The 104,611-nt window shown below is 33.6% G+C and overlaps 4 protein-coding genes and 2 long non-coding RNA genes across 17 annotated transcripts in view; 3 read left to right on the forward strand and 3 right to left on the reverse strand.

The window, feature by feature from the left end:
• The window catches only part of LOC107398254 (uncharacterized), a 1,417-nt gene extending 915 nt beyond the window's left edge, over positions 1 to 502 (forward strand). The window contains exon 3 of the long non-coding RNA XR_010332963.1: positions 1 to 502. This exon is cut by the window's left edge and continues 425 nt beyond it. This is a non-coding gene — a long non-coding RNA (uncharacterized LOC107398254).
• Positions 503 to 1,465: 963 nt separating this feature from the next.
• Positions 1,466 to 4,517, forward strand: LOC135265332 (uncharacterized). Its single transcript, XR_010332962.1, has 4 exons — positions 1,466 to 1,927; positions 1,984 to 2,332; positions 2,392 to 2,897; positions 2,953 to 4,517. It is a non-coding gene; the product is annotated as an uncharacterized LOC135265332 (long non-coding RNA).
• Positions 4,518 to 20,122: 15,605 nt separating this feature from the next.
• On the reverse strand, positions 20,123 to 20,705 carry Phf5a (PHD finger protein 5a). 2 transcript variants are annotated; one of them, XM_008194465.3, is made up of 2 exons: positions 20,553 to 20,705; positions 20,123 to 20,503 (listed from the first exon to the last, which is right to left on the reverse strand). In XM_008194465.3, the coding sequence occupies exon 2, from the start codon at positions 20,490 to 20,492 to the stop codon at positions 20,160 to 20,162; it is 333 nt and encodes a 110-aa protein (XP_008192687.1). In that variant the 5' UTR covers positions 20,493 to 20,503; positions 20,553 to 20,705; the 3' UTR covers positions 20,123 to 20,159. The 2 variants fall into 2 exon arrangements, with proteins under 2 accessions (XP_008192687.1, XP_967031.1); XM_961938.4 differs by having other exon boundaries at positions 20,123 to 20,511; positions 20,553 to 20,666.
• A 111-nt stretch (positions 20,706 to 20,816) lies between these two features.
• On the forward strand, positions 20,817 to 21,562 carry LOC655475 (uncharacterized). Its single transcript, XM_970967.5, has 3 exons — positions 20,817 to 20,976; positions 21,024 to 21,227; positions 21,275 to 21,562. Exons 1-3 carry the CDS (start codon positions 20,928 to 20,930, stop codon positions 21,499 to 21,501), a joined length of 480 nt encoding a protein of 159 aa, XP_976060.2. The 5' UTR covers positions 20,817 to 20,927; the 3' UTR covers positions 21,502 to 21,562.
• Positions 21,563 to 26,174: 4,612 nt separating this feature from the next.
• On the reverse strand, positions 26,175 to 55,717 carry ca (claret). The gene is made up of 11 exons (XM_064354992.1): positions 55,474 to 55,717; positions 55,286 to 55,422; positions 54,918 to 55,231; positions 50,472 to 50,990; positions 50,187 to 50,419; positions 45,551 to 45,937; positions 44,988 to 45,503; positions 44,639 to 44,933; positions 35,286 to 35,738; positions 34,841 to 35,233; positions 26,175 to 27,723 (listed from the first exon to the last, which is right to left on the reverse strand). The coding sequence occupies exons 1-11, from the start codon at positions 55,584 to 55,586 to the stop codon at positions 26,497 to 26,499; spliced, it is 4,587 nt and encodes a 1,528-aa protein (XP_064211062.1). The 5' UTR covers positions 55,587 to 55,717; the 3' UTR covers positions 26,175 to 26,496.
• Positions 55,718 to 58,016: 2,299 nt separating this feature from the next.
• On the reverse strand, positions 58,017 to 100,728 carry Tlk (Tousled-like kinase). Of its 11 annotated transcripts, none has more exons than XM_008194483.3 (12): positions 100,298 to 100,728; positions 91,423 to 91,484; positions 79,561 to 79,646; positions 68,689 to 68,782; positions 68,028 to 68,263; positions 67,729 to 67,848; positions 64,799 to 65,139; positions 64,227 to 64,736; positions 63,993 to 64,140; positions 62,360 to 62,610; positions 62,086 to 62,305; positions 58,017 to 59,747 (listed from the first exon to the last, which is right to left on the reverse strand). In XM_008194483.3, exons 2-12 carry the CDS (start codon positions 91,451 to 91,453, stop codon positions 59,523 to 59,525), a joined length of 2,262 nt encoding a protein of 753 aa, XP_008192705.1. In that variant the 5' UTR covers positions 91,454 to 91,484; positions 100,298 to 100,728; the 3' UTR covers positions 58,017 to 59,522. The 11 variants fall into 11 exon arrangements, with proteins under 11 accessions (XP_008192705.1, XP_008192712.1, XP_015840210.1 ...); XM_008194490.3 differs by having other exon boundaries at positions 64,227 to 64,733; positions 100,298 to 100,727; XM_015984724.2 differs by lacking the exon at positions 79,561 to 79,646.
• Between the last annotated feature and the right edge of the window lie 3,883 nt (positions 100,729 to 104,611).

The following is a 104,611-nucleotide window of genomic DNA, read 5'->3' on the forward strand; positions in this document are numbered from 1 at the left end:
GTTGCAAGTTCAAAAAAAGGGAATATGATACGTTGGTTGAACATGAATAACATAGAATATCTTCCCAATGCATTGAAGAAAACGTTGTGGGATAAAATTCGCGAACACAAGGCTAATTTGGAAAAAACATATATTATTGATGAATTAATCAAAGAAAATGGTTATGTTGTACTTCGATTACCCCCATATAATTGTCAATACAACCCTATTGAATTGGCCTGGGGTTGTTTAAAGACTTATTATAACAAAAATATGCCATCATTTCCTTCTGCTGAATCAAAGATACAAAAAGTTAAACTTCTGTGGCTCGAAACGATTTCAAAATTTACACCTGCAATGTGGAATAATAGTGTTCAACACTGCGAAAAATTAATTCGGGAGGACTGGGAAAAATTAATGGGCAATTCCCCACTTGAAGACATACCTCCAATTATTATACAATTGTCGGCGGATTCAGATGATTCTGAGGACGAGGACTTTTGTGATTCCGACTTTGAATAGTTCTGATGTTATTTGCTATTATTAAATTGGTTTTAATATGAAAACACGTATTTATTGCTATTTACATTTCAAGACTGACACTTTATCAAAAGTCATTTAGGGGAAAATCATGACACAGCCTGGTCCGTATTTGAATGTTTTAGGGTGATACAGCGTGTTATTTTTCTTTATTTTGACACTGACAATTGTTTATTAAAAAAAAATACGGTATTTAAAAAAAACTTTCATGGTCGTGCAAAACCATTAATTTTAATAAATTGTTGAACATGCCTTTCTCTTACCTATGCCTATAAATGGTCGTCGTTCTCGTTGTTCATTATTGTACACAATAATAGTAATAAATCCACTTTTTAACCGCAGAATTAAAGACACGACACTTCACATTATTTTTGCATTCTCGCCTAGTTTTATTAATGAGCTGAACGAAGAGCTCGGTAAGAAAACTTCATTTGATTGCCTATCATAGCAGATAATTTAACCCGATTTAACCTAAATATTTTCTGGGTAAACGTCATTTTTTAATGTAAGATGTTAACGTAAATTATTAAATTAAATAATAAATAGATCTGCATACATCCACCATCAAAGAGGAGTTGATTCTTTCTATGTCGCAAAAAATTGCTCAATGAATTGACAAGTAAAAATGTGACGTCAAAAATATAACAATTTGAATTCATAGTCACTTCTAGAACCTCCGGTGGAGGTGGACTTCCATAGTTTGTACTTTTTTAAAAACACTAGTACTCAGCGGCAACAATTTATCAATCCTAACCTCACCAGTTTGGTGATCATCGCGTTTTGCCCCAGATTGACAAGTGACTACTTGAAACTGAACTAATTACGATGTTATGGTAGCGCTCAGCTCCATTTGCGTCTGCGTCATCTGACATTTCTGTCACTACGTTTACATTGTAGGATCATAGCGGTGACCAATGTTGTTCCTGACATTACAATTGTAATGATTCCATTACAATTTATTTATTGTCATTACGCCATTACTACAATTTTACAATTACTTGATTTCATTACAAATTTGCCTTATCAATTTTCTGATAAATAAATTCCCATTACGGTATTCAAATTCTCTCAAGAGTTTTTAATTATTTGTGGTTGGTGGTACATTCACCCATGTTGGCAGAATATGTTTCGACAATCTACATTTGACACCACACACTACACTGTTGACAGATGACCAGATGACAGCATTGACAACATTGACAGCCCGAGCTTAAGCTTAGTAGGTCACATCCACAGGCACCACAGGCCATAAGTTGTTAGTTTGTTAGTTGTGTCCTCAGAGCCATGTGACTCCTGTACCTTGATCTCATGTTTGATTTGAATTAAAATATATTGCAGTTTTTGACGGTTACCGGTTAGGCTAGAATGAACAGTGAAGTGGTGAATCTTATGGTTTGAAAATGGACAAGTATGTATTAGAAATCAGTTTTGAATTGTTAACTTAGTATTTTCTAACTTCTTTAGATTTGTAATTCGTGACTTATCTCGGAATGCTGTGCCCGCCACAATTTCAGCACCCGTTCCTAGTGTTGCCACTGTTGCTACTACTTCAGGTTCAGAACCAGAGGAAGAAACTTACAACGACAGCCATGAAGATGTTCTATTGAAACGAAAGAAGCGTATACGAAATGTTTTTAAACAGAAATTTAAAAAATCATGGATAACCAAAACCAAAAAAAAAAATGGTTGACAGAAATACCTGCCACAGGGCAAGCACAGTGTAATGTTTGCAATAAAACTTTGGTTGGAGGGATTACTCACATAAATAGACATGGCAATAGTACAAGTCACATTAAAAGAATAAAATGTTTAGGTAAATATACACTTCTATATGAACTTATAACGCCTTATTCAATAAATGTAAATTTATAGGAGCAACTCCACAAATCGCTACCTTGAAGACAGAAACAACAGAAAAGAAACGATTAAAAGATGGCGTTAAGCAAGCTGAAATTAAGATGATCATGTTTCTAGCAGAACATAACCTTCCATTTCGTTTACTTGAACATTTACCTAAATTTCTAGCCTCAGTGTGTTATGATTCAGAAATTGCTAAACATTTACAGTGTAGCCGTAAAAAAGGTACAAAAATATGCACTGAAATAACTGGTCCAGCACATTTACGTCAGGTATCAGAAGAATTAAAAAGCAATTGGTTTTCTTTAATATTGGATGAAACCACAGACATTTCCACCCAAAAATGTTTAACAGTTTTAGCTCGATACTACAGTGGAGATGTCATAAAAGATGAATATTTAGGGCTAATTCCGGTCGAAAATGGTACAGCTGAATCATTATATACTGCAACGAAAGGACTATTAGAACAAAATAATATACCACTTACAAAAATGATCGCATTTGCAGCAGACAATGCTTCGGTAATGCAAGGCAACATAACTAGTGTACAAGCCAAATTTAAAGAAGAAATTTCAGATATGTTTGCTCTGGGATGTGTGTGCCATTCTCTAACTCTTTGTTCTGGATCAGCTTGTAAGAAGTTACCTACATCAGTAGAAAAATTAGCTAGAGATATTGTTTCTTATTTTGCACACAGCTCGAAACGACAACATGAATTAAAGGAATATCAGTGTTTTGTTGATGTGAGCCAACATAAACTGTTAAAATTAAGTAATACTAGGTGGCTTTCACTACAAGCTGTTGTAGACCGTATTATTGAACAGTGGCAGTCTTTGACGATGTTTTTTACAAATGAGGTTTATGATAAAAGTTGTCTTGTTAATCCTGAGCAGATACTTTCTGCTTTACAAAATCCTGTATTCAAATTAGACTTTACATTTCTATCATATATTCTTGATGTAGTGAATACCATGAATTTACAATTTCAAGGTGAATCGCCAAAGCTACATTTATTACATAGTAGGATCACTGGTCTATTTAAATTAATACTGAAAAATTTTATGAAACCCCAATATTTAAGTAATCTGACTATGTATAATAAAATACAGTTCCTTCCTCATAACTACAAAACATTGGATAATATTTATTGCGGAGCAAATTGTGAATTAATTATTAATAGTACACCCATCAACAAGACTGAAATAGGTAGCTTTAAAATAAAATGTTTAGACTTCTATGTTGAATTAGGTAAACAAATATTATCAAGATTTAATTTTGATGACAATGTATTGAAATTTATGCAAAACTTTGACCCTGCTGTGGCTGTGTCTGGTGTATGCGAGTCCCTAGTTCCTCTTGCTAGTAGATTTCCTAGATTAGTCACTAATTTAGAGAAACTCAATTCAGAATGGAGACTCTTATCTGATATGTCTGAAATTAAAATAAACAGTTCCAAGTCTCTAATAGACTTTTGGAATTACGTTTTCAACATAAAAAACGGACTGAATGAATATATGTTCCCTCATTTGACAAATTTTGTTAAAGGGTTGTTGTGTTTACCACAATCCTCCGCTGCGGCAGAGAGAATATTCTCTCAATTATCTTTAATAAAAACCAAAAATAGAAATAAACTTAATATTTTTACTTGTAATTATTTACTACATACAAAATATCTTTTGAAAGACAAAAGCTGTTTTAATTTTGAACCTTCAAAATCGCTGATGTCAAGAAATTTAGCCTTAGATTAGCCAAATGGTTTGTGATTCTGATGAAATTACATTTTAACAATGTTAACTGTTGAATTCTTTAAAATGGAGTTACAGTCGATGAAACGGTTCTCATACGAATTAACTTGCTTAAAGTTGTTTAAAAAGTAGCGTCTTACGCTGTAACTCCGGCTTTAATTATATTAAAATAGTAGAAGTATATTAAATAATCAAAATTCCTTCTATCAAGCAGCTTTATGTAAGGTGATGAGATTGGGTAACATAATTATGTGCAATTTTGTAGATTGCTTGGTGGAAAGTCTTTTGATCGATCGTTTTTTTTTTCTTTTTTGTTATGTTTTGTTAAAAATAGGATTACCTATGTTTTGTTTTGTTAAAAATAGGATTGCCTGTTTTGTTTTGTTAAAAATAAGATTTTTTTATGTTAGACAGAATAAATGATTTTCAAAAGATTTTAATGTTTTTATTTAATTCTTATTTTCAAATGTCCCGCATTCATTACCAACCATTACAATTTGATAGTTACTTTCGTTACAAAATTTTTCAAGTTAGGAACAACACTGGCGGTGACAAACTATCAAATATTTTTTGAGGTTACGAAGTGTTTAAATTATGAGTTGTTACAAAAAATACAGATTCACAAAACAAGAACTAATAAACGCAGAATCAAAAACCTAACGAAACGCAAATCACAAAACACAATAAACGAACGGAAAATACTTGCGATTAACACCGATAACACTTTCGACAACCATGCGACGACGACTATAATTTACTGTCAATGTCAGGTTGACAAATTCGTGACAATTGACGGCCTTGTCGAAGTGCACATGTAAATTAATGTTCAAGGATATCACCCTTAGATAGCCCTTAGCTGTTTAAATTTGCATTGTTTTTGATAATTTTTTATAGCTTTGTGTGTTCTCTGTTTGTGTTGGTAATGAAAAAATGAAATTGATGACGCACACGCAAATCGAGCTGACCGCCACTATACCTACTTACCTGTAAAGAAACTAATCCGTCCTCCAATACTGCAAAAAAACGAATGCTTGACGATAACACTTAGAATAATGACCATTAATTTTTTATTTTCACTCGTTTTGCACCACAAAATGAAATAATTAAAGTACTGGATGCTGTCATGGACAGTGATACTGTGCTGCCCTTCGACCATATATCATATAGACTCGCCGTAAAGCGAGTTTGTAGGCAGGTTGTTTGAAGCCAACATGTATGGGTGCGAGGAGTGAGGGGCAAGAGGAAGCTTACTCCTTGTTCAATGGCAGCTCGTAGTCAAGGGGCAAACAATTGAAAAAACATTACAAGTTTCAGAAATAATTTAAGTTTTCGAGTTTCAAAAAAAATGCCTTAGTTAAAATACTTCTAATTCTATCTTATGACATGTCGTCAGAGTTGTAATATTCAAAAATATTCAGTATCAAAGCGGAAAATCAGAATAGGTTACGACGCCACTGGTGTGTTTCCAGATTTAGGTTAACACCTGTATTTTCTTACTTACGGATGACATTACCGATGAGTACCCCTTGTGAATACTTTCTCTTGTATATTTCGACGTAAGAACCAAATTTTACCTATTCAGAGGTAAATTTAAGCCCAAAATTCACAATTTTTCCCTTTAATCACAATCGTGAAGCACGAAGTTTGACGAATATTAACGAAACACTTAGAAATATTTTGAATGGACCAATCAGAGAAGGGGTACCTAAGAGTCAAATTCGCGTACCAAGCTTTATTTCCCCTTGCCCCACCTGCACATGTTGGCTTCAAAACAAATCTCACCTTGCCCAGTCTATATGATATATGGTCGAAGGTGCTGCCCAGGCCCCTGAAAGTGTATACAAATTATGAGTTCACTGGGAGAGGTGGGGCAAAGGGGGGAAACGGCTAAAATAGTTCGTGTGCTCCAGCTTAGAGGTCGCGTCAGTTGCAAAGAAATCTGTAAATTTAAAGGAACCTGTCACACATTTTGCTAAAAGTAAAGAAGGTTCACTTAAAAATAATCGACGTGCGCACACTTCTCTTTTTAATTCTTTGATTTATCAACAGCCGATTATTTTGCTGTCGTTGCGGTTTTTGGCGACATTTTGTTTTAATGTGTTGTAAAGACTTCAGAAAACGATTTAACGTGATTTTTTGAATGTTTTTGTGATCAAACATCTCTACTTTTATATGGATCTTTTATTTGAATCTAGTGTATAGTGTGAATGGCATTGTTTTAATGAAGGATGAATCAACTTAAGGCAAATTAAGGTAAACGTTATTGAAAGGTGTCTATACAACAATTAATTGCGATTTCTAGATATTAATATAATCATATTACACTAAGAAGGATCACACAAACTTCTCTAATAAGGGAATTTCTTGATGTTTAGGAGATGAAGACCGTCCTTGGAGATGATAACGGTTCTTGGGATGTAATTGAAAATCCCATGAAGACGAGTTAAATATAATGTGCAGTAATTAATAGGTATATCATAATAATAAATAAATTTATTGTAGTTGTGAAGCTAGTATTTTGTGAAAGCAGGGAGTTTAGGACTTGCTATGGTTCAAGGTTTTCAAATTCGCCATGTCCCTCTATGTCTTAATTTTTTATGTTGTTTTACACAATATTATAACGCCTATGCCTGTTAAAAAATAAGGTTGTTCTTTTTGTGATTGCTTAATTTAGAAACTAAGCGAAAAAAACGTATTCTACAAGTATCATACAAGTTAATCAATATTAAAGCCTACTATTATTATAAATTTAAATGATTACATGGTAGTTTTAATCAGTTAACTTCCAGTTATAGTTATGTATATCAGATATGTGGCTTTTTATTTAAAATAATTTTAGCACACTTGTAATTCTCTTGTGTTTGAGTAATTTACTAATAACTATGATGCAATCGAGATTACTTTTAAAAAATTTCAAAACTTATCAAGAACTTTGACATCAAACTGTTAAAGTACGTGTTAGGGCCGCTTTTACAAACGTCCGTAAACCTTATAACCGCAAATAAATTTTGAAAAATAGTTGTTTAAATTTAGCCTTAAGGGACTTAAAAATTGGACTATTGTCAAAGGTTATGTTAGAATATGTAGTTAGTTTAGGTTATGAGGTTGGTAGTCAGAAAGTAACTAGGGGAGAAGCTACTGTGATGGCGTGGGCCTGAAATGTTTTTCTGTTGTTAATCTTCCGAAATCAAGTTCATCATTAAACTTTTGTTTTAACAGACTGTGTTTTGTGTTCCCTGACACTCAAATCTAACAATCAGAAGTGGGATTTTCCCAAAAAGTCCAGTGTGTGGAGAAAATAAGTGAGCGCGTGTGTTTGGCGTTTGTAAAAGTGGTGTTACAGCGTCATTCAATTTTTCTCTTTTGACGAATTGCGATCAGCCAATCAGTGGAAGAAATCATCATCATGGGTACCGAGAAGGTTGTTGCGGACATGATGACGATGTTCACGGATGCTTTACGAGTCATGGAACAAAACCGTGTTGCCAGCGAAGAAAGACTAATGAAAATGATGCTTGAACAACAAAATCGTGGAACAACGATTCAAACTGTGCCCGATTTTTCGAAATCAGTTGAGACATTTGATGGCGATTGTGAGAGTGGTGCAGCAATCGAATGGTTGGAGAAGATAAACGTCACGGCAGAAATCCATTCGTGGTCAAACGAATGTTGCTTGGAGACAGCCAGGAACCATCTTGTGGGAGCGGCAAGAAAATGGTATGATGCCCATCGCACGGAAATCAAAACATGGACCGACTTCGTTACCCAATTTAAGAAAACCTTCGAAATCAGAGTAAGCACAACGGAGTGTTGGCGACAAATGCAAAGTAGGCAACAGATACCCGGTGAGTCTGTATCCACATATTTTCACGATAAATTCCAATTGTGCCAAAAATTGAAGTTACCTTTCGCGGAAACAAAGGAACAAATAGTTGTGGGACTATCGAATAAAAATATTGTGCAAGGACTAGTCGCGAAATCGCATACAGACGCGGATGAACTTCTTCATGACATCATTGAATTTTCGAGAATTTTGAATAATTCGCGCGCGTTTTCCGGTATAAATGAACGTTCGATAAAACCGAGTAAAAACATTAACGAAATTAAGTGTTACAATTGTTTACAAGCGGGACATTTGGCGTCAAAATGTACTCAACCAAAACAAATGATTTGTTTTCAATGCAAACAAACGGGTCATGTGGCAAAGGATTGTAAAAATTCTTATGGGGAAAAGAGTCAGAATTTTTCGCGAAAACCAGTTGCAACAGTCAAGAAAGAAGTTAGTCTTATTTCGTCCCATCAGAAGCCAAGAGAAGATAGCGATGGAATTGAAAAATATTTACGAGTGACAAAAGTAAACGACGTAAATATCCATGCAATGATTGATATGGGCAGTTCTGTTTGCACAGTTAGAAGTTCAGTTGTCAAAGAAAACAATTGGCCCATCACGAGAAAAGATGTGCAATTGTTTGGTTTTGGAAATAATTCACCAATACCATGCTTAGGTGTAGTGAATACTGGTATTCAAATCGATGAAGTTCGCGTAGATAATGTTGATATCTGCATTGTTGCTGATGATGCCCAAAGTGTGGACATGATTATTGGCAGACCATTTACTGAGAATGAAAATCTAATCTATCTTAGAGTGGACGATAAGCTAATCTTTAAAAAACGAGAGGATTTTCCCTTTTCGGAATGGGAAATTTCGACCGATGAACATAAGAAAACGGCAGAAGATTCAGAAGTTGTCTCCGAAGAGTGTGAAATTACTGAAGATCAAATAATAGTAGACCCATCAACTCCTCCTGAAATTACACACGAGCTAATCAAGCTTTTCAACGAATTTAGGTCTTGTTTTGCATTTAATTTAAAGGAACTAGGTTGCACAGATGTGATGAAAATGAAAATTAGAGATACGAATGTTCCAGTAAGTGCCAAACCATATCGAGCAAGTTTGCGAGAACGAGAAATTATTAAAAATATAGTCCGTGATTGGAAGGAAAATGGAATAGTGACGGAAACAAATAGTCAATATGCTAGCCCAGTCGTCTTGGTCCAGAAGAAAAGTGGTGAACCTCGACTAGTTGTTGACTACAGGAGATTGAATAAACAAACTGAAAAAGTTCCTTTTCCAATTCCAAGTATTGATGAACAGTTTGAGATGCTGAGCGAATCAAGAATATTTTCGACATTGGACCTCGCTCATGGATATTTGCAAATTCCGTTAGATGAAGAATCGAAGGAGAAGACTGCTTTTATAACTCCAGACGAGACAGGCCAGTTTGAGAGGTTAATGTTCGGATTAACAAATGGCCCATATGAGTTTTGCCGATTAATGCACATAGTCCTTGGTCCACTCAGAAATAAAGTGTGCATGACTTACATTGACGACATTTTGCTTGGTGCGAAAGATTGGACAGATATGTTAGACAAGTTAAAAATGGTTTTAACGGCTCTTAAGAAAGCAAAGTTGACTTTAAAATTGCGTAAATGTGTATTTGGACTAAAAGAAGTTGAATTTCTTGGCTACACAATTTCAAGTGAGAAGATGCAACCAGCTAAATCCAAAATGAGAGCCATATCAGAGTTTCCAACGCCGAAAAATATTCATGAATTGAAGAGATTCTTAGGACTAACAAGTTATTTTCGGAGATTTTTGCGAAACTACGCAATACGTGCCCGACCTTTGACGGATTTGACAAGGAAGACTCAGACATTTACGTGGGGAGAAGACCAAAGTGCAGCTTTTGAAGATTTGCGCGATAGTTTGTGTGCTGAACCGGTTTTAAAACTGTATAATCCAAAAGCGACTATAACCGAATTACATACGGACGCATGTAGTGCGGGCGTGGCGGGAATGCTACTTCAAACGGACAGTGCAGGACAACTACATCCCGTATATTATATCTCGAAGAAAACCACTGACGTTGAGGAGAAGTATCATTCGACGAAATTAGAACTGATGGCGGTAGTTTGGTGTATCGAGAGATTGCGCAATTTGTTAATCGGACTAAAATTTGTGGTCTACACGGACTGTCAAGCCATAACATTTCTAAATAATTTTAAGACGCAAAATGCCCAGATCTGTCGTTGGTTTAATTTGTTACAGGAATATGACGTCGAGATTAAACATCGTCCAGGTGGAAGAATGGCCCATGTGGATGCCCTTTCCCGTGCTCCTGTCGATGACTCTCAGGACACTCTTGACCACATTCATGAGAGACTAGAAGTCCTGCAAACACTTGACGAGACCGACTACGTGCTAATGATTCAATATGGAGATGCTGAACTTCGTGAGCTAATCCAAATTTTGAAAAAACCTAATGAAGAGAGAACACCAGTGGAACGTCAGCGAGTGCTTCCCTACAAGTTAGATAGTGCGAGACTACTTAGAAACGTTAACGTGAATGGTTCTGGAAAATGGCTGTATGTGATCCCAAAATCAATGAGGAAAAGTATTGTGGTGAAACATCACGACCAATTAGGACATTTCGGCGTTGACCGAACAGTTGCAAAAATTCGAGAAAGATATTGGTTCGCGAAGATGAAACAATATGTACAAAGACATATCAGTGCGTGTGCGGAGTGTTTACTAAATAAAATCCCATCAGGAAAGCGACCCGGAGAGCTACACCCACCGAGACCACCACGACGACCTTTCGAAAAAATTCATTTAGACCATGTAGGCCCTTTAGTAAAAACCGACGACGAAAATTCTTACATTCTTGTGGTAATCGATGCTTTAACGAAGTTTGTGAAACTGTACCCCACGAAGAGTACAAAATCCAGTGAAAGTGTAAGCGCCTTACAAAACTGTATTGACAATTACGGAATACCCCGTCTCGTAGTGGCGGACCAGGGTTCATGTTTCAAATCAGATGAATTCGGTGAATTTTGCGACAGCTTAGGCATACAGGTTTTATTAATACCTCCCCGGTGGCCTCAAGCAAATGGACAAGTGGAAAGAGTAATGCGAACTCTTATACCCACATTAATGTGCGAAATGGATATCGAAGAACAATGGGACAAAAAGATTGTCAAGGTAGAACGCAATTTAAATTCTATGTTGAATAAAACCACTGGTAGAGTTCCATTTGAAGCCTTCATGGATACTTACCCGTGTTCGACGATGGAAAACTCACTAAGCTTGCAGAAGGCGAAGATTGTACCTGGACTCCTCCCGAAAGTATCCAAGCAGAAATTCGTGAAGCAATTGTTGAAAAACAAAAAGCATATAAAAGACGATATGATAAGAAGAAGTTCCAAGGTGTGACATACAACGTTGGAGACATCGTTATGTTCAAAACCTACATCCCTGGAGGAACCGGACAATCATCAAAAACTAAAGCCAAATATAGAGGACCATTAACAGTTATTGAGAAATTGCCTTCGGATATATATCGTATCTCCAGTCTTGCGGATGAGGGACGCATTTTTACGACTACAGCCAATGTTTCTCAACTCAAACTCTACAGAAACCCAATCGAAGACACAGAACCCGAAGACACAGAACCCGAAGACAGTGACAGTAGTGAAGATGAACTTCCACAAATCGAAACTGTTGAAGTTCAGATACATTCTACACCAGATGCAATTGTAACCGAAGAACTACCAAAACGAAATAGACGGATGCCAAAGAAACTGGCTGACTATAAACTATTTTAAGTGATTTTGTTTCATTAGTGTATTAAATTTCATTGCTCCTTGTTTTATGTCGAGCGGAGGTCCGCTCGAAGGTCAGAATGACCGAGTGTTAGAATATGTAGTTAGTTTAGGTTATGAGGTTGGTAGTCAGAAAGTAACTAGGGGAGAAGCTACTGTGATGGCGTGGGCCTGAAATGTTTTTCTGTTGTTAATCTTCCGAAATCAAGTTCATCATTAAACTTTTGTTTTAACAGACTGTGTTTTGTGTTCCCTGACACTCAAATCTAACAGTTACAAGAAAATTTTGATATTTTTTTGCTTTTCTGAACAGTCTGTAGACAAGTAATCAAACCAACAAAACTGATGTATTTATACAGACTGATCCCGAAATACTGTGTCTGTTAGCAATCTGAATTTAAATTTTAAAGGATACCAATAGTGTACACTTTCAGGTAGCAATTCAATAATTTAATCTGATGCCAACATACTCAGTTTCTCTGGATCATTGTGTATATTTAGACAATGTATTTACATATATTACTACATCTGAGTATGTTTATGAAGAACAATTCGAGTTAAATTAATTTTGCCTATACATTCCAGCACGTTATTATTTTTTAATAAATTTTTATTGGAAAGACTTTGTTTCATTTTATTAAGCGATGTTAAATGTTTTTGTGCTATTGCAACTGACAACAGATGCTTTTTTATTAAAATGTCTCGTAACAGTGCATGAGTACAGAAACATTTAACATTTATAATTCTTTAAATTTGGAAAATAAATAAAATGTCCTGTTTGAATTTCCCGCTATTATCGAATTAGTTTGTTCTCTCAGGGTTAGGTGGCGCTTTCGCGAAAAACGAGGGGTAGACAGAGAGATTCGCTTCTTCCTCTCTCTTATTCTATGGTGCTGCCACACACTGCCATCATATGATTTTGACAATGACAGCGGCTTTTTGACATTGAAAATTTCCTTTGTCAACTCGACTATACAGGATTATTCGTATTTATGAGACAATAAATGAACGTCAAAAAGGACGTATAAAATTATGCCAATTGAGATTATAACTAGGACACGAATCTTATCGAAACTGATAGCTTTGGAATCATTTGACTATAAAAAAAAAAAAACTTGGTGAACATACTAAAGTGAACATTCCTTTTAATCTGATAGTTACGAAAACCGGATACATCCACCCAGTTTCCGGTTGCAGCATTTCCGGGTCACATTTTTTGTGTTTTTCCAATTTTTTGCCCTCTTAACACTAGTTTTTTATTGCTTAAATCGATGTAGCAATCAATTACGAATAAAAAAGTCAACATTATCAGTACAAAAAACGCTAAAGCAACTCCCTAAACACCAACTTAACCATGTCAACTACTGTTTTGCCTTACAACTCGCGCCAACAACTAGAATTCGTTGGTAAATTTCAAGAAACTTTCATATACAACAAAACAAAAATAGAAGCTGACATACTAGTAATAAAAGGATCTGGTAAATCCCTAATTAGTTTTGAAACATCTACACAACTAAATCTAATCCAAATGTCACTCAGTAACAACATTAGACTTTCCGCAAATCGTTTATTTAGAATTACAAAGTCGTAAGCAACATATTTAATTTTTTTTAGATTATTACTGTACAAGAATACCTAAGATATGAGCAACTAATTCATATTATTGTTTAAACTTTTGATAATTATTTCTACGTAAAAAATAAAAAATATCAAAGTCGTATTTTATCAATTTTTTTATTACTGGAATAACAAAGTCGTAACTCGTAAGTGTGTGCTTACTTGGATACTTGGATAAGTCGCCTATGCATTTTGACACTTTGTTAATAACTGACGTTACTTAAAAGTGTTTGCATTGTTGATTATTGTTGTTTAAATGACTAATTTAATAAAATTGGTTCCTTACTCTGACTCTGAAAATGAAATGGACAACGAGAATAACATTCGACTTGCCATTTTATTTAATATTAATCCGTAAGTAAATTAATCTTATTCAATATCTGCAGTAATACGGTACTTCTAATATAGATGTGATTATGCTAACTCAGTTGCGTTCCCGGAAACTGTTTGACTTAATTCTCGCAAAAGAAAAGTGAATACAGAAAAATGGAAATCTGTTATTAGGAAAACGGCTTATGATGCCGGTTTGGAACATGTTTCTGTGAGAACAAAGTCGCGCCCGCAAAAAAAATTGTTTAAGGTGTACTTTTAAATGTCAAACATTAATTACTGACGAAGAGCGCAAAAACATATTTCAACATTTTTACTCGCTGAAAGAACACGAAAAAAAATGTTCATAATTTCAACCACTGAAAAAGTATTAGTGCGGTGATGTACAAAAAAAAGAATCCAGCCGCAGAAGATATATATACTTTTATTTTTTGAAAGTGGGAAACATGAAGAAAAAAAATGTTTGGTGCGCATTAAAAAAAAGCAAGCTATATCAAATATTCCTTTACAATCACCACAAGGAAAGCATCGAAAATGTTACATTTCTGAGGATCAGGTTAAATCTGTAAAAGCACACATTAAAGCATTTCATCCAATTGAATCGCATTATTGCCGATCTACTACCATAAGAAAATTTTTAGACCTATCACTGAATATTAAAAAAATGTATCGATTGTTCCTAGATTTGTGTCGTGAAAAAGATAAAGACGCAGTAAAAGAATCATTCTATAGAAACATTTTTTGCACCTAATTTAATTTAGGATTTCATTCACGAAGAAAAGATCGTTGTAATTTATGCGAAGAAATAGAGACTTCAAGAAAAAACAACGTTATAGATGATGAGCGAAATAAACGATGTAGAATGCATCTAAAGCACAAGGTGTCTGCACGAGAAGAAAGAAACAGAGGCAGAAATGACACAAATAAAGCTGTGCTCCGCTTTGATTTAGAAAATGTTCTAAGTTGCCCTAGGACCGAAGTTAGTAATTTTTACTACAAATCAAAATTTAGTGTTTATAATCTCACTGCTCATCTCTCTACAACCAAGTAAGTTTATTGCGTCATTTGGAATGAGAATCAGTTGGGCCGAAATGGTAATGAAATATCTAGTGCCTTGTTAAAAATTTTGCATGCTGTGTACAGTGACAATCCCAATTTAAAAGACTTGGTTCTATGGAGCGACAGCAGCGTACCGCAAAATAAACATTCTCTTATGTCCTACGCTATCAGTTATTTTTTATACAAAAATCCTAAATTTTCTACAATAACTATGAAATTTTCAACTCCAGGCCATTCAACAATTCAAGAAATAGACAATGTTCACAGTTGCATAGAGAAAGTTTTAGCCAAAGCTGAATACTACTGTCCAGTATCGCTTTTGTTGCTTTTAAAAAAAGTTGCATCTAGAAAACCATATACCATTCTTAAAATGCAGTCTGAAGATTTTTTTGATTTAAAATCGTGCTGCAGCTTTTATAATTATAAAAGAATTCCCTTCGCTAAGATTAGTGCTCTAAAATTTACAACCACTGTTTTCAATATACAATATAAATTGTCCCATAATCCGGAAGATGATTGGAAAGTAGAGAGTGTTCGAAATTATAATGCTACACGTCAGTCTTTCCGTGTTAAAATGAAAAGACCAAATATTACCTCAAAATCGACACAGCTTCCTAAACAAAAAGTAACGCCATAAAATCCTTGAATAAATGGATGCCAAAACAGGACCAAGATTACTCTATAAAAATTTTTAATACTTAAATATTATATTGTTGTGATTTATAAAATAATAAAAAACTATGATACTGTTGTTCTATGTGAAATTTGTATTGTTAATCTAAAACATCTAAAAAATTGCAATGTCGTATCTGCCACAAATAAACTGAACGGTAAAGTTTGGAGTAACAGAGTCGTATGTGATTTTAAAATGAGTGATTTTCACCGATGCTGAGATAAAATTTGGTAGGCCATTATCACAAATGTGTTATATCTACCAATACTAAAGGAAAAGCTCATCACATTAAGAAACAAACTTGAGGAATACATCAACTTCAGCACAGTAAACAGCATACCAAAGTTAATCTCCATTACTGGAATTCAAAATAAAACCAACAAAGACAATACCTTGAATGCACTAAAAAACGACTACAAATTATGAGAAACACCAAAATTAAGACCATTCAAAAATAGTAAAAACGAACTCACGGTATATAATGGAATCCTTTTAAGAACAAATCAAATAATTATTCCAACTTTTCTACAACAACAAGTGATCAAACTAGCCCACAAAGGACACCAAAGAATTGTACGAACAAAACAACTGCTTCGAACTAAAGTCTGGTTTCCCCATATCAACAACATGGTTGAAGAATATATCAAGATTTGTTCAGCATGTCAAGTCATAACAATACACATACAACAAAATCCAATCACAACAACAACGCAAGCTACGTACCCATTTGAGAAAGTTGATATGGACTATGCAGGTCTTTTCCAATAATTGAAATCGTTCCCTCGACTAGTTTCCACCATCTAAAACCCATAATGGACAGAACATTTGCTCTGTTTGGCATCGTCAAACAACTGCAATCAGCCAATGGCCCACCATTCAACAGTCACGAAATAACAGATTACTGTCAACGAATGATCATAAAACATAAAAAGGTAACCTCTTACTGGCCTGAAGCCAATGGAAGACCTGAACGGTTTGTGAAAACACTGAAGAAAACACTTACATGTTCAGTAGCAGAAACCAACGATATGTCAACAAACTGAAGCACTTAACATCCAACAACACACATGAGATTTTATCATTTAGTTTTTCAATGAGAAATTCAAACTTACTTGCCGACTATAATTAACCCTAAACGCAACAAAATATCATACAATCCCGAGTACGAACGAAAACGACGAGAGAAAATTAACGCAAAGATCAACAAAAACCGTAGAACAAAATTTCACAGCTTTAAAATCAACGACATAGTTCTCCGCAAACAAGCAAAGAAGTACGCTCTAACACCAAAATATGACCCAAAACCCTTCAGGATAGTCCATATAATTGCACCACAAATACATGCAAAGAGAGGAAACCAAATAATAGTTCGGAATTCATCATTTTTCAAACACCTTTATTCAAAACCTGCTATTTCTGAGAAAAAAGAGGAAAACAGTAATACCTAGCTCCCTACGATAACATCCCCGTTCCCAAACATCCCCCAATCGCTGTCCCTCTTGCACAAACTCAAACTACTGAGGCTCAACAAAGAACATCGTTAACATCATCTTAAACCACAAACTTAGAGACACCTTCAAAGCGAAGAACATCGTTGACTTCGCCTCAAACTACAAGTTTGGAAACAACTTCTAGGCGAACAGCAACTTCACCATCAACATCAGCAACGCCGACGACATCGGGTACTCCATCTCCATACTTAGATGCAATGAATAAAAATGTGCAAGCGTCCCACAATGATGACCCACCCCAACTCCAGAGACGCCCAATGCGGTCAAGAAGACCCCCAAGACACGTTGAACAGTACCAGTGCACAGTGAACAAGTGAGTGCGGGTGAATTTGTCTATTTCGAGTGTTTTGTTCGTTTCGAATGAACAGTTTTAAAAAAATCTAAAGCTACAAAATTATTTTATTAACCTCTTCAGTTTTCATTATTTTTTAATGATGAATAATTATTTTTAAATTTACTATCAAACGTTAGCAGTTTTTTGAATTAAAAAAAATAAAATTCATAAAAAATCACAATTTGTAGATGTGCCAACACTGCGAATTATTTCCTAGGAAACCGTTTCAGAATTAATTTATAGAGGTTGTTCCATATTTGGTGGCGAAGTGACAGTGACATAAAAGACTCTCGAAATACACCCACTTGGTTAAAATAATGAAACACATGGGTGTGCACTTTTTTCTTTAAAATTTACTTTGTTGTCATTTTAACATTAATAACTTTTGAAGACAAAGGTACATAGAAATATTGCTATTATTATTAATAATGTGTTCATTATTCTTCATCTTGCGTATCTTATTACAATTTTTTAAAGACTAGCAGTGGATTTGAAACACATTTTATTATGAAGTCTATAGGCAATTTGTTTTGCATTAGTAAACATACGTTTAATGCCAAAATTCAGTCACTTTTGACAATGTCAGTTAGCCACCAGATTTGGAATAAGCTCTACTAATATGTAGTTCATTTTTTTAAATAATCAAGTGTCAGTGTCAAAATTCTGATAAAAACCAGACTGTATCACCCTAAAAGTTCATGTCCAACCACTTTTGAAACTGGCTGTATTTTGTATTTGACATTATGAAAACCAGATTTGACATTTTTGAAAATTGGACGTTAGTGTTAACCGTTAATTCGTTAGTCTAAAGGTGATCTTAAATAAGTAAATGTGTTGTTGTACGTGTTTTAAATTGGAGATAACTTGAAAAATTTGGAAATTGAATTTGCCAGGTAAAAAATTACACCAACCTTAATTGAAAAAAATTGCTATTTATGATAATACCAACCTGACGGCTCTTAGACAGTTGATTATAAAAAAAATCGGCTATATATTTTATTGTTGATCAAATTCTATTGCGATCACGACTGTTAGACAACGTTGCCACATATCATTTATTTAAAATTCGTTATTTTCAATAACTTTAATATAAAAAAATTATTTTACTATTTTTACTTTCTTATGTTGGCTTTTCTATATTACACTCCATTGAGTTGGTGCGCTGGTTTTTGAGCACCCGGTACATCCGACGATTTTTATTGTTGGTGAGACCAGCGTGCCTCCGAGTCGCCATCCCCAGCTTTATAATGATAGATAGCACCCAAACAACTTTTTCGAAATTTGATTACCAAAATATCTCAGAAACTAAACAAAATCTACCAAAAATAAAAATGAAGTATTTAAAAGACTGAACTTCTGTAATTCTTATCACTTGTCACCTCCGAGTCGCCACTCCCGATCTATTAAATATTTAGAACATTTTGATTTGGTGCAAAATTGTTAACGTAATTTTATTTATAACATGGGAATTAATAACTCCGGTGATTTAACCGGGGTAAAAAATTAAAATCTAAAGTAGTTTCGGTTTAGTTAATTAAACCATACCCAGCAATAGGTGATAAAATGGTTAAAAAGTTACCTACATCATAAACTGAAAATTAATTACATTGTAAAATTTAAAAACTGGCTTAAAAGTTAAAAGAATAGGTGACTGAGGGTTATGATACTCTGGTGTTGACTTTGGTAAATTATAAATTGACAGGGAATCCTATCTTTAAAGTAGAGGAAGATAAAAAGAGAGTTTACTGTTGAATAGAAACTAGAAGGGAAACGTAAAACTACCTATTTACATCAACACAGCTTAAACTGAATTACTGTGTTTTTTTGTATATGTGTTTTTTGGTAAGTGAGTATTTTTCTGTTTGAGCTTCTTTCCTCGTGAGCTTTTTTCTGCATGAGCTGTTTTCCATGTTACTTTTTTTCGATGGAGGGTTTTTTCTTTGCGCGCATTATTACGTGTGAGCTTTTTTCTTGTGGTCATTTATGTTTGTGAGCTTTTTCCTGTGCGCATTTTTCATGTGGACTTATTTCTGGTCACCGAAAAAAATCCCAAAAATCGCGGTAGAGAATCTTTTGTCCAGGATCGGTTCAGAACCAATTCAAACGATCCTCGGACGTAGGATTTTTAGTTCTAGACTTAAACGTATTTGTCTCTGTTACTCTCGTGTCTTTGAAGCTTTCTGACGTAGGAAATGGGTTTGAATCACAATAAAGAAATAGTCTGTCTTGGTTATCGAGATTTATTTAATACCTTACTAAACCAAAATTATTAAAAAAATAACGTTTGTAAACTTAAAAATGGGTTGTGTTCAATAACTTATACCATTTCTAACTTTATGATAATTTTTGGTGGCTTGTTTGTTTCTAAACATTCACTAAGAACTTGATAACGATAAAATATTGTTCGCGGTAGACGAAAGTCCGTAACTGAATCTGAAGCGCACACGCGCTTTAAATAAATCCTGGACTAGTTCAGGATTAGTTCTAAAAACCTTCCGCGAACAAAGCTGATAACATATGACGCTGACACTAATAAATCCTTCAAAACATGTCAATTTTTGTCATTTTTTCGAAGACAAAAAGCCGCTGCCATTATCAAAATCATATGATGGCAGTAAAAAATATTGTAGATGGCACACATGAATATGAAATTTTGTCTATTCACAAACATTATCATACTCGGAATTGCCTCGCGCGTTAAACTACTTTTTTTCCTTGATTTTTTCATTATAGAAAACTAGGAAAACAGTGCAAAAACAAAATTAAAAAAAAGATTTTTTTTAATATGATAACAGGAAAATTGACTGACTGATAATAAATTTTATGATTTATTTTAATTACACAAAATCACATTAGCGCCGCTTAAACCCGTATTTCTTACGCTCATAGAAGAGGTCAGTCTTCGAACTACCCAGATTCACAATTTTGGGGCACCCATCCCTGTCTTTCTCCTGAATTGTGCATTCCTTACAGTAGTAAGCGTCTGAAATACCTGGACCTCCACAAATCACGCATCTGCCCTGATACGAACCGTAGTTACACTCGTCACAAATCCTCACTAAAGTGCAGGGACGCACGTACGAATCGCAAATAACGCATTTTCCGTCACACTTCTCACAGAGCCTCCCTATGGCCACCCCCGGCTGCTTGCGACAAAAAATCAAATCGGGGTGATGCTTGGCCATGCTTCAGTGATCTACAAATCTTGTTTCAACAATACTGTTATTCCAAACTCAGGAACTTACCGTAAAACGTGAGAAAACGTTGAGCTTTGTTTCGAGATTTGTTAGGTTATGTGTACAACAGTTGACAGTTGAACTGGAAGTGTCGACAGTTACGCCAGCTAGACGTTCTTATTTTCGTGTCAAATGATTAATTAATTGTCGAATTTTGATTTGAGTATTACGGAAGCACAAACTAATTTCTATATAACTTAAGAATCGTGACCACATTCAACAAATAAATAAATAAATTTAAATTTTGACACCAGACACTAGTAATTTCATTTCATCAAGTTGCTGAGTTCGTTAAGTTGGCAACACTACTATAAAAAATCAAAAAGTGATTGATTCCCTTTGAACGTTAGGCTCCAATTTGCCGAAACTGAAGCGATTTCAACAATGAATTCGATGTTTTCCTCACCCGCAATCCACGTTTTCTCCCAAGAAAGTGAGTATTTGATGTTCGGTGAAATAATCTTCAAGTGTCGTTTTTAGACGTTGGAAGTGTGGCAAAAAAGCCAAGAACCACTAACACCCTATCAAGAAAACCGTTTTTTGATCGAGCCGTGAATGCAAACACGCCTGATTTTGGCAGAAATGTGAAACCCGAGCCGCAACTGAAAAAGCCTGAGCAAAATATTGACATAGAAGATGATGACTTATTTATTTACGACACTTACTCCTTCAAGGATATGAACGGTTTTCACCGAGATTTGTGTGTGACGAAATCTGATTTCTGGTTTTAGATGATTGCGCTGCTGATAAATTAATTACTGCAAAGGAAAAATTCAACAAGCTGCGACCATGTTGTGGTTACAAGGAGTTGACTCCATCTCCAAAGTTATCACCTGTTGATTTTGATATGTTTATTAAGATTCCGAAAACTATCAAGTTTTCTGTAAAGTCTGAAGACAGTTACGACATGACCGATGAAAGTGAGCACATTTCACTGCCGGACATTGATTTTTATTAAACCCTTATAAGTGGTATTTTTGTATTGATTTATCTTAAATAAAGAGATTTGAGTTTCAAAATTTTATTGAAAATATCTTTGCTGCGAAGCTACATGTTACATCTAAGAGTATTTAAACCACATCTTCCTTGAAGTGAAGAATGTTTCTCTTGACTAATTGTCCGTAAAATAGTACTTTTCCGAAATGAATGTGTGTAATGTTGGTTGCATAATATTTGAATAAGCTCAGAAATATTAGGTAGTAATAAATTCGATTTTGATCAGTAAAAAATAATAAGTGATCAGTATTTTAATAATTTTTGCACAGTAAAAAATTTAAATGACAAGTAAACCACGCACAGTATTTTATTAAAATTTGTCCAGTACAAAAATCGTATATGCACAGTATCTTGTTCAGTTTGCACAGTTTAAATAATACACGCTCAGTAGCTAGCTTGCAGGCTAGGGCTTCGCCCCAGCGAACTAAAAGGAAACATACCCCTCCAACAATTAAACTCAAAAATGTAAAACTCAAAATGTGGAATTCCACACTCTCTACATAATTTTGAGATTCTATTATTGATTGTGCATGTATTATTTTTACTTTACCAAAGCCAGTAGATATACTAAAGTAGCGACACGGACCTTGACAGGGCAACAATAACGATTATACACTCTACAGATGGCTCCACCATCAAAATTCAAAAATGTACGTCAAAAGTGTCAAGATTTTCTCACGTTTGAAAAATTGGTGAATCAGAACAATAAATTCGGTGATTGTCTACAATTTCACCCTGGTTATTACTGTTTATGTGTACAGATACCATGAAACCTTCAAACTTGTGCTTCACTCACGTAAAAATAAATCAGATCGTCCCTAAATTCAACTGAACATTGGAATGAGAAAGGCTTTTAGATTGCGCCGAATATAGCATCTCTTATGGACATTTCGAAGAAGGTGCTGGCGCTTCAACAGTGAATTCATTCCTTAAAAGAATTTGAACTTTGTATTTAACGAAAAAGCCAAAAACACGTTTCAAAATAATAGTTGTTTGATCTCAAAAAATTGTGTTACTTACATTTCTAATTTTAATAAACTCCTCCCTAAATGTTTTTACAGGTTATCGTATTTAATTACTCCAGGATTCTAAATTGGTCGATTTATTTTTTTTTAATTAAATTTAATTTTTTCCCTCAACACTATTAACAACTGCTATGAAACCAAGACATCTTTCGCAATAAGAAAAGTAAATCAGTGTACAAAATTGAGTAAATCAAGAAATTTTAAAGAAATCACTTTAAAAATTTAGGGAAAATCAGAAGGAATCATGATTAAACCACAGGAAACCATCTGGTGTACAAAATTTGGGGTACGGTTTACACCTCGATATTACCTAAGAAATGGAAATAATACAACCTGAATTTCTCTTTATTATTTAAGTTTTGTATAACATAGTTGTTGTGAATAAGTGGCTATAAAAAGTCCACCAAACTTCGATGCGCTACAGTTCCCAGATTTAGATGCCTTAAATTTTGTGAAACGAAGGTCAGTGTAAGCAGAGCAGTTTTAAATTCCTTCCCATTAGGGCGGAATCTAATAATACAGAATGAATTTTCAAGGAAGTATTGTTTAAATCTACCTGAAATACTTAATGAAAATTTTGTATCTTAGAAATTTCTCTTTCAAGTTGATACCTACCACATTACATTTCTTAAACAATTTTTGTTTGAATGAGTTTCCAGTATCCTCACACAGACGTGCTTCGTAATGTGGACGACTTTGAACAGTCTGGAGGCTCGTTTGTTTAATGTTTATGGTGTCGATTTATTATTTACGTGATTGAAGCACAGGTTTGAAAGTTCCATGGAATCTGTTCATAACCAATAACCACCAGAATCACTGTACTCTTTACCAATTTTTCAAAAGTGAGAGAATCTTGACAGTTTTGACGTATGTTCAAAATTACTGACAATTTGACGAACCTTTAAAATTACAGCGTTATTACAAAAAATGTCGAGCCTTGGAAAACTAAACTGCCTGTATAAATACATTCTCGATTTAAATCTATCATCTAATGTGACCTTTAACTAATATCTCTTTTGAGCATCCCCTTTAGCAATTTCATTTAGTGAAGATTAAACGTAGAAACAGAGACAAAACGCACTTACTAAGGCTTTTCAATGCTAGGCATTTTATGTAAATAATGCGGTATATGTCGAATTTCGATAGTTGCGCCCTCTCTAGAGTGTATAATCGTTATTGTTGCCCTGTCAAGGTCCGTGTCGCTACTTTAGTATATCTACTGGCTTTGTACTTTACATGGTGGTGTTAGAAGGTCATACATTTCATACGTCATCCTTTGCATCTATCATTTTTATTGTGCGTTTATTATTGTTACTGTGCAATTATTATTTCTACTGTGCATTTATTATTTTTACTGATCAAAAATAGTTGTCGTTTAAATAAAATACTGTGCATTTAATTTGTACCCGAAAAATAATCTTGAATTGTTGTTTGAAACAGATAGGTTTTCGTTTCTATTCCTTCAACAAGCGATATATGGTGCAAAACATCACATGAAATATACAGGGAATAGTCCAAAGAGAAAGTACAAAAGAAAAAAGTTAAAACAATTTTTTTAAGAATAAACAATACACACAATAATTTTTTCACAATTGATTGTTGCTCTTAATTATACCATTACTCCACAGGTTAATTATCTTATTTTAAATACCCATTTGAAACAAAATTTGTAACATTGAAAAATTCAATTATTTTTCAACTATGTAAAATCACAAATTTTTGCTGAATTTTGTCTCACGAGGAAGTGCAAACATATTAAAGCGTCTCTTAAAGTTAAAGGGAAACGTTTCAGGCCCAGTTTCCGTAAAACATAATATTTAACGGAGAACTAAATTTTAATTTAAAACAGCAACGACAATCAGATACGCTCTACCTTAGCAACTAACTGTGAGATAAAATTTAACTAAAGTTTAATCGTAAAAAACTAAGGAAGGGCGACAAATGTCCATTTTTCGTTGATAATAAAATCATAAAAAGATGACCCTGAAAAAATTGCATTTAATTAACGTTTTAAAAGCGACAAAAAATTTTGGTGTATGGTTTCTGGTCGAGAATTTTCGAAGCAAGAATTCTTAGGAAATCTGACCATATTCGCGACCAAAAAAAGTGTCGAAAAATCGTTTTTTTTTATAGAAATTTTAGTTACGAAATAATTAAAAATAAAATTATTTGTCTATGAGGGAAATTATTGGGTGTTAATAACCTGCTTTGATCAGTAAACCCGTTGCCCACAGTCATTAAGACCCTTAAAATTATAACGTATATAAATAACTATTATCATTACCCACTATTTTTTTAAATTTTTTTACTTTGGTGGTTCATAGCTTATTTACCTGACCTGACCTGACCTGACCTGTCGCTATCTTGCTATCTTGCGGATGCTTACAAGTTGTTTTGTTTTTTTTTAATCGTTAAAAGTTTAAATAAAATTTACTAATTTTTTTGGTGATCCAAAAAATGTATAAAATTTCTTGGTTATATTGAAAAAAATCTATCAAAACAGTTGGAATACCCATTAAAAAAGCTCGACAACTTTGCAGTTTCTGTCTTTTAACACAATATTTTTTTTTAATAACCAAATTACACGAAATAAGCTAAAATAACTTTTCATAACTATTTAATGTTTATTATCTTTGCATAAATGAACTTTACTTTGCAATTAAGGCAATTTGTGTAAAGAATAGAATAAAGAATCTTCTGACATATCTGGTGCTAATTTAAGAAAAGCCAGATCGTTTTGCAGGTATTATAACTTTTTCTAAAGAAGAGCGATATTTTTACAACTTTATGCATTGCATAAAACATGAAAAGTTTTTATTAATCAATACTTGGATTCCTGGCATGTCTTCAAAAGAATGAAACAAATTAGTTCATATTGAAAAAGCCAGATTGAACAAAACAATCTAAAATAAGATAATTTTTTTCGATTAAGACGAATGAAATATGCGTAAACTTGGAACAAATTTAGGACTTGTTTTGCGATTTTAAATAGATAAGTTAAACTTGCCTAACAAAATGGGCCTATTTTGTAAAATGTGTCATTAACTTCAACAGAAAAAGGCCAATTAATTATTTTTGTTTAATTAACTAATATTAGTTATTTATTTAATGAGTTTGAGTGTAAATCGGACGCTTTAATTCACGAGTGGATTTTTAAACCACGAGTGAAAACGAGTGGTTTATCATCCACGAGGCGAAATAAATGAACCGATTTACACAAAAACGAGTTGAATACAACATTTTGTTCTTCGAAATAGACTCAGCAAGGCTTAAAATTGCTTTAAATTTGTTAAAAATAATTTGACGTTTCGTATTGAGAAATGCCAAACAGTTGTCAAAACTTCCTTACACAGGAGAAAAACCGTAAATTTTGACAGTGTCGAAAAATAAAATTAATTATTGTTTAGAAGCTTAATACTTTTTAAAGAGCGATTCTAAATGACAAATAAAGCAAAAAACATAAACTAAAAAATTGAATATAGAACACAGATTGTAAAAAAAGTTTGATTAAAAAATCCTGTGATTTCTGGTATGTATTCAAAAGAATATAAAGAAATTATTTTAAAATGGGGTCAATTTTAGTTCAAAGTTTAGTCGAATAAAATATGGCTATTTTAAACTTCCTTTATTAATCATGAGAGTTGTAATTGAATCCATTATAAAATATGGCTTGCTAATACATAACAAAATTGATGTGCTGCGTTAAATAAATTGTGCATCAGCTCAGAGCTGAAACGTTATCACAAAAAAATCTATGCAATTTCCCTAAACTGTAACGTATCAAGTATCCTAAAACTTGGAAGACAACTAAACATAATGACTACACATCAAATGAGATCTAATCAAGACTAGTACATTTAGTTTAAGAAGCTAAAACTCAACGTTTCTGCCACCACATATGGCTTAAACCATGTTTTTTACAAACAATTGTATTACGCTTTATTCACATTCTCTAACACCATGGAACACAGATGAAGGCAAAATTTTGTTGAAAACTCTTTCAAAAACCCGGCCGAATCACCTTTCTCTTTGATGATTTCGTCGTCTAAGCCATTAGTGAAATTTTTACAAAACAATAAAATCGACAACGGATAGAAATACTTATCCATGTTTTTCAAAAGCACGTTTTCTAAAATAGGAACCGGCAAATTGTTACTTAACCAAAAATCTATACATTTCATCAAAACATTTTGCATCAAAATGTGATTCTCGGACACGTAGATTTTTCTAATATAAAATTCGATCAATTTCGATGCGTTTTCAATGACTTCGCGCGTTTCCTGATCTTTGATTTCTAAATCGATGAATTCGGCTTTCTTTTTCAAACTGTCCGATTCTGAGACGCGTTTAGAAACACTTGTAATCGGGGGTGAATTATCGCTACTTTTAAGTGATTGCACGTAGTGGCTCATGCTTTGGCGGATGTCTCCGATATCGGACATTTCGCACGGACTCTCGCGGCCCCCTTGGTGTTCCACCTCGTCGCCCCACTGTCTTATACTATCAAGAGACGAGCTTGAACTCAAAAAATGTTTCTCACCGAAATCCTCTTGGATGTTCTTAACAACGAACTCGACAAAGTCCTGCTCCTTTTCCTTGATATTATCAAACTGTTCCTTATTCACGAAAATCGAATCCAAATCCAAATCGCACGAATCCATGTACTTTTTAAACGCGGTCAATTGAAACCCTAAACTATCGCCAAAATGGCCGTTCAACATGGCGATTTTACTCGCACCTTGATAATTATTCATATCCAAACACTTTGACATAACATTTTCCGAGTCGTAAAAACCGTGATACGTTTCGAGAGCATAGTGTAGTGTTTTTTGTCCGAATTTAAATTTAGGAATGTTTTGAATAAAATTGAGAGGTGATGTGTGTTTTGTTGGCGGTTTGCAAGTTTGCTCGAAATCATGATCGTTTTCGATTTGTAAAACAGCATAAGGGACGTATTTTTTAACAAATAGTGAACGATGGTCTGTAGGGTTGAAGGTGATTGCCATTGTTGGTAGTCCGGGAACTTCGACGGGGAAATTGTCAGTGTTTCCGTCGAAATTGTTGGGGAATTTGATCACTCGACGAGTGTTTTTAAATACGATGACTTTGCCTTCACTTGCCGCCTTGTTGTCTTCGTCGAGAGAGCGTCCAAGAATCGTCTAAAAATTAAAGGCGAATCAATAATTAGACTACAGACTAACAAATTACAACAATAAAAAAACCGACTTTGATATTTTAGAGTCATAAAGTTAAAATTTTAAAATTACACTCGAAAGATATTTTCGGCCTTCTTGATACACAAAAATATTTCAGTTTTAAAACGACCTTTAACACTGACCTTTAAAATAAATAAGTCAAAATAAAAGAAACACAAAGGAGTGGCACAAACGACAAGATTTTACAAATTCTTACATTGATTCAATAAACCAAATAAGTCTTAATTATTAAAAGATTTTTTTGACAGTATTGTTTTGTCTTGATAAACACTGGATCATTTTTAGCTTCAAAATCGTATAGCTGTAATAAAATATGAAATAAAAAACAAATAAAAAATATACCAGTTGGTAACTGAATAAGAAGCCCAAATTCTATCCCCAACTCGAACATTTAGCTCTCAAATACAAAAAGTAATAGTAAAATTCACAACACATTAAAACTTCAGAACATTGAAATCAGAAAGTGAATGAAACAAGACAGGTTTTCCTATTTTTCAAATAAACTTAATTAAAACTCGTAAAATAAACTAATTTTCCAAAAAAATTAAGTAAATCAATTAATACATTGCAAACAAAACTTGTTCGGCTTTAATTAACTAACGTTTCAAATAACATGCTTTTGTAAAAGTGAAAAAAAATATGATAAAATAGTGAAACTTTGCCTACCGTTTTTTTTTAAATAATTAGGAACGATTTGTTTTCAAACTTAAAAATTCTAATTTAGTATACTGACATTAGCGCGTATTCTGTAACTTTTATAACGGGCTGTTAGAACGTAACTCCAGTTAAAATCTAGGAATTTTATTGGTTATTCCTATAGCAACAATGATTAACTAACTACCTTTAAATTTTACGGTTTTATTACAGAATTAATTGATTATTATTAATTAATTAATAAGGGGGTCATTCATGAAACTCGATAACGCTCGGTAGTGTCAGATAGAGTTCCTATTCAGAAATAAAATTAACTAGACGCCCTCCGGTGATGACTTTTGAACTATGTCGAAAACAGTAAAAATTCCACATTTAACTGACATTTAATGAATTGTTCAACAATTTTGCGTGTATAGTGTTAATTACTTACAATAGAAAGAATCACTTTAAAAGTACGTGGTGGTAAATACTAGCGTTGACTTTGGTTCTGTAGTTTTTCGTGGTATAAAGTGTTTATTGTTGGAACTTGAAAGTGGATAAAAAGTGAAAAATTATTAAATTTTGATTACAAAGTGTTATCAAACAGTTGTCTAATTAAAGATTATAAGTAATGGATCACAGCGAACACAAAGTTTGGCTCAAGAAACCAATAAATTAGTGAAGTGTTATGAATTTTAGGTTAGAATTTTCCACTGAAAAAATCATTAAATGCTGCGGTAAATCTACAAAACTACAATAAAGATTAACAACTGCTGATACATTTAAACGTAAATTATGCCAAAAGGTAGGCTTTTCAATGTCTTTGTAGTAATTTTCCAATAAAGAAAGTGAACCAAACAGTCATTCGTTATTCGTGTTTTCCTCGTCATCTCTCATTTGTCAACATAAGTTTCTTGCATCAAAGATACAATAATCATTCCGCATAGGTAATGCAATAATTGTGAAGCCCCAAAATTCGTACAACGCTCAAAATATCCGAATAAACATTTTCCCGCCATTTATGGTTACTGTTTTCCACCTAGCTCAGTGGCGCCCCCAACGGTAATTTTACTTCCGAATATTGGGAGAGTTGGGACACTGAATGTCAATTTTCAAAATTTTGTTTCATATACGACGGTTGGAATGTGTAAAAAACAAATTGGGATAGAGATCAGTGGTGTGATCAATGGTTTAGACTGGCAGTCGTCGTCAATTCACTGATTTTTTTATATGAACTCCAAATTTTAAAAGAGATTTCTTTGCAAGTACAAGAATTTTACGTCTAAACTCTTCATCATAAACATTTTTTCCTTAACTTTAAGAAATGGTAATCATCGATGAAAGAGAGAGAAATTGAACCTTTCCTACCAAGTTTTATGTTTATTATTAACAAGCATTTGGAAAAGTGGATTGTCTAAATAATGTTATGTACAAAATCTATGAGATTTTGGGAATTTGTCTATGCATTTATAAAATACGTAGGTACTTAAACCCAAAATTGGTTCTAATTTTTAGAAAAGCTGAACCTGTCGCTGCTTGGCCGCCTTTAGCATCTACGTGAACTTTAGATTCTGTTTCAAATTGTAAAGTTATTGGAATTCACGATTTTGTTACGTTTTTCATACGAGAACAGCTTCAATATCATTTTTTAGAAAATTTAAAAAGACGACAGGAAATATGAAGGGTTCTTGATGACCAATTTTTGGGACGAGATGTTTAACTAAAAATTGTGACTGAAAGAAAAGCATTTTTAGCATTGAAATATGTTTTAAGTTATGTATTTAATATTAAATAAATATCGAAAAATTTCAGAAATGTGAACATTAATATTGGTAGGTATTAGGTATTCAATTATTTTCTTTTTTTAAATAGTAATCCCAAAATTTCTACGTTTTCTACGTCCCTGGTTAAATTTGACGTAAAATTATGTCATTTTATGAATTTGACAAAAATTATAACCTTGAAATTATTTTCGACATAAATTTTAATAAAAAAGGATAGAAATATATACCTTATCCACATAATACAAAATTGGCTCGGTTTGACGTTCAGTGTCCCAACTCTCCCAATAAAGGAACTCTAGTGTCACTTGCAATCGTCGTTAAAGTAATTCACGAAAAAGTTGCAAATTACTATCCATAGCAACCGTTAGCACTCGTTAAAATAATTCATCAAAACTTGCAAACACTTGCAAATGTCAGATAAGCATTTGTATTTTGCGGTACCTCGTTCCCTGCCGCAAAGTAATTGCAAGTTGAATTTTTTATCAACTTTTTACTTGATTGCAAGTAAAAGGAACTTGAAAATAAATTTACTACTTTAATTTTTAGTGAAATAATGATTTTTGCTAAATGTGTAGCTGAAATATTAGGGTGCAATTTTTTTATAATAGCTTTTATTTTAAATTTGGACTGATCGGGTAGATGGGTGGTTTCTTCAATGTTTGATAAAAAATGCTACAAGTGTTTCAGGGACTCGGTCAGTAGTCACAAAAAAAATCGTTAACTGAAGAATAACGTATAATCAAAATTTTGTTACGAGTATACATATTTTATTCAAAATTTAAATACATTGTATACGGTGGTAGTTTAGATTATCTCTAAAAAAAGTAATTGTCTCGTTCATTTTATTTTCATCACAGTCACAACCACCAATATAATAATATAATTTTTTTCTGTCAATGTAACCCTTTTGTGAAACTTCCAAAAGGAGACACCACAGGATCATACGTTATACGTTTCTAGACCTGTGAAATTCGAACGGCCTTTCATGACGTGTGTACGTTCCGTTCCTTAAACTAGATAAAAAAATAGTTACAAACAGCTTCTGTCTATTTTTCCAGTCAATTCCTCGGTCCCAATGGCTGAAATAATTGGATTCTCTTCGGCCTTTTGAGGTTTTCACCATTACTTTTAACATATTTTGATAATAAATTTAATTTTCGTTTTGACAAGGAACTTTATTGATAATTCCTATAGCAACAATGATTAACTACCTTTAAATTTTAACGGTTTTATTACAGAATTAATTGATTAATAATTAATTAATATTAATTAATTAATAAAATAATAAAATAATAAGTAATCAATGATACTGACTATAAGAAGATTAAAATGAAGTGTACTTCTCGAGTTATCAGTTTTTTGCGTCTAACTTTCAGACAAAACAACTTTTTTCATTAATTCATTTGGGTGAATGTTATGTTGTGTAAAAATTTCAACTATTATTAAAGTTGTGAACCTGATTGAATTACAGAATCAAGGTTAAGTTCGTATGAAAAATCCGAATCCGTCTGTTTTTTTTTCGCTTTTCAACAGGAGATATTACACAAAGTTTAGCAGAAAGCCTGAAACTTGATGCATCTTATAATTACATTTACATAAATTTTTGCAACAAAATGTTTAAAATTACTCGTATCATAACCTGAAACGAGATGTTTTCAGCCTTAAAATGGTCCGATTAAGTAAAGTCGATTGGGGCCAAAAAAAATTTCACTTTACTTTTTTACTTTTTCAACTAGGTGTCAGAGTGTAACGATTAATTAAGTTTTGCATCGGATTTAAAACCGAACCGAATTACGAGTAAAGTTGTACTTTATAAAATGTTGTATATCTCATTTCAGTTCAAAGTAGAATTTAGCAACAGCGCTTTTACATTTTTTTGAATGAAGTCGAGCACAAATTGAGAGTTTCTGGTCGGTTTTCTTAGCTCGAAATGTGTCGCTGAGATTTAGTTTAACACATAATTCAGATACTCTCAATTTGTGTTTTGCTTTTCTCTACAAAAAATTCAAAGGCGCTGTTGCAATTCCACTATGAACTAAAATGAAAGTAAATACAGAAAGTAATGAAAAATTGCAGTCTAGAATGTAAAAGACGATTTTTTTTATTCTCAATTTTCTCAGTTTCATAAAAACGTCATAATATTTTATTTCTTCGTTCCACATTATTTTGTGTGGTTATTTTTACAGTTCAAATAACAAACGAATGGCTTATCTTTATAAAATTAAAAAGAAAAGATTCTAAATGAGGAAAACATTCAGAACTTTATACGAAAGTTCTCACACATTACACCGTTAACTACATATAAAAATGCATACACAGCCAAGAATTATCTATCTTTATTATTTTGTATTGTATTAACTGATAATGAATTTGTAGCTTTGAGTCATTTGCGACTTTTACAAATCGTTTAAAAAAATTCGAACTTTTGATAGATTATAAAAGAATTTTTATTTCTAAAGAAATCGTGTTAAGTTAAAATGAGCAACCAATTGTTCAGTTGATGAATTCAGAATAATGAAATAAAATTTGGATTTTAAGTGTATTATACGCATTGTAACCACTAGCAAACAACCAGACACAAAAGCAAACAGTGGCCTTAACATTTCTGTTTATTCGAACAATTTTTTTTTAAATTCAAAAGTAGATGTTACAAATTTATTAATCATTAAAAAGACATCGTTTAAAATCTTTGGTAGAAAGTAACTATACTTAAAAAATAAAAAAGCACGGAGCGATTTTTTGAAGTGAAATTATAACTTTGTTATTGCTCATTTACAAAAAAAACCATTTTTAATTTCCTTTAATGGCATTGGCACATAAAAAACAACTTTTCCTTAAATGATAGTATTGAAAACGCTTATTACAGTGAAAACCGTTTCTTTGTATCTGATCTCTAACTCGAGTTATTTCGATATAAAGTTAAAATTATAACGTCGCAATTTTAAGATCAAATGGTTTTTAACTTTTGAGTGATACTGTCAGAGTTTATGAAAATTTCTCAGATGTTTTCGCAAAATTCAAGACAAAATTTAAGGCAGAAGAAAGCCGAGAAAGTGGCTAATTTTTTATTTTGTGAAAGATATGTTCCAAATAATCAAATATCTGTAAAGTTTTTGGTGACTCAGAGGATTCAGTGATCAGAGGATTCTGTGATGAGAGGCGGTTCTGACGTCACGATTTCTTCCTTTCGAAGCGATTATCTCTCTTATTTCTCATCGCAGAAAATTTTGAAAAAAATAATACAATAATTTTTGTAATTAAGTGTTTAGGGTTTCTTAGTAAACAAAAATTGATTTGATGGAACATACTTTTGTAAATATTTTTAATTAATTTTTTTACTAAATGTACATTTTTAAGTAGGTATTAGTTGTTTCAAGACTATAAAAACGCCAACGTCGCATTTTCTCTCAAAATTAGCTCTTATTAATTATTCATGCACTTCAAAACATATAATAGCTAATGTAATTTATACTTCCAATGAGAGATCTAATCATTAATAACTATTTTACAATTTCATCAATCTTATTAAAAAAAATAATTCGATAAAATGCGACGTTGGAGTTTTTATAGTTTTGAAACAGCTAATACAGGGTGTCTCAGCTAAGACTTTCGAGGCTCATATTTCAGATATTTGTGAACGATTTTTTATGAAATTTAAAATGCAGATATTTTAGAAGATAAAGACTCAATGCTTTAATTCTTTCAAAAAGGACTAAAGACTGAACAACAACTGAAAAATTCGAGACACTTGAACATTCAGAACTTTGGAAATGTTTCGTACACTGCTAATTGGATTCTCTTCAAAAGCTTAAATTACAGCCCCAACTATTGCTTCGTTTCCAGTGACGTGTTTTGTCCTCACTAGATTTAGTATAGGTATGCTTCCTGTGTCTTCAAATTATTAACGATTCTTTGAACTTTACATTTCATAAATAACACAAAAAGTCCAAGGACACTTTCCATAGGCGAATATTGATTTCTTTTTCAAGAACACAGAAATTTCAGCCACTGTTGTTGGTTTTTAAAGTAATTTCACCAAATTAAAACAATTTTACTTTTCTGACAGCGCACACACTTTTGACAGTTTTTTTCAGTGGTACACAAAATGCCGCATAGAAATGCTTCATCAATTGTTTCAAAAGGTGACTGCCCAAATTACTATCAAAATTTGGATTAAGTTTTTAACAACAAAATTTAGCTTTTTTCTTGGATCAGCCGAGCGCTTTAGTTAATTTTTTGTGTGGCCATTTATTTTTCGGGGTTTAATGATCCAACGGTAATTTGGCTTAATTTTAAATAACAGATTTTTTAACTTGAGGTCATTTTTTGCCCATAATTGAAAGACCACCTCCTAAAATATGTGCATTCTAAATTTCATAGCAATCCGTTGACAAATAACTGAAATATTAGGCCCGAAAGTCTTAGCTGAAACACTCTGTATAAATAGTATGTATTTTTGCATATTTTGGCAAAATTTTGACCTTATTCACATGTCATCTACTCAAGACACTCACTTCGTTCTTGCCACTATGTGACCCTCCTCTAGTTGTATTAGTAAATTCAATGTTACTAACAGAGTTTTTAGTGCAATTATTATTTTCAAAATTGCACACTTAAGCTAAATTCAAGCAAGTTATACCAACCTGAGCCATAGAAGGGCTTCCCCAAGCCAGAAGCTTCCCCGCATGATCGATCGCCATAGTGTAGTCCAGTCCACACGAAACATGTATAAACTTGTGCGCAAAAAAACTAATATTATCTTTATCGTTGAGTTTTGGGGGACTTAGTTCATCATCTTTGTTTTTACCCCACAATAACTTTCCATTGTGCAAAATAACCGAATGTCTGTAACCGACAACAACTTGTTCAATCGGTTTTTTATTACCACCGGAATAAATATGGACACTCGCTTTCCACGAATCGGGTCCTTTCAACGACAACCCATTTTGTTTCTGCAAATTCTTCGATTGCAAAATTCGGACTTCTTGAGGACTTGCGCCCCAAGTATAAACCTCTTGATCTGCACGAACGGCAATCTAAAATCAAATAATCACAAAAATAATTCCCAAACTATTAAATTTCTCTCACGTTATGAAAATATCCAGTCGCAATTTTCTCAATCGCAGTATAAATATCGGGCATGATTAAAATCAAGACAGGTCGAGTGGATTTGTTCGAATCGAGTTGGCAATACTCCAATTGCCCGAAAACATTCGAACCGAATCCGAATAGTTTCCCTTCCCTTGTTAAAATCAAGCTATGGGCATGACCTGCTGCGACTTGTACAACTTTATGTTGAAACGGCAACAATTTAGGGTAGTAGATATTGTCGCAGTCACCATGACCGAGTTGGCCATGGATACCCCAACCCCAAGTATATACTTCGCCGCTAGATGACAGTGCAATCGTGTGGTATTGTCCAGCACTGACTTGGACCATTTTTTTGAAAGCAAGATTTGTGATAATTTGGGGGTAGGGGCTCTCTTGGATTAGAGGACCTAAACCGAGTTGACCATAAGTGTTTGAGCCCCAAGCATAAACCTGTAATAGGGTAAATTAAATGTGTAACAAATAGTTTGTTTCTGATTTAAAAAGAAATCTCCATGTCAAAAAAGTTACACTATAAATTTTAGCAAGTTTTTAAAATTAAGCTTAAAGAAATCTAAATTTTAGGAAGATTAATTTCGAATTTATTCAAATCTTTAATAAACTGTGTTGCGTCTACGTTGTTTCTCGCTGAAAACACCTTAACTTAGTACTCTCTTTTTCCGATCAAAATGGTTTATAACTTTAAAATAAGTAAAAAAATAATAAGTAATAAATTAAGTTGGTAACATGCAGTAACGTAAAAACAGAAAAAACAAGTTATCATGTTTTGTGCGATTTTCTGTTCAAAAAACATAATATGATAGTTTTAATTCGCAATAAAAACTTTTTTGACAAACACATTAAAAATTTTATGTAAAGTAAAATAGACTACAAAACTAACCGACAATCGAAACATTATCGAAAATCGTCAGATAATTCAAAAATTATCTATTGAACTGTAACTATTCGCGATCTTTCGCGAGAAAACCATGTTCTTTTGTAATAAAAAATTATTCATATCTACAGAGTGCTCAAAAACTGGCGCAACAACTCAGTGATACGTTGTTGAGAAGCACGGTAGATTACGGAAAAAATCTTCAAAAAATTCCTAAACTAATATTTCAAAAAATCTACAAACTTATTTTGTTAACTTCTTCAGTTTTCATTATTTTTTAATGTTTTTATGTTTCACACTAAGTAATCGTTTCCTAATAAAACAATGAATAATTATTTTTAAATTTACTATCAGACTTTAGCAGTTTTTTGAATAAAAAAAAATTTAAATTCAGCAAAAATATCACAATTTGTTAATGTGCCAACACTGGGGATTATTTCCTTTCCCGTTTCAAATATAATTTATTTTTATTGTTGATCAAATTCTATCGCAATCACGACTGTTAAACAACGTTGCCACATATTGTTTATTTAAAATTCGTTATCTACCAATAACTTTATTTCAAATTTTTTTTTACTATTTTTACCTTTATATTTAAGCAATTCTCTGGCACAATCCATTGAGTTGGTGCGCCAGTTTTTGAGCACCCGGTAATTATCACCATTTTTAATAGTAATATTCCAAGAGCATGCCAAATTGTCAACAATTTTGTCAAGTAAACGGAGATTGTAGAATTGCAACAGCGCATTTGAACTTTTCTGAGTGAAAGCACAAATTAAGAATTTCTATGAAAGAAAAAAAATTGTGTAAATCCCAGCGACACGTTTTGAGGTAAAAAAACCCACTAGAAACCCTTAATTCCTGCTCCATTTCACTCCAAAAAATTCATATAGGCTTTTACAAAATTCTACTATAAACTGAAATGGAATATAAATGCGGCTTCATTGATAATAATTTGCATATTATCTAAATGTTGCAATTATTAATTTGTGGAATGGTGTAAAGTGCGGACTTAGTAACATATTAACTCAACTCTGTTTCAGGTAGTCCACACCATTCCAGAAATAAATAATTTTGTAATTGCCCTCTCTTTTTGTAGCGATTGAAACATTTTGTTTTATTCATCCTGTCCATGTAATTAATCTACATCATTATCGATAATTTGCACATGTGCAAAATATCACGTAATTTGAATCTATAGTCGATTTTTTTTTATAATCCATTGTCTAAGAGCCGTAAGGTTGGCATTATCATAAATAGTAATTTTTTTGAATTAAGGTTTGTGTAATTTTTACCTAGCAAATTCAATTTCCAAATTTTTCAAGTTGCCTCCAATTTAAAACACGTACAACAACACATTTAATTATGTTAGACCACCTTTAGACTAACGAATTAACGATTAACACTAGCGTCCAGTTTTCAAAAGTGTCAAATCTGGTGCTCAAAATGTCAAATACAGAATTCAGCCGATTTCCAAAGTGGTTGGACATGAACTTTTAGGGTGATATAGTCTGGTCTTTATCAGAATTTTGACACTGACAATTGATTATATAAAAAAAATGAACTATATTTAGGCGAATCTCAGAAATTCAAAATATTTGATTATCTTAAATTTTGTAACGGAAATAAGTCAAAAAAAACACACATAATCTATTAAAAAATATAAGAGAAATGAAAAAGTATTCGTCACAATTGTAGAAATACTTTCGGTTCACTTTCAAAAAACCATTGTGGTGGAATTGACTAACCTGTTACTATGACAACTCATATAAAAGTTAAGGTTGAACTGTACTCAGAACGTCCGAAGAGGAGCTGTTCAAGCAAGCGCGTGAACGCAAAATTTGAAATTGAATTTTTAAGAAAAGTAATAAACAAAATGTTTTCTTTACAATTGTATATTGTTCCTAAACTCAGTCACTACCTCACAGGTCAGTTTGTATTTCTTTTTTAGTATTTGCAACCGAGTTAAAAAGTCGATTTAATTTGTTGTTCTATTAAAAAAAACTGTAAGTTAAAATTGCTTGAAAAAAGATATGGTGACTTTCTGCGGACCTTAGCAACAATATACATAAATTTGAAAAAAATGGATAGTGTCATTTAAAAATAAAATGAAAAAACCTCAATTTTTAGCCATTTTATTTTTTCATTAAAAAATGGTACTATGTTTTTTGATAATTTTTTATACAGCTCTTATATATGACTTACTTGTAATACTATATTTTTTTCATGCCATTTGAACTCTAGGTTTTTCCATAAAAACATTAAGATTATTACGCTGTTTACCCCGTTATAACTTGGTTACAAATATTAAAATCGAGATAAGAACTGATCTGTGAGGTAATACTGTTAGGTTGGCAACTCTCACGTGGGCGACACGGGAGTTGGAGGGGGGTTTTTTGGCAGAGTGAGTTAGTTAGGTTATGTCGCAGAAGGGGCCTGGACGCACCCTCAATGCTCCGGGATATTAGTCAATAAACAGTTATAAGGTTGAATGGTCTAATTACAACTAACCTAACATGGTGTCAGTGTTTTAAAATCCGAATCCCGCTCGTGTTACAAATTGTGAGTGTAAAAAACCACCACAACTATCACGATGGATGCACTTCAGGCACAAGTGGCCGAGTTGGAGCAAAATATGCGGATCTCGTGGCACAAGCACAGGCCCGGGTTCAGGCGAGTGACACACCGTCAAAGCAGGCTCCAACGAGTAGCATCGTCTTCAGCAACTCCATTCCGATTCCGGAGAAATTTTCATTCGAAAAAGAAGATTGGCAAGTGTGGATTACACATTATGAACGTTTTAGAACAGCAACAAAACTAGACAAAAGCACACAAGCAGAGCAAATTAATAGTTTATTGTTGCATATGGGGGCGAAAGTTACAAAGTTTATGGAGGCTAAGCAGAAACAGGAAACCGATTTTCCTAGTTACAAAGCGCTGAAAGAATTCTTTGATAACGAGTTCAAAGACACTCCTAATACAATCTACGCACGAGCTAAGTTTAACAGACGTGACCAAAGGGAAGGTGAGGACGCCCAAACGTACATCGCTGACGTCATAAGCTTGGCCAAAACATGCAATTACAGAGATTTGGAGGAGGAACTCATAAGAGATCGATTAGTTGTTGGAATTCGTGATGAAAAATTGTCGGAAAATCTACAAATGAATGACAAATTGACACTTAAAACAGCAATTGACAAAATAACTCAAGTGGAGAGGATTAGAACCGAAAACAGAGAACTAAGAGTGAGAGAGGAAACGGTAAACAGAGTAGCTAGAGACAAAGCCAAGAAATTTAACCATAAATCCGTGAAATATGAAGGAAAACAGCGCAGGAGCAAAGATGGAAAGCAACAAAGTGAACATAAATTTAAAGGTTGTATAAGGTGTGGAAATTCGAACACACACAACAGGATGGAATGCCCAGCCAATGGACAAACGTGCCATAAATGTAACTTTAAAGGCCATTTTGCATCCAGATGTAAAACAAAGAACGTAAACGCAGTGGAATCTGAAACCTCAATATCAGATGATACTGATGATAGCTATGATTCGAGCTATGATTGTAGGGAGATTATCAATATTAATCGAGTAAAGTTGGACAAACCTTGGGAAGCGGTAGCGGAAATTTTTAATACAAACATTGTATTCAAAATAGATACCGGAGCCGATGAAACCATAATATCTAGCAAAGAATTCAAAGATAAACTTCAGGGGAAAGTAAAGTTACAAAGAACAAAAACAACACTGTTGGGACCCGGAAAAGGAAACCAGAGAAAATTGGAAATAAAGGGAGAGATAGTAGTTCCTCTTAAATGGGAAAATAAGATAGAAAATGTTAGATGTTTCGTCGTTGATACACCAGATAACTTACTGGGAAGACCAGCCTTACAAAAACTAGACATGATCAAATGGACTGGCAAAGAACTCGTTGCGAGTGACAGTGTTATTAGACATGTAACTAGCAGAAAAGCTGATGAAAAATTCCAACATAAGATGATGGTGAAATATCCAGAGGTGTTCAAAGGCTTGGGAACTCTTAAGAATTTTGAGTACACAATTGAAGTAAAATCAGACGCACAACCTTGGACCTTAAACACGCCTAGAAGAATTCCACTCCCCATGATGGATGTAGTAAAAAAGGAGCTGGACAAGATGATTCGCGAAGACGTTATAGAAGCCATTAATGAACATTAATGAACATTAATGAGTGGTGTGCACCTATGGTTATTGCAGCGAAAAAGAACGGAAAAACTCGCGTGTGTTCAGACTACACCGAGCTAAACAAGTGCGTTAATCGCGAACTGTACCAATTACCGTCGGTCGATGAGACAATTTCGAAACTGAAAGACGCGAAGTGGTTTACCAAGTTAGACTTTTCCAGTGGCTTTTGGCAGCTTAAACTTTCACCGCAATCGCGCAAATATACCTGTTTTCTCACACCATTTGGCAGGTATGTCTACAAACGCATTCCATTTGGGATCACCTCAGCACCAGAAGTTTTCCAAAAAACCATCAGCGGCGTAATCGGCAAATTAAAAATGGAACACGTCCATGTTCATGCTGATGACATCCTCATCACAGGCCGCAACGAAGCTGACCATGACACAAACGTGAACAAAGTGTTAACACTCTTATCGGATCACGGCTTGACTTTAAACAAATCCAAATGTGAATTTAAAACGAACAAGACCTTATATTTAGGATACTTAATATCCGAAAATGGTGTTCAAGCCGATCCCAAAAGCGTTGAAGCCATTAATAATTATCCCGCGCCATCGTCGGTAACCGAAGTTAGAACTTTCCTCGGCATGGTTAACTATGTCTCAAAATTTATCGTTAATACTTCGAAAAAAACCCAATCATTACGTGAACTACTGCACAAGGATAAACAGTTTGTATGGACAGATAAACATCAAGCGGATTTTGAAAAACTTAAAAGTGAAATCGCATCATCGCGCGTGTTAGCCAAGTTTAGCACGGACAAAAAATCGCGAGTGTCGGCAGACGCATCGTCTTTTGGTTTAGGTGCCGTTTTAGAACAGTTACAAAGTGACGGAAATTGGAAACCTACTTATTTTTGTTCGCGTACCCTCGAACCATGCGAGCAAGCCTATGCTCAAATTGAAAAGGAAGCTCTCGCCATTACATGGGCGTGTGAAAGACTCGAAAATTTCTTACTGGGCGCTCATTTTGAAATTCATACCGACCATAAACCGTTAACAGTAATTTTGGCCACCAAAGAGCTCAACAAACTATCCAACAGGCTACAAAGATTTCGCATGCGGTTATTGAAATTTAACTATACTATAGAATACGTTCCAGGTAAAACGTTTTTCGTTCCCGATGCATTATCCAGAGCACCAATCCAAGGCAGAATTCGACACCAAGACCCACTTCTAGAAGACGTTCAAAATCTCTACATCAATTTCGTGATGCGTGAGGTCGTTACAGAAATTTGTTCAACGGAAGAAATCAAGTCTTACCAAAACAAGGACCCAACGTACAGCAAACTCAAAGAATACGTCAAAAATGGTTGGCCACAGAAACACAAAAGCGACCCGTTAGTCAGTAAATTCTTCTCTCATCAACAAGACTTAAGCATCGCTCATGACATTGTTTGCTACAAAGACCGAGTCGTCATTCCTGGTCCTCTTCAGAAGAAGTGCCTCTATGTGCTCCATGACGGACACTTCGGTATTAATAAATGTTTGGACCGGGCCAAAGCTACTGTGTGGTGGCCAGGTATCACAAGAGAGCTTAAAGAAGTCGTCGGGAAATGTGAAATTTGCATCAAACTACGCAGACCAACGGTAGATCCCATGTTACCATTCGAAGTTCCATCTAGACCGTGGCAAACAATTGGTGCCGACCTCGCAGAATATCATGAGTCAACTTAGTGGTACAGGACTATTATTCCAAGTATCCTGAAATCAGAAAACTTCGCACCACCAAAGCCAAAGTTGTTATCGAGACCTTCAAAGAAATGTTTGCTAGACATGGTATACCCGAAGTTGTCCGCTCCGACAATGGCAAACAATTTGATTGTCACGAATACAGAACTTTCAGCAGAAAATATGGATTTAAGTTAATTACCAGTAGTCCCCATTACCAACAGTCAAATGGACAAGCCGAAAGTGCTGTGAAGCTGCTCAAAACGATATTGAGGAAAAATGAAGATCCATATCTTGCACTTCTTACCTACCGCAATACACCTACTAAATGTGGATTGTCACCTGCCCAACTGCTCTTTGGCAGAAACCTTCGAGACAGACTGCCAAGGTTACCTTCAGGGTTAAAACCTGCAACTATCGACCATGACACTGTCAGACAAACGTTAATCAACAATCAAGCAGAACAGAAGTCCAACTACGACAAACGACACCGAGTAACAAAAGAAGAGAAAAATCTAAAAGAAGGTGATCGCGTATGGATCATAAATATGCAAAAGGAGGGAGAAGTACAACGCAGATGTGAAGAACCAAGGTCATATTTGATCGAGACTGACGGCGGTTGCGTCAGACGAAATCGAAGACATCTTCAGCCCTTACCAGACAGAAATAATGAACCCGAACATGACCCAGAACAACCAGACGAATCAGAGGAACCAAAGAAAAGACCAATCAGAAGACCCAAAAGATACCAAGATTATTATTGTTATTGAAATATGTATATTTTGATACCTCAGGTAGTTAGTTTCATATTTAGCTTAGTTTTGTATTTAAAAGGGGGGATGTTAGGTTGGCAACTCTCACGTGGGCGACACGGGAGTTGGAGGGGGGTTTTTTGGCAGAGTGAGTTAGTTAGGTTATGTCGCAGAAGGGGCCTGGACGCACCCTCAATGCTCCGGGATATTAGTCAATAAACAGTTATAAGGTTGAATGGTCTAATTACAACTAACCTAACAAATACTAATAAGTGAACCTAGAAACATCATCTAATTGTAAAAAAAACGGTTTTGTATATTATTTTTCTTCAAAATTGGGTTCCAAATTAGTGCATTCGCACGTCCGCCTGGACGGTGAGCCCAGTATAGTTCAACCTTAATGCCAAGAGTACCCAATTTTCACCACAATAATTTTTATGAAAGTGAACCGAATATACATATTTTTTTTATTAACCGACAAACGTTTTCCAAGTTTTTTTTAATGACAGAGTCGTTACTTTTAGTTTCTCCGATTTGTTTACAAAGTCTACAGAATATCAAAAAAAAATTATTTAATTTAATTCAACTTTAATTTATTAAGTAAAATCGATACGAGAGAACACCCATTTAGTCGTCAATATTATATATAAATTACCTAATCACGCTTTAATGAAACCAATTGTAGGTATATCGAGCGAAACAATAATGATTTTGTTTTCCTGCTTTGTTTTCTCCAATTTTCTCAAAATAATAAAAAAACTTATAAATACAGGGGGTGTACCACAAATACGTGTGTCAATTTTAATAGTTAACAGCCCAACAAATAAAACATTTTTTTTATAATTTGCGTTTATAATACCATGGCCAACTTACATCAAATGTCGCTGCGCTACATTAAGGCCCTTGACTGATTCTCCTAAACTAAAAATTTTCTCCGTAGCTAGCTCTATCTGCTGGAGAAAATGTAAACAAAAACATAACCAAGAAAATATGTGACCAATCATAAAAATTTTAATTTTTAATTGACATTTTAGACTGACAATCAAACTTTGTCAGAAAAATTACAAACAAAAGTGAATAGCCAGTACAATATGATAATTTATTAAAGTGAATACTTATCTGAACTATAAAAGGCAAGAAGCATTCAAAGTAGGGACCGAGGTAGGAACACAAAAAATTCGAAAAACGTAGAGAAGGTAAATAATTATTCGGTATTTTCTCCTAAGTTAAAACTATTTTTGCAATCTGTTCGTTTTGGTATAATTTGAGATGTTTTTTGAGCATTATTATTACTCGTCGTATGATGATATCTTGAATAAGAATATAACTATTAACGATTTAGTTAGAACCATGCGAAGAATTGTTTGTTTCAAAGAAAATAGCGAAACGATTTATGAAATCAATCTAGTGATTGGTCCCGTCAATGTACAAAGAGGTGGCGCTACGTTAGGAGAATTTTTTTAGGTTAGGAGAATCAAATCCAACAATGGAAATGGAAGTTTTGTTACGGCCTTAATGGAGCGCGGCGACATTTGATGTAAGTTGGCCATGATAATACGTAGGACATTCAGCTTCGCCACATAAAATAAATCATAAAATTTCTTAAAGAATTTTTGCTTCATTATTACAATTATTTAAAGAAACAAACATCGAAAAATGGAGAAAAATTAGCTAGTGGCTAGTCAAAGACTTTTTAGTTTAGGTTACCTTATATTCTGTTTTATTGATACTGTCAGTGCCCAAATTTTTGAAGTGATTATTTTTCCAACTTGGCATTTCAGTTTACAAAAATAGATACAAAAATACACTTACCCCATAATCGGTCAAAGCGAGTGTGTGCTTCCGACCACAACTAACACTCAATACTTTGACTTTTAGGTCAAACAAAGTTTGAACTAACTTCGGTGGACTACTTTGCGTCAAAAGGGGTCCTAGACCTAAACACCCCGAACTGGAAACCCCCATTGTGTAAAGACACGAGTTTCGAACGACTGCTGCATGTTCAAAACCACAACTTAAATGATGTAAATCTGGCATTTTATCAATTAAAGTTTCCTCAATTGGAGGCTCTGGAGGATCCATAAAATCTAACAAATGGATGTTGTACCTACAAAAAATTAGACAAGCACTGCAAAAAAGCGACTGGTGAATTAAAACTTACTCGTCCTTATCCGTTTTTCCGATCAGTTTAATCAAAACGAACAAAAACGTTTCGATTAAATCCTTGACTGCAATTATGCCCTTATCAGGATTTTCCAAATCAACGGATTCTATCGTTGTGTCAAGACTAGACGAATATTTGTTCGTGGAAAAAATTCTATTGACTAGAGGAATAACACATGGCTGACTCGGATCCAATTGAACGACGAATCTTTGAAGAATATCAACAGGGAACGTGTCCACATTATTGCGAACAAAATTGAAAATCTCTTTACTACTTTGCGGCAAAACCACAAGACTTTGTGTCAAACTCGGCTCAGAAAGTGCAAATAGAAATTCACGATCGTTGGGTCTTGGACTTCGCGCACTTTGGAGAATTTGGCCAAAAGCGGTCACAACTTCAAGTTGTAAACCACGACATTTCGCCAATAGAGAAACAATGTTCCAATGACCGGCTTGACACGCAACGTTAACAGCTAAAATCTGGTCGTAGAATTCTTCATAACGTAAGAAATTCCTGCAAGGGAAAATTAACAATTCGTCCAAATTTTTCTATTGAATTACATGAAGTCTTTAGTGTTGGAAATTCGGGCCTGGCCTCCATGTCGAAGTATTAATTCCGTGTAGGCCATAACGGCTAGATTACCAATGTGGATTTTTGTGGCCATTGACATATCGACACGACTTGCACTTAAGCAAAGGTGTACGAATTTCAGAAGTGTTCGGCAGTCGGCTGAGATGGCAAGTTTGAGGACTCTTTTCAATAAATGAACTTTTGCTTGTTTGTATAAAATGATGCCGGAATGGAATGATCCCTTGGTAATCATTAAATCGCCACATCCTTCCAGTAATTGTTGAATGTTTAAGCCGAAAATTATTGACAATCGTTCGGCTTTTTCCAAGTCGTTATCGACGGTGACCAAATGAACGAATTTGTTTATGGGAGAGCAACTAAAAATTACAAGTTAAAGTTAGAGAATAGCAAGACAAATCAATTAATCAAAATTTACGTAGATAAAAAATGCATAGTTCTGAAATTAAAGTCCCAAATTCTGAGAACCGCTAAACTAGAATTATAAAAATTAGCGGAAATTTTAATATTATTGACAAAACAGCAGAGGTCAATTAACTTCTTGGTCCACTACGTTATTCTTCTACTTCAATTTGTGTCTTGTTATTAAATTTTACAAAAAAAAAACAAATTTTTTTTTTGACAAGACCGGTATTCGAACAACCTCCCACACAAATGAACATGTTATAACTGTTATAAGCCACAATTTTGAAAAGTTCTCAAAACGCCCATGCGCCACCATCTCTATTTTGTTTAATGAAAAAAAATTAACTGCTAGTAAACTCATGGTTAGTAGAGACATGGTTGCGCCGTAACTCTGTGGAGGAGTGGGAGAACCCCCACGTTGATACGTCACAAGATTACAAACGTGTTGTTTACATCGTGTTTTTTATGGTTTTTAATAAAAAATAACGATTGTAACCCAGTGATGATGACTTTTTTAGTTAATAGTGTTGTTTAGCTTGATAACAGTGCAGTGAAAAAAACACGAACACCACTAGGAGGGGAATTTCAATTTTTCAGAACCAATAATAATTTGCAGACCAGGGCTTTAAAATAATCCGACCGACTTGAAGTTCAACATACATAAATAACTTAATAATAGCTTTCATTTGGTATTACTTTTAACTCCTTTGATTCAACCCTTAAAAATATCCCCCAATTCCCTAGACGTTAGTCACGCCTAATTTAAAATTTTAAATTACACTTTCAATTTTCGGAAAAGAAAGAAAAAGCTTGTCTAACCGTAAAAAATTGTTGATTTGTTTTTGGGTTGGTGGTAGATTTTGGAATTTTTAGCCATTGGGAGCCTTTGATTTTAAGCCCATTTGATTTAAACAAACAATACTTCAATTTGACTTGCAAAGATAGAAATCAAAACCAACATTAGCCACTAACGTTAGCCACTCCTTTAACATTTTAAATAGCGCCTCCTACATTTTGAATCATTATTAAAAAGAAAAAAATATTAGAAAGAAGGGAAAAACTAATCTATATAATTGTAGAGAAAACACATACTTGTAGATTTGTTTTTGAGTTAGGGGCGGTTCAATTTAAAGCTTTAATTAAGGGGATGATATAACCTAAAACGAAGATTATGCTAGTTTTAGACTCTCGCCTTCCAAGACGAAACTATATGTTCTTTATTTAAATTAAATTGGCTCAAAATCAAAGGCTACTAGGTACTACGACCAAAAATAAAATTACCCCTAACTCAAAAACTTTCCGTAAGCTAAGTTTTAGCTAATAAATATCGAAGTTTTTTAATATGAACAAAATAGCAATACGTATTTGGACCAAATTGGCTCCAGGGGAGAAACGGCATATTTTCAACTAGGGGTTGGTATACAAACGTTTTCTCACGCAAGAACCTCCCTAAAGGGTGGCACCATATCTTTGGAATAGCCTTGTATATCACAATTTTTATTGTCCCGTAATTATAATCTTCTCTTCTCCAAGTCATACAAACATGCATATAAACACATATGCAATTCGCGCGCTGTCTGCTGATTGGCGCAACCATGTCTCTACTAACCATGTAATAAACTACTATAAGCCACACAGTGGTTCTCAACAGGTGGGTTAATACAAATTTCTGATGAAAGTAAGTTTTTTTTAAAGAAATGATATAAGGGTTTTTAACTCGTCTCATCATGACAAATTCACATTCGAAATATTGCTAAGCCATTCCTTAACATCCTGTATTTATTACCACAAAAGCATAATACAAAGATGCCATCTTCATAAATTTAAACGATCGAAGATAAGCTCGATTGTAAACTAGTTTTGAGATATTTCGATCATCCATTGAAATAAAAACTAACTTGTTGGAACTGGATGATTAAGACAAATGACAAATAAAACTTTCAAATTCGTCACGACGTTTCGATACTTTGAAAAAGTAAAAATTAATTTGTTAGTATCTTTACAAATGTAATTTCGCTAAATTACATTCAAATTGATGTTAAGTCTGTTCAACTCGGTTTAATTCTTTTTCGAATCAATACTCACTTATTTAACAAGCTTTGGTCAATAAATGTCTAAAATCCACAAAAATAAGTAGAAATTGGTGTACAAAATTGCATAAAAAATAAAACAAAAAATTAAAAATCGTTACTCGGTTTAAAGAGTTTTTGAAAAAAAAATTCTCAAACAAATTCTGCTCAAAAGTGTTGTTTAACTCACTTCAACGAAAAAGTAGCAAGGTAAGTCTAGTAGTACATAATTCATCTAATTTTTTCAGTGTTTTAGCACATTTTCCAGCTAAAAATCTAATCATTTCACAAAATTTCGTTGAGAGTAAGCCGTAAAATCAGCACAAGGTCAAAAATGGTATTCTTTTTAAATTTTGCTTAAATTTTAAGCACATTTTTAAGATCAAAAAAAATTTCAATTGATTGTGACCGAAAAATCACAAAATTTGATCCAAATTGATGTTATTTTGTGCGTTTGAACTTTATTTTGCAAGGTCATGCCAAAATTTTATTCTCGACTTTATATGATTAGTTTCACTCGATTTGAATCGTTTTTGAGTAAAATTTCTTAAAAAATAATTAAAAGACTATAAAAATTAGCGAAAAATGTGTTATTTTTATAGTTTTCAAGTAAGTTAACACGTGTTTGAAATAATATTTCCCAGTTTCCTCGTATTGAAGAACAAATGTGCTACAATTTTGTTAAAAACAAATCGAAATCTCACCAAGTTAGACGTAAATTCTGAGTTATTCCATTTTTAAACATAATCACGGTTTTGAGATAAAATCTTGCTAAGCTACTCGCAAAATCTCAGTTTTATTTTCCCCCCAATTTCGTTAGAAAATACCGAGGAATCACCAATTTAAATTCACAATTATCTAATTTTTTCCTTTTTCTATTTCCAATTTTTTTTTAAACAGAGTGATTAAAAGTCACCCAGTTATACTAAATTGAGTGTTATTTATTAACTTATTCAAGTCTTGTTGAGGTAGAAAGGTTGAAACTAATTTTTTTTCAAAAATTTTCCTAAATATTAGATGAAAAATCTGTGGTCAGATCTAGAATGATTTATTTTGTAAGAACACCTAAAAATTACAAAACAATTAAATGTTAGCTTCTCTCGATTTGATATATTTTTGAGCGAAATTTCGTCAAAAATATGCCAAAAAACTACAAAATTTGGTCGAAAATCATGTTCTATTTTTGAGCTAAAATTTTAAGTCTTGTGATTTCGCCAAAACAAACCAAAAATCACCAAATTAATATTTTTTTATTTTGCGTTTTATTAATAACGCAAAACGTAATAATTTCGCAAATATTTTCAAGAAAAAAAAAACTTCGAAGAATTTAATAAATTTTCAATTTCGTTCAGTAATTCTAAATGGTATCTATTCTAAACAAAATGAAATATCAATCCGCATTTTCAAGATTTTTTAAATTAAATACAAGATGAGTCTGCTAAAAATATTTTTTTATGTATCTCAAAAATTGGTAATCACACAGATATCGGTATTTGTTACTAAATACTTTACATATTTCTCAATTACGAGTAAGTAATTTTTTAGAATCTTATTTTTAAAGTAAATGATTCTTTTTTGAGGCTTGCGTCATTTTTTTACAATTTTTTTGCACAAAAAGCATAAAGCATCGTTTGTCTTGGAATGAAAAAAAAGCTTTTTTTGCTATTATTTTAATTAACTAAAAAGAAATCTCAGAAATTTAAAAATGAAAGAAAAACGTAAAGTAGTCGGAAGAGTACAAGAAAAAAATGTTATTTTTTCAAAAATTTGAACTAACTACTGACTGCTGAGTTCAGGAAAAAACGGAGAAAAATAGCTATTACTGTTACATTCCTCTTTTTTAATCTTTTCTTCTAACAGACCATTATTTTGTTGGTGTTATCCTTTTAAGTTCCTTTAATTTATGCGTGAAAATTTACAGTTTAAGTTTAATGTAGAAAAATGTGCTTTTAAAAAAAATTACCTAAAGGCAAAGCTGAAACTTTCGATACATGAATAATTTTAAATAAAATATGTAGCTACTTTAGAACATTTTAGACACTTTGTATATTTAATTAATATGTCAGATAACAATGACAAATATTTGAAAGTTATGAGTAACAAATAAATGTAAATAAATATTAAGTAAACTTACCTAATCACAACTTTGTAAACGGAGGAATTAGTGATAACCACACAAGTGTCAACTCTTGGTTTCTTTATGTTTAAATCGTCCACAGTTTTAGGCATTTCGTAATGTTTTTCCCTCCTTTGATCTTCTTTACTTTTTCTAACTCTCCCCCAACTCAAATCTGTCAACTTATAAATATTTAAAATTGTCTCTTTTTCAATTGTAAATTGTGCTACAAGGGCATCGGGATTAAATTTCTGAAAAATACTTTTCAGAACAAGAAAATAATAGCTAAAACTTTTAACTAACAGCATCGCCTTCCATCCTACACTCCGACAGTTGATTGCTGATAACCGAAACCACATTTCTTTCGTCATTAACAGTATAAATCAATTTATCAGTCAACAAAAGTGTACTCGTCCCAGTCATTAACTTGTGGACAAACAACGGCGCTGAATCAACATCAACTCCATGCACAGTCAGTAAACTTGTAGGTTTATAAAACGCAGAAAATAAGTAACGATTTCTTGCATATTGTGGTGCAAAAATAGTATCACAAAGACAAGGCAATAGCTCAGGACCTGAATGTGTGGATTCTGAATGTGAAGATTCACTGGCTGTATCGCTCTGACTATCTCTTCTGCCTCCTCTGGCCTCAACCAAACGTTGTTTCAGTGATGCCAATTTATCCACCCCCATTTGTTTTAAATTATATAATCTAGAGCGCGTCAAATCATCTGATTGATTGGTTGACTCAGGAGGCCATAAACAGCCAACTGAGTTTTGTTCGAGTACAAGGCGCCATTGTTGACCACTCTCTCCATTTATCTATTTCCGAAACATTAAATGTAAGATTAAAGTTGTCGTAGCCTAGCATTTTATGTTGGCAACACTGTACATCACATTTAAACGTCAAATAACAGGCCTGATGATTCTGATGCCAGTCTGGTAATTTACTCAACTGTTTTAAAAATCGAATATTTTGCAGAATTAAGTATTTTTCGTTGGACCATAATTGTCACGAACAAAGTTCGATGTTTTATTTATTCAAACTTCCTCAAAAATAATTTCTTAACAAATTAAAGTGCTCAATTTCTGAATTTAACAATTTTTGTACTGTCACTACAAAAACTATCGCATTCATCAGGTGTAACTTGCTGCTAGATAACAACTATCAATAGTTTAGAGAAAGTTTATTATTTATTTTAACAAATAATATCTAATTATTATTAATAATACCTAACTATTAATAGGTAATAATACCTAATGGTCAAATAACTAACTGGTGATTTGTTAAACCGACCCTCAATAGCTTATTTATTTCAATAAATATTAGACAGGATTGAAAAATCGCAAACTGAGGAGAAAATAAGCTTTCATCTATTTTTTCAGACCCTTATGAGCATTTTATTAAGTTTTACAATCAGAAACGCATTTGTTTCGCAAAACTTTGTCAAAAATAAACGTTTGCTTTTGAACTGCCTGAAAAATTCCACTAAAACTAAAAATTTAGGTCAAAATCATGAAATGTTTGTTTTTTTCAAACCAAAAACTCAAAAAGAGATCTGACAAAAAAAAAAACACGACCAAAATGCTAACACAACTTTTGGTCAAAAACTACCTATTTTTTCAAAAATAAAATTAAGTATCAGTAAACAAAATTCGCTCCCAGTTACTTTTTTTTTAATTGTGAATTTTGTCTACTAATACCTAATTAGATAACCTCAATTTGAGGTGTACACTTCAAAGTATTTTGTGAAACAAGCTTATTTCTAGAAATAAACTAGTTTCACAAAACATCATTTTGCTTTAAAAGTAAAAAATCGTTAAAATAGATCAATATTCGCCAAATTAAATTTCCATCAATAAAACTTTAACCTGTTTCACTCAATTTAATTCGTTCGTGTTCATTTAAGTACGGGTATTTAAACATGTGCTAGAACTAAAATCTCAAGGTTTCTTGCAGAAACCTTCCCAAAACAAGCCGAAAATCTACCAAAGCGAGTAGAAATTGACACAATTTTTTTGTTTTTCCAAAATTTGAGTACGTTTTTAAGCGAAAAACGAGAAAGCGAGAATTACTTTTTTGCCTATGTTTGTGGAATTTATACTCAAAGAGGAGCTGAATCAATTCAATTATGGACTATGGTTTATTTTTGTCATTTTTGGACCTGTATTAACAAGTTGTTCCATTATTATAAATAAGTCACCTGTTGAAAAACGATCCAAATAACGTTGATTCCAATTTAATTTGGTGAATTTTTAACTATAGTTTTAGAAAAAAAAGAGTTTTAACTCAAGAAAAGCGGCAATTTGAAAAAGGCAAAAATAACATCATTTTCGCTTTAGTTTGGATATTTTTCGGGTTGTCATTAACAAAATTTTACGAAATAGTATCGTTGAAGGCTGCAAAAATATTATCGTTTTGCAGTTGTTTTGGTAATTCTTCGGTCGGTTTTGGCAAAATTTATGAGAAATACTAAGATTTTCGTTCAAGAACATTTAAACTACGTTTTGTCTTTGATGAAATTTTGCATAATAATTTAGTTTTTTGCTTGAAAACGGACTAAAACCTTCAAAAAGCAAAAATTGAGCCATTTTCTACTTGATTTGGTAATTTTTCGATGTTGTGACGAAACTTTGCAAGAAACCTTGAAATTTTAGTTCAAAAACATATTTAAGCTCTTGGAAAAGGAAAAAATAATACTATTTTTGCTCTTCTTTGGTGATTGGTGATTTCGTGATTTCTGCGTTTAAAATTACATCATTTTATAACCAAATTTGATTTTTTGGCTTAACTTTAATTTATTGTTGGACGTGTTTTGAGAAATAAAATAAATGGGCTCGCAATTTTAGTAACGAACGAAATCGGGTGAAATAAGTTCAAATAACGTTGATTTCAATTTAGTTTGTGAATTTTCAGCTAGTTTTAGAGACAATAGTTGTTTTTATCTTTAAAACGAGCTTACAAATTCTAAAAAGACTAAAAGAACACTATTTTCCGCTTACTTTTTAGTGTTTTCGGTTTGTTTTTTAATTGTGCGAAATAATATCACGTTTAGCTGTAAAATGCACTAATAAAATGTTCGAAAAATGCAAAAATAATGTCATTTTACATTTCATTTAGTAATTATTCGGTCGGTTGTGGAAGAATTCTACAAGAAAAAAAAACGAAATGATATCATATCAAATATGTGGTAAATTTTTTAACGAAATTTTTTGAGAAAAAAAAAACTTTACGTGTCAGAAATTTATTGATTTTTCAATTTATTTTGATTAAATTTTGCGAAATAATTTAGTTTGTTGCTTGAAAACGTACTAAAACCTTCGAAAATTAAAAATAGTGTTAATTGGTAAAACCGGGTTTCGTAATTTTTTGACCGATTTTGGAGAGATTTCTAAAGCAATCTTAAAATTTTAGCTCAAAAATATCTTTAAAACTCCTAATAAGAAAAAATAACACTATATTGTCTTATTAAAAAAAAAAACAGCGATGTAATTGCATTTTGCGTTGTGCTTTTTGCAAATAATTTGGTGATTTCTCTTCAAAAACGTGCCAAATAACACAATTTTGTGTTTTCGACTTATTTTGACAACATTTTTCTCAAAAACGAGCTACATTGAGTAAAACAGGTAGATTCAATCAACTTTTATTTTCATTATTTGTGGATGTGTTTTGACAAGATGTTGCAAATTTAGTACTAAGAAGACCTCTTCAGCACACAGCACATTTTAAGCATTTTGACCTAGTTTTTTAAAGCATATTAAAAAGCCTTTGGAATCACCCTGTTTTTTTATTGGGCCACTTCAGCACACATATGAATACGATTTCGGCCAAACAAATTCCCCTTTAAAAACACTTAAAACTCGTCTTTTTGCCCCTGTTTTTTTGTTGGGCCACTTCAGCACAACAGTTCAAATTTAATGATTCTAGAAATTAACCCATTGAACATATTTTTAATCAATTTCAAATACTTATTGACAGATTTTTCCGACTGGGTAAAACACCCTGATTTTTAAGGTATATTTTAAAATTAACATTTTTAAGGAAAACACCCCGATTTTCAAGGGTAAACTGAAAAACAGAAAAAATCGTGATTTCAAAAACTATAGTTAAAAATTCACCAAACTAAATTGAAATCAACGTTATTTGGATCGTTTTTCAACAGGTGACCTATTTATAATAATGGAACAACTTGTCAAAACACGTCCAAAAATGACAAAAATAAACCATAGTCCATAATTGATTTGATTCAGCTCCTTTTTGAGTGTAACTTCCACAAACTTAGGCAAAAAAATAAACATTTTGCTCAAAATTGTGTTGTTCTTATCGTTATCAAATGTTCTTGAACTAAAATGTCAGATTTTCGCGAGGCCCTGATGAAACAGATCGAATAAAAAATACGAAATTATAGATCAAAAATTACATTATTCTTGGCCTTTTCGAGCGATATAGTTTGTCATTAAATTAAAGCCCAGTAGTGTTAGTTTTGCCATTGTCAGAATTTTAGTCCAATATTTGAACCACATTCTCAAAGTTTTTTACAGAATCTATTCAAATACATTGAAAATTCACCAAATCAAAAAAAAAAGATGACAATATGTTTGCTCTTTTCAAATCTCGTAATCCTGTTAATCTGAATCTGATGTATTTATTTATTTAATTATTTTGGCAAGCCTGTGGACACACTGATTGGCATTTATCACTAATTATTCAATGTTGCCAACTTAACTTCGAAGTCAAAGGCCACTTACCAATAATGAAACAGAGTCTAGAGTATTATCCTGACAAAGTGAGAGTCGCGTCACAGCCTCAGAAATTGCACAACAACCCAAACATCGTCCATCAGTTAGACTTATCAAAGCTATAGCCCCACTTTCATAGCCTACTAGTGCATTCTGATTGCAATCCAAAGTCTGCCACCACACAACACAAGTGGGCTTTGAATCTGGCGTTTGTGAATGCTTTGGAAAATGGGTTACGTCGTTCAGAGACCATTTGCAGTCAATTTTTTGCTTTTTGTCTGTTAAACTTAAAGCGGGAATTATGTACAAGGAACCATCAATTGCTGAAAAAGTCAAATATAAATTATCCATTTTTGATTAGTTTTGTCAAGACTTACAAACAACTAAAAGCCATGTGGCCGTGGGGTCAAAACAAATAGCTTGAATCACTTTATTGGAGTCTGACAACCAAGGAACTCTCTTGATTACTGGAGGTAATTCTCCGTAAGTGTAATGAAGAACGACATCATTGTCGCTACGAAAAACACTTTAGAACATAAGGATACAAGCGGGAATAGCAACTTACCTTGTAATTAGAGCCAATAGTTGTTTGACTCCACTCTCTATCCGAGAACACAGCCTGATTTTTATATTGTTCAATATACACTTTAAGGTGAAGACATCTTGTGCAGCAGTCATTGTCGTCACTTTTAATAGTTCACATTATTTATAACTTTGTGTTTATGATTGTTTTACCTAAAAATCGATAAGTACGAGACAACCTCAATCATTTAAAAATCTGACGTTTGACGTTTAGCTCTTTGACAGTTGACAGAACGCAAAACATTTCTCACCAGTGGCGTAACATATATAGATAATAAGTCAATTGACCATTAAACGATAAAACATTTAAATAAATGTTAACAAAATTTATAGATGCAAACCTCCGACATCATCTAAAATTAATATCAAATTTACATGATTTTCAAAAATTAGCTATGATCGTGGAGAAAATGTTTTAATGATTCAAACAATGTCTACTTTCGGTTCGCTTTCATACAAACCATTATAGGGAAATGGACTAACCTGTTACCATGACAACTCTTATAAAAGTTAATGCAAAGACACAATTACTTTTATGAAAGTGAACCAAATGTATATTTTTTGCATTTTTGGATGTATTAGCTGTTCCAAAACTATAAAAACGCCAACGTCGCATTTTACTAAATTATTTTCTTAAATAAGATTAATAAAATTCTAAAATGTTTCTCATTGAAACTATAAATAGCTACTATTCCCTTGAAGTGCGTGAATAATTTATAACTGCTAATTTTGAGAGAAAATGCGATGCGACGGTGACGTTTTTATAGCTTTGAAACAGCTAATAACTTTTTATTAAGCAATTTTGCTTAGTTTTTGAAATAACTTGATTTTTGTCAAGACACGCTCCTTAACATTTTTTAGAGTTGCAAAAGAAATGTTAAAAATTACAAAGTCTCTTTCCTTTATTAAAAGTAGAACCATAAGTTCACATATTTTTACGTTCTGCCATTTAGAGTAAGGAGTCGTATTATAAATATTATGCCACGATATCAATAATTTTACGCCTGTAAAATGCAAAGAGAAATATACTATCACATTTAAAAATTACTCTAATGATTTTATTAGTCAAGTTAACAAATAATTTATCGACTAAGAACAACGTGAAAGTTAAGAGCATTCTTCCCAGGCAAAAAGAAAATAAGGATGAGTTATATAATTTATATTTAGATAGATAGATTTATAACTCATAGATTTCTTAGAAACTTATAAAGAAAAGAATAAAGAAATTATTAATTTGTGAAATAAAAATAAAAAATACACAACAAAAATGTTTTGTTTCGGGTCGGCACAAAAATAAATATTTCTAGTTGAGTAAAAAAAGAAAAGGGCCTAAAAGATGGAGAATTAATTACATACAATATGATGATAAAGAAAAAATATACATTTAGCAGACCCACTTTGTATTCAATTAAATGATATTTTTATTGAACCAATAAATCACTGAGGGTATTTCAAACGACTGGTATGTTTCCTGAACATGTCATTCAAACTTAGTTTCACAATTACCATATTTTTCAAACTGTTAAACTATAAATAATTGTTTTAATTCTGCAAAATGGTATTAGCTTACAAAACTATGTAAAGGCCAACGTCGCATTTTCTCTCAAAATTAGTTGTTATATTTTTGTTGCACTTCAGAAAATTATTAGCTAATGTAATTTATAGTTTCAATGAGAGATCTAATTTTAAACGACAGTTTTTCTGTTAAGAGAGCAAAGCCCACATTTCTGCATTGTTTCCAAATAATTAGTAAATTGGTTAGATTTAAATTAATTTAAAACTATTTGGCGCTGAGACGGTATAACGCTCGAAGCGCCCTCATTTTTACTCTGTAGGATTATTTTTTTGGGTTCAGAAAATCCTGCGACTTTGTTTCTTGTTTCGTCTCACAAGTTACGATTGTATATAAGACCGAAAAAATGTTGTATAAGACAAGTGGGTAAAGAAATTTTATCCAGTCAAAAATATTATTCACTATTTTTTCGTAAACAAAATTCGTCTTTGTTCATTTTACCATAAATAAGATGATGCAGGGGGTTTATTATTAATTGTATAAGTTTATTGAAATGTTTTTCTCAAATAATAGGTAACTGTTTAGTTTAATAGCACAAAAATTATGATGAGATTTTTGTATTGATTGAGAATTTGTAATAAAAGTGTGATAAATTCTATCGTCACTTTTTAGGATGTTATACTGTATAATTGTATGAAATGGTGGCTCAAAATTCGTCAGCAGGGTTCAGAGGTGTGACCCAGATTCTTCTTTCACACAAAACTGTTGAATTAATAAAAAAAGTATCTGTACTTACAACGCTGTTTTATTGATTTTGTAATCTACATTTGAAATTAAATATTGTACATTAGTAAATTACAAAAATGTTTACTATGTACACTATGTTGCAAGTAGGTGTCTATTTGCTGCTGTCCTTTATCTGGAAATAAAATAGTAAATAGTAAAAAATTAAAATAATGTCCTCACCTTCTCTGTTTAGCGAATGAAATGTGTGGGGTGTAAAGAAATATGCGTTAAATTTAGTAAAGTTATATTTAATAATAAAATTGAAGAAGAAATAAATTAACTTGGTTTTGAAAACTTTTACTGTGTATTCATACACACTTATTTACAACGGTAGATATACCAAAGAAAAAACTGTGAACGTTGTATAAAATAAAAGTATAGATACAAGTACATAAACAATAAAGTAACGATACATTTTGCGGTTTTTTTGCTACTAAGACATGACTTCTTAGTTAATTTCTTATCACAATGTCTGTGGCGCACCACCCACACAAACAGCACAGTATAAATAAGTAACATGTATTTTAATTATTTGCGAGTTTTACTTATATCGGACATGTTTGGCATTCACTTCTTATATTGCAGCTTCAATTTATTTACAAAACAATGATGACGAAGAATGTACGAAGACCTACACACAACCCTAATTATCAGCTCTGCAATGTACACTGTGCACTGTACAAACTAGCTCCGTACATTTCCACATCACTTGGTACACTTTAAACAACTGTTCGGATATTTGAGACATTTTCATGCAAAATTACAATAACCCCACTAACAAGCTTTCGAATATTTATTTATATTGTTCACAGTGCGGCACTTGACGTTTTTTGAAGTGGTTTCAAGCTGCCATTGTTCAGAAAACGCCACATTTTAACCACGAAAAACCAATAAATCTGCGGTTAAATTTAATAACAAATATAAAGTTACGCATTAATAGAAAAAATGCAAATCACAATGTGCCGTCCGTCCACTGTCTCAAATATTGAGGTTATTGACTTTTATTACTACAATTACGCCCTAAAATGTTTAGTTGTTTGAAACGAATGTCGTAGGAAAAATGTCTCAAAGCTGCTGCTGGGAAAAAATGCGCTTATTAATCGGCTTAATAAGCGGCCATTTTTACGTTATGTGGGGATACAAACATGAGCCTTCTGTATATGATACACTATTTAATGAAGAGGAAAGAGGACGCAGCGAACCAAATACACACTATAGTACAAAGCAAGGTCACTTCAAAAAATAACTTAACGTTCTATGACTATAGCTTAGAAAGGAAACATACAGACTATTGTTCTGTTTCTGTACTGAACTGGACTGAGTCGGTTCTCATTATAAAGGTAGATATTCAACCAAATGTACACAACAATTATGTATATTGCGTTTAATCCATACATATGAGGAAAGTAGCCAGAGAGCGAGTTATACAAATAACAGTGTTGCTTTAGAGTAGTAGTACACTAAGTTTCTAGTTCTCGATCCAACCTTTATAACAAAAACCCTTGAAGGGAAGCGTAAGCAACAAGAGAAAGAAGTTGAAGGAGTCCTTGGATCGCACCACACACTGGGCGTCTTTTTTCCACATTCGCACACTCGAAATAACAACATTTTCACCACAACTTGTTCTTCAATCTTGGTTTTTCAGCGTCCCACTAATAATTAACTAATTGTTGTTTTTATGAGTAGTATTTTAGACATATGAATTAAATAACTTAAATAAACACAGCACTGCACTAAGATGAAGAGGAAGCGTTCATTGCTCCAAATAGTCCCGTTGAAAATGAGCCCGCCTGTTGTTGTTGCTGTTGCTGCTGCTGTTGTTGTTGCTGCTGCTGCTGTTGACTCGATGCTACACGCGAATGCTTAGGCATAGGGGGCTGCAAATACTCGTGTTTGGCTAGTGATAAAACGTCAATACGGTCCTCCTTTCGATACGCCAGGCAGCTTCGAATGAAACTCTGAAACAAAACATTTCATAAACAAATGCATTTAACAATTATCTTAATTATTATTTTACTTATATTAATAATAGTTATTATTATCAATAGTGAAATGACAAAATCATACTACTACTAGTACCTGGGACGTCACAATAGTACAGTATAATGTCGGTAGTCAAAATTAATACGTGTTTTTTCCAATTTTTTATTAATTGACAATTTTAGTGTTGAAAATGAGGATTTGGAATTTAAAATCAAACGATTACTAAGCACGTTCTCGTGAATGTTTTAAGAATTTTTTTGTATGTTTGATAATAATGATAATGTCAGAATTGTTAGATTACATTGTATTCTCTCCTTCAGTGATGAAAAAGAAGTACTGAAGAAACATAGTTGAAAAATGCATCGTTTTCTTTTTAAATTCCAAATTCTTCAAATATTTTTTAATGTTAATTGAAATTATTGCATTAAAATCAGTTACGATTCGTCTAGATTTTCGTTTAAAAATCTATTTTTTTTAAGAAAAATGTAGTGTAGTGTTTAAACCTTAAAATCATTTAAAAAATCTTAACAATTTTGTTGAATCACTATGTATATTTTCATCTTAATTGATAGAAGATACATATTATTAAGAATGTTGTTATTCCGTTTGATTCTGTAAGTTGTCTTACACGTAACACTACTTGTTTGTAATTTTTCATTAAAATAAAACTTTTGCTCATAACATTACACGTGCAATCTCGATCAATTAATAAGCACTTAATTCTGAGTTAAACACAAGGTCGTGCCATCTGTCAGATATTCGATAATAATACGTTTAAAAAACCAAAATCTACAAATCAAATTTAGTCGAAATTCATTGTATTGTTTAACAAAATTATTATGGACCAAATAATATACAACTATTTGTAGCAACAGAGATCAAATTTTGCCCGTTTTTTTTCACCAACATTTTAATTAGAAGAAATTAATTTAAAAATTTAAATTAATCGATTAAAACACAAATCACAATGAGTTATAATTAGTAATCAACTCGAAAAATATAATAATCTAAAAATTTTAAAAAATTGTGTTATAATTTTAAGGCTATTACACAAAATTTTAAGCATTACAATGATTAATAAAAATTTTGAAACTTATTCAAAGACTTAAATCTTAATTAAAGTTTGATAATATGGACGGTACTGAAATATTATTATACGAGTTTTATAAGTATTCTGACACGAATAGTTTTGGAACACGACGAAGGAGTGCCATAATTAAGTTTTATAAAGTACCAATACAACTCCTAAAAATTTACTAAAAGGAGTTGCACAAAAGTTCTCTTTGTGAAACTACTTTCAGTTTCACAAAGAACATTTTGTGAAACCAAAGCAGAAAAAAAAATCTTCCAAGAGTATTTAGTTCTAAATGTTAAAATAAACTGAGACAATCGCAGTATTGAAACAGTATTTTGATACGCAGTATTATTGTTGTTACGTGAAGTTCACCGAACTGCAGTGTCAATAAAAAATATGTAATTTCGGTCAATTTACCTTTGCTTATAAGATTTTTTGTTTAAAAATTGAAAACTTATGAAAAATTAACACAATAATTTGAAAAAAAATAACTATATTAAGGTAAATCAAAACATCGACAAAAGTCATTAAATTTGTAACCTAGAAAGATTTGAAATTCAATTTAAATAATTAATACCTTGCGTTGTTAACCTTTAAGACCACAAAATTTATTTAGATTTCACCCAAAGACAATCATTTGTAATTATAAAAGTGCAATAAGAATAATAATAATAATAAGTGCCTTATAAATCCATTTAAAAAAGAAAATCCCTTGACAAAAAGTAAAAAACAGGTAGTATTATTTTTTAAAACACCAGTTTATCCAGAAATTTGGTTCATTAATTAATTAACTAAAACTAAACCAATTTCCCTAGCTTGGTAGACTTGTAACATGGTTGTAATTATAATTATTGAGCTAAAATCAACTCAAAAAAAAACAAAACTAGAAAATATTTATAAAAATAAGCTGAAACTAGGCCAATCTTAAATAAAAACAAGCATCATGATGACGTTCATAATTATTTAAATTTAAACAAATCATTGCGAAAGCGTTAACTAAGTACCATTTAAAGCTCAAAAAATCAAGAATAAAATGTTACGATACAAAAATTATCAATAATTTTCTTCAAGTTACGAATCGAAACAAGTACACTTCTATGCTGAAATGAGTCTAAAATCAATTGACCTGAATTAATAATGGCAGACAAATACTTTTATCATCGTAAAAGTTTAATAACCATCATCGATCTAATCATAACGCAATATTTATGATGCAGATAAACGGAATATCTACTCACCTTAGCTTCATTTGTTACTGCCGGTTTATTAGCGAACTGAACTTCCGTCGCCTTTAAGATCGTATTTTCTTCTAAAATTGTCGCTTGAGATTGGTTGTGCCCGAACGGTTTTTTGCCATATAGACATTGATAAAAAATCACGCCCACACTCCATACATCTACTTTCGAAGAAATTTTCGGAGGATTTTTCCCAACTACGAAACATTCAGGCGGTAGATACCTAAGAGAAAACAAAATTATTTTTTTTGCTTTACGAAAGCAAAATAAAACTCACCAATAGGTACCAGCTCCTTGCGATGTGAGGTCCATACCGTGATCAGGATTGTAATTTTCCTCATCCATTACTTTACTCAAACCGAAATCGGTGATCTTGATTTCGCCACAGACATTACCTTCCGTGAGCAAAATATTGCCGGGTTTGAGATCGTAATGAATCACGGGTGGCTTAATCTCATTCAGGTACTTTAAAGCTGACACAACCTGCATTATTATAGATCTCGCTTCTCTCTCCGGTATTGTCTTATGCTGGAAACAAACACAATATTATAGAACAGACGAACGGTTGGATAAACAAATTAGAACAGTGTGAGGGGAATCAGTCCCGTCTTGAAACATGTAACCACCATAGGTAGGTCTGGCACAAGGGTATCATCACAAAAAATTTCTTTTTTTGCATTTTTTTAGTTGTAGCCGTTTGATATTAAATAAAAATAATTGCGGCAAAATATGAATATCTGTAACATCTTATCCCCGAACTACACCCCTTTTCGCAATATTAACTTAGAATTAAGATTAAAATCGTTTTCATAATAAAATTATCTAATTTGAACTTATGCCTTTGTTGAACACCACTTTTTAAGCCCAATCAGAAAAAAACTTTTCTATGCCAATAAAAACAAAGTGGGGCAGAAACAAATCCAGTGTAATGAAATAAATAACGTATTGTTTTTTCCTTTGTCTGGCTAAGCCTGTTGGTATAATATGCAAGAAAATACTTTAAAAAAAATTCAATTTTTATTAAAGACTAAATAATAAAAATTATTAAAATCGTCAGATGAAATGATTCTTTTTAGTCTGAAAGGTACAAAAAACTAAAAAATGATTCAAACCCATTTACAAAAATTTGGCGGATATTAGCTACTTCAGGAATAAAAATAAATAAGACTACGATGTTGTTAAAAAGTTTTCTCTGACTGACTGTTTTCATGAGGTCGGTTAAAATTAGTGAAAAATAAAAAAAGAATCGTCAAACTGAATACCGATACAAAAAACTAGAAAATTTAATAAGGCATTATGACAAAAAATCATTCTTGAAATTAGTTCATTCTGAAGTAAAATAACGATGATTATGATTCTGTTAATAAAACTTTATTTTTGTTTCCCCATGGTCTTATTTAATTTTTTCTACCTCGTTCAAAAGTATTCTGCTTCACAATCCTTCAGTGGTTACTAGATAAATTCTATTTTTATGAAAATCAATTGGTATTAATCAATAGGTACTCCTTTTACAAATTTAATGAAACTTAAGTATTTCTATTCTTTAAAGAAAGCTACTGTGTTTTAATTTAGAAACTTGATATCTCATTTGTAACAAAACTTTATAAAATATCCGTTACCTACTGATGAATTATATTGTCATTAATACTGAACAAGTTTTTTGTCTCAAAATTATAATATAGCTACATACCACAGAACCATTACGATTAGTTATTAAATTAAATATGTCCAAGACCAACACTACATTTCTTGCACATTATAAATTTTTCAAATAAAGTGGATTTTAAAAAAAATAGTGACCATACTAAAATATTTTTTTTGAGAATAAATTTGATAAAAACCAACAACTTTGGTGCAATTTTCTTTTCCCAATTAACTAGCTTATCAATTACAATAAGAAAAACACTCACCTGCTTTAAATAAAAATCAAGATCATGACCATCACAATATTCTAGAACTGTACAGAAGGAATTTGCATCTATTTCAAAAACGTCATATAATTTTACTACACGAGGATGATCTAAAGCCTTATGGATATTGTACTCCCTTAACGCGTGCCTGAAAAAGAAGTGAACGATTTAGATTGTTGACAATTATGAAAAAAAAAATGAATACAAAAATTGACGTCGATTTTTACCACTCACTTGATATAGTTGGCTTTTTTATCTTCTTTCCAGTCTTTATTGAGTTGGTGAACTTTACAGGCCACATATCTCTGTTCTTTAAGGTCAAAAGCCTTATGCACTTCACTAAACCCACCCTTGCCCAACAACATTAACAACAAATATCTATCATTGAGCACTGGATGGTTATTAAACCTAGACTGATCCTCGTTGTGAATACGTTTCAATTCCCTTATATGAAGATTACGTTCCCGTTCGAGCTTCTCCATCTCTAACTGAAGATCGGAATCTTCCTTTTTCAAGGCGTTTTGTCTTAATTTCAAAATTTCGTCAGCTTCGTAATACTCTTGCAGCGTCAAAGAACCAGGAACAGCGTCCGGCTTCAAAAAACCCGAATCCGTCCCGTTATGCATAGCGTTCGAGTTATTTCTTTTCCTACTGCTTTCATTGTTTGAAGGCCTTTTCTTCAATAATAACTTTTTCTGTCTGTCGATTTCTTCCCGCTCCGCTGTTATTTCTTCCTGCCGCCTGCTTAAACAAACAACAGATTTAATACACAATTCTGGAAAACACGTAACGTTTAAATTAATTACCTCGCCAACTCCTGAAACGCGTGACCATCAGTCCAATTTTCTTGAAATGTTGCCCCTACCCTTTGCGTTACGAACTGACCCAGCCTTAGCCTATTCTGCATGCATTTCTGTCGTGCTTCTTTCTTCTCTATAGAACTTTTTTCTTTGAGCAGTTTTTTCACCACCTCGATGCATTTATTTATTTGCTGTTTATGTTGGTCCGTCGCTTTTTGTTGGGTTGATATTTGGTGTCGATATTCTTCATTTTGCCGATTCAGTTCTTCAATTTTGTTATTTCGAACTTCGAGATCCGATGACGCTTGCGTCTCGAACTCCTGTATCCTCTGACACGTTAATTCAGTCTGTAACACAACAAAATAAATGTATTATTTTCCACAAAAACTTACAAAAAATTAATTTAACAAACAACGTTTATTTCAGTTGGTAGTGCATGTTATCGTATAATCACGTATCATACAGTGGTGATTAATTGTCATCATATAAAATAAAATTTAAACCTCCACAACAGTTTAAAAAATACAAAAACGTAAATTGTATTTCATAAAGTTTTTTTTTTGAAAATTCAACTAAGAAAAATTTGCGAATTTATTTTATAAAATATTACAAATTTTGTTAATGCTCTCACTGATACATCAACACGTTGCACAGTTTTATATTAGCAACGATAAATGTAGTGATTTGGTTAAAAAAGAAATTCCATTGAACAACCTCTTCAATGTAATGTAACTTTTGTAAATACAATTTTTTTTAATAAATCCAGATAATTATTTTCTTATTTGTTTTATACAATTTTAAAATTTATTGAATTTTTGCTTTGCTTCAATTCCGTTATTATCTCTCCGTTAATTTCTTCGTTAAAAAAAGTGTTTTTGATGATTAGTGTTGTTAGGTTTAAACTGGGGTTAAAATGTTGAAATATGTCTGGGCATTTTTACAAAGAAAAGCACTACTAGTCAAAGAATTTGAAAACTTTCAAAATTAGTAATATTCCATATAAAAGAAAACAAAACTTCAAAATCCAAATCTAAAATGTCTAAAAAATATTGCCATATAACTAAGACTAAACCGCTCTATAAATCTGGAAGCGACATGCAGTAAAAGACTCACTACATTAAAAACATTTTGTTGAAACAAGAATGAAGAATTGCAAAATTAAATTCAAAATGTGTCATTTTACGATAAACAGTTACAAAAGTTACAAGTTTCAAAAGATTTTGTCAAAACAAGGCATAAAGAAAGTCTTCTATCGAAAGGTTTATTTTTGTTTTTGTTTTTGAATAAAAAAAATTGAGGATTTCGCGATATTAAACATAAATGCGTTATTTTTTTTAGAAAAAATGTCTAAAATTAGTTACTTAACCGGGATTTGAAATTGAAAAACACATTTTGTCAAAAAAAACATAGCTAAATCATTATAGTTGTGCCTTTCGATAAGTATTTAGTGAGAAACTAATTGAATAATAAGATCTAAAATAAGTTATATTTGCTTCTTTAGATGATCTAAGAGCGTGTTCCAGTAAGGAACTCATTATTGAATTGAAGCAAGTAAAAAATTACAAACAAACAAAAATACAAAATTAAGTGTTTTGACAGAAATAGAACATAAAAGTAAGTCTAAAACGTACTGTTCTGTTTTAAGAGCGTGTTTCATTGAGACATCCGATAAATTAAAAATATTTTAGCAACACATGCAAAGAAAATTGCAAAATTAGGTCCAAAACGCGTAATGTTTTGACAAGAAATTTACAAAATCCAAAATATTTTGCCACAACAAAACAGAAAAATCGGTCAATTACAATAGACATAAATTGAAGATGAAGAATTAAACTGAGTGAGATGCTAGGTGAAATGTTTTAATTACAGCGAATATAAGACCGTTTTTCATAGAAAAAATTACTTAACTAAAAATATTTAGCCCAAGAAGACAAAAAGTTGTAAAATAAAGCCTTAGATGTGTTTTTGCGATCGTTTTGAAACAGTATTCTTCGAGTAGAAAAAACTTTCCAAAGCAAAACAATAACATCTCTAAATTGGATATAAAATGAGTTGTATTTGCGCCTTTTAACAGTAAAAAAGGGTTTTTTCGTAAGAACTGAACGATTTTGCTAAAACAAAGCAAAAAGTAGCAAAGTATGAAAATTATATTTTGAGAGAATAAAATCGAACGTTAAATTAGGGCTGAAATGTAACAAGAAAAAAATTGCAGAAGTAAAAAAATGCATCATTTTTAAACAATACTTATAATAATAAATCAAAAGATTTGCCGATTCGAGTCATCAATAAGGTTTAAAATGAGTTTAACATTATTTAGACAGATTTAGAACGTTTTTCAGTGAAAAATAGAGAATAATAAGTAAGAAGAGTCTGACCGTTTTAAATTTACGAACTCCAGAAGAACAATGAACCATCAAATGCGTTTTTCAAACAATAAAATATGAAGAACCTGACCGGTTTCAAATGATAATTCTGTGCTAAATTCACATTATTCAACTTAGACCAGTAGCAAATCATAACAGAACATGACAGTTGTTCATTTTCATAAATCTAAGTAACCGACCACCTTTTAATACATAACGGTTTTAGAACCAATATTCAACAAAATAATCGTTTAATTAAACGCTTACAAAACAAAAAGTACGACTTTCTATCAGTTCTCTAAGCAAAAAACTGTTTTCTCTTGTTGCATTATATGAAATGTAAATTTTGTAGAAAATCTGCAATAACAATTACCTTTACTTTAAAATATAATAAAGTAAACAAAGCAAAGTTCATAGATTTATTAGCCGATAACAGTATTTTAAATAGAATAAAAAGTGATTAGCAATAAAACAAACCGACTTTGTTGAGGATAAAATTTTCCATTTATGACACTTTTTTGTCGTGGAGGCCACTTGGGTAAAAAATTTAATCAAGGCAAGAGATACACATACCTGTACTTGTTTGTTAACCATAACAGGTAGGGGCAACCGTGGCGGTTGTTTATAAAAATCATAAGGAACCGTAGTGACTTGGGGGGATGGCAGGCCCACCTGTTGAGGTGATGGAGGAAACTGTAACAAGAAAACTAAATAACAAAACATTTAAAAAAAACTCGATGCGTTTGATTAATTATGTATTGTAATCAGTTGGTAGTGCATGATCGAAAAATAATCACTGGTTCATACTTTGGTGAAATTGTCATCATGTGAACATCCATCAGTCTTTAAAAAAATATATAGGTTTTACTCACCATTGGATAAGGAGTTTGTTGAGGCGACGGACTTTTCGCCCCTCCGTGTCTAATAGGACTATTTCCAGAATGTTTAAAGTAATCATTAATTTTCTTATCCGAGGTAGCGTTTCGCACGCCTTTTCCGGGCGCGCCGCCACTGTCGTCCGCTTTTCTTTTCCTCTTCCTTTCGGAAGGAGTTCTCGGCACCTTCTCCGGAGTATTGGGGTCCACCTCTTTGTCGCTATGAGACGAACCTTTAAGAAAAACTAGATAATTTCAATCTCGATAGGAACAAATCGGAATTTCATTGTCCTCGATTCGTTCACCTCATTGCATAATTAGCGTTTCTAAAATGTTACTTTTGATGTTATTACAGAACACGAAGGAAATCATCCTAAATCTGATACTGGTGTTGCTAAAAATATCGTGCATATAAATATATTTCAACCGTTCCAAAAATAAGACCGAGGAAGATAATTCCCCAAAAACGCGTTTTAAGGAAACGAATCATTTCTTTCCACTTAATAGAGTGGCACTTGTATCTAGTTTCTATGTTTGAAACTTGATACAAGCAGCGACAATAATGTATAAACAACTTAATAAATGTTTATTTTCAAGGTGAAAATGGTCTAGAACGCCATTACTGTCTCTCTTCCAAATATGCTAAACTTCTATATACCTGTACTCATATTGGAGTCTTGGCTATGTACGGGTTGATGGGTTGTGTTGATCGTAGACTGCGGTGCCATCTGTATCTGAGATCCAGCTGACATCTGTAACAAGAACAACAATTCGGATGAGTCTGGCGAAAATTTTGATCTCTCGTTTTAAAATTGTACAATCAGTGAAGTATGCAGCGGACGTTTTCAGGTTTGCCAGTAGTCGTGGTATCGTGGAGTGAATATTTTGCTTGTCGAAAGAAATCCGCGGATTCGCACACTCGACACCGGAATGTATTATTACGGCTTGTCCATTTTAATGTTGTAAACTCCATATTAAAACGAAACTGTAACCAATTCGCGCAGGATCATCGTCCACGACGTCATTGATAGAGGAATAGAAATTTTAATACGACTTAAAACTTATACACCTACTACTTGAAGCGGACATGATCGTGTTATACCTGACACGGTGTGAAGAATCTCGTCGCTATGTTGGTTTTAATTGGCGAGAGTTGAAGGAACTATTTTTTCATCGACTTTAACAACCGAACGTCAACATCAAAACTAAAATGAAATGAGTCACTAGTCACCGATTTAGACTGCACGCAGGGAGAAGTCGAATTATTCTTCGGTGTACCGTTTACGTTAAAAGGGTCCGCCGTGTGCGCCATAAGCCCAACAATCCCATTATACACCGACAAGATAACATTTGAACTCGTATTCAAGTTAGCAACATTATGTTCAAGCACATTATTCGTAAAAAAATGCTCTTTATCACACGTACAGTTTATAATTTGGCCGATAAGAACGCCACCGATAACACATTATGTCTTTCCTACTAAGCGACGCCCCAAAACTTTTTACCACTATCGAGCACAAGGTAACACGACCGATATCATCTGCTTCCTCTTACACGTGAAAGACACACAATAGCTAACCAAACAGATCAAAATGTTGGTCACCAACAACCCCTCAAAACACGTTTTTCAATCTAAAGAAACTCTCTTCGGCCTTGCACACCTAAAACTGGTCCTATTTTAGCAATATATTTAAAATTCGTTATTTTAACACAAAATATTTCTTATCGTTTGTTATTCATCTAAAACAGTCACGGTCACAAACATCAAACCCAAAAGTCCACGTCAAAACCGAACAAGATAAGGGAAAGATTGCCAACGAAAACAATACCAAATGATAAAAAACCAAATGAAATTTTTCGACTGCAAACGAACAAAATATTCAGCAAAAACAAATTTCTTATCATTTCATAATTTATCAAAATATGATGTATACTACTAGACTTAATAATAATTATTATCGAAGTGAGACAACGGATGTTATTTATAAAAACATGTACTCGAGAGGAGTGACATGAAAAATCATCTGATTATCCTTGACCTCTTGTAGCATAACCCAAAAACTTTCCTCATTTTTTCAATCAACTATGAATGAAACATAGCATGTTCTACATTCAAAAATTAAATATTATGTGCAACGCCTACGCCGTGGAAATGATATTCTTGTAGTTATTCTAACATGAAATGTGATGGGTTCCTACCTACGAAAGTAATGAATAAAGAGGCACCCATTTAGGAGGTAAAATATAAACCATAACCAACGTCGCTTCTTCTCAGGTACACTAATTTAATAATACTTGAATACAATGGAGGCAGGGGCTTACCACCCCAATATTACAATAAAAAAAAGTGGAAACACAGCTAGCCAGTCGTATCGCATACGTAAATATCGAGTCCGGACGAAGTGAAATAATTTCCTTGTCACGGGCTAATCAATGCAATATGGTCGTGAGTCTGCTTACGCCATCATCGCATTATTGGACTTGGGGGCCCGTTGTGGCAGCACACAGCAAGCGCAGACATTTTTAGAACGGCTAATAAAGCAAAGGCCTCCTCCTTGGCGTTCATCGACTACTTACTACTGAGAGAGCTGTGTGTGCGACCATTCAGACCAGGTAAAAGACATATAATAGAATGCTTAATAATGTAGGTTATCGACCCATACGAACACCAACCAACCGGCCGGGCTCACTTCCAACTGCTGAGACTTCGGAAAAGCTCGCCATATTTTTTTTGAAAGTGCTATACCACGTATCACGCACAATTCACATCGACAAGTTCGCTGCAACCATGACTATTTTAGGAGAGAGACACTGGTTTGAGGAGGAAAAAATCAGGGGAAAAATCGGTTGTAAAAAGCACCGAGAATAAGGTTTTGATGCTTGCGAGCAGGCGATCCATCTGTAACATTACATCTGAATCAGTTTCTTACGTACGTCATTTTGGGCGTGTAAAGTTCTCGATTTCGCTAACATCAGATTGAAACAGTGGTGGAAGAAGAGGAGGTGGAGGAGGGTGCAATATTGATTATTCCGGAGAAGTTGGACACCCCTATCGTGTACGCGACCTTTCTGTAAGTACACTCTTGGTTGGCTGTTTAGAAAAGGCACATCTTGGTCGTCGGTTGGCATTCAATTATGAACGGAACTGTACTCCGAGAGTCTAGCGTTATAGAGAAAAGGATATTCAACGGAAGAAGAACCCACCTCATGTTTAAAATACTCAAAAGAACGGGAATCCAACCACACACACAACTCAAAAATATTGCCCATGTCCTTAAATAGAAAGAAAAAATCGCGTGTACAAGTGTCGAGCATGAGTGCCTGTCCACTCCCATCAACTCCACGCAATCTCGATCACGACGTCGCCTACTCACATGGAAAAGAGTTCGTGAGGCGACCAATAATCACAAAATTTGCAACGAGGAAAAAACGTTTTACTTAATTATAATCAGGATGATTAAGAATCGACGATAACCTCCCTGGAAACGACGACTAACAACAAGAACAAAAAGGGGAGTGAGTCGATAATGTTTTGACGAATCGCAAATTTGTGAAAAACTTTCACTTCATTAAAGAATGCAATTCAATGGCCGATGTGTGCTTGTGTAGTTGCCAACACAACTACAGAGGTGGACATCGATATTTTGAAATCCTCTGAATCATCGACCATATTCTTGCGCAAACAATGTCTTTTAAGGATGGGAAATTTCGCGATTCACAAGAAATGATAAGTTACAATAGATCGTAGATAACGACTCCACCAATGAAATTTCTTATTACACGACACTAGGATATAATATCTACAATTTTATCGCCATATTTATTTTAGAAAATTTCCTCTTATCACTCCGCCAGTTGGAGTTTTTTTAAATGGAAGGTTAAAAATTGCTACAGTGTTAAAACAGATAGTTCCAATCATAAACTGTAAACATATTTTGACCATAAACTGGCTAAAAATAGACCTACGTTTACAAATTGTAATTACAGTAATTATTACAATTTTCCACCCATATTTGTAATACAATAGACTTCGGTTATAACGACCCCGCTTAATAAATCGAAATGCCTTTTATTACAAACCGAATTTCAAATCCCGTCATTTTCCCGACGTAACCCTAAAAGATATACAAAAAACTAACTAGAAAAAAAAATAATTCGTCGGCTATAATTTATAATGAACTTTCTAGTTACATGTTTAGATATAAGTTTGTAAATAAAGACTGATCCAGAAAGACTGTCTGTTGGTAACAGCTTTGCAAGTATTTTTGTTAGTAGTACACTGCAACCAGATGTGGATTTTCTTGACAAATATTTGACAAGAGTGTTGCATTGTTGCTAGCTGGAAGCGTATTCCATTGGTATCCTTTTAAGATTTAAATTTAGTATTGCCAACAGAAACAGTATTTCTGGATCAGTCAGAAATGGCTGATATTGTAAATAGAACAAAATACTTCGAAGACCACTTCCGTGAAGGATTTCAGCCATTTTAAAAACTAAAAAAACATACAAACAGTGGATAACGAAAAAACGTTAACATATTGTGAACTTGGGATTTTCTCGGCCCCTTTGAGGTTCATTATATCCAAAGTCTACTGTAGTTACAAATTATTTGAGAAAATGTCTTCCAAAATGCGTTGTTAAATACTTATTGCCTCATAATTCGCAATAAAATTAAGACTCTCTCTCGTGGTTAGTTATAAAGTCGTGCTTTTTTGGGGTAGGTATTCCTGTTTTTGTTTCACTAAATGTTTGAGAACCACTGGGAAACTGGTTCATCTTTCGTAAAAATCGAAATTATGATACATACTGTTCAGAAATGGTTGTCCATCAAGTCACCTTGGAAATTTGAACGTAACGTGGCGCTTAATTTGAATGTCGTCAAAGTGACAAAACCGTCAAAATAATGCAAAAAGCTTCGAACCTAAAAACGAAAGAATAGACAACAACAAAAAAAATCACGGAAATTTATAAAACACAAATCGGGACAAACCCTACACTTGAAACAACTTTGACGAAAAATGCAAAAAGCAAATGAAACGCTAATTAAAAAATTTGACAGACATGACAGTATTCAAAAACTAGAATAGACATTTGAACGACCATGATAAACATCCATTTTTGAACACATTGTATTTGAAATTAGTATTTTAAAAGCAGTAATTGCAGCCGTTAAAGACAAATTTCACAAAAAATCTTCCACCCGGAGACGAAGGGATCTTATCTTGAAAAACAAATTTAAATTTGATATTTGGCTTTTCCACATTTGTTTTATTCTTGCCTATTAATTAATATATTTTGAATGTCTACTCCCAATTTACTATAACAATATACAAACCAAATTTTCACAAGACACAAGCCTTAAAAGAGGATAACATTCCTTCGTTTACATGTGTAATAAATATAATTTTATCCAACAACTTAAAGAAAAGTTTGTACAGTAAAATTTGACAAGAAGTACCTACATACGTACGTTGTTTTACCTTTGGTATTTCTCTGTTTACACGTTGCTATGCCAAACGCTGTGACTTTGCAGACGTGGGAAATCGAAAATTAATTTTGCTTGTTTAAAATCAACGTTTTAGGAATTTTAAGAGTTCTTGGATAAAAAACCTATAGGCTCAGTAACTACAAACGACTCCTTAAAATATGAAATCGAGAAGTACAACTAAAACAATATCCATTAAAAAATAAAGAAAAATAAACTGAATCGAATCACTTTCTTTTGGTTCCGTATTGAAAAAAATCAATCTGTTCACTTCCTTGTAATTTGTAAACCAACATTACGCAAATAAAAAAATGTGTTTTTAGAGCTACCGGAAATAACAAAAATATGTACATTTTTGAAAAATCACTAATCCTCCACCAAAAAATTAATCTTGAATCTAAAATGAAATTACCTAGATTTTCGCAGTGATGTCCGATGACCTTTCTTTTTTCCAATATGGCAGTCAATTAGCAAAAACTCCGAGAAAGTGAAACTCGATGAAAGATTCACACACGTTTATGTCATGTTGGAGAAGAAGACGAATAATGTCGAGTTTTTAGCCAGCTGTTCCATCAAACGAATCGAAAAATGTCAGAAAACGTATAAATTCGCAATATGAGGTCAAGAAAGTGTTGCCAAATACCGGTAAAAAACGACACGGTAGTGGGAGAGTTAGCAAGTAAAGATTAGAAACAATGCAGCTATCTATTACGGCAAGCAAAAACATCGAGCGGACGTAGAATTTATTTTAACGTAATAACGATTTTGTTTGCGACGATAATAATCGCTCTTTTCTGGTCGGGCATGTTAGAAAGTAGCTGCCTACCTCAATATTATTAATATCGGGGACTCGCTAACTAACACATTCAATCACTCACAACCACCAATAACACATTACAAGAGACAGTCGAAAATATCTTACGATGTGATAACGGTTTATCAAGGCGGAAACCGAGTTATAATCCACACACAAAAAAGAAACGAAACGGAAGATAACGAAGCACGGAAACGACGGGCGAAGGCGTTATGAACCCATGTGTCCTCCACCATTGAAACGAATTAATTTCAACCGGCGAACGAACAAGTAAAGTTAAACCTCTGTCTGGTGGTACGCGTTGTAAAATCAATGAAAGCCGGAGACTAGGTCAGGCCGTCGTCGTGGCGGCGACGCGATGAGCACGTGGACGTAGTGTACAGGCACTGAAAACCCTCCGAATCTGTTACCTGGTGGCTGAAGTGGTAGTGGACAAGGAGAGCTTGCAGCAGCCCTTCCATGGCGTCGATCGTTCCCGCACATGTCTACATCACACCAACAGCACACCGCACTGCACCGAGACAGACCTTGCAATGCCATTCATCGAGGCCATCGCACGGCAACACCGCCTTCAGCTATCAGCTGGCGCCGGCCGTTGTTGCCGTATCGCGCATGTTCCCAGCACTTGGCGCACTTGAATCACTCGAAACCGATTCATTCGTTAGCGAGCTGGTGCGTTAGAAGGACGCGCGCTCCTGCTGCTCCTCGGATATCCACCCGTTGTGCTAGTGACAGTGTGCGTTAATTATCACGGCGAATGTGCTGCGTATCCTGTGCCTGCCTGCAGAGGTTTGATGATGTGACGTGACGAAAAAAACTGATCACAGTGCCGCGGGTCGCACACAAATCGGGTCAACTCGGCAGCCAACAATAAAAAATTACTGCCACACTGCGACGAAAATAGACCTCGATGCAACAACGCGCGGAATGCAGCCGCCAATTACACCGGGACGTTTTGCGTTCATTACGGACCCATTAGACCGGGTCCCAGCGAGGTGGTAAAGACGATATTAGCCCTTAAACGTTAAATTATTGAAAATTCAGACCAAAATTAATAGATTATCTTCGTGAAAACGGTGAAGTGTCATTCATGGTGGTCTATAGGACGAATTAAAAAGCGGTCAAGTTTTTATAATGCGCTCTTTAGGCAAATAAATATTTCTATTCACAATTACTGTTGTTATATGCCGATTCCTAACCTTTTAGAAATCGCGACATACATCCCGCGGTAAGTAATATTTCAAAAATAATGTGAATGGTGATATGCAGGATTGCCAACGTTTGGAAATTAAGATGACTGGCATGACTTTTTAGTTCAAGAGGAGAGTACACTGCTCCATTATTGATGTCACTGTCGCTTTCATACAACAAAATTAACAAGAGAAACATCTTGTTAAAAATGTAGTCTGTTTATAAAAGAGTGTACGATCTCAGTACATCCTGGAATTTGAATTTGCCGCATTTGATTACAAGTTTATTTTACTCCTATGAAATTTATATCTACCCAGACCATCCGTAAAACCAACTTTTTCATATACTAACATTGTTCGTTTTGTTTTGAAAGAAGCGGCAAACTTATAATACCTACTACGATCCCACATTCATTTATAGACAATTTGTATATTTTATTACAAAATTTAGACTAAAGATGTAATTGTGAATAGTATATAAAACTTTATGATAACATCAAAACATCACTACCTTATTTTCAACAAATACTGAAATTGAATACATGGTTCTAAGACCTTGTTCGTTTTGAATCTCGTTACTACACAAGTGTCCGATTTTACTTTAAAAATGAATATATCCCAGTGCTTCCCAACCGGTGGTTCGAGATTTTTTTTTAAGGAATTAAGAATTTCAGTCGTTAACGTAAAAAATTACAAAATAAAAATTTTAATAAACCTAACAAACAAATCTGACAATAGTTCTGTATCACGGGTCTTGCATTGTGTTTGTTTATAGTTTTTGTCCTTAGATATTCTTTGGAAAATGAGTTATGTTCTTGTATCCAAATTTTCATAAGGGATTTTTGACAGATATTTTCCAAGATATATCAAATACTAGACCTGACTTCTTTTACTAATATTACTATGAATAAATTTTCTATTCTGCCAAAATTTGAATTATTTAATATTCACTGTTAATATTTAAATAAAAAAGATTATAAAATATACTAAATGAATATACATTCAATTCAATGAACGTAACTAACGAAATGGTTCCCTTTCACGCTACACGAATGGTTTCCTTTTTATTGTCCTGAAGAAGCCCCCAAAAGATGGCGAAACGTCGACAATAAATTATTTAACCAAAATAAGCTTGTCTGCCTTCCCAATATTTGATCACACCATAATGAAAATAAATGTTCTGTCAAATATGTAGTTTTTTAGCTACACAAGGAGTTCGCAAGAAGAAAAAGGTTGGGAACCACTGGTATATCAAAATGTTCAAATCCTTATAGAAACCTAGTTTACTTAATTAAAAACGCTAGGAAAATCTAATTATTTAGTTTTGGCAATAATATCTATACAAATCTATACAGAATTAGGGCAGATTCCCTTATTTAAGAAAAGCTATTGCCTCTTTTGCAATCCCTCTCTCCTAAAATATCTCTTTAAGGCTTTAATCTCTAAAAATTTACCCCCAGTCTTATTTTCCGTTACAAATTACAATTATTTAGCTAGGACTATTATCCATTAAAAAATAACATTTTCTGTCTCTGTTCCAAAATAAGTGTCTGATGTAGATATGATTTTTAAAGATCCCATTTTACTTTAAAAATGATATCAAAATCAGACACTTATTAAGACCGGAAAATATATGATGTAGGTATTAACATAAAACGGTATAGGTAAAATACAAAATTGAAAAAAAATATATAACAGAAATTAAATTATTTGTTGTTGTGAAACGTGCCTTAATAAAGCCATTACTATTGTTAGTATTTATTTAGGAGAAGTTGATTAAACAAATAATATCCGGTTCACCTAAATATTATTCTATTAAACCTACTTTTTTATAGTGAACTAAAAACAACTTGCACTGCAATCTGAATCTGACATGTCAGTTTAATTCCAGAACATGAAATGTAGTACAAAATCACAGGTCCTGGGACTGGAACTCCTAGTTCAGGCTCGCTGTATTGACGACACATTTACCGCCTCACTTTGTAAAATAGTAACGTTTAAGGGTCAATATGGATTTTACGAATTCGCTGGGACCCGGTGTATAAAACTGTTACTAACCCAATAAATCTCCATCGCAACTTGGGCTCCGGCCAGGTTATTAACTGTTTTGCCATGACATAATCGAATCTTCCGATTTCATCGTCCGAAAAGCTAGCCCACATTGGCTTTGCTATTGTGGAGTAGATGTCGTTGTTTTCAACAAATTCCCAAAGCGCAATAACGAGTGAAAGCCTCCGCCGTCGGATTACAGTTTTGCATATAAAAATGACGGGTGTTTTTGAAGCCAAGGTCTCGTCGCGCTATACGTTCGTTCGCGAATGGAAAGAGAAGAGAGAGTGAACCCGCTGCTGCGCTTCCACTTGTCTGGGCTCTCGAGAGCAGCAGCGTATATATGTGTGTGTGTGTGAATGTGTGTGCCGTAATCGTATAGTCGGACATGATACTAAATGCCGAGACCGCTGAGTTGTGCCGCAAGTTCAACGTTCGCCGCACAATGCGGCTTGGTAAATCGGGCTTTCAGTCCTTCAACGAACGAACGCAACAACACAAGTGGCCCGATTTTAACCGGTGATCCGACCGAACAAACAGTCACGTCCCACGCGGCGGCCGGATTATGACGGACACAAAAAATTATTACAATCATATATGTATTGGCGCACTTGCGATCTCTGCAACAGCAGCACCTCGATTGTACCTCCCGCTATTAATAATTATGTTTGTTTAACAAGCCCAATTTAGCATCACGTTCTAATCTACTGCAATAATGAAATGTCACAATGCCGGGACCTTGTTGTTATAATCAACCGCATAACTCTCGAATGGGTCACGGAACTTGGACCAAACCAAAACTTACTTGTTACTACGAACGATCCCGTGATCTTCAACCACTTTACTTTTACACACAGGAAAATTTTTCGAAATTATTTTCATGTACTATCTAATCTGTAAAACGTTAGGACAGCGGAGGAGAACATTCAATTACACGAACCGAATTACTGCGCCGAATTATTTTCTAAACAATTAGAAAGCTATTCGGTCCCAGCAGCGTGCAGGCAAGACTTACCAACATAAAAGGAGCAAATTGTTGCGCGCACACGTCAGTAGCGATAAAATTTAAGGCTCGCTGTTAACACCGCAACCGAAGAGACGTCATCGGAAACTAAGGACGAACACAAATAAAATAGGTACTGCCAAAGATAATGGAGCGGTTAGAGTTCGACTTCTGGTGTGTGTGTGTATATATAACTTTTGCTACAGACTGTACTAGATTCGCATTGCAACTAAGTGCAACGACACCATTCTTATAAAACCGTACACCTCACGACCGATCTTCTCTAAACACGTTTACATATTCGACATGACAATGTGTTGAAAAGAGATGTAAAACTATTTTGCACAATCCTTAAAATCACACACGGGATAGAGATAGAAGGAAAAAAATGGCGCAACACACGTCCGATTTCCGGAAGCAGTGAGCTTAATTCGTTTTTCGTCGGTTGTGAGTCGACCTTTTTGTGCTATCTCGACACGTTTGATTACGAACGCGAATCGGGACGAACCCTAACTGGTTTCATTCAAGACGGAAAAAAAAACTTATAACGACGAGTCGCACCTGCATCTCCCCCTTTTGTCCACATCAACAATCTCTCTCGAACGACATTTAGTTACACTCAACTAAAGCTAATCAATATTTTTGCGCTTAATGTTTAATCAAGCCAACTGGTTTCCACCAGACAGAATATTAAACTATACAATAGAATGAATACCTACAACGAATGTAAACAAGGCTATTTATTTATAAGCTGAGAATTATGTGGTTTTCTTTTATTTTACCCGATTTTTAACTCTCTTCGGACGTTTCCGCCAGAAATCGCGACTTTAGCTACGAGTAGGTAGTTTAGTGGTTGAAAACTATGAGTAAATAAAGCTAGTGGTTAGTACATATTGAGAACCATCGCGGGTGCGTGATGGGTGAAAGAAAGGTGGATGGTTGATTGGAAGAAAATAAAAAAAAGAAAAATGCATTTTATAGGCACTCACCCTAGCGCCAAGGAAGCGCGCCTCCAGGAGCTCCTGTTTCCGGGGGTCGAGCGCCGCCTGGAAATGCTCCATCTTCACTCCAGCGCCTGTAACAACGCCGAGGTCACAGATATATGCATTTCAAGGGGGCAAAGCGGGATAAAATCGGGAATAGAGAGAAAGAGAAAAAAAAAGAAAAGATCGGATGGCAAAGGATAACCCATTCTACGCTCCTTTAACCTACCCGCGGTGCGTGTGACAGCCATCCGAAGCAAAAACTGTGTTAGTTATTTCTACAAAGACGCCGTTAATTCATGTGTTTAGTAAGAAGCTCAAACTTCATTAAAGCGAGGGAAGTACTAGAGGTACTAGAGTTCTTACAGCGCGATATATTCGTGAAATCTTAAAGAAACGCATCGCGGACTAAATTATTGCCACGTAACGTTGCAAAGATTATCATTGACAATAACAATATGGCGTCGAAAGTCCGGAAGTGGCCTGGCCGTGACGTCATCCGATCTCGCGTGGCACGTTAACATTGATCGGGCGGGGGTCTGAACCGGGGGGACGGTGGGTGGATTTTGTACGGTGGAATAGGGACCCCCAATTACGACCGTCAGATGGAGCCACTGAAAATTGAAAAAGTTCCTCCTTGGGGCAACACCCAAGCACACTATACAAGTCGACAACCAACCACTTTGTCGAGAGCGTCAATTCCTCTAACTGATCCCACGAACGACAAACACGAGAAATTTTAGCCAGTAGCGGAAATATTATAAACATGATTTAACCATCAAATACACTATCTTTTATATAACTCGACCTAGTTTCAACGTCGACCGTTCGAAAAACAGCACTTGATTTTTTTCTTAAATTTTTAGGAGCTTTATCGTTTTATTATCGCATTATCTATACAGAGACGTGTTTATCAACGCATTATAAATAGAAAGGAACAAACAACACAAGAAAATTTCCAGAGATTTATTTGCAAATGTCTCAATGAATAAATTAGGCGACCTTGAAACGTCTTACGGGTTGAAGACTTTGGTACAAAAATACTTGTGAAACGAATCAATACTCCATCAATCTAACCCGCCCCAAATTTCGTAGGTGTCAAATCGAAACAAAAACTTTTAGTACAATTTTTTGATATTACCAGTGTGACAAGACACACCCAGATTCAAAGATCAATGCCTTTCCGTAGGGGTTGCCGATGGTTTAGGGTGAAATCTCTTATTATAACCTCGTCCGTTCTCTCCTTCTCCTTTTATTATGTACCATCTTTTGTCCGACTTTCTCAAGCTAATTATAAAATTTTCCATATTCTAGGTACACTCTAGGTGGAAATTGCAGCAACCGCAAGCTGCGAGATCAATATCTAAACAAAGTTGGATAGGTTAAAAGCAGAAAAGGTTAGCATAACATTCCATCATGCGATTCTGTTCTAACTCGAGAGCAACGACGACGTTCCGGCAAAACGGAGCAAATCTCGTCCAAGAAATGTTCCGCTGCTGCAGGACGTCTCCCTAATTCTAACCGAAAATCTAAATACAGGGCGTGGTCGCATCCTTTTTTCCTCTCCATCACGTCACGAAAGTGTTTAAATTATCGCGCGCTACGATACAACTTTGATCCGGTTATTACTCCACGTGAACAAGTGGTGGTTTTTAACGATAATTTTACACGACCATTGGAAATGGATCGATACGTACAACACATCCGTACCTACATATTCCGTTTTAGTGAAATTGAGTGACCAATAAAATGAGCAGATCACAAGATGAAAATGCGACGACGAGTCCACTCGCGCTTATCTTAGGGGTGTCTGCGTACCCAAATAAATTGAACTTTGTTCATAAATAGCAACTTTACAGGCGACGACAAGGACGACATTGCTATTATTTTATGTGGACGTGACGCCACCTTGAAATCGGTGACGGAGTGGAAGGGAACATTTTTTTACGGGCCCCCAACCACTCCGAAAACGTCACCGTTTTGCAAAACGCAGCCTTTGTTTATAAATATTCGAAGCTTAAATACCAGTTGTGCTAAATAATTCTGTACCATTATCGTTACAGATTACATATAGTCTACGCACTGATAAGGTACAATTGTCTCCATTGTTTTAATTTTTTATTACACGTAAATCAAGAATAATTTATTACAAATATATAATTTGTGGTACAAGAATTATCTTTTTTAATACACGTTGTATATTACAAATTCACGTTTAAAATTCATGAACGACAAACCACTATTTTCCTCACGTGATGGTTTTAGTTTCCCTTACACCCGATATTTCAGAACAGTTATTTGAGTGCTTTAACTATGGTTAATTTGATAGTCAACTTGACAAAAAAACTGACATGGGTTAACCCACTTTTTTACGGTTAGCTCTGGAGTAGTGTCCACATTTTTCTTCATACTACAACTTTTTTTCATATATTATGGGAACAATTGTAAATACAAAATTAAGTTTCCGACTTAACGAAGATAGAATTTAGATTTTTATACCAACATGGTTTGGTTAAAATTTGACCGCAGTTTGATAACCGCCGAGATTTAACCTTGTAAAAGTGTTGATCTTAACTTAAAATTTCGCTACTTTTACACAAAAACTTGGCAAAATTTCTGCCCAGGCCTGCGGAAAAGCATTCCAAATGAAAATTTAGAAAAAGTAATGTTAACAACATAAAAATAATGCAACGTTTGCCAAGTCAATGAACACAAATTAAGTGTGGTTTGGCGTAGCGAACAATCATAAAAGTCATACTATTACGTTGGTTCCCCTTATGATGACAATAACTTTATAATGGATCCCTAAAAAGGGTCTCCACTTGCGTACGCGTATGTAGGTCGCCAAGAATTTAAAAAATTCTCCGATGGTTTAATAATTTTAACATAACCAGTTTCCTCTGGATATAAAAATGTTTAAAAGCAAAAAAATTGTATTGGTCAAATGTCTGCCATTTTTGTGGAAACACACGGCGGCAGCGGTTAATACATGCCGCAAGGTCAGGTGCGAGCACGGAACGGCCAACCTCGGGATAAAATGGATCGATTTCATCTCTCCTCACTCACTGCACCGACAAACTGTGTACCTCGTTCCAGCAGCAACTTCTCGGTCTTTTACACAACCACCCATACGAAAAATAAAAGCGGCAATTTTGAAACTAGGCCCACGGAAGCAGCTACGGGCCAAGTAAGGTAAACTATCGCGTTCGTCATATTCTCCCCCTATTAAACCGGGTCGAAGGCCGACTGTAATCGGCGAGGTGTCGAGTTTACGCCCTTCGATTCCGTCGTTCGTTCGTGATACACCTCACTTCGGGCAGAGTCAACATTTTTAGTCTCGTGTGTAGAATGATTCACAAATGGAAGCTGTGGGAATGTGTCGCATACTCTTGGCATGGCTGTACCGAGTGCGGATCGGCGCGAGTGAGAGATTCTAGACACCCCCGTTCCCCCGCCGAATGTTCGACCTGATGACGGTTCCATTTCAACCAGAAACGGCATCTCTCCGGTTTCCCGGGATTTCGACCTCTTTTCTTTCTGTTCAAAATGTGCTACATACAGCAGCACAAGAACATTCCCGACGGAAAGCGGCACAGCATGTGCGACTCCACAGGTCTCTCGACATATACACGCACCAGCTACTACGTCGAGTTTTGGTTACAGTTGTGTGCACGAAGCAAATCTAAAAATAAATGCCGTATTGATCTGGCGAAGAGGACTAACTACACCAGGTTTAGAGAGAGCTTGCCAGTTTTGACGGCTATAACACGGGTGCGCAATGAAATTAAAAATTCATCGGTGTGGACAAATCGAATGAAACGCCAACGTCTTGGTTGACCTTAAAACATTTTTTTTTCTTCAACAAATCGAATTAAAGAGTTACGTAGTTAAGAGTCTTTTAATACTTTGCTAATTACACTCATAAATCGTTTCGAAACATCTAAAGCAAAATAATTTACTACGACGACCTGGTAGAGATAATAGATGTCGCATTATTGAATAATTTAGTTCAGGAACAATACACAACGTGGATACACAACAAATCGTGACGAGGTAAGACGACGAGAGACTAAAATGCCCTTTGACCCCTATCTTGGCGGCCACAGAAATCAATACGTTACCAAGCAAGCTCTGTCCGCAATATGTGTAGATATACACTACGACTTGCAAACATAGCGACGAGCTAAATCGTGTATCTCGAAAAGGCGACAAAGAATAAGTGGATCGGAACTCTTGGTGCACGTGAGCGAGAGCAAGACGAACCGGCGACGATGATAACGTTCGAGACGAAGATGGACAGTTCCGCGGTCATAACCGATACACCTTTCCGAGCTTTAAGCATGTACAATCGAACCAAACTGGCTGCCTCTGCTACCTTAAAACCCTCCCGCCAAACCCCTCGGTATTAATTGCTTCGAGTGAAAAACCGGGTGCTTGCTATAATAACTGGCAAAACGAATGAATCATCATCGGGATAAGAGGATCCGCGCTCCCGAACTGGCAACAACGCACTTCCTTTCGAATGTTTCCCTTTAACACTTCCTATGTCATTACAATTCGGTTTTATTCCATGTCGAAATTTTCGGCCGAAACTAGAACAACAACGTTGCGATGATGCTCCCGACTTTACGAAACATTCTTCCAACCACGTGACGGCAGACCGCCGTTGCTCCGGAACCTCTTCAGCTGTTACAACTATCGAAAAGGCATCGCAGTTAAATTGAAATTATTGATTGAAACGGTGCATTAAAGTTCACGGTATGCTGGAAAATTTCCATGTTGAACACACACACACATCTTGGAGGGTGTATGTTTTTGTTTACGTTCGTTTTGTCAAAATCTACGCAGTTGATCGTCTTACCAACAGAAGATCTAAGTACAGCCATGGCATATCAGCGTTTCTGGATGGTGTTGCAGAGTAATCCTGAGGGGGCGGCACCGCACCACTTTTCACCCCTGATGGTGACAGCACTGGCACTGCACTCGCCTCCACCACATCACCTCCGGTTCGGATTCAGTTCTGCGGAACTGAATAACAAGGCAAAGTTTAGAGCGCACTCGTCAGTGATGCACTGCGGCCGCCGCACGCTGCTGTTGCTAATAGGCGCCATCCGCCATGTTACCGCCTTGCTTTGATATGTGTATGCGATAGGGTAAACAGAGACGGGCGGGCGCGCGCCTTTGTAACCGGCAGCAGAAGCAAGATGTGACTCTCCGAATCCATCGGGACACGTCCTCGACCGCCGACGCCAGGCTCTATCCGAGTGAAATATCGATTCCGCGATCGCCCTTGTGCATATGTACTCCCTACACCGACGGCTAGGTGAAAATGTCGCACATTAGATACTTCACCCAAGACGAAACCGCCGGAAATATGCGTGCAATTCCCTGGGCGTATGCCTTTTACTTGTCGTCTGCCAAAACGACCGCAACATCCAAACAGCGGAACCCCACCAAAAGTCTCCGATTACGTTTTACTGCTGCGAAAACAAACTCGAAGGGTTAACCACTTCGACCCTCAAAAAACACACGAAATGACCGATTCGCCATGTGCATCCAAATTCCTTGCAATTATCGCCCATAAAATACCAAAAGTCCGTGTGTGTCATTAGAGAATCGAGAAGGGCAGATGAGAGAGCAGTCAGAGGCGGATCAATGTAGCTGCTAGGGAGTCCAAGTGCAATTTACTCAATCCCGCCATCTGCACGCCCGCCAGGACACCTCTTCCTAACACACTTCAACAGGGAGAACATTCGAGGCTTGCCGCGCTCTCACGCCACCTCCGTTTAAGTTCACAGGTTTTTAAAGCTCTCTGGGGGCTCTATCCGACTTCAACGACGCACTGCGCAAATTCCATTCAAGTCGGAGAACATCAACGTAATTAATTGTTCGATAACGCACAATCACAGCTAATATCTCGACCCAATTTGGACAAATCTTCTGGCGCATCCACCATTTTTACACCGACTTTCGCCCAAGTATACACAACTATACGAAAGAAATGTATAATATATTATTGATTTTCGTTCTACGACTTCGACGGTGAAGTTGGTCTGCGACGCAATAATTCCACGATAACACCCCGCAGATCGTCTATGCTACGAGTCTGTTCCGGAAGAAGCTTAATGAAACACATAGTTCAACTCTCGGTGTATACCAAACACAAATGTTTTGTCTCTGAAAAGACTGACAAGCCACAGTCAACATTTCCAACAATGATTATTGATTCACCAACCCTTCCACCAATCAAATATTCTATAAAAAAACATTTCGTAAGAAATTAGTCAAAATTATTTAGATAACACAAATGAATTATCGCTTTCGAAGTTAGACCTTAAATTAGCGTTGAAGGTTGTACAGGTATCTAGGTAGATTCCCCGGATAGTTATAATTGGAATTTCTACCTGTACAGAAAATTCGACAAATACATCAACTTGGAAACAAGCAGGATCAACGTAAAAAAAAAACAGACGCACAAATCGACACAATTAGAACTGAGTAACTCTCTGCCACCCATTGCAATTCCATTACGTATCAGTTCTGAGAATGGCAACTTTCACTAATTTACGTTGTACCAAAAAAATTCAGTAAATAAGATAGTGTACCAACTAAACTACAAATTCATTTAAAACACCTTTATAATTTTCCGTACACCTAAACGAAAAATCAAAAATAAGTAATGTTCAAGGTTCACTTGTATGTAACTATTCGCTACGTTACTAAAATGTTGAGTGGTTTAGGTTAAATTAATCTTATCAAGCATCGAATCGAGTACTCAATGATAAAGTACCAATCATAATAAAGTCACCAATTTTATGAAATCATCCAAAAATGAGGAATGAATGTTGAGATTGTTTTAGAACGATTGGTACCTACATGTGACTAATAATTATGGTCGAAATGAGTAAAAAATATTCATACCTGAGTAATATTGCAGCATAACCACGACTTGGTCGACGTATTGCTTATTTAAAAGATATTTTACGGTAACTATGCCGAATAATTTCCATCAATACGTTATAAAAATATCTACAAGGACACATTTATCCTACGCACAAAAATAAGGCACGAGTAACTTTCCACTCTTTTATTATACTGTCATTGTTCGACTCGGTTTTGATGGACCCCGACGGAGGTTAGAACACCATTATCAACAACGGCTGAAATCATTCGATAATAACCGACCCTCCTCGCGTTTATTCACGATCTTAACCACATACGAAAAAAGGACACATAGTTACGACTTTATTATGATTAATTTTTTCAATGTTTCACAATGAAGTGCGATAAAGTTAAAACTTATTGACTCAGTAGTTTTTCAACGAACTGAAACCCAACGCGATTGGCTTCGTTCTCTCTACATATCCTTTTCTTTTGTCGAATCTTACGATGATATTTTAATCGGAGACGGTTGTGAGGGCGATCGATGCAACCAGAGTTGAGTTTCGTTCAAATCGACGATGAAAACGTGACAACAGCGCAAAACAGTCGTGATGAGTGCTTCACACCGGCTAATAGGTTCGGTGTGCTGTTATGCGCAGAGGACTCTAAACTCGCCACCGTCGTCCCACCTCAACACTCGGAAAATGAGCCATTAAAAAACTAAAAATACGAATATTCGCTTCTATTTTTAAATACCAATACGGTCGTCATCTCGCCTCTCCCACTTTATAAATCGCTCGTAATTGTTGCGCACACACAACTCCTCGATGAAATCAACTCATCCGAATGAGTGTGGCGGGACGTAATTTTGATTTTCGTCAATCAACTCGACCGACAATAGAGGGCGACGATGACAGGTGTTCGTTCGGTCGAAAATTCGAACAGAAAGTGACCCTGCTACAAGAACACGGTGGCTCCAGTGTTGAAGTGCATCGATCGCGATCGCAAACACTTGTTGCACTCGCTCGCTTTTCCCACCAAAACGGGCGGCGATGCCAACGAACGGCAAAAGCTGCAGAATTCCATAGATATCATCTCCTCTTAAGGCATACTAAAAAGACCAACTTCTTTACAAACAAAGCCAATTAAAATTGGTGACGGTAATATCCGATAGACGGTTTTATGCCGGACCATCCGGCCGGCCTCTAATCGTCACACCTCCAACAAATGGCGTAATAAAAGACCTCGTAAAACTATAAGCGTAAAAATGACAACTCTAACAACGATTTTAACTGCGAATCAAGGAGGGAAAAGATTTATTTTCGCAAAAACATCCAACATTTCATTACTAAAATTTACTGGTCTTTCTGCAAAATTAGATTCACATTGTACCTACTATAGAGGTTTATTTTACGTACTTTTCCTTCTTGAAAATACATAAACTCGGTGTCGATGAACTCAGGTCATGCTCTAAGGTCCAGTTCAAATCATTGAGCTGGTCAAGCAATCTCATACCAACTGTTAAAGTTTTGGACACAAAAAAATGTCCACAGTCTGTGACAACATTAGGCGGCAATTTTAAACTTTTTTAATAACTGTAATAAATTTACTTAGTTCTGAACTTTTTTCAATGAAGTAAATCAGCCAAAACTCTCATCACGTAAAGATTTTGAGTTTGAACTAAAGTAGTGGTCTTAAGAATATTATTTTGATGGTATGAAATGAATAATTACATATTATGTATAATAAATCAGTGAAACGAAAATCTAATTAAACCAATTTTAAACTTTTTTTTATAACTAACCTAGTTTCGAAGTTATTTTAATGAAGTAAATCAGCCAAAACTCCCTATCATATAAAGATTTTGTGTTACAATAAACTATAGTTTAGTGGTCTATAGTATATAGGAATATTATTTTGAGTACTATGTAATTATATAATACCTCTAGAAAATCTTTAGTGGAAACAAAAATCAAATTACAAACAAGACAAGATAAACTCCAAACAAGAAATAAAAAAATCAATTATTTTTATATTTGAAATAAAAAAATTTAAGAAGATATATTTTAAGTCATTTCACACTAGCATCGTTGCAGTTTAGTCCAATGGGTAAAAACAACACTTCATTTCTGTGTAAAAAAAAGTGCTACAAAAAGACTTTGCGTTAATCCAAAAAAGATCCCCTATTTTACATAGAACATATATTGTGAAACGTGATGAATGGGCAATAGAAAGTCCCAAGGTAATGTTTACTGTGGAAACCCAAAAATACGACTGATGAAACATTTTGGTTTTCCATTTTAAGTTTTAAGTAAACCCTCACAACTAGTGTAATTGAAAAATAGTTTTGGTATAACTTTACCAAACGAATAGTAATAAGTACCTCTACTATTTATAAAAAAGAAAACGATTGCTTCATTTTTGTTATAGTTTATAGGTTATAGTACATTTGTGGGCTAGACCAAAAGTAACGTATAAAATTAATAACTTTGTTATGGATCATTTGAAAAAAAAACGAACAGGTCTATTTTTTTTAATGACAAATGACATTTTTGTTTACTGTTTTTGTATACTCTTTTATCATTTGTTAAGTATAAACAAATTAAAGAATATAAAAAGAAGAAAAAAGAAAGTTAAAGTTTATCTTTCTGTTCTTGCGTTATTTTATAATGGGTGATTGTTTTATGTTTTTGGGTTTTATAGCAATAGGTGTTATCATGATGGTAGTTTAAAAATAAATATAATAACGATGGATGTTTCTAATACATGGTAGAATAAAGATTTGTGAATACATATTCAAAGTACGTACCCCATAATCTATGAATCTAAAAAAATAAATGAGAAAAAGTTATCAATAGCACCTACAAAAAAAATATGAAAAAGCAAATTTGCACCTTAACCATTTTAAACTTGACTGTTTCGGCGGCAAACCACTGAACTAATAAAATTAAAGAAACATGAAACGTTGTCAAATCTCAACTTGTTACAAAGAATATTTGCTCAAGAAAATTAAATTAAAAACAAATTACTATGTCCAATGCATAGTATTAGGTGTAAAATGTAAAAACGTATATGTTAAGGTAATCTTGCGTCGCTTTCTTTAATTTTTCAAGCCTTTAAAAAAAATAATTAAATTGAGAGATTGACAACAAACCTTTGTACCGCACAAACTCAACCATGTCTTAAGTCGTCATAAGACATCGCTTTGAATTCGCAACTTTTCCGCCTTGTGCTTTACAACTTTTTTTAGAGCATTTATAAAAAGGTTTGACCGCTAAAATTTCACAATTTCACAGAATTGCATTGAACTTTCACTTTAAAAAATAAAAAAATTATAATTGGAAACCCCCATTGCTATGATGCCAAAACTTTAAATTTAACTCGAATTCAAAAATTCTTTTGAACTGAAATTTTATGGTCCCGAAAATTTAAATTTTCGTTGGCAGCTTTACATTTATAGGTTATTTTTTATTAAAAGTCAATATAATTGTCAAAAGAGTAAATTGAAAAATAACTGCTACTCTCTTTTAGAAGCTCAAAATCTATGAATGGGGACTTAAATTTTAAATTTTTACTTTTACTAAACAGAAACTGTATTGTGTATCACAGCATAAAGAATCTTAACAATCGAATTCGACCTTAACTTCAATGTACAAAAACCGAAAAAATCAAAAAACTCATTCATTTCATAAAAATATATAAAAAAATATCTAAAAATACATTGGTACAGAAAGTGTAAAAAGACTGCAACCTAACCATAACATTTGCGAATATTTTTCAAGAAAAACGGAAAACATTGATACATTTTTAAGATCAAGTTATACAACTACTATGGCACGCTGTATAAAAATATAGAAAACAAAAACTAGGCAAAAACTATTTCGAATATCGTACTTTTACAACTTATACGATCCACTAGAAACAAAGAAACAAAGAAACATAGATCGAATATAAATTTAATTTTTTAGTTTTTTTTCCACTAACAATTTATAAAAAATAATTTAAACCACCACTGACTCTTAGTCATTCTGAAGCTAAATTTAGAACAAAAATTAGAAAATAAACACAGGTATCCACGTCAGAAATGCTATTTACAAATCCACAACCTAAATCTATTTCTGATTTTTACATGGCAAATTTGGACACAAAATGTCGACGAGTTGACATACAGCTAGAGCACATTTTCCTTCTGTGTGAGACAAAAATCTGCCTTGTAATTTACAGGAATGAATACAAATTTTGAAGCAAATCAATGTTTGTAAAAAATCATAAAAATTCTAGCTTTCCGTTAGAAAATAACTGCGCATTCGTTGAAAAGCTCGAATTTAGGGTTCACGTTCGTTCTCTGTTCACCGTTACAGATGCCTGGATTTGATGGTTTGATGCAAACAATACGAAAGTTGGGTTTAAACGCAAAGATTCCGTTTGCAGTTGTACTTTCCGACGCTAGATTTCGCCACTGATTGAACAAAACCAATTCGCGGTAAAATAGATATCATTTTACACCAGAAAATGGGTGCGCAGAGCGACCATCGTACGTTTTAATTTTTCAATTCGCCCAGTTTTACATCAAGGTCATAGGCGCCACTAGAATTTAAAATATTTAATATCGATGGGTTTCGCACAACCATGGCATAGCTCTACCTAAAGGTCAAGTATCGTCACCTTTAAAAAAATCCATAAACGCCGAGAAAGCGAACAAACGGAAAAAATAAACCCGGTTAAAACAAGCATCCCAGAGGAAGGACAACGAAAATTTTACTAATGTTCGGCCCACTCCCATGTGCTACCTACTAAATAATTTTTCCACGTATTATCTCAGTGGAGTTATAAATAATTTGCCTTATTATGATAACGTTATGTTAAATAACAACAATAACTTTGTGAATACATTTTCTCTGGTTGGGCACAGTTTACCGTAGAAGCTTGGAAAAGATTCTCGAACCGCAATTCAATCAATAAAATCTAATTTTAAGTCCAACTTACCGCCTCCAGAGAAACACCGGTTATCTGCCATGCCTCCACTTCCGTTGGCGCTCCATTCGAACCTGCAAGCAAAAGAAAAGAAAAATGTCAACCTCTCTGAACATTTGTCGAATTTTTTTTAACCTTTTTTCCACAATCAAAAAAATATCCTTAATTAGAGTTTTCAATTTTCAACACGAGATGGGACTAAACGCACATCAACAGTTCATGTTCGCTATAAGAATATGCGTGGGTTCAGCCGTCACAATGATTTGCTCAATTGATTCCAATTTCAGACTTTTTTGGGGGAGAATGATATCGATAAATGAAACCAATTCGTACCTTGAACTAAGCAGAAATCGAATTTTCAATCTACTACGTAAATATAATTAGAATTTAAGCTTTAGAAAAAGTTCCCCACATGGTTATTATATCGATTCAATTTTTAATAGAGACTTGTGAATAATTAATATACAAAATATAAAACTCTCCAACAAACCATTATTTGCACACGTAAATTCCTCGAATGATTGCAATGTTCTTACTTCACTGTATATTTTTGTTATTCATAACAAAAAACTGTAAGTATCCGGGTTAAATCTTGGATAAACAATTGCTGATAAGTCAAAATATGATTCAGTTACTGATTAAACGATCCAAACGTCAAAAATCTCTCAACAACTTTTCAATAAACAAACCGTAATTAAAAATTCATTTCATTAGAGTACAATCGTTTACACAATGAAAAATATTCAACAATCAAAAAAATGTTCTACACACCCTTCTGTTATTTTTTTTATTATTCAAGTAATGCACTTTTTACAATTTTTTTAACAACTATAACCCCAAGAGTTTAAGATGTGTTCTGGGATTAGTAAGGTAAAATATTTTGCTTTTTGTTGGTCAATAACACAGTAATTAATACAGAAAGACTTAACTGGGACACCGTGTATGACATTTGTTGATCCATCGGAATAATCTATTTCTATATGGAATTCTAGAAATATTACAATGACGATTTTATGAATCACCGAAAAAAACATAATCAAAATAGGGTCAATGATGTTTGAATAATGTACCAGCATTAAAATTTACATTAAGAAGAGAGGGATAAAATAACGCCTTAAATTCAATCAATTACATCGAGACGAATTAATAAGTAAATTTATTAACAATGGTATGATTCTTCACGCATCACACTGGTTGACATTACTATTACTTGAAAGAATCATTGATATAAAATGCCACATAAGCATTTAATTTCTCGGAACGTGGATTTTACTTGCGTCATTTTAACCACAATTGTTAAACAAGTCAGAGATGTTTTAACTGTATCTTACCACAGATCCAAAACGATACTTTTGCCATTTGAATAACTCGCGTAAATCTCAAAGTCAAAACTAGTAAAATGAATTGTATGCTAATTTATTTCTAAACGACTTTGCTATCGTTAATACAATATTCATTCAAACAATGAATAAAGTTTCTAGCCTGTTACTTTACAAACACTAGACAACAAACTTTACCTTTGCACCTTGCATAAAATACCTCCAAACATCAAACGTAGGTCACTAATTACCACGTTTGTCTAAATCTTGTAAAATGAGATTAGTATTTTCTCGCAAAATTTTAATAAAAACCGAACACATTTTCAAATTTTTAACCACCAAAAAACACAAACATGTGTACAGGAATTCATTTCAATTATACTTGACAATAAAAATAAACAAAATTTTCTAGAATACTAAAGTTCTCGGAATAAAATTCATTCTTCTTTGTGGTCGCTATTAGTAAGCCAAAATTATTGAATATTTTTGTCTTCCTTGTAACTTTTAAATAACAAAACAAGTGACTATATTATATTGTAATCAACTGTAATCAACAATTTACAACGAAAAATATTATTTTTTAATGAAATTTCCAATAAAAAGGTAGTTTTTAAGAAAAGTTGCCAACATTGATTAAAAGTTACTTGTTGATCTTCACATCTTCTGTCACCAGTTGGAAACGTTGTTAAGTAGATAAGTACGTACTAACGAACTACGATAAATTGGTGCCAACTTAAAAATTGTAAATACTAACTACTTATTTTTATTGCATTTTTGAATTCACCTTCTCAAACTAAGTAAAATGTACCCCAGTTGTTAGTACTTATCTGTCATAGTTTTTAAAATACGTCAATTTTTTTGTACAAATTTTCATTTGCAGATGTTCATTTAAAATATTGCAGCTTGTGAACCCTTTAGAATAAGTGAATAATTATTTCGCATTTGATAGCCCAAGGTTCGAAGGGTCTTCTTAAATCTTCAGGATTGTCAGCTGTCAAATTGCAAGGCTATTATGATTTTTTTTAAATGATGATTAAAATATAGTTTTGAAAGAGTTTTCTCTAATAGAATGACTGTGCATTCAATGGCAATCAAAAGAACATCAGGTTTTATGCAGACTTTCATTAACATCCTCTATGTTTATCTCTCACAGGCTTTGAAATATTCGCAAAAAACTGAATTTTAGCTAATTATTTTCGTTTTCAATCAAGTAAACTTTCAAAAAATACCCTATTAATTAAAAGAAATGTTCGATTTGTCTACCACTTTTATTCAAGAAGTTTAAAATTCTATGGCAGACTGACTGAGTTACTTTACATAATTCACTAAGTTATAATAAACTTTATTTAAATGCTATTGTTTTATTGCTTATTCAATAATAAACCAGCTAAAAACTACATCAAATATTGAAGTTTGACAATTGTTGACCATTTTGCAAAGTTTACTTAATTATCTATGAAAATTTCGAAGTAAAATCCATTTTTGTGATTTTTTTCAAAAACTGTAAAATCCGTGTTCTAGTTCTAGAGTTATAGCAGTTTTTTGATAATCATTTTGAAAAAATCATACTAGCCATGAATTTTAACAGTTCTCAAATTTGAAAATTCTAGAAGACTCTCCGAACCTTCGGTTATCGAATGCAAAAAAAACTATTCGCTTATCGCATAGGATTCAAGAGATGTGATGTCTGTAATAAAACCTTGCAAATGAAAATTTTAACAAAAAAATCGACATATGTCAAAAACTATGACAGATAAGTACCGACAATTTGATTAAATTTTACTCAGCTAGAAAAGGTGAATTCAAATATGTAATAAAAATGTGTGGTTACTATTTAAAATCTCAAACTTGGTACCAATTTTTTGTAGTCCCAGAAGCTCAGCCATTTTGAAAATAATGTAGTTGAACTCAGAATGGTCGATTTAAATTGAATACAAATTTTTAAAGCTCTAGCTATATTTAAAGTTAAAAAGTTTCTAATGTAGGCCCTAAGAGAATCACCCTGTATTATAATATTGACTTTAACTTTATTTTTATTTACAAACAACGATCTATTAGTCCTACCAAATAGCCAGTCTCTAGTAACTATTCTATTCATAATTCACACAAACCACAGTTTTGGAACTAAACTTTTTTACATATTTGCCAACACAAAAAGATTATTATTTGATTATTTGCAAGGACACATAAGTTTCTCAAATTGTAATTTCATGGAGGGGTGGTGACTGCGGACTTCATTTAAATCTCAGAAGTGAGGCAATTAAATTTAAGCCAGAAACTCGGAAACAAAAAATTTCAATTGCTCAAAGTATTTTGTGTAAACTGTAAAAGAGTGCGTGCATTCCTGGATCCTCCATAGCTCTAGCAGATCTCTTTCTGTATTGTGCTTTAATGTTATAAAATTTAAAAATCCTAATAAAATGTTACGTGAAGATTAAAGAGTTCGTGACTAGGAAACATTTAATTATTTAACTAGATTTTTACAAAATAATGATGTTATTTATAATAAACTCAAAACCGCGAGCATTATGCCGTTAAACTGCCCTAAAGATTACGAACAACGTAAGGTAAGACTTACGGCAAATAATATGTAACATCGAAGGTATGTAATATCCTAATAAGGACGTTGTTAATAAAAAAAAAATGTGACAGAAGCAGGCTCTACATTCATTCAAGCATTTAGCCTAACATTCGAAAATTCGAAAAAATATTTGCATTTTGATTTAGGTCATTTACCAAATTCAAACGTTGACGAACCGAAACCAAATCGACAAAAGAAATAGAACATTCACAGCCGTTACGAAAGAAATAATAATAATTATTGTTGGAAAAAAGCCGATTCGAAGAAATTGCGAATAATTTATCACGAGAAGCAGACCTTTTTGTTTTAGATGGCAGGGCATCTCACAATTTTTGACGAAAAGACTGCTCCTCATTGAGTGAAACATAATTTAAGTGACACATATGCCAAAAAAATGTTTCTAAAATTTGAACGTTTTGAGGTCGGTTTTGAGTCACCCTGCCTACGTTCGGGACATGACTCCATGTGACTACTTTCTACATATTTCCTGAAGGAACGCAAAAAAAGTTAGTAATTATTAATTTAAGATAAAATTAATTAATTTAAGACAAAATAAATGGTGTAAAACACGTTGGCATAAATGTTTTAAAAATTAGTCCAAACAGATACCAGTGAAGGCAACTTAAAAAATGTAGTAAAAAAGCTGTAATACAAGTTACAAGGAGTTCGAAAAAGCCATTAAAAGATTTCGGGTGGTTCCTTTATGGTCAAAATAAGCACCTGGAAAATTCAATTTCCAAATTTGTCAAGTTGTCTCCAGTTTAAAACACGTACAACACATCTAGTTATTTTAGACCACCTTTAGCCTAACGAATTAACGATTAACACTAACGTCCAATTTTCAAAAATGTCAAATCTGGTGTTCAAATTGTCAAATACAGAATACAGCCAGCGTAAAAATAGTTGGACATGAACTTTTAGGGTGATACAGTCAGGTCTTTAACAGAACTTTGACACTGACAGTTGATTATTTAAAAAAATGAACTATATCTACAGATTAAACAAAGATGATCAGATGATCGTAAGTCGACATGTGAGAAACAACATTCCAATCTTTGGTAGATTCACAATAAATTGTGCTCTCATTACCGTCATTTATGAGAGATTAAAATGACTAACCAAAACTCTCGGACACCGAGATAATCCAAATGTTCACACTGAAGAATAATCTCGATGAATTTGAAATACATTGAGTGTGCGAAAACATCTCATAATGATGGAAAACCAGGATTAGAAAAATCTCCTCTGAACATAATTATTATAAGTGACATAATTGTCATAAGTGACAATTTGCTTCTAAAAAAACATGAAAAACTTTGTCTCAAAACAGCGTTTTAGCTTGCTTAAAACATCTTCAGTAACGGCATTTTAACTGCAAATTTTTTCATGTGTTGCTCCTTTGCTTTTGAAAAGTTTTTCCTAACTTCCTGTTTATCCAGAATTTCGATCCTTCTACCCTACGTTATTCCAAATAATAGAGAGTCTTCTGTGCTTTGTAGCATGAAAATTTGTGACTGTAAACAAATAACACTGATTTACAAAATTTCACTTTTTATCTGTTGCCTCAAATTTAACAGCTGATTGTTGATTCTACATACTTTTGGAGTGTAGACTTCAAATCAGCCGCCCTAATTTGGCCATCAGCTCAAGTTTCCATTTTATAGCTTATGCAAAGTGAAGAAAGTGTTAATCTATGTGCTGCATACAGGATGGTCCTTTTTTATTGTTACAAATTTAAACAGGTGGGAGAAAATTCAATTTTAAGACAAAACGTGTATCGACAAATACTTCGTCAGAGAGCTAGACCCTCTGAAAGGGGTGCTTCGTCTAGTGGTTTTTGCCTCGATATTTCAGTAAAATTTAACAACAGTAATATATTGTGTAATTTTTCCATAATACAGTACTTTGCCAAGTAACAAAAACAATATTTTCGAAGACAAAAATACTCAAAAAATTTAAAATACAATATTCTAATTCACAAATCAGAATTTTACAATGTGTTTTTAAATGATTCTCATCTAGTCGTCTGTGAATTTGCCATGTAAAATCAGAAAGGCCGCTTTATAGAAATAATGACAAGCATTTAGGCACCGAATATACCATTCTCCATTTTTCTCCATTCCAGTCTCGAATTCGGAAATAAGCTTCGAAAATAAAAGTGTTTTCTTGCACAGTGTAACAATTTAGTTGCATTTTAACAAAATTTTTTTAAGAAATTAATTGAATTTCACAACGGACAGATTTGACATTTATTGACAGAGCACTCAATTGAGTAGAAGGTCATAATTTTTTTACATGTAAACCGATTCCAAAATTAACTAGATAAAAATCGTTTAAAAACATTGTATTTTCTGTATTCAGTTTGTCAAATGGTAAAAGTACAAATTTTTATGAGTTGTACGATAAATTTTTTTGTTAGTTTGTGTTAACTCACTTTTAGTGCTCCACATCTGCTAAGTAAAAAATGCAACTGTTGATTTTTCAAAATTTTCTGTCAAAATTAATGTGACAGATTAAATAAGAGTAATTATAAGAACTGATATACGATACGTCATTATGCAATGGCACGCAAAAGATTTCGGCCACTTTTGACACTTCATTGCCAAAAATAATAGAGAATTACACATGTTTATGTTACCGAATGTCAAAGGTGCTCAAAATTTTTTGCTCACCACTGTATATTCGTAGAACGATTAATTTATTCGCCCTCAAGTCGATATAAAAAATTAATCAGCTTTAAAATACTGATTAAAGCCCCTAACAACAATTTTTGTAACAATCGTCGCTATGGGTTTAAACCAAGATTAAAAAGAATATTTTTTTATACAACTCGACCTTACTGTTCTTAAACTAATTATTGCCTGACTCCAATTTGTCCAATTTATTGTTTCCAATTATAAGTTTCTACACAATTTCTCATCCTTTCAAAAGAAAACAAATGTTTTATCACATCTACGACAAGAATTATATCTGTTCTTTCCCAGTTGGAAAATATTTTGAATTTGAAATAATTTTGATAAGGAAAAAAGCGAATAACAAATGTATCAATTTCTACAGGGTGTTCACACATATCGGGCCATATTTTGAGTCACAGTGATAAAGGACCTCCAAGATACTTCAGATCATTTTATCTTAAATTTAATTCAGGACCCGCAACACTACACAGATACTTGTTGAAAGAAAGAACATTAATTTTTGTCATATGGTATACCAAACATTTAACTAGTAACTTCGATAATAAATTATAAATTAAATCCGACAATGTTGGAAACAAAAAAGCAACAATTAAAAATTAACAAATGAATTTCTTGAAAAAAACTGAATCAATATTTCTGCTTAATTAAACGTTCTTTATCACCACTCGAAAGTTGGCTCTAGACATTTGAATCAACCTGTATATGTCACAACTGAAAAAAGTATCCCACCTAGAATACTGCATCTGTGATTTGATTTTTAAATATGTATACTGAGTTTGAAACGACTACTTATATGTGATAGAACTTAAAAAATTTACATTATAACAGGTAATTATTCATTTTACATTTTACAATAACCTTATGTTTCATCGTTAGTCCCAATCATGACAACAATGTATCATTTTAATATTTGTGGTCCATATACATACACATTATAACAAAAGTTCACAAAACACAAATCAAACTTCTTCAAAATGATTTTGCTAGAAGAGATGAAACAGATTTTCATCTGTTTTGACCAAAACTCTAAAGTGACGTTTTTCACTGTCACTGGTTTAAGTAATCTTATTTATTTCAAAAATTAAACATTATCTTTTTTTTTAGTTACCCTATTTCTTTCTACTCTTCTAATATCAGATAAAGTTTAAACTCCAAAACTATAAACACACTGTATGAAATCAGTACATATGCCTTTGAAAAGTGTATTTTGTGTTGCATTTTTACCTAGTCAGGCGTACCTTTGGTGAATAACCTGTATATATCACAAGATGAGATAAATGGGCCATTGAATCCACTCTGGTTCGGCTTGACACAAATGCAAACGATGACAGTACAAATTTTCCAAATCAATTTTCAAATTTTGATTATCAAAGTCTACTACGATGACACATTTATTTGGTCACGCGATATTAAGAATTAAACATCTCCCAAAGTAATTTAAAAAGTTGTTAACTAGACGGTCGTATTTGCGAATAATATTTATTATAATTCGCCAATTGGCCTGCATTTTAAAATTTATTCCACCCAAGTTTCCTAACGCAATAATTATTCATCGGAAAAAAACTGGTTTCAAGTAAAATACCACAAAAACTCGACTTTTTTATAACGTTAGCAGACAAGAACTAAATTGTAATGAAAATAACAAAAATTGTGTGAAACACATGGCTCTAAAGTCCATGACAAATCAGCGATAAACAATTAAATTGTAGTAACACGTATCGTCATTAAAATATCACAAAAAAAGTAGAGGCTACAGAAAACTGTAACACTGATTAGAGATTAAAACGGTTCGTATCCAGACCCCGCGCAGCTTGAACAGATTTTAGTGTCTTCAGGGTTAGTGAAACCTCATCTTTGTTTAAAACATTGAGTACAGTTGGACCAAAAATCGTATGAAGAGAATAGAAGGAACGAAATACACACCTGGCAGCCTAAAATTAAATATGGCCTACTTAAGGCACTCAGCCACACTAAAATAAATCTTTTTGCTTTGATAATAGGTTTTTGCCGGCTTTAACAATAAATCGTACGGTTTGTTATTTTAAGAGCACAGGTAAATCCGGCATGAATTAAGTTGTTATTGGTCGCCGATTTGGAATGAATTATGTATGCGATAATATGCAGGAAAAGTACTGATTGGGGGCACAGCTGTGAGGGTTGGTTTTTGACATTTGAGGCCCGAATTTGTACAAAACCAGTGAGCGTAATGGCTACACAATTGCTGTAAAATTCGTAATAGAATTAGAAAGACGGTCTGAAGCCGTTCCGAAGTGCGACATTTGCGAACTCACCTGAAGTTTGTCGAGTGAAGAATCCGCAAACGAAAATGTCCAATTAGCGGCACTTTGAGGGCACAAATCTTCAGTCCAGACAAACCATCATAATCCCGAAGTGAATCTTTAATAATTACAAGAGAAAAAGTGTCGAGAAAGATGGCGACCGCCTGCTAGTTACGGATAAATTATTTTCTTTCACGGTCATTTTGGATGTTTGTTGGTCAACAAACCGCACTTTTAACTGCACTAATCACTGGCCGAGGGTTCACACAGGGAAAATCCGGCGCGAAACCGATCATCCAGGGTTGATAATAATCGAGAAAGGTCTTAAATAACTTGACATGCGTTTACCGAGAATCACAGATTGATCTACTTTGTAATGTTTTGCATAGAGGAGCAGGATGTAAGCAAGCAAGTACGGATTGTTCGGACGTAGGTGACAGGCCTGTCGGGAAATCGGCTGTGAACGGTGGGAAAATAAACAAACTATTATACCGGCTCAATAGCGCGCGAAACCGCCCTCTATTTACTTCACACGAAAAAAACCAACAACGTGCCGTGGAATTTTTTTTTAGATTCTTATCTTTCAACAAATTGCTTATTTTGCAGCGGCGTTGGGCAAAATGCCGGAAAAACCACCCTTGATAAAGTGTAATTTTACCCCAACCACAACTATATTTATGGCGTTTTTATTTCATTTTTATTATTAAAGTGATACAACAAGCTCGTAAAATTTACTTAATATTTTATGGACACAAATAAATTCAAGAATAAATAATATCTCTTTTTTGTTCTATTTTGTTTTGTTAGAAAAAAAAGGTGAAACAATTTAAATAAATCATTCTCCAAAATAATGATCAATCATTACAAAAATAAAATCGCCGAATAACCAGTTCTTGTTCATTTTTCTAGGAATGTAGATTACATAAATACTGGTACGCTTAAAGATTTTTAGGACTGATTCCTACCTCACAAAAAAAACAATTAATATAGGTTTTGACTTTTAACCTAATTTAGTGATTTTTGGTCAAGATGAACACGATCTTAAAAAAATTGTGATTTTTCAGTTGTATTTATAACTAGAAATCGCTGAACAATTATATTTTTAATTCAAATCAAAGCTTCATTTTTGACATAATTTCGTTGTTCGGTTTATGTTAGACAAATTTCGCGATATCATTACCGTTCTGGACGAAAAACGTGGCCTGTTAACGCTCGAAAAAGACAAAAAAATTGTATATTAAAGTATAAATGGATATTGAGATCTTTAAAACCGCGTGATTTTTCGAGCACGACGGCGTAGCCGAAGTGCTCGAAATAAAGCAAGTGTTTTAAAGACCTGTTATCCACGAATACTTTACGTTATTTTTTTTATTGGTACATTTTGAAGTCATAATTACTGATATTAATATTACATTAATTAAAAATAATGTAATGTGAGATGAGTATACCTACCTTTCGTTGTCATGGAATTGATGGACATTATAATAAAAAATCATTAAAAAATGCCATTTATACTTCACGTTTCATGGGTTATTGATGTTGCTTGCCATGGACACTTTAAAAAAAGCGCGCTTTTGAAAGTTGTATATACAGGATGTATCAGAAATACGTGTGTTATTTTACCAAGTAATAAAACTCATCAAATACAACAGCCTGTATCAGAACTCACTCCCCCACTGGAAACTTACTTTTTTTTGTATTTTTGCCATCTCTATTGCTGTTACCACTAGCACCTTTCCAGTGGGCAGTGAGTTCTGATACATTCTGTAAAATGTTTATCAAAATTCTTATTTATTTCACTGTTTTCCTCCTTTCTTTTGTGCAAACGATCCGGTCAGTGTTTAATAATTAGTGTGTAATCATAGCAACAATTTTCATTGTTGTTTTAAATTGTTCAAATCCGTCTCTATCACATCGAAAATAGTTCGGCTCTTTTATTTTTGTACCCGTAGGTAGGTACACGTTGAAGTATGTTATCTTTTTCCAAATTTTAAGTAAACTTGCGAATTTTTCATTGAAAAATTACAAATAGAAAAAATGTTTAATTTGTTGAGCTTTGTTACCTGTTAAAATTAAAACACGTATTTCCGATAAACCCTGTATACACGCTGCCGCGTTTTTTAAATAAGCAAAATAGATTATCTATATAAAGACAATATAAAATACCGCAAAAAAACTAAATTTCTATTTTAAATAGCATTACATACAGGCTGAATTTGATAGTTTGGAACATACAGACTGATCCAGAAATACTGAGTATGTTGGAAATACTGAATTTAAATTTTAAAGCATACCAATGGCATACTCTTCCAGCTAACAAAAAATCAACAATCTTGTGAGAGTGTACGTCAAATAAATGTCAAAAAAAACAAATTCGGTTGCAGTGCTGCAAATTATAAACAAAAATACTTTCAAATCTGTTGCCAACAGACTTAGTATTTCGGGATCAGTCTGTATTTTGAAAGATCATAATCGAGCTCAAAAGAAGTCAAAATAGCTCATCTTGCCTTATCCGAATGTTTATACTTTCTGAGGAATTGAGGGTGCAACTCTACATTAAGGTCAGAATATTTGTCAAAAAATGCAGTGTAAACGAGGTTGGTGTCTTCTGATTACCTACGTTATTTTTAAGTTTGCATGGCTAATAGTCGATGACACTTGAAAGAATAAAATTCAGTGGTATTTTCGACAAAAAAATGTTTGCAAAATGTTTACATTTTTTATAATTGTTATAACTTTAAAGGGATGTAATACGTTTTCAAGAACTAACCTCAAAGATCATATTTTTTACAATTTTCCTTGTTAAAGTTTAAGGCTGTCCCGTAAATTGAATTTCATTTGCGACTAGAACCCTCTATATCTCGGGAACTACCGGGTGCTCAAAAACCGGCCCACCAACTCAGTGGTGTGTGGTAGAGAATTGCGTCCAGTTTAAGGTAAAAATAGTAAAAAAACAGTTTGTATTAAAGTTATTAGTTAATAACGAATTTTAAATAAATGATATGTGGCAACGTTGTCTAGCATAGATAGAATTTGATCAAAAATAAAATAAAATTATTTTTGAAACGGTTTCCTAGGAAATAATTCCCAGTGTTGGCATATTTACAATTCGTGAGTTTTTTGCTGAATTTTAGTTTTTTTAAATTAAAAAAACTGCTAATGTCTGATCGAAAATTTAAAAATGATTATTCATCGTTTTACTAGGAAACGATTAGGTACTTACTGTGAAACATAAAAACATATGAGTTTAGGAATTTTATTAAGATTTTTCTCATAATCTACACATGCTTGTCAGCGACGTACTACTGAGTTGGTGCGCCAGTTTTTGAACATCCTGTATAAACATTCGCATATAGCAAGTTAAGTTATTTTGACTTCTTATGAGCTCTAGGTAATAAAATATATTCCAAACTATCTAATTCACCCTGTATTTCAAGGGCTGAAAATGCAAATACAGTAAAATTCGGTTATAACGAACCCGCAGCAAGACAACAGAATATTTAATTACCACGAATCACTATCTAAATACTAGTAAACACTAGTCAAAATACTAAATCAACTTGCTTTATCCGAACTTTTACCTGCTATTTTTAATACTTTTAATTGGTCGAATTAAAACGCTCTTTTCTGAATACCGTTCAGGATAGAAAATTTTGTTATTAGAAATATTTATTCGTCTTTTTATGAGGATTTCTCTCCTTTTTTTTGGGCGCGAGTTCTGAGACAGCCTGTATACCTAGAAGTTGCAACCTTCACTTAAGAGTTCAAAAATTTGTCAAAAAACGCAGTATTAACTAGGTTTGTGTCTTAATTAAATTAAAATAATATCGTTTTTGATAACTGATTTTTAATTGAGATTTTTGTTCACTTTTACAAACCTTTAAAAAATACTAAAACACCTTCATTATCGACACAATTAAGTGATTTTTTGAGCGATTTCTAACAGTTCATAATGTGCTTGAAGAATGTAACAGTTACAGCATTTACGACAAACTTGTTGATTATATGGCGTATTTTTCACAAAAACAAAAATAATTGTGTTCGAAGTTCAAATAGTGCGCCAAACCGGCTTCTAATTACTTCATCCGAAGAAAATTTCAACGTGCTGTGGATTGTTTTTAGATTTTTATCTTTTAACAAATCGCTTATTTTGCGGGAGCGTTTATAGTGTTGGACAAAATGTCGGAAAAATTACCCTTGATAAAGTGTAATTTTACCCCAACTACAACTTTATTTATGGCGTTTTTATTTCATTTTTATTATTAAAGTTATACAATAGGCTTGTAAAATTTAGTTAATATTTTATCGACTTAAATAAATTCAAGA

This window comes from Tribolium castaneum, chromosome 2 (assembly GCF_031307605.1).
Source record: "Tribolium castaneum strain GA2 chromosome 2, icTriCast1.1, whole genome shotgun sequence".
Taxonomy (NCBI): Eukaryota; Metazoa; Arthropoda; class Insecta; order Coleoptera; family Tenebrionidae; genus Tribolium; species Tribolium castaneum.

Coding starts and splice junctions, on each gene's coding strand:
- Tlk (XM_008194483.3), bottom strand. CDS start 91,453: ATGGCAGATAACCGGTGTTTCTCTGGAGGCG. Junction 68,783..79,560: donor CGCGCTTCCTTGGCGCTAGG/GTGAGTGCCTAT, acceptor TTCTTGTTACAG/ATGTCAGCTGGATCTCAGAT. Junction 64,737..64,798: donor GCGTTTCAGGAGTTGGCGAG/GTAATTAATTTA, acceptor TGTTTGTTTAAG/CAGGCGGCAGGAAGAAATAA.
- Phf5a (XM_008194465.3), bottom strand. CDS start 20,492: ATGGCCAAGCATCACCCCGATTTGATTTTTTGTCGCAAGCAGCCGGGG.
- LOC655475 (XM_970967.5), top strand. CDS start 20,928: ATGAATTCGATGTTTTCCTCACCCGCAATCCACGTTTTCTCCCAAGAA. Junction 20,977..21,023: donor CCACGTTTTCTCCCAAGAAA/GTGAGTATTTGA, acceptor TGTCGTTTTTAG/ACGTTGGAAGTGTGGCAAAA. Junction 21,228..21,274: donor CTCCTTCAAGGATATGAACG/GTTTTCACCGAG, acceptor TTCTGGTTTTAG/ATGATTGCGCTGCTGATAAA.
- ca (XM_064354992.1), bottom strand. CDS start 55,586: ATGACTGCTGCACAAGATGTCTTCACCTTAAAGTGTATATTGAACAAT. Junction 50,420..50,471: donor GTAGGATGGAAGGCGATGCT/GTTAGTTAAAAG, acceptor AGTATTTTTCAG/AAATTTAATCCCGATGCCCT. Junction 45,938..50,186: donor GTTTACAAAGTTGTGATTAG/GTAAGTTTACTT, acceptor TGTAATTTTTAG/TTGCTCTCCCATAAACAAAT.